The sequence below is a fragment of the Adiantum capillus-veneris genome, chromosome 27 (assembly GCF_014529385.1).
Source record: "Adiantum capillus-veneris isolate H3 chromosome 27, ASM1452938v2, whole genome shotgun sequence".
Classification (NCBI taxonomy): domain Eukaryota; kingdom Viridiplantae; phylum Streptophyta; class Polypodiopsida; order Polypodiales; family Pteridaceae; genus Adiantum; species Adiantum capillus-veneris.
In genome coordinates this window covers 139851109-139995287 of record NC_140957.1, presented here as the reverse complement: position 1 = coordinate 139995287, position 144179 = coordinate 139851109, and the positions used below count along the sequence as shown (strand labels likewise).

At 44.6% G+C, this 144179-nt stretch overlaps 2 protein-coding genes across 4 annotated transcripts; one reads left to right on the top strand and one right to left on the bottom strand.

Annotated features, from left to right (window-relative positions):
* Positions 1-56560: 56560 nt before the first annotated feature.
* On the top strand, positions 56561-57469 carry LOC147422842 (uncharacterized). Its single transcript, XM_086503634.1, has one exon. The coding sequence runs from the start codon at positions 56619-56621 to the stop codon at positions 57198-57200; it is 582 nt and encodes a 193-aa protein (XP_086359760.1). The 5' UTR covers positions 56561-56618; the 3' UTR covers positions 57201-57469.
* Positions 57470-58743: 1274 nt separating this feature from the next.
* Positions 58744-134873, bottom strand: LOC147422841 (AMP deaminase-like). Of its 3 annotated transcripts, none has more exons than XM_086503740.1 (20): positions 134723-134873; positions 133887-134343; positions 133584-133810; positions 133300-133501; positions 132021-132199; positions 131875-131926; positions 117491-117618; positions 116914-117093; positions 116680-116747; positions 116445-116587; positions 116107-116168; positions 112738-112851; positions 94213-94353; positions 92969-93121; positions 92818-92871; positions 91945-92055; positions 91679-91852; positions 91525-91605; positions 59288-59386; positions 58744-59200 (listed from the first exon to the last, which is right to left on the bottom strand). In XM_086503740.1, exons 2-20 carry the CDS (start codon positions 134281-134283, stop codon positions 59132-59134), a joined length of 2634 nt encoding a protein of 877 aa, XP_086359866.1. In that variant the 5' UTR covers positions 134284-134343; positions 134723-134873; the 3' UTR covers positions 58744-59131. The 3 variants fall into 3 exon arrangements, with proteins under 3 accessions (XP_086359866.1, XP_086359867.1, XP_086359868.1); XM_086503741.1 differs by having other exon boundaries at positions 133590-133810; positions 134723-134872; XM_086503742.1 differs by lacking the exons at positions 58744-59200; positions 59288-59386 and adding an exon at positions 79622-79759.
* Positions 134874-144179: the final 9306 nt, after the last annotated feature.

The window sequence follows — 144179 nt, the reverse complement described above, 5'->3', positions numbered from 1 at the left end:
ATTGTAGCAGCCCATGCCCATAGGGTGACTGTAATGGACAAAGATAGTGAGACACTAAAAAGTATAAGGTGGTATGACAAACTCCTGGTCCCCAATGTCTGCAGGGATAAGAAAATGAGGGAAATTTTTCTATACCCCCCTGAGCTATTGCCACAACTCACAGGTGTAGATGTCACACATGATGTGAATACAAGGGCAAGGGCAGAGACGCTTGGTCGCCAAACAGAGGACATGAGGGAAGCAGAGCTTAAGGAGAAATCAAAAGTAGCAGTGGAGTCCCAGAGGCAAACAGAATGCAATGTGACCATGTCCATAGAGGCAAGCAACAAAGAAACTCTACTTTCAATGAAGGATGGTTTACTTGCAGAGATACCATTTATAGATGGATCCAGAAAGTTGGCTCTGGAAAAAGTGGACATTAATTGCAACATAAAATCATAAGCAAGCGTGCGAAACGACTCCAAATATAGAAAAAAAACGATGAGATGTTGAAAGATCATATAGTAGAATGGTTAACGAGGGCATTAAGGGGTGATTAAGGTACAAGGGGGTAGGATACCAAACGTGTTTTGCTCAAAATGAGCTCATCAGTGGTGTGGGTTTAGATACAAATGGAGGGGGTGAGCGAGGCTTTATAGAGGGGCAATTTGAGGTGGGATTTGGGGGGAAAAAGGGAAGTTAATGGTAATGTACTCCAATACATAGGGAAAGAGTAAGGATAGAAGGGGTGGTACTTGCTTTAATGGTAAGAGGTAGACAAGTTGTACCCAAAAAAAAGGAGTTTTAATTTCTTGCAGAGAATGGTGAGGGTGTGATTAGATGCCAAAAATTAAAGATGGGGGGTGGGGAGGGTGGGGGTGTGATTTGATGCCAAAAAATAGGGGGGAGAATTTGTTTACATTTAAGCGAGCAAGCAAACAAAGTGTTTGGTAAGCGAGGCTTTGTAAAAAAGGAAGGAAGACAGGGGAATCAAAACTTTGGGGAGTATAGAAAGCTATACTAGGGAGGGGAAAGCAAATTGTGAGGATTTGATGGAGACAGGCAAAATTAGGTGGGAAGAAGTTTAAGCGATAGAGTGGAAGGTAGGTACCAACCACTACTTCCCTTATGAGCACGACCATCATAGAGGGCCGCAACATCAAAGGTTAGGGTGTTCACCGGGGTGGTGTAAGGTATGTACAAGAAGTTTATAGGGTTCTGATAGGTGACTTTGTTGAACACATTATGTAGGAACCCTTGTGGGTAGCCTTTTGTCCTAAGGCGTTTGTAGAAGAGCCTGCGGATAATGAGGTAGCCATCCAAGGAGCTTTCCCTAATGATATATCTTTTGAGTTCATTGATGATGAAGGACACTTTTTGATGCGTAGGGTGCCAAGAGATCCAAGGGATGTAGTTATAAGCGTTTAAGGGTTTTTGGTGGCAATGGGTGTCCAACAAGCTTGAGGAGGCAAACTTGGTACCTTTATAAAATTCAATGTCGAGGATAGTGGCGTGGTAGGGAGAAATGTGGCTAGAGATTCTAATGTGTTCTTGAAGTGGTTTCCCATAATCATTCAAAAGAGAGGTGAGGGAAGTCAAAGAACCAACCCATAAACCAAAAGCATCGTCTACATAGCGTTTGAAGTAAAGAAGGTTGGGATTGTGCAAAAGAGAGGAAGAGGCTTCTAAATGGCAAAGAAAAAGGCATGCATACACTACGGCAAAATTGGAACCCATAGCCGTGCCCTTAACTTGCTTCCAAAACTTTCCTTTGAAGGTAATGTAGTGGTGCGATAAGATGAGAGCCGCCAGAGAGAGGATAAAGCGAGTTTTAGGGGGGTCAAAATGGGTAGCTATGGAGGCTTTGAGGGCTAAGAGTCCTTGGTTGATAGGGATACTGGGATATAGAGCCTCAACATCAAAAGTGAAAAGGAGGGTATTGGGTGGGAGGGGGAGATTGTTAAGGTCTTGGATGAGGGTGAGAGAGTTTTTAAGATTTTGCTTATACGTGAGGAGGATCGGGAAAAGTACAAAGTGAAGCCATATGGAGGCTTTTTCAAAAATATAGCCTTTGTAGGAGCAAATAGGCCGTGTGACAAGGGAGGGTTTGTGGAGCTTTGGGATGAAATAGATGGGGCATGGTTTAAGCTGCTTGCCAAGGGGTGAGGTGATGAAGTTACGCTCTAATGATGGTAATGCCAAAAATTGGATGGAAAGGGAGGAGAGGAGGGAGGCAATAAAGGGAAAGGGGATAGTAGAGCAAGGCTCATAAGTGGAGGTATCATTGAGGTGGGTGAGGGCATTACTTTCATACCAATCCAAGGGTAAGATGGCCAAGCCTAAGTTCTTATCCGTGGGTTTTATCACAATTGAAGGGTCCAATTTGAGGCTACATAAGGCTTGTGCGACAAAACGGGGGGGCTTTGAAGGTGGGAAGAAATTAGAGTATAGAAGGTGGCTAAGGTTATGAAAGTTATTGTGTAAGATTAGATTGAGAGCGGGGTTTTCCAAGGGGGGTTTCCAAAAGGGATTAGGTATCTTGAAGGGGGGAGGTAGAGGGGTTGGATGATTATTGAAAAAAAGTTTTAGGTTGAGAATTCTTGCCATGACGCCATGGGCATTTAGAAGTGAAGAGGGTGAAGGATTAGGAGGGGGGGGATGTATTTTAAACCTAAAGCTAGGCAACGCTTTTCCGAGAGAGAGAGTACCTTAGGCGTAAGGTTGTGCACTTTAAGATTAGAAACCCCATTATCAAATGAAAAGGCTTTAAGATTACCAAATAGGAGCAGCTTGTAGCCATGAGGGTTTGTAAGGGGTAGCCAAAACTTTCTTCTCACTCGTCCTTTGAAGGTTGGGGGCTCGAGGTATTCTTTGTCAAAAGGTCTTGTAGAGGCGGTGTTGGAGATCCAAAGGTTAGGGAGGAGGGGGGGCTTGGAGAAGGAAAGATGAACCCATGTAGTGGGGTGTCGTAGCCCTAGTCCCTCCTCCCTTTCCCTTTTCCCGAGTGCTTTGAATTGTAGTGGGAGGTGTGATGTGGAAATGAGGTTTTCTTGAGGGAGGAGGAGAAAACCGACGGTAAAGCGGGGCGGGAAGTGGTGGGGTGTTGGGGGCTACGAGGTTTAAGAGGGTAGGCAGGATTGATAGGTGTGTTAAGGTTGTGGACGTAGTTGGGTTTTTTCTTGCAAGGAGGAGAGTCTTTGTGGTGAGATTCTAAAGGTCGTTTATAGGCTGAGGATTGAGATGGTTTAGAAGCTATGGATTGATGTTTTGATGGGGAGGGGTTGGGGTGGGTAAAGGGTCTAGGGGATTGGAAGGGTTTTTTGGGAGGGGGGTAGAAGGTTCTATGTGGAGATAAGAAAGCTTTTTTGGGAGGGGGATAGGGCTTGCTTGGTAACGAGGGGGAGGGAAAGCGTGGTTTAGTGTGACTTGAACTTAAGCGCTCCGTTACCACTTGCTCCACAAGCTCTTTTATAGTTTGCTCTTTAGGGAGAGAAAGGACTTCTTCTTCCAAGGCATTGATAGATCTTTTACATGCATGTACGGAATCTTCCTCCTTGGTAGCAGTAAGATGGGCATTCAAAATGTATGTTTGGATTTCGAAGAGGAAGAGGTTGAGAGAGTAGGTTTTCCATTCTGTAAGCTTGAGACTCCAATCTTCTTTTGCCAATAGGGGGATGGAAATCAAGAGCAACCTACTGTTGAGATCATTGAAGCGCTCTTCAACAAGAGAGTGGTACCCGTCCAAATAAGATTGGAGATTATTTATGAGTATAGTTTGTGCTTGGATGAGAGCTTGCGTGGAATTAAGTTGAAATTGTATGGTGAGTGAAGCGAGCTTGGCATTGAGAAGAGCTTGGGCTTGGGAATCATCAATGGTAAGCTTTGGAGGTTTGATACAGAGGCTTTTGGGAGCTTTTTGGTTACGGATTAACTCATTGAGTTGTGCGAGGAAACCTTTAGCTCTTCCTAGCTTGCCATGTAGTTTCTTGAATTCTAAGATGGAATTGGAGAGAATTACCTGGAAATCAACCAGTTTCTTGAGTTGTGGTGGGGTTGCCGAAATGGTGGGGAGGTAGGATGAAGCAGAAACCTTCTTGCGGTTATCCAAAGGTTTTTTGACAACCCGGGGAATGGCTAAGGTGGGAGGTTTCCACACACACACACACACACAATTTGCTACCTATTGTTAGGAATACAGAGAGACAGAGTGAGAGATCACCTTTTGTTGGTGGAGTTTGTAGAAACTCCGTGGGAGGTGTCTTCTCCATTGCTCTCTCTCTCTCTCTCTCTCTCTCTCTCTCTCTCTCTCTCTCTCTCTCTCTCTCTCTCTCTCTCTCTCTCTCTCTCTCTCTCTCTCACAGTAATGAGTCTCCCTCCCTCTCTCTCTCTCTCTCTCTCTCTCTCTCTCTCTCTCTCTCTCTCTCTCTCTCTCTCTCTCTCTGGCAGTATTGACTCTCCCTCTCTCTCTCTCTCTCTCTCTCTCTCTCTCTCTCTCTCTCTCTCTCTCTCTCTCTCTCTCTCTCTCTCTCTCTCTCTAAAAACGACACTTATAACAGATACCCACGGCGGCGCCCCACGTGTTACTAAAAATTAGAATATAATTGCATGATGCCACACGTGCGGTCATTTATTGGGGCCGGATACTTTCGTACGTCACATATAAAAGGGATGAGAGAGAAAGTGACACACCGCGTCAAAGAGAGTGAGAGAAAGAGAGGTCGAGCCATCATCTGCGTCTCCGACCGAAAGCACGTGCAAATTTGAGTTGACCCGTCTTCGAGAGAGCGCAGGTCTGCGTGCTTAGAAGGTTTGGCCCTCACCCTCTCTCTCTCTCTCTCTCTCTCTCTCTCTCTCTCTCTCTCTCTCCAAAAGGTCAAGCTATGCTTCTCTCTCTTTTTCTCTATCAGCATGTCTGTTTCTGAAACGTCTCTCTCTCTCTCTCTCTCTCTCTCTCTCTCTCTCTCTCTCTCTCTCTCTCTCTCTCTCTCTCTCTCTCTCTCTCTCTCTCTCTGTGTGTGTCTGTGTGTGTGTGTGTGTGTGTGTGTGTGTTTCTTTTTCTCTCTCTCTTTCTCTCACAGTATATTTCATATCTATCTCTCTCTTACACACACACACACAGACACAAATAGAACACACACACACACACATACACACACACAAACACATACAAATATAACACACACACACACACACACACAAATACAACACACACACAGAGACACACAAACACACACACATACACACATAGACGTCTACACACACACACAACCTCTCTCTCTCTCTCTCTCTCTCTCTCTCTCTCTCTCTCTCTCTCTCTCTCTCTCTCTCTCTCTCTCTCTCTCTATCTATCTATCTATCTACTAAAGGCGCGCGGAGACAGCCACCTCCGGTTTGGATGTCTCTTTGCGCGCCTTTAGTACTGTGCAACCGCAAGTAGAACGAGTGAGAGAGATGGAGTGTATCCACGAGAGAGAGAGTGTGTGTGTGTGTGTGTGTGTGTGTGTGTGTGTGTGTGTGTGTGTGTGTGTGTGTGTGTCTGTGTGTGTGTGTGTGTGTGTGTGTTTTAGAGAGAGGAGGAAAAAGTGGAGAGACTGGGGAAGGGGGGAGAAAGAGAGAGAGAGAGAGAGAGTCTTTCTATTCCCTTATACTAACGACGCGGGGAGGTGTATTTTGGGCTCAAAATATGTTTCACGTGCGCCGTTAGTAATGGGGTAAGTTGTGGTGTGTGTGTGTGTGTGTGTGTGTGTGTGTGTGTGTGTGTGTGTGTGTGTGTGTGTGTGTGTGTGTGTGTGTGTGTGTGTGTGTGTGTGTGAGAGAGAGAGAGAGAGAGAGAGACTCCTCTATTGTTATACAGTGAAATGGCTAGAACAAAGGCCACTGCAAGGAAGGCAGGCAAGGGACCAGGATTAGCAGCTAAGGCTAGTAGCAGATCTGCAACACCAAAGAAGAGACCTGGAAAACCAAATAAAATTCTGAAAGGTCCAAGGGTGATGAAGTTACAGAGCTGCATGGGACTTTTCAGAGAAATCAGGAAGGCACAGAAATGTGTAGATTTGTGCATCCCAAAGCTGCCCTTTCAGAGGATGGTGAGGTCCATATGTGAAGAAGCTACTTGGGGCACTAAAAGGTGGAAAGTGGTGGCATTGATGGCTCTACAAGAAGCAGCAGAGGACTTCCTGCTTGAGTACTTTAGTGACATGACCATTGTAGCAGCCCATGCCCATAGGGTGACTGTAATGGACAAAGATAGTGAGACACTAAAAAGTATAAGGTGGAGGTATGACAAACTGCTGGTCCCCAATGTCTGCAGGGATAAGAAAATGAGGGAAATTTTTCTATACCCCCTTGAGCTATTGCCACAACTCACAGGTGTAGATGTCACACATGATGTGAATACAAGGGCAAGGGCAGAGACGCTTGCTCGCCAAACAGAGGACATGAGGGAAGCAGAGCTTAAGGAGAAATCAAAAGTAGCAGTGGAGTCCCAGAGGCAAACACAATGCAATGTGACTATGTCCATAGAGGCAAGCAACAAAGAAACTCTACTTTCAATGAAGGATGGTTTACTTGCAGAGATACCATTTATAGATGGATCCAGAAAGTTGGCTCTGGAAAAAGTGGACATTAATTTATTGCTGAATCCAGATGCTCAGATCTCAGACACAATTATCTATGCTTGTCTTAAGTAAGTGTTACTATCTTGCTAACTTTGAAAACTCAGATCATAGGTGTACTAACTCAGGTACACTCTCTGCAGCTTGATCAAAAGTCAACTTCCACCGCACACCCACACGGAGGTGTTTCTTCTTGATCCACAAATGTCAGTGATTATTAGACAGAATAACGGTCCATCTGGCACATTTGAGAGTTGCTTTCTCCACTGTGCTATGTTGGAAGTAACTGTCATCATCTTTCTATATGAGAACAACCATCACTGGAGTCTCATATGCCTTGATGTTGAGCAACCAGCAGTGTGGGTGTTCAATTCAATAAAAGGAACCCACCTTGAAATTAGGCTGTAAGTGTTATGTACCAGAAAGTGTTTCTTTTAGATATCTATGTGAATTTGAAGCCTTAAGCTAACATCTTGATACTACTTTGTGCAGTTGTATAAAGAGGTTGTTGCTTGCTTATGGCAAGCTATGTGGAAGGATGAACTATACAAGGCCCCAATCAAAGATGTACCTTTCCCAAATCAAACCGATGGAAATTATTGCGGCTGGAGATGTCTTCTCCATGCAGAATATGTCCTGCAAAGCTACTTTGCATTAAAATCTTTCATGACTAAGGTAACCATTTGGCAATGCATTCAGTCAGTTTTGGTTTTCTTTATACAAGACTTCTCACCATGTGGTCTTTCAATTTTGTAGAGTGCTTTAAAAAACTACACATATGATTATTGCAAAGATATCGATTAAGTTTAATACAACACCTGCTTACTATGTCGAGCCCCAGAGAACCTGAAGATAGCAGCTTGGACGACCGCACAATTGAGATTACAATACATGACGTGCCACCATGACAAACCCCTGCATCAAATACAGCGGAATCACAACGGGCTGAGGGGGTCATACCAGCCAAAGATGAAAGAGCCGAGGATGAAGAAAGGTCAAATGAGCATAAGGAAGGTGCTAGTGTACAACCAGAGGGGCTTATGGAGGAGACAATGAAAGAGCCAAGTAAGCCAGTGGAGGAGACAAAAGAGCCCATGGATGAAACCCTGGATGAGGAAAGCGGGCCTACGGATGAGAAAAAGGATATGGATGAGGAAAGCATGCCTAGGGATGAGCAAAGTGATATGGATGAGGCAATGATGGATGAGGAAAGCAGGCATACGGATGAGCAAAAGGATATGGATGATGCAAGGCGGCCAGCAGAGGCAGAGGAAAAGACCTTGGAGGAAACCCTGAATGAGGCAGAAAGAGCCATGGGGGGGACCCTTGATGAAGATGTGAATGATGACTATGAAGATGTGAATGATGAAGCTAAAGCCGAGGATAGCAACAACGACAACAACACTATAGAGACCCAGTATGGACCCTTGCTACATGTAGATACGGTTGTTCCGGTAATGTCTATTCAAGTATGGCAAAATATGTTCAGCTTCTAACTACTTATATGTACTTGTCAACTTTTATAGAGGTTGATTATCTTGGACCTCAATGGATTGCTGCTGATGCGCGTGCCTTTGGATACAGCAGACCCCTTCGAGGATTTGCAAACATTTTGGATGGAAACTTGTCGAGTCGTGGTTCGTCCAGGAACCAAAGAATTTATTCAATTTCTTCTTCCGCGCTTTAGAGTTGCCGTATGGTCTTCAATGCAAAGGCAAAACTTTTCGCCACTAGTTACAATAGTTTGCGGTGTATGCGACGCTCATACGTCAGATTTTTCCTTTTTGTATGATCAAAGAAAATGTGCTATCGTCGAGGTCCACTACCACCCTAAAAAACCACATGTACCTCTTTTGTACAAACCGTTTAGCCAAATCGATGTACCCTTTGATGCAAATAATACACTACTGATTGATGATACTCCTGAAAAGGGAGAACTAAATCCACCTGGAACAACTATCTCACCACCCTCTTTCGAGGGGCATTCCTTTGATTTTTACCTTGAAGACATTTTGATTCCATACTTACAGAAATTGTATCTCAGTCCATTGTTCACGGACGAGTTTGTACTTTCTAATGAATTAAGATGACTCTTCTATCATGTCTTTGTCTTGCCTAACATTGAGAGAGAGAGAGAGAGAGAGAGAGAGAGAGAGAGAGAGAGAGAGAGAGAGGCAGAGATTTGACATGCTAAAGAAATGTATTTCAAGAACACTTATATTCACAGAGCACAATTGACAAATGAGCCCAAAAAACTTCATGTATTGAAAGTCGTTCGTATACACTTGGGTTCACAAGAATCTCTGTTACATTGACACTATTTCAACCCGACCATCCAACTCTTTGAAAAAAATATCTTTTTCCCTACGCCGCATTAGCTTACGGCCAGCTAGGAAAAAGGAAAAATCTGAAAGCTCCCTGTCCAGTGACTCTTCAATTATGTCGTGCCATAACTGCAGAAGACTGCATAGCTCCCTTATTGTAACCACCAACATTAGGCCATGCTCTTTATCAATCACTTCCACATCCACGGCAGGATTATCTTCCAAATCTGCAGAACCTGGTCCATAGGAATGTACTTACCTCTGAGCATTTGTGATCACATATACCAAAAGGACACTAATAGTGATTGGCTTGCAATCATGTACTTGATAACTAGAGTGTCAAGCGCGACCTCGAACTGTATGCCAATCTCTTCCTTTATATACCATCCTCTGTCAAGAAGTTTGTCACAGGATGATTGCTGAAATGACTTGCACATGAACATAGTTTTCGTAACACGTATATTGTAGTTATGAAACAACTCTATGAACAGTGCAGTAGGACAAAATTTTGCAATTTCTAACCAGTTTCGTGGGAATAGAGCTACGTAAAGACCTCTGTATATCCTTGTAGAGCTTACTTCGCATTGCCTCCACCATTGTTTCCTCAGGAACTGGCCAGTCCACAGTGTTCCAATCGGTTGGTAGAGGCACTTTCACCAACATGCCATTCTTATTCCTCGGGCTGAGTTGGTAGAAGAGGTCATAGAAGAATATTCCTTCATCAGCCAGGCTTTTGCTGCTTCTCCCTGAATACTGTAGAGAACCAATGTGGGCATGAACAACAAGGAAGAGGCCTATTATGCACTCCACAGGCTCCCATTGCTCATAAGAAGAGGGATAAACATCTGCAAAATATATAACAAGAGTTAAACTAAGAGTATCAATAATTCAAAATGACAAATCTAATGTAGTTGAGATGTGAAGAATGGAGACATTGCTCATAAGAAGAGGGATAAACATTGCAAAATATATAAGAAAAGTTATAATGAGAGTATCAATAAGTGAAATGACAAATCAAATGCAGTTCAGATGTCAAGAATACTTACAATTACAACGTGGTTGATGTATATCTGACACATTTCCACCGTTTGCTATCACGTCTGGATGGATAAACACATGCTGAACAAGAACTTCCTTTACAGATCTTTTGCCGATTTCAACTTTGAAATCCAACACTCTGGCCTTCCATGTTGAGCGGTAAACATTGATAGCACTAGACCTCTTGGGTCTTCTTGGTTGCATGAGGACCCATGAACCTTTGTTTATCCTTTGTCCAACCCATTGGTTCTCTGCACTTATTGAAGTTGATATTGTAATTGAGGATATGATACTACTTTGCCTTCTAGGCAAAGTGCAGCTGTTGGTAGTTGGTGTGAGGACCATAAACATATAGAGCTTCTTGGGCGAGAAGACGTGGAAGCCATAGCTCTCAGAGAAAAGCTTTAGTGGAGGGAGATTCACTTTGAAAGCATTCTAATGGAGGGAAAGTGTTTTAGAATTCCAATATCTTGTGCGGGCTTAATGGTCACCCTGTAGTACGTTAATGACCATAAGAGAATATCAGCAGTGGGACCACACACGCACCTAATAGTTCGGTAAAAGCAAGGAAGTTACAATGCCACAATCCTAGATTCGTGAAAGTTTTTATGGTATTTTCCTATTTTTTGAGTCTTACTTTCCTACGTAACGTAGCCCTCTTGCTCATTGGACGCGCTCTATTTTTCTCTCTCCTTCATATGGCCCTCCAAATGACCTCCGAAATTTCCTAATGTGCTCCACCCCACTCTCTCTCTCTCTCTCTCTCTCTCTCTCTCTCTCTCTCTCTCTCTCTCTCTCTCTCTCTCTCTCTCTCTCTCTCACGCCCTGCATTCTCTCCCCCTTGCACACCACCTCCCTTAACACTAGTTTGGTACCAAAACATGACACTTTTAAGTGTCGTTTTTTAACAAATTTAAATATAATGTTACTTGCATTAGACGATGTATTTAAGAAAAACCTCTTGATATGCTTAAATATGTTATCTAGAGGGTCTTTTAAAAATATAACTTTGCATTTTAGAATCTATCATGATCAAGAACTATACTCATCAAGTTGACCCTCATAAGACTGCAATTGACGCTTTGAAGAAATCGCCTTTATAAGCTCAAGAAAAAATGAAGCGACCTTGTAGAACATTTTAGTTGACTCTTCCACAATTTTGCTTTAGATAATTGAAAGTTTCATGTGCAAAAAATTTGACTTTGGAGTGTATAAAATAAGGGAAAGTTTCATGTGTTTGATATGGTCATTTCAAGCATGTCGTTGTATACAAAGAAATATATGTTTCGGATGTATTTGTGAGTTTTAGAAAGTGATACATTGCTTGCCCTTTCCATTGAGCACTCAAGATGGCAAGTAGAAGGGCTTTGGTATGCAACAATTATTGGATCATTTTAAATATTCAAAATTGCATAAGAGAAAACTTTCATATTTTCCTTCTTGAGACATAAGCATTCAAACCTCAAATAATATCAAACTTTCCATGTAGATCAACTAAATGTATCAAAGTACGTGGTACATACACAATTGGGGTGCCTAAAACCTTGGTTTCAATGTTATTATGGAGAACTCAAGATTTTCAAGAGTTTTTGCATGATAAAGAATTCAAGATCGAGTTCAAGCAACGAGATTTAATTGAGTTAGGGAGCCCAAAAAATACGTAGTTTCTTGGTTTAAACATATAAAGTCATTTGTAGTTGTCAAATTGCACTAGAATAGTACCAATTTCAGGAGGGTCTGGACCTTTAGAAGACCAAAATTATGCTCTTATTCAGCACGTGCGCAAGTATGAAATTATGTCTATAACTTGCATGTGACTTGAAAACTTATCTTTGGAGTTCATTCTATTGTTTTGTTACACTAAATGCTAACACTTGGCTTTCATAAACATAAAAAAGGCCATCTCTACAAAAAGATATAATAATTTTATGATTTTTTTGGCAAAACAGCGTGAAATTTTACTAAAATTTATGTCTTAGAACTTACCGGAATTCTTTTCCATACAAATTTTATTTTGATATGGAGAAAAATCCAGTGTTTTCTTTCCCTCATAAATAATCTATGGTAGAAGCAAGGTGTAAAAAATTTCTTTCTAGCTTGACAAATAAATAACCAAAACTTGGTAGAAAAACAGGACACTTTAGTGTCTCAGGACACTTAAGTGTCCAATTACAAAACTAGTGTTAAGTCTCAAGCTTAGGGAATTTCTTGATGAGATGCTCACTAGCCTTATAATAATTAAATTTTAGCTTCTGTGTTGCTCTATCACTAGATTTCTCAAACCTATTACTGTTTGAAGAAGCAACAAATGTGGGGGCGGGCTTCCTACCTATAGAATCATTGAAAGTGGCAACAATAGCATTATTCTTTTGTTGTGAAACTACAAATACCTATTTAGTATCATGTTGCTTAGATCTATTTTTTAGCAATATAGAGACAAGACTATCAAACTTTACATCATCTTTTCCATATGGCACATGCCTAAAGGTGGAGGCAAAATTCTGATAAGAATATAACAAAGGCCTATACAAGAGTAATGTCATGAATAATCTCACCAATAATGATTAACTACTCATTGACATCTTTGATCTTTGTAATAAATACATCCATGTCATTCTCCTCATGCATAACCTTGGACTTTAGCTCCTTACACAAGTAGTAAACAACTTTTGCCAAATTCATGCCCACATACAAAGAAGCTAGCCTATCCCATGCTTGTTTTTTAAACAAACATGTGGAGTAATGGAATTCTTAACAAACAATTGCAACTAATGCATGATCTTGTGCATCCTTAGCATCCCAACATGCCTACTTAGCAATAGGTAAAACAACTCTAGACTAGAATTGCTAGAACCTACACCATCATCCATAGAACCTATATCCACAAAACTCAATCTTACATCATAACTCTGCACAATGTTTCAAATGCCCTTTGCAACAAGGACTTTTTGCATCATTTATGCATGAGCTGGTTAATTTCCCCCATCTAGTTTTTCTTCAATAGACAACATGTTGATGCAAGAAGTGCTTGTATCAAAGAAAAACTACACAAAGTCAATCTATGCTATATATCACAACCCACAACAAACAAAGTGCTTGCGGGAATTTTGGTGAACCAAGAAGATGATAAGCTTCATGATTCCATGTTGTGACCCTCCTTCCAAAGCCTTAAACACCCAAACAAGGAGAAAGAACTACGAGGATGTAGGTAGATGAGGTGATGAAAAGTATTTTTCAAGCAAAGAAGAATTAATTGCTTATATGATTAATCCATGGCCAAGATCTTAGCATAGCTAGAACAATAGAGGAGAATAACATGAGCAAGATGAACTTACTTGCTTGGATTTGCATCCATGGCCAAGTGCTTGAGTATGGAGACTGACTCTTGAGCCCCCATGAGAGAGGGAGAGAGAGAGAGAGAGTTCTTGCTTGGCCACTATTGGGCACTTTTGAGAGCGTGAGAGAATGAGAAAGCATGCATGAAATCCCAACAAGCCCCTCTCTCTTTTCCCTCTTGCACACTTGCTAAAACTTCATATGGAAAGCTTACTACATGGACCAATGAGAAGTAAAGACTCAAAATGTAGCTAAGTGTATGATCTAACACTTATCCCCCTTGCTATCTTGAAAAATACTATCCCCCCTTCTCTTTTAGCTTGTCTTGGCAAGTGGACACACACGCACACACTTGTCTAGCTTCCGTGAAGTAAGTGTGAGCTACTTTGGCCAAGTCGCCTATCCAAACTTAGAAGAGAAGGACTAGAGTCAACTTCCTAGATATGGTAGGGCTGATCTAACGTTAGTCCTTTTCTTTTCTCTTCTATTAATTAAAAACGATAGACTTGTCTTTAATTTAACTGGCTCATGTGCAAGACCTTTGCACTATTCTTTGGAGGATCTATAAGGTTGACCTGGGCTAGAGTCTACCTGCTAATTTAGGACTTTGCTTAATTAGAATAGACTCTGGTAGAATTAAACATACCCTTGGGCTTTCGAGCTTCAACTCCTGTGAAAAATCCTCAGAATCCTATAATTTCTCTTATTGTACCCCTTTGTTATGTATCTTTGATCAAGGTTGCTAGGAATAGACTTATCCTTCCGTGACTTGTACCTTTGACCGATAGCAATTATTTTTTTCTTTTATAGACTTCTCTCCTTTGGTCCCAAGCCTTTGACTGAGCTAGATCTATAAGTACTTTGATCAGTTTCTTTTGCTCTCTTTTGTTTTCCCCATAATTAAGTGGCATCCAAATTAAGATGGAAAATACTTTTAGAAGGTTAGAAATTAGTTTTCATGACACTCAATATACTATATATAAAGGGGGGAGGGATTCCGAATGCCCTCCCACCTCTCCTACATTTGATGTGTTAGGTAACAATGGCTGGAAAATGGTGTTAAGGACAAGCCATCACAAGAAATGAGCATGCAAAGAAGAGAAACAAGAGAGAGAGAGAGAGAGAGAGAGAGAGAGAGATAAGTTGACCAAGACAAAAACTACGCTATATTAATTATTGATCAACCTCTTACATATATAGAGTTCAAGGAACTAAGAATATCCAACTCTTTACCATGCATGTACCAAAACACAAAGGGATGGTGTGTATCTATCTACCATAAAATGTACTTCCCATCTACTGTTAGACCACGACAACATGGGCTTGAAACCCAACAATCCCCCCCTTAATCCCAAACCACTAAGAATGTGCTAAGTATAGACCATGGAAGAGTCCAATAAAAAAACCACTTGAACAATGAGTAGAAGCCCCCCTTGACAACAAGATCAAAGTGTGTGTACTTCCCTTGGAAAACAATCAGAGTGGGGATAATAAGAACTCTACCAAACATACAAATATGGGAGGTAATATCATTTTTTGTGTGGTAGTGTCTATACCCATACGAGATTTATTAACTATGACCAACATAAAAGGAATTAAAACTAAAGGATATCACTTTCAACTAAGATCATCTCATCATCGGCATCATCATCAACCATGTTTATTTGACTTTTGTTCTTCTTGAAACACTTATTGGAAGAATGTTTTATCTTACTAGAATGAACACAATGATTTTTGGTGAAGCAATCCTTTTTTTGACGATTATTTTACCCACAAATTGCACAAGATCAAGTACCAATGGACGGTCTGATTGAAGTTGAGATAGAAGTGAAACCATTGACTGCCTATGCACTGCAAACTATGGAAGAAGTAGCACGGGATGCTCTTTTCCCCTCTTTCTACAAGGGATTGACAATACCATCCAAGAAGGCAGAGGATCTTTCTCCTTTAAGATGGTCACAATTTGGTGAAATTTAGTAGGTAAGCTATTAAGTAAAAAATCTATCAGATCTTCATCAGGTACTGGAGCTTCAACATACACTAGTTGAGTTTTGATGCTCTTAAATTTGTTAGCTACTGCTGCTATATTTTTATCAGCATGCATGGTTAGATAATATAACACCATCTTTAATATCATCTTTGAATATTTGTCTTTGGCACCAAAGAGAGTTCCCAATTCTATCTAGGCAGCACTCAAAGATGAAACTATACAAAAAACCTTACAATGCTGCCTTTTGTACCCTGGCTCTCGGTTTTATGGTACAAAAGCTAGATTTGTCGTAATCGCGTCAGAAATTACATTTTAGTCTTCAAAAACATTCGGATAACAGAGACAAGTTGTGGGAGAGGTGTCGCTATCAATTGGGATTTCAAGTACAATTACATGTGAGATAGAATAAATTGGAATCTTCCAACACTCCCCCCCTCCTATTTCATATCGTCCCTAACATGAGTCTAAAGCGTGGTTGGTGGCTAATGTAAGGTCTTCTTTTGAGGTACCACCTTGATTTTTCTTGTAAACCGCCCTGATATTCCCTTGCTAGAATTTTGTCTTTAGGAGAAAATGGCTTCATAGTGTCTACAAAAAGGAGCTCCATGGCATGGTAGCTTACAAACCGTGCTCTGATGTCGTTCACAAGCACTAGAGTTGTTGAAAGCCTCAAAGCCTTTAATTTTTATATATATAAATGTTTGATTGCATGTGTTGTTGCTGAAGACGCTAATACTTTCTTTTTCTATATGCAATGAAGGATTCTACGATAGAACCATTGAAAAAGCAATTTCAAATTGTTTGCCTTGTCTCAAGAGACACCATGCTGAGAGTGTCTGAAGTAGGCATTCCCCGCCATGTAATGAGACTTTTCCAAGCTCTGGGTATTCCATATTCCTGGGTTTTCATACATTTGAATAAAGTATAGTAAATGGTTGAAAATGATGTGCTACAAATGAAGCAAAGTGTGTAAGTACACAAAACACTGACATAACTGTTTCTAATCACAAGAATGGTTGAGAGTACCATGTTGTTGAAATGTCAACCTTTCAACAACGCTTCCACAAAGATTCCATAAAGATCCCTCAAAGATTCTCTAAAGATTCCAAATAAAGATGTTGATGAAGTGATGAAGACGAATATTGATGTTGTAATGTGAAGATACAAGCTCATGGACATCATCAAATATCCCGTTATTATCATTTTGAGCCATTACGGCCACTTTTGTAATGTTTACGGGAACTTCATATTTTAAGTCATCAATTGTATTGAGGCCACAGATGCTTGTTGGATGAGCAAAGCCAGCTCACGGTGTTGTAATTAAGCTGTATAGAAGCCTAGGGACAAATAAGGTCATTTTGGTCGTACATTAGGTTTTCTAAGGCTTAGTATATAAGCCAAAACCTAAAGATTTGTAAGGAGACTTCTAATAAATCGGATCTTCTGTGTCGTTGGGAGACTACGAGAGAGTGAGAGATTGTGTATGTGTGCTACAGGAGCTACAGTGGTCGGAATCGCAAACGGAGAGCAGCAGTGAGTTGCCCACGAGGAGAGCTACGCGTTGATGCTTACATCACACGCGTTCGTCTGTGTTTTGGCAAATTCACCTGCGAGCTACTTTTGGAGTTTTGGTGAGTAACTGTTGTCCGTTTTTGCATTTCAGCATATCCACGCGATCAGAGCGAGTAGAGCTACACATTAGGCACTTTAGTTTTCGGAAACGTCGACCTGCAAAAACCGGCCAGACATCCTACGCGTTTTCTGCATGGAGGGTATTGAGTAGGTTTTTTTGGTCACGGACCTTAGGGAGAGTGGCTATTGGTGTTGATAGGATATCCCTCAAGTTTCGTAACGTTTCGAGAACGTCTAATGGGCTTTTGGCTTGCGGTAGCATCAAATGAGACTCTCACATTCACAGAACCGATGGCATGTAGAGTTGATATCTCTGTAGGAAGTAGTCATTAGTCGGTCGAGTAGAGGTTGACACCCTTTGCTTGCTACCACGTGCCTGTGGGTCGACCTTCATCCTCAGTTGACATTATATGTTAGGTGAGTTCTCGCTATGCTGACGTCCGTCGTGGCGTACCCGTCCAACATTGGCGCCGCTGCCGGGGACGAGAGCCCTAAGTAGGTGACCGAGACTAGTCCTTGAGGATAGAGGTCCCTCTGGCTTGCCAGAGTACTATTTTACATTTAGATAGGATCAGAGGGTGGTGGACTCTCTAGGTCTTAGGAGGAGTCTAGGGAGTGTGTGTCTGGCCTGGATCTTTCGTCTTAGGTAGTATTAGGTAGTAGTAGGTTGTGGTGTAGAGAGTAGGAGTTGGAGTGGTAGATTTGGTGGTAGGTTGACTTGAGAGTCCGTGTGAGGCTAGGAAGCAACCAAGGCATCAAAATCACCATCTCACATTGATGAGTAGGAGTAGGGTAAGTAGGATATCTTGATTGTTGATCTAGAGTACTTTATGCATGTCTTATTTGTTGTTAGGCTCATCAGAGAAGTGGGAAACGCTAAGTAGGAAAGACTGTAAGTTGTGTTTGGAAGCTGATTTGAAGTCCAAAAGTTTCTGTGATTATTGCTGAGAGCTCTACAGAGCATAGGGAGTACTACTGCCATAACAAATCTGCATTTTAAGACAGTAGACATCCTACGCGTAGGATGTCTCTATGGCACTTTTGGCAGGGAATTTGGGAAAACTGAGGTTACCAGTGTGTTCAGAACGGGGGGTTTACCCTAAGTTTACATTGAAACTAAAGTTTTGACAAACTCTTGACACCCAAAAGACCAAAGACGGAGTGTCAAAAACACGAAAACAAGAAACTTAAGAATATGAGCACAATTTTGCATAAAAATTGGTGGGAATGCTTGAAAAGTAGTGCTCAAAACTTGGGGATGCCTATGGATGAATTCTGCCACAAATTTCATCAGTAGACATCCTACGCATAGGATGTCTAGAGAGTGATTCTGGAAGCAAAAATCAAGTTTTGGCATCATACCCATATTCTGCATGTTGTGTTGGACACACACACACCAAAGCTCATGTTATTTGGACATATAGACTGAGAGTTAAGGGGATGTTACTCTTTCAGAGAAATATTTTCCCAAAAGTGGTGATTCTGAGCAATTTTGACATCCAAAATATGTTGTGATCACATATTCTTGTTATATGCATCAAGAAGCACCTTGGGTAGAAACAGAAGTCATTCTGAGAAAAAAAGACATCCTACGCGTAGGATGTCTACAGGGTGACCTGGTGGAAATTTTGAAATTCTGAGTTGACCAGTGTGTTCAGAAGGTAGGTTTTACCCTATTTTCACATGGAAGGGGGAACTTGACCATATCTTGATAGTATAAGGCCAGATAGACTGAAATTGCCAGACATCCTACCCAAATTGTGCCAAGGCATTATTCCAAGACCAAAACCATAGGATGGTTGCAGGAGCATGATCTGCATGATATATTGAGTGACTGAGAGAGTTTCCATCTCATTTGGGGGAGAAACGGGGGTCCTAAGTAGACTTTAGCACTTTTGACTGAAAAAGACTAGAACAGCTAAAATTGGGGTCTTTTGAAATCCAAACCAAAATCTGAGCATATCACTGGGTTGCTGACATCAAGGGGAGCTTTGGGACAAGTCTGGGGTCAAACAGGCCAAAAAGACATACTACGCGTAGGATGTCTCAAGGCCATTGCTATGTCCAAATGAAATTCTGAGCATACCACAGTGATCAGCACCTTAAGGAGAGTATGTGGTTCAAATTTGGGTTCATTCTGAGCAAAAAGACATCCTACGCGTAGGATGTCTAATGCATAATTCTGAAACCAAAATTCTACTGTGACCATACCATGCTGTCATATAGCCTTAGGCAAGCCTCCTAGTCAAATTTGGTCCAATTTGGAGTTGATTTGACTAGTGAATTCATCAGAACAGACATCAGGCTTCTAAAGCAGATTCTTGATCATTTGACCAACCTATAGGTGTCAGAATCAAAAAGTAAAAATAGTTGTGAGTTTAGCACATCAAGGGGAAGCTACAGTGCAAGTTTGGACAAAATCTGAGCAGTTAGACATCCTACGCGTAGGATGTCTCCAGCTTGATTTAGGACTCCAAACCAACCTATGAGCACACCACTGTGATCAGCACATCAAGGAGAAGCTGGGGTGAAAATTTCAAGTCATTCTAAGCAAAAAGACATCCTACGCGAAGACATCCTACGCGTAGGATGTCTCAAGGCCATTTTCAGGTCCAAATAAAATTCTGAGCATACCATTGTGTTGCTGGACTCAAGGGGAGTCTCTGGACCAAATTTTGTTCAATTCTAGGCTAGTTTAAGGGTCCAACTGTAACTTTGACCATACAAGAGTGTTCACAGTGTCACAGAGATCCCAAATCTTTTTTCAAAATTGAATTTGGACTCATTTTGACGATTCTAATCTGCAATTCATTGTTTTAGCCATAACTTTCACAAATGGTATCGGATCGAAAAAGTTTTTATATCAAAACGTAGCTTGAGAGTGACACTACAGATCTTAGAGCAGAACTTGAACTAAATGTATGCCGACGACAACCATTTAGTTCAACTTTGAAAAAAAAAACATCGTTTAAGGCCTCAAAATGCATCCGGAAGTCAGGGGTGTCTAAAACAGACAGTTTGAAAGAATTGTGAGAAAACGGTCACGGTTTTTGAAGACTGCTAAGTTAGCAGATTGAAATTATCTTTTGGGAAAACCATTGGTCACCCGCTGGAAGGTGCTCAAGGAACAAGTGTGGCCGTTAAAGGTACATCAAGGATTTCTGCATTCATTGTGAAAAAGTTTGCCACCTAAATAAAATTTTGTAGATTGTGTGCTAAAGTGAACACAGGTTAGCTCGGCTCAAGAATCGCTACAAAGGGAGCAGTCGTTGCAGTATAATGGTAAGTTGCATAACTTATCACAGTGCTTCCACTAGATCGAGGCCTGCTAAAAAGCTCTAGGAAAAGCAAGCAGCCAGACAAGACAGTATCAGCCTTGGCAAGCAAGGGAGCTAAGAAGTTCAAGCAAAGCCCAATTCAAAAAAACTCAGAGATTAAGGCATCCACAAAAGATGAGGACCTCAAGAGAAAAAGACCGACACAAGGGTGCTAATAGTTTTTATTAGCATTGAGGCAAGCAATTAGAGCTATCACTGAACAGGTACAACAAGGGAGTCAAGACAAAAGCAATGGCGTCTCAAAGGAATCAGACCAGTCAGGAAGAAGCTTCAAGTACATCCACAGATATTACAAGAGAGCAAATTCAGATCTATCTGATTGGATACTACAAAGGACTGCCATGCTATGAGGATGTCAATCGAAATTTGTACATCAAGACAAAGAAAGATACAGAGGAAACTCGGACATCTCAATATGTGGAAGTTGAAACAGCGAAGAATGTACTACACCCACATCCAAATTTCATGGAAGACTGTCTGGGATCAATTTACATGGGGCACGGAAAATACATCGAAAATGAGATAGAAATGTTGTACAAGGATCAACTTACAGAACTCTACGCATATCCTCCAAGTATTTTTCTGTACAAAGCACAAGATGGAAAACAGAAATTTGGTACCCTCTATGGAGATGAAGACGGTCGATACTACAGGGCTGTCAGAAGTCATGAAGTTCCTGTAGAAAACAATCATTACTTTACAGCAGAAGCTTTTGGCTCAAGAGGAGAAGACTACATGTCTAAAGGTGGTAATGTATACCATCTTGTCATGGGTTTACCTCTAACTACGCACTTGGAAGAGTTAACAACTACATCTGTCACTACACAAATGGGTGGCACAACATAAGGCACAACATGGAAAGACACAACATAAGTCTCGTGCACTGCACCAGCACAAGAGGTACCAGCTATGAAGATAGCCCAACTTCAAAAAGAACTAGCTTGGTCTCAAGAGCTACTTAACAAAGCACAAGAAGTCATATCATCAGGCATTAAACAGATGCCAACATTAGATATGGAACACTCTCGGATGGGGGGAGTTCAAACTCAACAAAGAGACCCTATATCTTCAAGAGTGGGATTAAGAAGTCCAGCTTTACAAGAAGCAGTGTCCTTTTCAGGAGTCCAAGTAGAATTTCAAGAAGCATTGGAAGATGCCGAGCCGGAGGGGAGACCACTGGAAATTCACAATGCCCAATGTAGAAGGTTAGGTCAAGATGTCATTGTGGTCGACAAATACGATAGGCACTATGAAATATCCGATGTGAAAAATATAGATGAGTTTAGCAATTGTGGGCAACCTGTAAGTCACATACTTTGACCCCGTCCAAAAGCACCATCAAGGGAAACGGAAAAAAAAGATTCGGTTCAATCTTCACCCTCGGTGCAGAACTCGCCAAAATCAACTCGGAAACATAGCCCTAAGGCTATGCAGAAACCCCACGTCAAAGACCACATACTGATGGAAGAATTAGCATCACAACTGCTAGAAAGCATGGATAGTGATTTGATCTTGTATCCAAGCAATAATGGAAGCTATTTTCAGCTTCTCAAGGACAAGACGATGAAGGATAAAGAGACAAAGCGAGTGGATACACCTAAGTCAATCGTAATCTATAGGTTCATGCATGCAAAGAAGAAGTCATATCTGTATCTAGATACCACAGGAAACCATTATCAGCAGTATTATGCAAAGCTGCCTCATCCAAAGGGTGCACATGTTGAGATAACAATATATTGCGACCAATGTGCCATTGGTCATTTAGTGAAGGACTGCCCAGCAAAGCTCTACATGGAAAAGAAGAAGCAACAAGCCAAAAGCAAAGTTCAGACAGTGACAACAAGGGAACGGAAGAAGGAATCCCCAACAAGATCTCCGAAAAAGAAGCAGATCTTGTCGCAGAGCACAAAAGATAGGCTCAAGACACAGTTGCTTGAACTCAAGGGTGTCAACGACATTATCATAGAGAATTAGGCTTTCAAAAAAGATCAATTGAATCAGCTGATTCAAGATCATTTAAGGAACCTCAGTGAGGACAAGTCAGAGCATCCACAAGGTGATGAAGATGAAGCTCGTAGTTCAAGGTTCGAGAGCAAAAGAATCCAAGATTCTGACGATAGTGAGCCAACACAAGAAGGGGTGGCAGAGGTAACAAAAAATCTTAGTGCCACATCACAAGCGGAAGACATGCAAATAGAGTCAATGGATGAAGCAGAAAGTCTACCAAATAAATTTTCTATTGTGGACTCTTCATTGGTGACTGAACAAATCAAAGAGTATGAGAAACTAAAAGAAGATGTAACTAAAGACATACAATGCACAGAAGAACAGGAAATGACTGAGTCCAAGATTGACTACCAAGGACAAGCAATACAGGATATGAATGAATATTTTCAAGAAGAGACTCTACAAAAACCCATGGAACAATGGAAACCAAAGGCCACGGCGACCATTGCATCAGAAGAAGAGAGTAAACCTCAACATCCTGCTACACAAGCTTCAGAACATTTCCAAGAAGAAAAGTCACCATTGAATGACCTTCAAGTGCTAGAAGAAGTAAATAGTGACAGAGAGCTTCTGAAATCAAGAATCAAGGCGTCATAGTCAGAAACTAGCAGTGAACACCAACAAGCAGCTAGAGCAGAAGATAGTAAGCACTTGGGACATCATGCTACAACTAGTCAAATGACAAAGAAGTTCAACATACAAGAGGATGACAAAGCCTTCAAGGCACAAAAGTCTAAGAAAAGTACCGAAAGCAACGAGGACATCAGTTACTTGGCAGCCAACAAGAAGATTAAATTCTCGTTGGATGTGCATGAGAAACTGAAATTCAACTTTACAGCAAAGATAGATTGCACTGCCACGACTAATGTCATGTCTTATGGGCTATGGTTACTTCTAGGTAAGCCAGAACTGTATGAAGTTCAGGTACAAGTTCCTATATCACATGGAATAGCCGTCACAAGTTTAGGGATTGCAAAAGCTTCCCTTAAACTACGGACAAAGGTAATCAAAGACAAATTCCTAGTGGTGGATTCATCGAAAATGAGTACACATTTGATTTTGTCCAAGCACTGGGCAAAAACATTGGCAGAAGAACCTGGATTTTCAACAATGGTCATCACGACTAGCTCTCAAGAAATCCAGCCTACTACTGCTCCAAGATTATCGGCTTCCGACAATGGCAAAGCCAAAATGAGCCCACAAATGTCCTACCAACAAAAGAAACCCATTAAATCAGAGTCTTCAATCCAGCCCCGAAAAGTTCAAGACAGAGCTTCGACATCAACTGACCACATGCTTCCACATGAAAGACAGAATACAAAGAAAATATTTCAACCAAAATACCCTACACTGCGCGATCATTGTCGACAAAAATCTTCAAAGGTCTACATCAAAGCTGAAGAAATCAAGGTCAAGGACCCAATATGGGTAAATGAGCCTAGCCGATTGACGAAAGGTAAACACATGGGATGGATAGCCTCCCACTACAGCTTAGCAGAGCAAGGCTATTATGAGGGTCAAAAGAAACTTTGGTTACCAAAACCACAAACCTCGGCTTGTGTGGTGGATAAAGGTTTCAAAAAGCGTCCCCAAAAGCAACAAATATCATATTTATAACGCCAAAGGAGACCAACCAACAAGGCTCGCCAAAGGGATGCAGGAAATTTCAAATCCAACTGGCCTTCATACCAACATAGGACTTCATCGATAAATAATCCCAAAAATGGCACTCTTGTACATCTCAATACGACATCAAAAACATCATGGGAAGTGTCATCTACAATTCTTCAAGCACAAGGTTACTATCAAGGAAATCGGAGAATCTGGCTACCAAAGATGCCAAGTAAACATTCTTCAAGCAAACGACTTCAGCTTGAAAATAATTGCAATTTCACGGAAGGCAAAATCAAGGACAATGTCATAGTCAAGGCAAAGGATATCTGCAAAGAAACGCTAATCACACGATGCAGATACAAATGGGTGCCAAAAGAACAACAATAACGAAGAAGATTGAAGTCATCTCTAGCTCTCAAGAAATGTCAAGACATGATAGACAAAGTGTTATGGGGAATGGAGCGAGCCAATCTTCTCAACCAAGGGACCAACAACAAAAAAAAGAAATTTTGACAACCAAGGTCACCCAGGTATGGCAAAAGAAACCAATATTGCCAGTATGGTCCTTTACAAATCCTCTCTTCGAGGATGGGAGTTTTGAATTTCAAAACCTATTCTTGGTCGAAAGCTCCCGAGAGTAAGACAAGTCGCCATAAAAATAATGGCATAAGAGTTCAGAGTTGGGCAGCTGAGCCACTAAATGAGCAAGCATTAGACCCAAGCTTCATGTCTTAATATTTTTTGTGGTCTATGAGTCTAGATATTTAGATTAAAGCTCAAGCTGGAGAGTTGAGCATACATAAAGTCATGTCACTCATGCTGGAAGAGGTGAGCATAAGAGTCAAAGTCTACTATTTTAAATGGTGGAGTGGAAGAGTAGTCCAAAAAACACTCACGCACATGAACACAGTGAGGAGAGTGGAAAAAACCTCGTCGACAAAAACCCTTCTTGCGAGTAACGGCAGCTCTTGAAGTCAAATATATTTTTGCTTCTCTAGCTACGTTCACTCCTGGAAGCACCCATTCAAACTCCTCTCACACCGCATATTGTTTCCCATGCATCTATCTGTGCAAGCATATATAATGTCCCATCATTGGACATTTGCATTTGACACGATTTGTGTTCCACCCATGCACTTACACAACAAAATGACGATGACGAAGTGGTAACAGGTTTCATAAGCATTTGCTCAACAGCAATGACTCTGACTTCGAGCTACTAACACTGATCCACTGTATATCCAGTAATAGTAGCCATACGGCCATAAGTACTTTAACTCAACAAAACTCGGTTACATCAAACATAAGTACATATATAGCCTCACATTTAATGGTGACTAAAGGCATTTTTTTCCCACTGGGTTTTTCCCTTTAGTCCTATCCAGGTATCCAAGACCTTCATTTTGTAATATACGTCACATTTTATTTTTACTATTCTATTTTTCTTATTAAAACACAAAAAAGCAGACCAACGACATCCCCAAACAACTGCATGCTCATCAACTACAGGATCAAAGGGGAGTGGCCTAGAAAAAATTCAAAAAGGCTCCAAGTTTACAGGTACACATGCAGGATGACACCCAAAGAACAAACAATACAGAGCTCCCTTGATAAAGCCTTGCTGCACGACAAACCTCACTCGACTTATTCACACTACAACAACCAATCGGAGGGGGAGAGCTATGGCTTCAACTACACTACATGTACAAGAAAAAGGTACCTCTACAACATACAAAGCATCTGGTAGAAGCAACTACAACAACAAAAGATTCAACCAACACCAAAACATGAACCACTCGCCAAGGCCACTGCAGACATAGGGTCTTGTCGGGGACGACAAGACTTCGGAGGGGGAGAGTGTTGAAAGGTCAACCTTTCAACAACGCTTCCACAAAGATTTCATAAAGATCCCTCAAAGATTCTCTAAAGATTCCAAATAAAGATGCTGATGAAGTGATGAAGACGAAGATTGATGTTTTAATGTGAAGATACAAGCTCATGGACATCATCAAATATCCCGTTATTATCATTTTGAGCCATTACGGCCACTTTTGTAATGTTTACGGGAACTTCATATTTTAAGTCATCAATTGTATTGAGGCCACAGATGCTTGTTGGATGAGCAAAGCCAGCTCACGGTGTTGTAATTAAGCTGTATAGAAGCCTAGGGACAAATAAGGTCATTTTGGTCGTACATTAGGTTTTCTAAGGCTTAGTATATAAGCCAAAACCTAAAGATTTGTAAGGAGACTTCTGATAAATCGGATCTTCTGTGTCGTTGGGAGACTGCGAGAGAGTGTGTATGTGTGCTACAGGAGCTACGGTGGTCGGAATCGCAAACGGAGAGCAGCAATGAGTTGCCCACGAGGAGAGCTACGCGTTGATGCTTACATCACACGCGTTCGTCTGTGTTTTGGCAAATTCACCCGCGAGCTACTTTTGGAGTTTCGGTGAGTAACTGTTGTCCGTTTTTGCATTTCAGCATATCCACGCGATCAGAGCGAGTAGAGCTACACATTAGGCACTTTAGTTTTCGGAAACGTCGACCTGCAAAAACCGGCCAGACATCCTACGCGTTTTCTGCACGGAGGGTATTGAGTAGGTTTTTTTGGTCACGGACCTTGGGGAGAGTGGCCTATTGGTGTTGATAGGATATCCCTCAAGTTTCGTAACATTTCGAGAACGTCTAATGGGCTTTTGGCTTGCAGTAGCATCATATGAGACTCTCACATTCACAGAACCGATGGCATTTAGAGTTGATATCTCTATAGGAAGTAGTCATTAGTCAGTCGAGTAGAGGCTGACACCCTTTGCTTGCTTCCACGCGCCTGCAGGTCGAGCTTCGTCCTCAATTGACATTATATGCTAGGTGAGTTCTCGCTATGCTGACGTCCGTCGCGGCGTACCCGTCCAACACATGTAATGGGTAATTTAAGTGGCTATCCATGCTGTCTTGGATGATTTCTTTAGTAGCTAAAGGTTCTCCTTAAACTTGTTGATTCCTCTTGTGACCAATCATCTTTGTCAAATATCAGAAAGAGTGCATCTATGTAACGCCAGACATCGACCTTAGCATTGCGAGTAGCTAGCTCCTAGTCGTTCATGGCCATATGCAATTTTTTCCAATGCAGATACTCAAGTTTGCTAACGTAGGTGGAGTGATACATCCTCCCACGCTTTGTCAACTTCACATCTTTCATGCCTTGTGGTTTAGATAAAAACCTACGTGCCTTGCTCCTACCAATGGATGGTTTGAAAGGCACGTCCTTCTCATTGCTTGATCTTTTTTCGTCCCACTAGATTTTGACATTATCCCCATGGAGACCCATATCTGACAATACCAGTTCAAAGGCCTCTACAGTCATCTGACGCTCACTTGAGTTGTTGCTTTCCCAAGAAAACCTAATGTAAAGATATACTAACTTCTCCATAATTATGCAAAGAGCATGCATTGTACAAATGTAGACATTAATAAGTGGAATAGCCAGAACTACGCAGAAGTTAGGGTCTTTATTGTGACGAGTAGGAGCCTTTCTCATCCATCACATTTGCAAACTCCATGCAGAACAAGCATTAGGGGAATTTTGAGGTCATTTTTGTGCCTTTTAGCGTGTAGAGAGAGAGTGGTCTCAACCAATGGTTGAAGAGCTTTCGTTACGGAACCTCTATTTTTGAAAACTCACAAAAAAAGCAAATAGTCTATCTTTACTGCAACTTTGAGCTGGTAAATAGCAATGTAAACAAGTAAAAGTGCAAAGGCATTTAATAGCTGTCGCTTTTAGAAAGACGTACTTCTCATATTATATTGTTTTCATTTTGCACGTTGCCATCATAAAACAACGTTTGGATTATATCTCATGATCTTTTCCAGTTTTGAACCGTTTTTTGCACATTCTGCTTATTCTTCTCTTGAACTCAGACTAGACTTCTCTGCTCATTTCTTTTTTCACCATGGAATCTTCATCACGATCAAAACGACCAAGAACTTCCATTGAAGCCATTATCACTTACAACACGACTGATCAAAATGGACAGAGTAGAATTTCTATATTCATGCCCATTGTAGTTTCTATAGACTTGTTCTAGAACAATGTTTTCAGTGAAGACTTTAGACTCAGCAAATGTACTTGAATTTGTGGATGAGGGTTGGAACACCAAAACAGTGAATGGAATCACTTGTTATGTGCAAGCTGGCTCAATTGCTTGCAAATACATGATAGGGACACAAAACTTCATTATGTCATTTTATTACTGAAGATGGCACTATGTTGGTGGTCAGCTAACTCCACTTGATCAAGACATGGAGGACTTCATTGACAGCCCAATAGAAGACATTGATATATGGGTAAACAATGAGCATCTGTCAATTGTAAAGATAAGAGGCATGTGTAGCTTACAACAATTGAGATTGGACCTGCAAAATGATGAAATTGAACTGCCCACAACATTCTGCTTTCAAGTAAATGGTAGAAAGGTAACTATTATGCCTAAAAGTCTCTTGTTCTCTTATTGGTTCTTTATTTAACTTTGACTGTTTTTGTAGGTATCAAAAAGGAATGAAAACAGGCTACAGTGCAAGGACATCTGGATGGCATTGTACATTTGGTGCCTTAAACATCCTTCAAGGCAATTTTGTAACACATGCCCTGCGAGGATCTTATTTTGTATCACATGACCTACAAGGATCTTATTTTGTATCACATGATTTAAAAGGATCTTTATTTTGTTATTGAAATGCAACTTTTTCAAACATCCAATGATTTGATTTTGTAACAGAGTCTTAAAACAAGTATTCAATTTCAAATATTTGCACTTACATACAAGGGTCCATACAAGGGCCAATTGGTTACAAGTGGGCTATAGAATAGACAATTGGATACAATAGAGAACTGAGAAGCTTGATACAAGTGGGCTACAATAAGCTAGAATAGTTTTTTGGCAGGAGTTTTCCTGTCCCTAGGGGACTTCCTTAATGGGGTTGGTGCTTTTGCAGGAGATTTTATTTTTGAAGTGGGCTCTTTTGTCCTGGGAGATTTTCTTTTTGAAGTGGGTTTGACTGGAGGGCTTGAAGGCTGCTTCCTCTTTCTCTTATCATCCATCTCTTCACTTGCCTTTTCCTGCTCACCACTCTCTTCTTCATCTTCCAGCTTTGCTTTCCCCTTCAAATACCTCTTGCAGTTCTCCATTTGCTTCAATCATATACTTGATAATCCTTGCTCTTGTCAACCATAGCACTCTCTGTTGATCTATACAAGGCAATAGAAAGCAAGTTTTAGGAACAATAAAATGAGAAAAAATACAGCTGGCAAATATGAAATATGCTATACTTCTATATCCTGATTGTCATTGCAGTATCTGAAGTCCAAGAGGAGCTTGGCATTTGTCAATACCCTCCATCCACATGAATGGCTTTCTGGCTGGATTGGAACCTGCAATTCATTACATGTATTTTTGGGAAAAAATCTTTGAGGATAATCCATTGAAGTGAACAAAGCATAAAGAATTCCAACCTTCACCACTAAAAAATGGATGTCATTCAGCATCTATAAATCTTATAGTAGCACTATCCAAAATTCTTTATAAATGAGGTTCTGCTTTACTAAAAGTATGTGCTTATGGTTTACAAAATGTGTTTGCTGCTATACTTACAATTTTGCTTGACCATGTACTCCAGCAAGAGAATTGACAAAGTAGCATTTTCTTTTCACAATATCAATTGCAATTAAACTCCAATGTGAGCTATAAAAAACAAGCCTCAGTTAGCCTTCTAACGTGAATTAGCACATTCTCTTCACAAGGTGTAGGTAGAAAACTTACCTCTCATGATAAGGAATCAAGAAAAATTCACAGATTTCCAAGTCCACATGAGTCAACCACTTTGTGAGCTCTCTAATGTTTGTCTCTGTCCTGAGAAATTGGGAGATAGCAGGGTCTAAAATCTCCACCTTTTGTTGAAGGTCTGGCTCATATGAATGCATCATTAACCTGGTAAAGAGTTCTTGCTATAAACAAAAATACAGAGGAAAACAAAAACAACCTAAGGCATGTGATAAGGAGTGGAGAATTCATCTCCTTGGTCCAGTCCTTGAGAATTTCCAAGGTCTCAGAGTCAAGTGAATTGTAATCCTCCCTAGGATCCTCCCCACTGAATAGAGTGACAACAAAACCAGTAGGATTGACACTCCTCAAGAGGGGCACTGGCTGAGGTTCCAACAGGTCAAGCTCCTGTCTCTCTGCAATTTCCTTGTCTTACTTGGCTCTCTTTTTCCTTTCCTTTTCCTCTTCTTCAGTAATATCAAAAACTCCTACTTCAGGCTCCTTGGGCTTCCTCCATGGAGGAATGTTGAGAATATTGAATGCCTTTATATCATGCATAGGGACAGGCTCCAAAATTTTTGAAAACCTGTATGTCAGCCTCCTAAGAGTGATCATGTCTTTGTCCATCAGAGTAACCCTATGGGCATGAGCTGCACAAATATAGGCATCTTGGAAAATCTCAATCATAAAGTCCTCAAAAGCCTCCTGGATACATGCCAATGCAGTACTAGTCCACCTCATGGAAATCATATACTCCTCTACAACTTGTCTGCACAGTCTCTGGAAGGGCAGTTTGGGAATTGCAAGATTGATGGCCTTTATGGCCTTCCTTATCTCTCTTAGACATTTGACCCCCTGCTTGAACTTTCTCTTTGTAAGGAGAGGCTTAAGCTGCACAGGCTTGGAAGCTTTCCTCTGATGTGTATCTTTCCTTTTGCTTGTTTTAGGGTCGGGTAGAGAAGAATCCTTCCTCTGATATTTGGTATTCTTTGTGCCAGCAGAGGTTGGTTTGCCAGGATCTTTAGAAGTGGATGGTTGGTTTGGTAAAGTACTAGCTGAAGCTTTGCTAGGCTTAGGAATCTCTTCATCTTTGGATAGAGGCTCATCAACTTTCCTTGCAGTCTTCTTGGTCCTTGCCATCTTCAAAAGGAATAGGAATGATTGTTGCACAACAAACAACAAACATTAGCAACAAACAACAAACATTTTTTTCCTATTATGACACCCCGTGCGGGATAACCATAGCATTGGAAGTTTCCACCTTCCAAGCGGCTCGCGACCGAGTGACACCCCGTAGGCGAAATAGCAAAGCGAGGAAAAAGTTCACACATACAAAGATCGCGCACGGGGTGACGGGGTGACGATTGTTCTTCTTGGTCCTTGCCATCTTCAAAAGGAATAGGAATGATTGCTGCACAACAAACAACAAACATTAGTAACAAACAACAAACATTTTTTTCCTATTATGACACCCCGTGCGGGATAACCATAGCATTGGAAGTTTTCACCTTCCAAGCGGCTCGCGACCGAGTGACACCCCGTAGGCGAAATAGCAAAGCGAGGAAAAAGTTCACACATACAAAGATCACGCACGGGGTGACGGGGTGACAATTGTTCCAAGTGCGGGTAAAATTGGGTTGTGAAAGCGCTGCAAGAATCGGATAATAGCGCAGCAAGAATCGGAAAAAATTGGGCAAGAATGTGCTCGATTTGAGTGCTTCTCGGGCTTGTATAGGGCGCTATGCGCAACTCCCTAGGTGCACAACTCCCTAGGCGCATACTAGCCGTTGGGCACAAACTTAGAGGCGGAAACCGCTTGGCACACCCCCCCCCCCCCCCCCGAGGCGGCATTTTTGGCCATATAAACAACCTACCCAACCCACTTTTCCGCTCATTGTCCTTCACAAGGCTAGAAATAAAGCCTCCAAGCGACACCCCGTGCGCGAATTTTGAAGGTGTCGACCGCTTACCCAGTGACACGCCGTAAGCGAATTTATTGAGTGCCAACTCTCTCCTCACCCTCACAGCTCGCATAGCAAGTGACACAATTTGTTGTAATTCTTTCTTGATTGCTTAGATTTACAACTTGCATACTTGTTTATAAACCATTATTAGTTTTTTGCATTATTAAGGAAGGGTAGTTTATTGATATATTTTAGTCATAGAAGAAATATATTTCTTAATGTCATGTCTACTTCTTAATGTCTTGATGGACTTCTCTTTTCTCTTTCTCAGACATTTGTGGATTGTCCTAATGGATACAGAGGATATGCAAGAGACCGCTGATGAGAGGCTGATGTCTTTTCTTTACAAAGTTAATGAACTTGCAAGATTTCAAAGTGTCAAAGAGATTTTTAATGATGCCTTTGAGCTTCAACTACTTGTGGATGGCTTCTCCACACAAATTAGTGAATTGATAGAGATATATACAGCATTGACCAAAGATCACAGGCTTGATAATCTTGTTCATTTTCTTGATATATGCAAAGCAGGTAGCTTGGCAAGGACAGGTATTGCAAAGAAGTGTTCAAGCCTTCATCCAGACTGGAAAAAGATCATAAAGCCTTGCAAATTTCATGGTAATATGCATTGCCAGTTGGTAGAGTATGACCTTGGACTTATCATTTTCTTCAGTGTACTCCCAACACCAGAGGGCAAACAGATTCCAAAGCAAATTTCTCAAGCTGAGGAGGACCAGGAAGAAGAGGAGGAAGAGGAGAGGGAGATGGAGTTCCATGAAGAGGAAGAGAAACTACAAAGCATTGAGATGCTGGACATTGCAAAATTTAAAGCAGAAAACATCACTAAAGTGGAGAATGTTGACATTGAGGATGAAGATGTTGATCCTTTGCATTGCACAACAACATTTTCCACATACAAAGTTAACAAAAAGGAATATGTTTTGCTGAATGACATTCAGCATCTTTTTGATCTAAGGGAAGTTTTGGCTAAGTGGGGATGTAATGACATAGGATTCATTGATTACTCTTCTTGCCCCTTAGCAGTCTTGGACACAGAGGCAGAAAATTTTATTGACAGCTCAAGTGTTGGAAAGCTTGTGCAGGACATTGTTCTGAGATATGAGCAACAGGGTGTACGTTTTGAAGAGGAGTTCAATGAGATCCAAAAAAGGCTTAAAATAGAGCATATGGGAGAGGAAAAGACCAGAGATTATGAAGTAAGGGCAGCTAGATCCATTGATATATGGGAACCTGCCTTTTTTGAGGAGGATGAGTCTCCTAAGGTATGTTTATGACCATTTTGCTTTGTCTAATTAATGTACCAAACAATTAACCAAGACATATTTTTGCAGATTGAAATACTGGACACAGACAAATTCCTTGGCAGGGGGAAGGGTTCCAGACCATTAAATTTAGGAAGGAACCAGATCTTGGGACACTTTATTGGGAAGCTCAACAAAGAGACTGTCATTATATTCCATAACAAGTTTACAAGAGAACCATTGCTGCCAATGCTTGCAATTAAAGCACTTGCAAAGGTTGTTGGTTCATATCAGCTTCCTCCAGGGTTAGAGAAGTTAATATTGGTGGAAAAGGAGGAAGCCATCAGAATTTTTGGATTCTTCCCTGGACTTATTGGTTCTAGAGCTGGTTATTTTGCCACAATGGCATCCTATGTGCTTGCCCACATCCTATGGGACCTCATTTCTTGATGTACCTTCAAGACCATGATCTTTGATGGCATTGTGGAGAGCTTTCCACTGGTTATACTTCACATTGGATGAACCCTTCTTGGCATTTACCTTTCCTAGTTTGCCATGAAACCCTAGGAAAGCTCTGGCCTTCACACCACCAACAAAGACATTTCTAGGCACATTGTTTCCATTTGAAGATCTCTTCAGGTCTGTTTCAATCTTAACCTTATTGAGTTCACATTTCTAAACAGCTTGCTATAACCATCTCTCCTAATGCCTACCTTATCCATAGTATATTGCACATCCTCCTTGTCCAAGAAAGAGCTCTACAAAAATCCCTCAATGCACTGCTCCTTTTCCTTGTTAAACTTCTTCTCTGTGAAAATCTTTTTTGCAACCTTGGGAGGTAAAACATCACAATAATGTTTAGCTGCCATTTCCATGTTTGATGCAAAGTTTGGTTGTAGCAAAGTCCTAAATCAAAAGGTACAAAATTAACTGATTATTGATCTTGTCCAAATGACACCAACAAAATAAACAAACAGTGATCAACTAAATTAAATCATTTAATAAAGAACAGCTGCAATAGGGTCTTAATAACAACCTAACAAAAAGATTAACAACCTAACAAAGAAAAGTAACCTACGCATATTAACAAAGAAAAGTAACCTAAGCATATTAACAAAGAATAGTAGCAACTTAACAATATAAAATAAGCATATATACCTTGCTGCTCTGATTCTCCTGCTGCAACCTCCTCCACCACGTCTCAAGGCTTCAATGTTCTTTGACTTCTTTTCTCTTTGTCTGTTTCCTAACATTGTATTCTTTCTTCTAGCTTGTTTGAGTTGAGTTTGTAGCTTTTCGTTGCTCTCTTTACATTCCTCAAGTTGTTGTTTAAGAGTATTTATCATTTGTTTGGCCAAATGATCTTCTAACTTAAGAATATCTCTCTCTACCGCAAGACTCTGTGTATAACCCAGCAACCCTCTTTGACCATCACCCACAAATTTTATCAAAGATGAACAATTTGATAATGGGGGAGTGCTCTTTGTCATTGGGTCCACTGGATACAATCTTCCATTAGTCCAGAGATCAATGTGTTTTTTTTAATCTTGCCGCATTGCTTCAAATATGGACGAGGACACCTCTGCACATTTGTTTCTCTTGCGCACTGGACAATATTCTTCATTTAGCTCAATGTGTAGATGGTATAAGCTTCTCTTCTCCATGGAAGTCTATTAACAGTATTTGTTAGAGATAGTACTATAGAGAAAAGCTCTGCAGATACGAGGAAGAAGACGACACAGAAAAGGTTTGTTTCAGCAAGTGAAATTTTGAATTTTGGGCCAGAATTGACGTTTTCGTTAGTTTTGGAGGGAGTATTTTTTAGAATACTAAAGATCCTAGAAATATTTGACAATGACATGTTTCCGCGGAGGTAAAAAGGACGCAAACTCACCTTTTTACAAACATTTCACTATTTTTTAAATAAAGTATATATTCTCTCTCTACATATTCTTACAGGGCACAAAAGTGACCTCAAAATTCCCCTAATGCATGGAAATTTTTCCATGACATCCATTCCACAATTATAAATACACTTCGATGTTTTGAGGTCGCCTGCAAGATGCAAATGGACTTGAAAGTCTCCTCTCCCATCCACAGCCAGCACTTCTCCTCAATTCATTTGTTGATCAATTATGTCACGAGTAGGGGTTTGATTGAAGACCCAAGATAAAATGTCATGGTCCTCTTTCTTCACTTGCAAGATTCATCCTAATGTGATGTGAAATGAAATGTATTATTTTAGTACAAGACTTGAAAGAAAATGACTTACCTCAAAAGACCCGAGCCACCGTATGTTGTTTCTGACCGAACACTGAAGTATAAAGAATCCTTGGTAGGACATTTAAAAGTTCCCTATTCATTAATATGATTGTCACTCCATCTAGCTTCTTCTCTTTAAGAATCTCACACTCATCTAGTTTCAAGACAAAATGTAGCACATTGTAAGCCTCTTCAAATGTGACATTGTAGAACTCTACCGTTCTAGTTTGCAACAAAGTAAGATCCATAAAAATATTTTTGTACTCATCATAAATTTTATCTATTCCTTGGCCTTTATAAGTACCTTTAATATGAGAGGGACATCCAAGAAATTCATTTTGTGCGTGATTGAATTGAAGTCTCTCTTTCCAAACGTCTATCTTTCCAGACACTTGTTGTTGTTGGTAGTAGCTTAGACTTTATTCTTTTCTTCACAAATATAGAAGAGGTAGACTGTTGAATAGTTGAATACCCTCTCTTGCTCACGCGACATGAGTCAAGTGTGCCATGTATCTCTGTGGTAGGCACTTCCAATGGTCCACGATATCCCGCTGCAAAACCTTTTTGTCATGGATTATGTCTTTTGCAAGAATATTGCTTATCAAGGGCTTCAACTGCTTCCCTACATTGGTTGTGGGATCAATGTTTACTTTGTTTGGATAGATAGCATGTCTAGAAATAAAGCAATGCATAAGTCAAAGAAACCAACTGGTCTAGTTAATATAGTCAAGAAAGATTGAACTCCTAACCTTAGTGCTTGGATTCTTTTCTTAAGACCACCAGATCCAACCTGCAAGATTTCAAGATTCTGTAGTTTCTTCTTTCACACATGAGCACCCAAGCTCGTATTTTTCTTTCGTAAGTTGTGTACCTTTTCTCACAGCACCTGTAATTTGTATGTCTGCTTCAATATGGTTTTTTGGTCATTACAATGCAAATTAGAGAGTTGTAGAATCTCTTTTGCTTGAGCATGAAGCATGCATTTGTGATTTTTAGCTTGGCTAGCTAGAGCTTTGTAATAGCCAAGCCTCACCACAACAAGATCAATAAGCCAACACCAAATGGGATCCTCCCTCTCTATCAGTAGAGAGGTACTTCTTTAGATTGCACAAAAATACTAATGCAAATGGTCTTAGATGATGAGGTGCTGATGAAATCTTACAATAGATGCTTGGATCTACGAGGCTAAGGACTAGAAACTGAAAATACTAGGGTTGATAAGGCCTGGAATTGTGATCTAGCAATGAGGCTAGGGTTGAAATCTGAAAATGTTGGGTTGGTTCTGCCGCTAATGCTGGCGACAAGCAAATGGCTGAAAAACGTTGAGGATCCTTATGATATCGGGTATTGGATGTCTGGAGGGGTGGCCCCTAGGGCCTCCTATATAGGTACAAAAGTTTGGGTCGAGCAATGTTAGATTCAGCTGTACGAATTTACAAAATGATGTTAAAATGTCACTTATTAATAAGTTAATAAACTACTAATAAGAGGTGGTTCGTATGCACTTATTACCTAGGCTTGGTACTAATGGTGTTGTATGGGAACACTCCCCAATGCCTACACCCAACAGACATTGGTTGAGCTCATGTGCAATCAAAGGGTATGCGGCTACTTTAAAGTGCATGGACATACATGTCCTACGTACAGGCTCACAAGTGTACGAAAACATTTCCTAGGCTGCACTAAACTCTAGAAAGAGGAGTTACAGCTTGTCCACATTCATATAAGGTTAGATGCGCATGTGATATTTCCCCCTTTTTATGGTGAGATACTGGTACCGAGCTGCATTTCTTCATTGTAGTATGCTGTTACAAAGTGATGACGTGGCTACCGGCAGCAGAAACCCTAATTTCTTGCAAACCCTAAAATATGCCAAAAACCCTAATTTTCAGCAAACCCTAATCCTAACTACTGGCTAAAATCCTAATTGGCTAAAACCCTAAAATCTGCCACATGGGCCAGCGTACGGATTTTCGAAATTGGCAAGCTTGCTTTTTCTTCGTCCTAGCGACACAAGTTGATGCTTTTTTCTGGCTATGCTTGGAGAGCGAGAAAGAGAAAAAGAGAACTTGCTTTTACTGGCTCTCATTGAGAGAGAGAGAGAGAGAGAGAGAGAGAGAGAGAGAGAGAGAGAGAATCTGCTTTTGCTTTCAAGCTTTTGGGGCTCTGCTTTTGGGCATTCCTTGTAACCTTTCAATTAGTGGTGAGGGCCTCACTTCTCGGAGCATCTGGACGTAGAGTCTGAGAGTGAAACCCGAACCACTCTCTTGTACTTTGAACTGATTAATACAAAACGAAATACCGAAAGGGGCGCCAGTCTTTGAGGCCAATATCTCTAGGCACGGAACTCCGCCGGGTCAGTGCAAATCTATTGTGATCTGTGAATTGTTTTGAAGTGGTTATTTGGTGCTGTCGCGATTGATTCTTGACTTGGAGTGTCCAAGTCTGTTACAGTGGTATCAGAGAACGGCCGATTTCTCTTCTACGGGAAATCCGATCCCCAATTTTTTTCCGCGGCACCTATGGCTTCACGCAAGGATCAATCGACTCCCTCAGCATCTGGAGATGCGGGTAGGGATCACAACGAACATTCTGACAGAGAGTATGGCCCACCTCGGCCTACTCAGGCGGAGCAAAGAGAGATGAAGCGTCGTCAATTGATCGGCGATGCAACAAAGATAATGCTCAGTTTTGCAAAGGATCCGAAATTGGCAAAATATATGAGCGAGACTTCTTTTCAGGAAGTGCATGCACAGTGGCAGAAAACCACTACACCACCCCTGAAACCCGCTCTCAAGAAACCTTCTGATCACAAACAGTATTCAGAGAAGGAGTTACAAGAGGTGGTTAATGCACGGATTGCTCAGCTTTTTGACGCGCAAAAGAAAGCCAAAAAGCAGAAGAAAAGCACTGACTTCTCGAGATATTTGGATCGTCAGTCGACTTTTGACAAGGCAAAGAAACAAAAGAAGCGTGGTCGATTTGAAGGAGTACCCAGTTCTTCTTCTTCTTCTTTTGACAGTTCTTCTAGCTCTTCAGATTCAAGCGAAGAAGACAGAAAAGGTAAAAAGTGAAGCAAGAAACAAAGCTTCAGAAAGGGCAACAAAAAGTCAAAGAAGGCTAAATCTCGCCCAAAGACTAACAGTCTACTGAGGACTCGTCTACAGACAGCTCAGATTCCAATGAGGGAAACTTTTATGCGAACAAGAAGAATTTTTACAAAGCCAACCAGTATGACTTTCTCGAAGATAGCCACTCAATCAAGTTTGATACTTTTTCAGGATACTTAGATGCTTTGAAGGCTTTGTCTTTTATACAGCAGTTTGACATCGCTTTCGCGGGAGGATGCTATTCAGAGCACTCCAAGATTCGGAGAGTTGCCTCTTACTTTAAGGGGAATGCTCGTACTTGGTGGTCCATGCTTCTTTTGAACAAGACTGCGCCATTTAAATGGCTGAAATTTAAGAAGCTTTTTATTTCTTCTTGGTTGATGCAAGAATATGAACGAGATATACAAGCTGCTTGGAACCATCTTCCGATGACCAAGAAAGATACAATCAATGCTTACTGTAAAAGACTCTGGAGCTCTTTTCTACCCGCCTCTTCATTCAATAACATCTCGTTCAAAGAACATATTGAGCGGTTTACCGTGGGTCTACCTACAGAGATCCGAGTTCACTGCTTGGAACAGAAGTCAACTTATATTCAGGAGTTGATGAGTCATGCGAAGCGGGGCTTTGCCATTCACTCTAGCGATCTGACCTACCCCACATTTGAGGCCATGACACAACGAGCCGAACAGACTTCTGGGAACGAAAGTAGAAAGAAAAAGAGCAATCCAGAGAAAAAGGATGCACGACCCAAGCTTACTCCTGAGGAGAGATCTCGCTTCATCAGAGAGGGGAAGTGCTTTGGATGCGAGGAACATGGAAATATCTCCGCGAAGTTCCCTAAAAAGGCACAGAAAGAACATAATGATAAAGACGACGACAGGCCTGAGAGTTCGAGAGCAGTTGAGGAACGTGGCAGAAAAGGCAGATAGAAAAGCAGAATTGGTACCACATGGCGTGGGACCTGCACCGAATCTAATGAATGAAAGTACAAACTTTGCCGCTTTTTGGGCAAAGTGAAGGATCAGGAAGCTCTTTTGAAGGAGCCAAGGCCAACTTCTTTCCACTGGGAATTGGCGGCTCGATTTGGAATTACGCCCGAGAGACTGACGCCACGGGCAGATGTAGTTCAACTGGCACCCAGATGGGATGTTGCCATTACACCGAGCATTGGCAAACTTCTTTTGCAATGACAGGGGTGTTTAGGGCACGCAACTGACGTTCTACTCAGGATCCCTCGGTACCACAAGAACTACGCCGTGGTTGACTACCGGGCCGAGAAAACGACTTTGATAAATGAAGGGCTCAGAGAACTGTACTTGATGAGCTTCAGTTTCTTTACTCATTCTTTTGGAGAGAACTGAAGGATGAATAAAGGTTGAATATGTTTTGACCTGATCAAAAGAACGCCAAGATTTTTCTCCACACTCATGCCGATTGCTTTTTAGAGGTCCTGAAGATCAGACCATTGACCTGATACCTGGAAGCACGTCACCGAACCGGCCACCTTACCGTGTGAGCCGAGTACAGACTGAAAAGATTATGAACCAAGTGAAACACCTCTTGGAAAAGGGTCTTGTCCAGCCTAGTACTTCACCGTATTTCTCTCCACCGTTGGTGGATTTGAAGAAAGACGGATCTTGGAGAATGTGCATCGATTATGGAGCTCTCAACAAAATCACCATCAAGAACAAATTTCCGATTCCTAGGATCGATGATATACTCGACAGGTTAAAGGGATCCTCGTGCTTTAGCAGGATTGATCTGAAGAGTGGATATCATCATATCCGAATCGCGACGGGAGACGTCTACAAGACAGCCTTTCGGACTACTTTTTGGATTATTTGAGTTTTTGGTGATGCCTTTTGGCTTAACCAATGCTCCTACGACATTTAACCGGAGGATGGATGGGATTTTTCGAGATTACAGGCTATTTGTTGGCACTTTCTTTGATGATATCATTGTTTCTCCAAGAATGAGGCAGAACACAAAGATCATCTGCTTCAGAGACCTTTTGGGACACTTTGTCTCAGCAGCAGGAGTGCAAGTGGATTCGGCCAAGATAGAGACTATACGTGATTGGCCCGATTTGAAGAATGCATCCGTACTACAGGCGGTTCATACGAAAGTTTGTAGAGGTTGCTTCCCCTTTGCATATCTTGATACAAAAAAGAGTCCCTTTCTTGTGGAGATCCACAGAGGTGAGTGCCTTTCAGACATTGAACAAGAAATTGACTACGGGACCAGATTTGACTTTGCCGAACTTGCAGAAGTCATTTGAAGTATATTGTGATGCTTGTGGTCGTAGTTTGGGTGCAGTCTTGATGCAAGAAGGCCATGTCATTGCTTACGAGAGCCGATTGTTCTCTGGGCCGGAGATGACAGCACGGATTTATAAGAAAGAGATTTTGGCGGTTTTCCATGCTCTTACTCAGTGGCGGCATTACCTACTCGGAGCGGATTTTACTGTCTTTACAAACCATCAGACTTTGCGCTACTTCTTGTTACAGAAGCAGTTTTCGGAAAAGCAGATGCGGTGGGCGAACATCTTGTCACAGTTTCACTTCCAGATTGTCCATGTGCAGGGACAGAAGAATGTGGTGGCAGATGCTTTGTCTCGGAAGCCGTTGGTTCTGGCTTTTCCCGCGATACATAATAGGAGCTTCGAGGATATGGTCGACCAGTATGCCACAGATACAGATTTTGCAGATATTTTCACACGGATACAGGATGGGGAGACAATAGCGGGATACTCCCTTCGGGAAGGCTACTTGATGAGAAGAACCATGTTATGCGTTACACGGCCTTTGAGGGAAAAGGTTATGACTGAATGCCGTTTTCCACCTTTTTACGGGTCACCGCGGCATTGCTCCACCATGAAAGGGGTAGAGAGATACTTCTTTTGGCCGAGATTCAAAAAGGATGTGGAAGAGTTTGTGCGCAGTATGCCAGAAGATCAAGTTTGACAGGCATAAGGCACAGGTATTGTTACAGCCTTTACCCATACCCACCCACCCCTGAGAAAGTATTGCAATGGATTTCATTTTTTATCTCCCGAGAACACAGAATGATCACGATGCTTTTCCGATTACATGGCATGTCTGAGACGATTGTCTCCGACAGAGACCCCAGATTTATGAGTTTGTTTTGAAAGGCAATTTGGGAGAACATTGGCACGCGGTTGCAGTTCTCGTCATCATTCCACTTGCAGACTGACGGGCAATCTCAGATTGCCAATTCATTGGTTTTAGATTTATTGAAGTCTTGTATCTCGGATCGGAAGACTCAATGGAAAAAGAACTTACCTTTGGTGGAATTTGCCTACAATAACATGATACACTCTTCGACGGGGAAGACTCCATTTGAGATTGTTGAAAGTGCTGCGAAGGTTCCATCCTTCCTGAGCACGAAAGATTAGATATTTGAAGCGGACGAATATTCGCGAGATTTGGATACGGATTTTGCCAAGGTTCGCGAGACTTTGCAGAAGTCTCAAGAACGACAAAAAAGGCAGCGGATCACCATCGTCGCGACTTGAAATTGAAGGAGGATGATTGGGTGCTCTTACGTTTTGAGAAGGCACGCCTACGAAAGAAAAAGGGAAAGGAGATACTTTTTTTCCAAAGCTTAGTATACGATACTACAAACCTTTCCAGATCACTGAAAAGATAAATGATGTCTCCTTCCGATTGAAACTGCCAAATACTTGGATAATTCACAATGCATTGCATGTGAGTCTCTTGAAACCTTTTAAGGGTAATGTGCCTGATGATGGGGAGCCTGATGAGCAACCCGAAGTGGAAGAAAACGAGGAGACCCTTGTTCCTGAACAGATTTTGGCACATAAGGATACGAAGAAAGGTAAAGTCCAAAGGCGGTTCTTGGTTAAGTTCAAGAACTATCCTGCATTTGATGCGAAGTGGATGGAGGAGGAGGACCTAGTATATACTCCTCGGATTGTGAAACTTTACCTCGATGCTTTTGGTTTAGCATAGTCTACTCCAAACGGAACCCAGAATTCAGCTTGGACGGAGATCAGGTGCAGTGGGATGCACAAGAGGGGAGTCACTCCGCTCCTTTGTCAGTAAATACCTTGATTTTGATACTAAAGTCACTGATGTCTCTTTGAGCTTCAGGGATACCGAGAGCTGACAGTATTCTATTGGATGACTTTATGAAATGGAATTCCTGATTATGATACTGATTTGTTCTTGACTTCTTTTGAGTGCAGGACCTGATAGACGAAATGACTGCAGCATTTTGGTGTGATTGATCTCGAATAGACATGGTTGCAATAGGGGTTAGTCAATCGGACATCGATGAGGTCCCGATTGGACCTAGATGTGATTGCTAGCTACATTGCCGATAAATCATGGTCTAAGATCCGAATGAATGTTGAATGTCATGTGATGTTTAGTGATGTCCTGTGATGTGACTGTCGATTTGGTACATGTGCTAGATGTGTGTTCCTAGTATGTAGGTACTAACAATCAGTGTCTGCTAAGATGGTTTATGGCTTTTGTCGGTTTTGCAGGCGTAATCGCGGTCGATTACAATGCTTTCAAGAGGGGGGTATGTCACAAAGTGATGACGTGGCTACCAACAGCAGAAACCCTAATTTTTGCCAGAAACCCTAATTTCTTACAAACCCTAAAATCTGCCAAAACCCCTAATTTTTAACAAACCCTAATTTTTGGAAACCCTAACCCTAACTGTTGGTTGAAACCCTAAAATCTGCCACGTGGGCCAGCGTACGGATTTTCGGAATCGGCGGGCCTGCTTTTTCTTCTTCCTAGCGAAGCAAGTTGATGCTTTTTCTGGCTACGCTTGTAGAGCAAGAGAGAGAAAAAGAGAACTTGCTTTTACTGGCTCTCATTGAGGGAGAGAGAGAGAATCTGCTTTTGCTTTCAAGCTTCTGGTGCTCTGCTTTTGGGCAGGGACGATAAGGAGCGAGCTCAGCGAAGCGAGCTTTCGAGCGAGCTTTTTTTTTTTCATCCCACCACCACTACCTCCCATTGCCGCCCCTTAGCAACCATCACCACCCACCACCCTAGCCCACCACTGGTGGCTAGTGGTGCTAACTTACTACCACCATGTGCCGCCCCTACTCCTACCACCATCGCCAATTGCCGCCCCTCTCTCCAGTGGAGTAGCCAAGGACCTCCTCTCTCTCTCTCTCTCTCTCTCTCTCTCCCCCCTGTTGTCTTCCCTCTGTGCATGTGTCTCTCTCTTGCCCGCCACCCCTCTCTCTTGTTGTCCCCCCCACCCCCCCCCCTCTTCCCCTCTCTCCCTCTCCCCCTTGCCTTCCCTCCCTTCGTGAAGTGAGCTCTCCCCTCTCTCCCCCCATCTCTCTCTCTCTCCTCTCTCTCTCTCTCTCTCTGTGTGTGGTGTGGGTGTGTGTGTGTGTGTGTGTGTGTGTGTGTGTGTGGTGTGTGTGTGTGTGTGTGTGTGTGTATATATATTATACACTTTTCTATAACATTAAAATTCTCCTCTGTTTCTCTCTGTCTCTCTAAAAAAACCTAAAACATTAGCGATTTTGCTAGTGCCTTGGTTTTTTTTTTTAAATCAGACCCTCTCAGACCCTCTCCGCTCCCCTTCTCGCCCCTCTACCCTTTCGTGATCCTTCCAACCATATTCCCCTCTCTCTCTCTCTCTCTCTCTCTCTCTCTCCAACCCCCACCTCTTTCTCTCTCTCTCTCCTGGCTCTCTCTCTCTCTCTTCTTCTCTCTCTCCAACCCACCTCTTTCCTCTCTCTGGGACCCCCACCTCTTGCTTGCGTCCGCCCCTTCCCTAGCTCGATCTCCCCCCCCTTCTCTCTCTCTCTCTCTATATATATATAATATCTATTATATATATATTATATATATATATATATATATATATATCCTCCTATCTTTCGCTCTCCCTATCCCCTCTCTCTTTGCCCCCCTTCCACTTGCCACCTCTTCCCACCCCCTATTCCTTTTCTCTCTCTTTACTCCACCACACACCCCCCCCCCCCCCCTTGAGTCCCTCCAACCCTGGGAGAGAAATGGAACGAAATGGAATGAAATGTTGTATTAAGGATTTTTCATAAGGTTAAAAATGACATATGAGACCAAACTGTTACAGTCTTGGTGGATTATAATATAATGCATGGGTACAAAGGAAAATGAGAGAGAAAGAGGGGAGGGGGAGAAAGGGAGGGGCCAGCGGGGGAGGGAGAGGTAGATAGATAGATTTGTTTATCGTATGACATTATGGGACCAGTTACATGGGACATATGGGACCAAAGTTACATGTGATGTAGTATTTGTGTCGCTGATGAGTGATTCTTGATGGTCCAAAATTGTGGTGATGAGAGTCGCAATGGAGAGCCACACTATTGGTGGGATTCTGTCTCCGGCTCTATTTCGCATAACTTGCAAATTCTGCTCTCATGTGGATTCCTCTAAATCTGCCAATTCAATTTCCAGTTGGTGTGAGGATGTACGAATCTGACCAATAGCACATCTCAAACCATGAGACAAGTGGGTATCCATGTAGCTCGGGCGAATCACAAATCCATCTTCAGATAGCTGTAGGAAGTTTTCTTTGTAGTCGGCCATCTTCGTGCCCAATTCTTGTGTAGCGTCTACCCATGTCCTCTTAGTATCCAGCTGTATAAGATCCTAACGGATGATTTTATTAATCTCCGTTCGTGTAATTTCCAGTGATGGAGCCACAAGAGAGTATTGGAAGAGAGAGAGAGAGGAGAGAGAGAGAGAGAGAGAGAGAGAGAGAGAGAGAGGTGTGTGTGAGAGAGAGAGAGAGAGAGGAGAAGGGGGGAGAGGGGTCCGCAAGGGAAGGGAAGGTTTGGGCACACGGGGAGGGGGAGATTGTGAGAGGGGAGAGTGGGTGTAGTTCTTTTTTTTTTTTTTTTTAAGGGAAAGAAAGGGAGAGAGAGAGAGAGAGAGGATTGCTTAGATTGGTTTTTTTTTATTTTTTTTGGGGGGCCCTAAGCAATCCTCTCTTCTCTCTCTCTCCCTTTCTTTCCCTTTAAAAAAAAAAAAAAAAGAACTACACTCCACTCTCCCCTCTCACAATCCCCCCCCCCCACCCCTCGTGTGCCCAAACCTTCCCTTCCCTACGGACCCCTCTCCCCCTTCTCTCTCTCTCTCTCTCTCTCTCTCTCTCTCTCTTCTCTCTCTCTCTCTCTCTCTCTCTCTCTCTCTCTCTCTCTCTTCCAATACTCTCTTGCGGCTCCATCATTGGCAATTACACGAACGGAGATTAATAAAATCACCGTCAGGATCTTATACAGCTGGATACTAAGAGGACATGGGTAGACCCTACACAAGAATTGGGCACGAAGATGGCCGACTACAAAGAAAACTTCCTACAGCTATCTGAAGATGGATTTGTGATTCGCCCGAGCTATATGGATACCCACCTGTCTCATGGTTTGAGATGTGCTATTGGTCAGATTCGTACATCCTCACACCGACTGGAAATTAAATTTGGCAGATTTAGGGGAATCCTACCTGAGAGCAGAATTTGCAAGTTATGCGGAATGGAGCCGGAGACAGAATTACACTACATATGCCATTGCACCATATACTATGAGATACGTGGGTGTTTCCATTGCCTATTTAAAGAAGGCTTGGGACCTCTAGATAGAGTCATGCAATACCAAGATCAAATATGCTTAGGCTTGTACCTACTGGAACTACATCGGCACAGGGATAATCTAATGGGAAGACAAAGAGCACTACAGCCTCAGAGGCAGATCATAGATTTCTTCGGATCGAGAGAAGCAGGAGTGGAAGGATAAGCAAGAGGCCAGCAGCCAGCACAAAGGAGTACCCACATTTATACCAAAGACACCCTCATTGATAGGGAGATTGAGCTTAGGAAATTGAGACGACCACGACCGAGATGCAGAAGCACACTTCACCGGAGGAGACTACAACAAAGGATTAGAAGCATTCTAGCCAAACACCCAGAATACTCCTAAGAAGTTTATTTAATACTTTGTATTTCGTTTTTCACATTTATTTTCACACTTTCACACTTTTGACACTTAGTACTTTGGTACTAAGGTACCTAGACAATGTAACAAATTCACCACTTTTGTAATAGTTCGGTCTCATGGTCATTCTGGCCTTTTGAAGACGTTAATATAACATTTCATTTCATCTCTCTCTCTTTTGATCATAACTTCTTCATCCGAACTCCGATTGGGTGATCTATAGCCTCAATCGAAGAGCACAAAGTCCTCTACGCATTGATGTAAAGACAGAAATTTTCAGAGTTATGGAAGGCGTTTCTGTAGCAGCATTTCCGAAGTGAACAGGTTCAACAAAATTGATTCTCATCTCTTATTTTACATACAATGTCTTCCGGCACTCGCAAGGGTTCTTCTTCTTCAACAAGGTCCACAACCATTGTGGAAAATGATCCAAAATCTCCTAAGTATGGAGATAGCAACACAACCACCCAACCAACGACATCGGAAACCATGATCATGGCGTACTTGGTATCATTGCAAGAGACCGTAAACAAACAAGGCGAAGACTTACGAGCACTTGCAATGGAGAATGGCACACTAAGGGTACTTGTGGTTGAGAATGAGAATCTCAAGAGGACACTTGAGATGCAAACAACACGTTTGATGCAACTTGAAGAGGAAGTCAAGGAATGTAAACGCTCTCTTGTGGACTTGAATGCTTTGAAGGAGCGGATGAGAAAAGTAGAGCATGACCATGTATTGAGAGAGGAGAAATTTGACACTATGAGCCGGGATGTATGCGACATGAAAAATGTATGCACAAACAAGTCTTGGGCTGATGTATGTGGTAGCAATGTGGTTTCTAATTCCTCACTCATGCAAGCTATGGTTCAAACAAAGAATGTTGAGAATGTGGATGTGGAGGAGTTGAAGGAACGGGAGCGACGTTACAAGAACATTGTTATTCGTGGAATTCCCGAAGAGAAGTTAGAGACACCTCCTTCTCTTGCCATTGTTATTGAAGATTTCTTCAAAACCCACTTTGGCATGTACGGAGTTATGGTCTATGGAGCGCATAGAGTGGGGAAGCAAGGAGCTCCTCGCTCGGGAGAACGGCCAATTGTATGCACCATGCCGGATGAGACCAAGCGAAAGATTATCCTTGATAATAGTTGGATCTATTTGAGGGATACAAAATGTTTTGTATGTGAAGATCGCACTATTAAGTAACAAAATATGCGTCGCAAGGCATATGAGGAAAAGAATAATAAAACAAAAGAGATCTCTCATGAAGAAAATGTGCCCAAGGAGGAGGCAAGTCTCTCAAGCAAATAGGGATGCGTGACCTATGAGACCGAGTTACAATTGAAAATATGCTTTTGGAATTGTAATGGATACCCATGGAATGCGGGGGTTGGCATTGATGAACTAACAAGCAAAGCCGATGTTGTACTTCTTGTTGAAACTTGGGAGCATGATACACAAAGGATTAACGGCTTGGAGGATTACAATGTACATTCATTGATGTGGTCAAAGAATCTCAAGCAACGAAGAGGACAAGGAGGGTTAGCATGTATGGTTAAGAAAGGATTGGAAGATTTTGTATCAATTGTGAAAGATGACAAGTACAAACGTTATGTATGGCTAAAAATTATGACACCAAAAAGAGCACCCATTTTTGTAGCCGGTTGCTACATTCCTCATCATGATTCTCCCTTTTATGCTTGCATGGATAGAGATCAACCATTTTCTGATTTGAAAGAGGACATTGCTTATTTCAAAGGTGAAGGTGATGTTATTGTATTTGGGGATATGAATGCTCGCACAAAAACATTGCAACATGATACTCAACAATTTGATATGCCATACATTTCAAGGGAGTTGGAGGAAGTTCACTTGTATGATCGTACTTCAATGGATGAAAAAGAGTTGGATCACTATGGAAAGTTACTTTTACACATGTGTAATAGCACGGGTATGCTCATTGCCAATGGTGTATCTTTGTGGAGTGGAACCAATGGATTTACATGTAGAAGACATAATGGGGATAGTGTGATTGACTATATGCTACTCTCTGAAGCCATCATGTATCGCATAAAGAGTTTTATGTTTGGTCAATGGACCCCGGAATCCGACCATCGCACCTTATGTATTGACCTTTCATGTGGAGAAGCAACTAAGCATGATAATCTCAGCCAAAGGAAAGAGAAGTTATCACTATGTATAGATTTCAAACGGGCACCAATGTACATTGAAATGGTTGAGCACAAATTATGGATGACAAAGCTTCAATGTGATGCATCATTGGAAACTAAATGGGAAGCTTTCAAGAAAGCTATTTGTTCTTGTGCGGAAGAATGCTTTGCCATAAAGCATCTCCATGGTATCCACAAAGATAGATCACGCAAAAGGTGGTTTGATCAAGAATGTCAAGATGCTCGAAAGTCCTTGATAAAGCTTGATGCAGCTATGGACAAAGACAACTATCAAAGTCATTTGCGTACATACAAGGCATTGATTCAAAAGAAGAGAAGAAGATGGGAAGTAAAGCAACAAGAATTTCAAGTCCAAGAAAAGGCACATGCATGTGGAAGATTTTGGAGAAACTTGAGAGGCAAGCGGGTTGAGAATTTTGGTAACTTGAGTCTAGTGGATATGTACACACATTGTAGGCAATTATATGAGCAAGAAAATACTGAAAAAATGCCATTTTATGGTTCACTCCCATGTATGCCGTCTTTTTTTACTATTGAGGATGTATGCGGTGGGCTTGAAAAGTTGGCCACTCGCAAAGCGAGAGATCTTCAAGGTATCAAGCCGGAGATGATCAAATGGACGGGAGATTTTACCTATGAGTGGATGTGTGATATGTTCAACCTTGCACTTCAACATGGTATGCCTTATGATTGGAGTACTAATTGGGTTAAGCCTTTGCATAAAGGAGGGGATGTAAAGAATGTAAGCAACTACCGGACTATAATGATTGGGTCTCTTATGGCAAAGTTGTTTGGGTGCATAATGGAGTTGAAATTGAGTGATTGGGCTGAAGAGAATGACAAGCGTGCAAAGGGACAAGCGGGTTTTCGTCGATGCCATAGCACCATTGATCATCTTGTCACTCTTCGTGTTCTCATGGAGGAAAGTTGGTTGAAAGGCAAGCGATTGTATTGTTGTTTTGTGGACTTTAAGAAAGCCTTTGATATGATTCCACGTAACAATTTGTGGAGAAGGATGGAAGAACTCCAAGTGCCAAGTGAGTTTATGCTTGCGGTTTTTCGAATCTATGAGAAGGTGATTTGTCAATTGCGCATGGGAAGAGAAATTTCAGAAATTTTTGTAAGCACTATTGGGGTTAAACAAAGATGTCCATTATCACCAACTCTCTTTGGTCTATGCATCGATCAATTGGAACAAATGGTACTTGACTTTATGCAAGAAGAAGGCATTGAAGAGGTCACTATTTGCAATGCGGTAATCATGCTTTTGTTGTATGCGGATGATGTAGTGCTTCTAGCACACACTTTAGAAGATGCACAAAAGCTTATGGTTGTCCTTGAGAACTTTTGTTTGCATAGTGGGCTGATTGTAAATGAATCCAAAACAAAGGTTATGCTTGTGAAAACCAACCATAAGGAGAAGCCATGCATTGTGTACAACAACGAGACACTTGAAGTTGTTGAGAGCTTTAAGTACCTTGGCCTTGAGGTTCCATCCAATCACAAGTGGCATGAATGTGCTGTGCGTCGTTTGGAAGCGGGAAAGAGAGCATATTATGCATTTGAGAACATGTGTAATGCGGGAAACATCAAGTGTTGGGTTCTCAAGAAGTATCTTTTTGATGGATTGGTGACACCGGTTCTTCTTTATGGAGTTGATGTGTGGGGCGGGAGCATCTCAAAGTCTACTTGGAAAGAGTTTGAGAATGTCCAAAAGCGTTTTCTTACAAACTTTCTCCAAGTTAAGACACAAACACCATATATGCTCTTACTTCTTGAGTCGGGATCTCTTCCAATTGAGGTTATGGGCATGGAAAGGGTTGTGGAGTACATGATAAAGATGCGTCAAAACCCCTCACATCGACTTCCTACAATTGCATGGGAAGCAAGCAAAAAAGTTCAAAAGACGCATAAAAGCAAGATCTTGAGCACGGGATGGATGCAAGACATAAAGAAGTGGTTTGGGAGATGGGATGCATTACACTTGCCACATGATGCTTCAATTGACTCTCAAGTGAATGAAGTTTTTCTACAACGCCAATGTATTACGGCTTGGGAGAAATCCGGTGGGTCACGCTTCATACATTACACCACCTATATTGCCCCCAACTACAAAACCATGTTCTTCGCTGAGAGAGGAAACCGTACTCACACTTACATGCTTGAGCCTATTCCCTTGTCCGCGATACGCACTATCGCAGCAATTCGGCTTAGCTCCCATTTCCTTCGATGCGAGATAGGGCGTTGGGGCAATGGAGAAGAGTCAAATCGATTGTACACATTATGCTCACTGCAAGTTCGAGAGTCTGAGTACCACACACTACTAGAGTGCTCAGCTTTTGATCACATCCGAACTTGCTTCTCTCACATTTTCAGCCATAACTTAGACCTACACACTTTCCTCTCCCAGCCAAAGTGTGGGCTCTCCATTGCGACTCTCATCACTACAATTTTGGAGCATCGAGAGTCACTCATCAGCCATACACATACTACATCACATGTAACTTTGGTCCCATAGGTCATATTTGACCTCCGAGGACGATAATAAAATCTATCTATCTATCTATCTCTCTCTCTCTCTCTCTCTCTCTCTCTCTCTCTCTCTCTCTCTCTCTCTCTCTCTCTCTCTCCCCCCTTCTTTCTCATTTTATTTTGTACCCAGACATTGTATTAGATCCACCAAGAATGTATCATTTTGGTCGCATGGGTCATTTTGGCCTTTTGATGACAGTTAACATAGCATTTCATTTCATTTGTGTATGTGTGTGTGTCAGAGAGAGAGAGAGAGAGTCTACCCTTGCCACCCTTCCCTCTCGTCATAGTGTGTGTGTGTGTGTGTGTGTGTGTGTGTGTGTGTGTGTGAGAGAGAGAGAGAGAGGGAAGACATGGGGGAGAGAGGGGTGAAGCTCACTCTAGGAAGGGAGGGAAGGTAAGGAAGAGAGAGAGAGAGAGAGAGGGGGGGGGGGTAGGGGGAGACAATGAGAGAGAGGGATGGCGGGCGAGAGAGAGACACACGCACAGAGGGAAGACAGCATGAGAGAGGGGTGGAGAGAGAGAGAGAGAGAGAGAGAGAGAGAGAGAGAGAGAGAGAGGGGGGGGGGGGGGGTGGGAGGGGGAGACAACGAGAGAGAGGGATGGCGGGCGAGAGAGAGACACACGCACAGAGGGAAGACAGCACGAGAGAGGGGTGAGAGAGAGAGAGAGAGGAGAGAGAGAGAGAGAGAGAGAGAGAGAGAGGGGGGATAAGGAGAGGGGTTGTAGAGCGACTAAGAAAAGAGAGAGGAAGAAGGGAGTAAGAGATAGGAGGACTTTAGGGAAGGGATGGTGGTTTCTAGAGGAGGAGCTGGAGGAAGGGAAGGTGGTTAGAGGAGTAGATGGAGAGAGGAGGTGGAGGAGAGGAAAGATTTTGGAGGAGGAGGAAGGGAAGAGGAGGAAGCACATGGGCGGCAAGAGGAGGAAGGGGAGGTAGAGAGGGTGGCACCCCAAAAAAAAAAAAAAAAAACTCGCTCCGTTGAGCTCGCTCGAAGACCTAATTCCTTTTGGGCATCCCTTGTAACCTTTAAATTAGTGGTGAGGGCCTCACTTTTCAGAGCATCTGGACGCAGAGTCTGAGAGTGAAACCCGAACCACTCTCTCGTACTTTGAACTGATTAACACAAAAAGAAATACGAAAAGGGGCGCCAGTCTTTGGGGTCAATATCCCTAGGCACTGAAATCCGTCAGGCCAGTGCAAATCTATTGTGATCTGTGAATTGTTTTGAAGTGGTTATTTGGTGCTGTCGCGATTGATTCTTGACTTGGACTGTCCAAGTATGTTACATATGCCAACAACTCAAGGTAATTTGTGAAGAAGTCTTCGTCCACCCACATTGCTTTGTGGGTTCCGCGATCCTTGAACTTCAAAAAGTATTATAGTGCATGTTTCTTTGAGCCATTGCGAAAACGATGCAGCAAAATGTTCTCTGTCTCCATGACTTCAGCTTCGTCTAAGATCTCAGGTTCATCCTCTTCAGAAATGTCCTTTGGGCGATCTCCCTGAGATAACTTCAACCAAGAAACATGGAAAACATTGTGCATTGACCATGAGTCCGTAATTTCAGAGACACATTATTTATCTTTTTAATGACTGAAAATGGACCATACATCCAAAAAGACAACTTTGGACACTTCTTTCCTACTTGCTTAAGACTTTGCTTCATGAATTCAAGATAAACCCAATCTCTTTCCTTGATAGTAGCATCGTGATGATGCTTATTAGCATGCTGTAAAAAATTTCTAAGCCTTGCATAGTCGAAGCTTCACACTTTTGGTAATCGCATCCAAGGAGTGGCTCTTAGCATTGCAATCAGGCAACTGACTGATCGATGTAGTCAAGAAAGACTAGAAACGAACGGCCAAAGGCTACCTTATACATAGTTCTACAATGGCACTGGAATATGAGTCTTTTAACATTACTTGAATTGGTGGCAGACAATGCTCCCAATGAGACTATTGATCATGCGTGTTCATGCAAGGAGCAAACAACAAGAAGACGGGATTGCTGATGTAAGCAAAAACCTTGCCGCCTATGTGCGAAACTCCTCTATGTTGGCTGAAAATGTGAGGAAAGCAAGTGTCTGTGTGTTAGGGCCGGGTCGCAACCGGGAAGAGTGGAAGGAGTGGGGGAAGAGTATGCACTATACTCCAGAAAAGCGAGAGACAGGCCTGGAAAATCGAAGCTTGAAGTTGTCCTTGCTAACGCTGGGAAAAATGAGGGTAATACGCTATATTTCAGCAAGAAAGCTTCTCTCCTTGATTGTAGGGCACCCTGGGGACTATCTAACACGAGCATTGAGGGGGTGGGATCTACGGTGAGAGCCGTAGATCGTGGCAAAGTAATCTCGGGCGCGGCAAAGTAATCTTGGGTACCCGAGATTACCTCGTGGACGAGCCTCGAACCCTTGACCTCACCTTTGCGACTCCCATGTCCTATCCACAAGCACCCGCGTGTTTATTGTGATGGTATGGGCCCGAGATTACTCTTATACCAAATGTGACAAAAAAAAATCCCGATCGGGTACAAAAAGTAATCTCGGGGCGACGCCGACAAGATCTACGGCGCTCGATGCTCTCACCATAGATCCCATGCCCCCATGCCCGTGTCATATAGTCCTGAGGGGGCACCTTGTCCCAATCAGTGCCTTCCCATTCACGCTCGAAAAATTTCCTCTTCAAATCGAAAGTAGAGATGCGACCCCCTTCGAAGCTCGCTTCCTCCCGAGTCCCTCGTACTGGATGTCATTCCCATTAATTAATTTGTACACCGGATGCGTCGCGAAGTTAACTCCTAAATCACATGTGTGACTTCGAGCCGGTGCACACGCTGCCACCTCTGCCCCCTCCGCCCTGTGTGTCCCTCTTGCACCTGCCCAACCTCCGACCTCTGGCACCTGCGCGTCGTCTCTCCCTCCTGGATCTGCCCCTCTTGGACCTGCGACCTCAGCCTCCCGCTCCTGCAACTGCCGGCTGCTGCCACCTCAGCACCCCTGCCTTGCGTGCAGCTCCATGCCAACAACCTGCAGTACAAGCAACAACTTCTCCATGCCAACAAGATGTCCGCGCACACGACAAGGCCCTCAGCACTATCCACGCTAACGACGCGTTGCCCTGAAAGTGAAACAGAGAAACTCTTCTGGTCATTAGCGTCCATAACGCAGGCAGCGACCAAGCATAACGCCTCTCTCCCTCTCCCACTTTCGGACCTCGTGACACTTGGCCTGCACGACCATCGCCAGGTTGACGCGCCTCTCTCTCTCTCTCCTTTTCTCTGACACGTACTGCCCTCGTGGCCTTTGCCGTCAAAACAATGGGGGCATCTTCCATTATTCCCCTTAATTCTACGTGCTTGCAAAGATTGGGCACACAATGCACATGCTGGGGCGACTTGGTGCAATCATAAATGTGACAGGATTGTCAATATACGGAAAAGATATTGGTAACAGAGCATACCTACAGTCTTCAAAAAAAACTCTGAAATCTCTTCTCTCTCTCTTGACTCTTGAATTCAACTGTCCTCGTCGCTTTCGGAGCCTCGATTGCACATTGCTGTGAAGGCTTTGAGTAGGTAGTGGAATGCGGAGTAATGGTGCCCTGCATCATTTCTCCTCCTCCTCCTCCTCCTCATAGGCGCTGCTACTACTAACTATTACCCTACCAGCATTCGGGCCTGCTACGCGCCCGATCGTGAAGCCCTTCTCGCATTGGCTGGCGATTTTGGGAGTGACGCCGGTTGACATCTGGATGGCGATTGTTGCTCCTGGTCAGGCGTTGTGTGCAATTACAGCAGCGCTACCATTAATCTAAGTCCTGTTGATGTGCCTTCTGCTTCTGCTTCTAACAATGGATCATCATCTGCATCTTTCTGCGCTCACCTCTCTGCAGCTCAGGTTTTATAGAGTGGTTGCCAAAGATATGAATCTGCGTATTCCGGAGTGTTTGGGCACCCATCTCCCTCTCTTGGGCACCTTCGGCCTGGGTCCAGACCCACCGACTGCCCCGGACTCTTTGCTCACCATCCCTTCCTCCTTCTCCCGCCTGCCTCGCTCTCTGTTGCATGCGCATCGATCATCACTCCTTCCTCTCCATCTCCAGCATCCCAAGTCTGGCCAGCTTAGATTTGGAGCAGATTTCTTTTACTGATCCCGCCTTTCAGCCTCTTGCCACCTTATCTCATCGGAGTCTCCCAAACCTCACCACTTTGATTATTAACTATTGCGCTTTGTCTGGGCCCTACCATTCTTCAATAATGTGCCTCTCTTGCAGATTCTCCTCTTGGTAGGCAACTTCCTCAGCTCTTCCCTGGAGGACTTCATCCGCTTCTCCCACCTCCCTGCCCTCACAGTCCTCGCCCTCTCCTCCAACTCTTTCTCTGGCTCTCTCCCACCCTCGATTGCCCTTCACTTCCCCAGCCTTCAAATCGTAACCCTTGAATCTAACAACCTTAGAGGAGCTATTCCTCACCATACCTTCTACAACCTACTCAATTTAATTCCCCTTGACCTTTCAGGCAATCGCTTCTCAGGTCCATTCCCACTCCTCAACTCTCCCCTCTTGTCCCAACTTGATCTCTCCAGCAACAACTTCAGCGGTTCTCTTCTGGAAGAATGGCGAAATTCCCAGCAACTCAACTCCTTGGACCTCTCTCACAGCACCATAGCCAAAGGAAATGGCGAAGCTGGTCACGGAAGACTACCAGGCTGGCTTTTCAGGTTGCCGCTACAACATCTTATTATACCATCCACAGGTCTGCAGTCCTCAGACATAATGTGCCATGGCATGCTCTCTCTGCTAAGCCAGACTCTACTTGATCTGGATGTCTCAGAAAACGAGCTCACAGGCCCGGACATCCTTAACTGCTTCCTTCTCCCGGATTTTAGGAGGCCAGATGGTTCTTATCTCTACAAGCTTAAGCTTTCCCGAAATCCTCTTTCCTTCAATCTCTCTGCTTCTCGGCTGGGCCCATTTATTGAAACCTTAGAGGCAAGCCATTGCCGTTTATATGGCCCTCTCACAGTCGACTTCTTCGTGGAGGCATCTCATCTGAGTACATTAAACCTGCAAACCAACAGCCTCTCTGGTTCTTTACCAAGTAAGCTCCTAAGTAGGGTCAGTTTTGGCTTAGACCTCTCGTTTAAGCCTTCACTGTCATTACGGGGGACATGCATGACTTGACCGTGAGGTCATTGTCAATGTCTCATAACTATCTATCTGGTGATGTCCTTGAGAAATTGGGGCAGGCATACTGCATTTCTCTACTTTCATGGGACATTTACGCCCTTGATCTCTCTCACAATAATCTGACAGGCAGAATCCCTACATCAGCTTCTTCTGTCTGTGGTCTTAAACGATTTGCGAGAATTGTGTTGAATGACAATCTGTTGGAGGGTAGCATTCCTTATGAGCTTGGAGCAGGTAACGATCGGCTCCAATTTTGAAACTCAACAACAATCGGCTGAGTGGAATTATACCTTCTTCCATCCTGAACATCACCTCGCTGACAGTGTTAGATCTTAGCCACAATCAGCTTGAAGGAGATTTTGGAGCGCTCTTTTCATAATGAAGCATCCCTCTCAGCTTCGTGCACTCTTACTGTCCCGCAATCGGATCAATGGCTCTATCCCCCGATCTTTTGGAGCCCTCACTCCCGACTTACAACTTGTTGATCTCTCTAGCAACAAGCTATTTGGAGCCATTCCAACTACTCGCTTTCATGCATATTGAGGTATCTTTATCCAGCACGTCTACCAGGCTCTCTGAAGAAGTCCGGATTGTGGTCAAGGGCAACGACATCACGGATGAGTATGTGCTTAAGGTGTTGACATCACTAGATGTGTCTGACAACCTGCTTACTGGTCCAATACCATCACAACTTGGTGAACTGGTTGGCTCTCGCTACCTCAATCTTTCAAGAAACCTGCTGTCAGGTTTAATTCCAGAGACGCTCTCAAACTTACGGGTTTTAGAATCAATGGATTTGTCTTCAAATCAGCTACAAGGTCAGATTCCATCATCTTTCTCAAAACTAACGAGTCTTGGAGTCTTTGATGCGTCGTTCAACAAAGATTTAGATGGACCCATTCCAGTGGGTTCTGGATTTCAATCTAATGCAAGCTTCAGAGGTGACTCCCCATCTTGGAAGCATGCAGTAATTCGCATGCAAACAATGGAGCTTCCTCCGAAGGTGACATGAAGATAGAGAACCACAATACAATGTTTGGCAGGGTGAAAGGGTTTGCTACACCTGGTCTATGTCTGGGACTTGTGATGGGTTTTGCAAGTACAATATGGGCTCTGCATTGCAAATCTAGCCCTTTCAAGAAATGTAGGTTTTTTTAGGGAGATGTAGAAAAGCAGCAATATGTATAATGGATTATGGATTTGTCTTCAAACCAGCTACAATATGTAGAAAACTAACTCTTTAAGTCTTTGTGTCAATCAAGAGAGGTCTATTCTAGTGGATGTGGATTTCAATCTAATGCAAGAGTCCTTAACTAAGACAAGCACATTACAATGTTTGGAAGGGTGGAGGAGTGGGTTGCTATAACTGCAATATCGTTCATATAGAATATTAATGGCAACGATGATAGAGACCATATGGAAAATATTATTTGTTGTTGTAAATTGTGAAATGCGTCTTTTGCGAGATGTTGCATCGCAATGAAACCTTGGCGTTACCAAAACAATCTTAACCAATCCTTTACAAAATACCACTTTCTTTTTTAGTTGGAATCATCAAAAAGTGCCAACAAATCTACTAACATAATATGGCGGAAGGGCTCCCCTTTCCATGTGTCGCAATATGCGACCTGAAGGCTAAAGTCCAAAACAAAAACAAGCCCAGTTGCACGCGATAAAGAGGGAGAGAGGAGGAGAGAGAGGCCGCCGAAGGCGGCCGGCCGTACTAGTATATATATTGTTCATGTTCCCCTTCCAATGCTAGAAAGGCCTTTCTTTTACATTATTTGTATAATTGAAAATCTGGAGAGACAAAGATAGAATTAAAATATAACATATAGCGAATACACTAAAAATGAAAATGATCTCTAGGGCACAACTACAAACAAGTTTAATCCAAGGGGTTTTTTTTTTTTTCCGAAGAGTTTCAAGAGTATGCCGAGACCTTCTCTAAGCCAAAGACGATGACTTTGCCATGTGAACCTATTGAACAAGTTTAATCCAATGGTCTCTCAAGAGTTCAAGGATTCTATACTAAGGCCTAATGTAGGCCATTGTTGGGTATATCGCAGAATATGAGAGCATCTAAACGTGTGGGTAGATTGAGCTACTGTGTGCGTTGGGCGTGGGATTCACCTCTAGAAGCAAAGATCTAAAAGCCTCTTACAAAGGAATGGACTAGATCAAAAGTGGAGTGTTTTAGATAAGGATGCATGAAGCTCTTCAAAAGGTAGCAGGTGAAGAAGGTAGGTCCAATCAATCACTAATCACTTAAAGAAATATAAAATCTAGAACGTCTACCTAACTCTCTTCTCCTCTAGCACTTGTTTTAGAAAGCCAATAGTCAGCGTGTTCCCTTCACCTGTGTGTACAAGCTTGCAACTCACCATGGCACTTGCAACAGTGGTATGAGAACTTGTGTCCGATATGTCAGCCACACATTTACCGTTTGGGAAATTAGAGAGCAGGAGAGCCAACATGAGAAAAAGTACCATGAGCAAGTCCTTTTGTTAGAAATCCCAGTACCATGTTTCAGCAAAATGACAAGAGGTTGTAAAGGGACACTTAGCAGCTTCATCATATTTTCGCTTACAAATCATTTGTAGTGGCTTGAAAAAATGAAGATAGAAACCCATAGCAGCTGATTTCGATCATTTAAACACACAATGACCTTAGATAAAAACATGCTTAATCTCTTGTATATATACAAAAGGGCACCTCTCTAGCTGGCGGTGCTACTCTAAAACAAACACCTTTTCTTGCCTGTAGTTGCTCCATTGAGGATAGTCGATAATATCTAAAACAAGCAACAGCAGGCTTTGCAAGTTGTGCACGTTTCAACCCCCATCTTTCAGACCGCATATACACAAGAACGAGTGTAGGGCTGCTCTACATTAAACTTTGCTGAACTTAAACAGGGGGCTTTGTGTTTGCGTGTGTCCGGACTCATGGCTCAAACTCATCTTTGATAGGTGCTGATCCCAGATAAACATAAGCCAGCTCCTCCTTCCATACCTACAAAGAAAAGTTTTTCAAGAAGCAAGAACATCAGTGAGCTGTCTAATCTCTTCAGTGGTCTAAATATTCTGGGCAATGGTGCACCTCATGTCGGAACTCCACACGCATATGGGGTACATTTGTCTTGTGCACGTCATTTCCCTCGGGACCCCTTCTGTGGTAGTTGTTGCCAATCCAGTGTGACTGCAGGACATTCCAAACATGTCTCATTTAATAGACAACAGTTTGTAAAAAATCTAAAACACGGACGTGATTACACATCCGGTCTTTAAATACAATATGATGTACTATGCTCTCACCCTTTACCCAACTTCTGGCCTCCTTACAAGGTGGTGGATGGACACAGGCCATCGGCGGCTTCTAGCCCACCCTGGCATACTACCACCTCAGGTCGACTAACACTATCCTTCCGTGGATATATTTTCCGGACAGTCTACTCATCCTACCCCTCACTGTATCCCTGCTATGGAGATATTTTGCTCTTGTACATACATCATGATTCAGTTGAGCATCATAAATCTACTATTATATACTTAGATGAATCCAGGATAAGCCCAGATTCACCCTTGAAGGAAAGTGCAAGGTATAGACGCATAATAGTCACCCACGAGACAATATAACCAGCTCCATCATGAATACTTTCAGTTGAGCATCATCAATCCACCATTAGTATACATGTGTCTTTCTTCTAGAGTCTTGGATCCTGTCATAGAGAGTCTCACCGCACACCTTCATGCACAATTGAAGCCTTTACGCCCCCATTGTATCGTGTTGATTGTTGGTTTGAGATGACAGTGCTGTCAACCACTCACTTAGATAATACATTGTGAGTTTATAGTTGTTACTTCATTGTTCATTGTTGTCATCTTAGTCCCTCTGGGACGCAGAAACGAATACAACGGAGGATCTCCCAACTACTAGGACAACATATAGACACGTCAAACAAGCCACCCAACCGTAGCTACCATTTGATAGCACTCTGTAGCTGAGGCGACCCCTTCGAAGACATAAGCGACCACCTATAAGACCGAGCGTCCCATACCACCCGTCTTCACCTCCTCAAGGTGACCTTCAGCACGCCTACCCTCATAGATTGACCACTAACGCTCTGCCAATGGAGGTCATTGTTTACAAATGAAGCCATGGCCTCCTTTAATAAGTGACTAGGTTCACACTACATCCGCCCAGACATTGGACACCCATCCCGACGGTGTCATAGACTAGGTCCCATGATATACTTCCCCCCAATGTCCTCATCAATAAAGTGAGGATACTTAGCTTTTAAAGCTCATACTAATTCCCAAGTAGCAAACCTTTCAAATTGACCCACCAATAGCAAAATTTAAAGCATCTATATAAACATGGAAAACTTTGTTCTAGTCTAGGGTTTTTAATATTTGAAAGCGGAGAAAACACGGAGTCCCATAGTCTCTCAGTACAGAGTCCCACAATTGTAAGGTGCAACGGAAGTGAATGTTGAACTTTGCTCAAGATGAGTGCTCCGAACTATGCTCAAGGTTCCTTTTACTTACGGAAGGGAGAGCCTTCCGTTCCTTTAGTGAGAGAGTGCAATGGACACAAACGAAGTGAATGGACACTACGAATGGAAGTGCATGAGACTGAGAGCTAGAGAGAGAAGAGAATACGACACCAGAGACGTTGTAAAACCCTCCTCCAAGGGCCCCACTCTCGATGGCGAGAGTGGTCTACTATTGATTGCACAATCTGGTACAAGATGCTGATGCAAATCTAGATGGGGCTATGTCGAGGCCGACGGTGTGGACGACGAGGACGAGACTATGGCTGAAAACTGAATGCTTGGCTCGTTGACTAAAATGTTCATGGAAAACGCTGACTGCAGGCCTTCTCCGTCACCGATTGGCTGTCCAAAAAACGCTGTCTTGCTGTTGTTTAAAAAACGCTCGTTGGCTGTCCTTTTAACTGCTGCAAATTGCTGCTCTGCTTGTCTCTTGCTGACTGATGCGCAGATTACAGGAGATGGGAGTACCCACAGAGTTAATTTGGGGGATCATGGCATTGTACAGATCAGTAGCACGGCATGTACGCACTTCAGAGGGTCTTTCTACAGCGGTTCACTCTACTATCGGGGTGAAGCAGGGCTGCCCGTTCTCTCCTACTCTATTTGGTATGTATGTGGATGAGGTTTCTGACTACATTGAGAGAGATGGGGATAGAGGTGCACCGCTGGTGGCGGTAACATGGATCCCGCTATTGTTATACGCTGATGATATTGTGTTGATCTCCGACTCTCCGGAAGGGATGCAACGTCACTTGGATGCTTTGCATAGGTTTGCCCATGAAAGTGGTTTGTCTGTCAACCTTGGAAAAACCAAGGTCATGATATTTAATACCACCCCACAGTGGATCACGATGTCAGCGCCCGCATTCACATACGGCCAGGAGAAAGTGTATACAGATGCTTACACTTACCTCAGAGTGGTTCTTAGTGGACCAGCATTCTCATTAAGGAGAGCAGCAGAGACTAGATTGACCAGAGCCCATTCGGCATTGGGTAGACTGGAGAGGATGTGTTCACAGGTTCAGTTTCAAGAGCCTCGGACGAAGCTCTGGCTCGACACGCTAGTGGCCTTTGCATTGCTCTATGGAGCTGAGATATGGGGGCCATCATTGGATCGTCACGGGAAGACGGGTCGCACTGATTGATGGGGGGACATGGAGAAGCCCCTGGTCTCTATGATCTCGCGGCTCATTAGAGCCAAGGCCTCAGTACCACGTGCCATCATCCGAGCAGAGCTAGCTGCCTCCCCGCTAGTAGTTCAAGCGCTCACTAGATCCGTCTCCTTCATACACCGCATGTGGGCACTTCCCAAAGACAGATACGCCCGCCTTGCACTTGAGTCCTCTCAACAGTTAGCCATGCATGGAGATATGGCATGTTGGTATGGGGAGATGACATCCTAATTCCAGGCGCATGGGTTCGGTATATAGACAGGTTGCCTCCCTTCCAGTACTCACTGGACGCACCCTCCATGACTCTTACACGGCCCAAAATCACCAGGCTCATCCGCCAGGACCGGATTCAGCTAGACACCAGGAGGACATGGATACAGCCAACACAGGAGCTGGGCACGAAGATGGCTTTCTACAGAGAACATCTTCTTCAGCTTACAGCGGACGGTTTTGTGACGAGGCCAAGATAAATGGACACCCACTTGTCTCATGGGGTACTGTAGCAGGCTACAGTGTCACTTTCACAGGACACTCAGTTAGTACAGGTGGTATGGTCTGGTTCACACTAGACGGACTCTCTGGGCTGGGCTGGGCAGTGACACGTGGCAGGATACGAACGGTGTTCTAGTGGACATCGTGGCCAGTCCACCACCACTCACTTTGGAGATTGGCTTAGGTGGCTGACATTTATGGGTCGTTGGGTCATTATCATCATCTTCTTCACCTTTGGTCTAGCATAGTCGTCGAGAGCAGTGAGTCTATACACAGAGCACTTATTCACCATCCCTGCACATCTGAGCCTCGACACCCCATTGTACCTGAGAGTCCTGGGCTGGAGCTCAGTGTGCTGCCACGCCAGAGTCTGTATCAATCTTTGAGATAGTCGAGTTATATGTTCTGGTCTGCTGTTGTGCCTTTGTGAGCTCTATTGACGGCTATTGTTTCCTTTCTTTTCAGTCTGTTTGAGTGAGATTGTCACGCACATTGCACTGAGGAGCACCCACTGTAGACAGCACGACACATTATCCGTGCTACAGGTGCTCTCATTTTGGCGATCACGGTGGGACCTCAACTGAAATCTCACTCTGTGAGGTGCAAATCTTGAAGCTAGTTGGGTCTATCTAGCTTCGCCTACCTTGCCTAGCTTCGCCGACCTTGCCTTGCACTGTTCTCCTCTCGCCTGGTCCAACTGGTCTAGTCCTCTCTCGCCCTAGTCATCTCTCGCCCTGGTCCAACCTGTCCTCGTCCTTGGTCTAGACCTCCTCGACCTTGGTCTAGTCCTCCTCGTCCCTGGTCTAGCCTCCTCGTCCTGGTCCAACCTGGTCTAGTCACTTGCCTGGTCTAGTAGAGTCTAGACCAGTCTTAAGCCAGTTCAAGGTTTTCTTGCCCAAAGCTTGGTTGGTTTGGTGGTCCCTACATGACCCATACAAGGCGGTCAATCGAGCATCAAAGCGCACTCCTAAGTCCTCTGAAGTACTACAATAGAAGACGACCCTTGGAACCTGTTAGAAGTCCATCAACCTCATCACCCATACCTCCACATACGACATCACCCATTCCTCCCTCCGGTTCCACATCTTCCAGATCACCTTCTCCAGTAAAGCTCTCTCCTATTCTGCTACAGCAGGCTACTGAGCAACAGGCTCAGAAAGGGGCCATGGAGCCGTTGGCTAGCGTTTTGGCTAAGGTAAACATCAAGTTCCCTACATTCAAAGGACTCCCTTCAGAAGATGCTGACGATCGTGCAAGAAGGTTTGTATCTCTGTAGGGGTCGTGGTCTTAACAGGGAAGATGCTTATTTGGTACTCTTTCCATCCACCTTGGATGGCTTAACAGACAAATGGTACAGCCAGTTTGCAGAGAACCATTTTGCAACTTGGGCAGCCTTAAGACAACAATTCTGTGCAGCTTTCAGGCCAGGTGACTACCAGGAGAAGGTGTTGGATGAGTTGGCCAACATGGTGCTCCAACCAGAGGAGACTTTTGCAAAACTTATGACGAAAACCAAGTCTTTGGTTGCCAAGATTCCCCAGCAACCAGGTCAATTTATGGTTAAGAAGTGGGTAGAGAAGGCGCTTCCCAAAACTTCTCAGCAAAAACTACGAGAGAGTCTCCGACCCGACGCCACTTTGGAGGAGTTCATCGCAGCTACTACGAGGATAGAGGGGGCTAGGAAGCTGTTCACCAACCCCCCTCACATAGAGACCCCCTCTGTGTTTTTGGAAAGTCCTTCTGATCCTTTAACTTCTTTACGCAGGGAACTCGAAGCCCTAAAGTTACAGCGAGCTCTTCAAGAGGAGAGGTCCTTCTCTCTTAGACAGGAGAAGCCTCCACATCACGAGGCATTGGAACAGATCAAGCGCAAGCTAGAAGAGCTCAAGGGTCAGCAAGAGACTAAGGCTACGGTTTGGTGTAGCTCATGCCGCTCTCCAGGGCACCCTCCACAATAATGCCCCCTTTGGGTTTACTGCCACTTCTATGAAAAATCTGGACATGAGGACAAGGACTGTTACTACCTCAAGGGATTGCGACAAATACAGCAAAGTCTTGGTCCTACTCTTCAACAAGGGCCAGTACCTGCATCCAACATGGTTTCTCCGTGTGGCCATCCACACCATATGCCACCTTTGCTGATAGCCCCTCCTATGCAAGGTATGCCAAGTATTTTTCCGTCTCAGAGCTTTTATCATACCCTTGCTCCCTCATCACCTCAAAGCTTCTATGCCTCCACCTCCAACTCAATGCACCAGGAGCAAGGACCACCTCACCCTTCGACTCGCCCTTTGAATCGGCCCATTCTGTGCTACAGATGCGGGGAATATGACATTACCAAAGCAAATGACCCCTGCCAGAAGGGTCCCCTCCTTGCCATCATTGCCTTGAAACGAAGGATCACTACAATAAGGATTGCCCTAAACTTCGTGCATCCACGGCTTCGAACTCAAGTCAAAGCCAGAATGAGTTTGCCTTTCCCAAGCTCAATTTGATAGCAGTGAGCACCGATTCTCAGCCGCCCCCCTTCTACCCACGTGGTTACCCCTCAAAATAAGACGTCACAGTTGGCAGAGGAGCCATCGGGCGTCCTCACCCGGGCCCAGAGAGCCGCTTTCGGTCTTAGCATTCCATCAAGTTCAACTCCCCCACACATTCTCACAGCAGTGGATACCCTGTCTGCAGCTGTTAACAAGCCATCCCCCGGTGCCATGAAAGAATCCAAATCTTTGCTCTCCGATATTGATGAAACTTTCTTGGAAGCAGTTTCCGACCTACAGAAGATCAAGGTACCAGAGGAACAACAGGTAGAAAAAGAGAAGCTTACATCAGAGACAGTCTTGAAGAACACTTTCCACCAAGTGTCCCTCTATGACATGTTGCGACTAGATGCAAGTTTCAGAAGTAACACCCTTGCAGTTATTCAGTCACTTTACCCTGGAGCAGGTCCTAGTGGCGGGCACCTCCCAATGCGACCGTCAGAGTCCTATATGATATCCAATCCCGCTGCTCCACTCACTGATTATAGAAGCCCTCGCCTGACAGTGTCCGCTTTGGGTCGGCAATTCTCGGGAGTGATAGTGGATGGTGGATCTGGCATCAACCTGATGCCCGAGTTCACTATGTTAGCTCTAGGTCTACAGCCTACTCGCCCTACTCCCTCCACAGTTACATTGGCCGACCAACGGATAGTATACCCAGTGGGCATCGTGGACAATGTGCCTCTGCAGGTACAAAACTTTACTTTTAACTTGGATTTTGTGGTGGTTCGTCTTCCTCAGGTTGAGGGCGGATTTCCCTTGCTTATTGGAAGACCATGGCTGCGACACACTAAAGCACTCCATGATTGGGGAAACGATGCAATGTGGATACATACTTCTGGCTCCCCCATGCAACCCATTCTTTGTCAATGGAAACCAAACCTGAACGTGAACAGCCTACTCCACCTGACGGGTCGGATGAGGATCTGTTGGAGTGGTTGGATGCTACCAAGTCTATGCCTTGTTATGGAGTCTCTATTCACTCTTTGCCTGAAGGTACACCCTTTTCAAATGTTTCCATAGTTACTAAACTTAATGAGCCACCTGAGCCTTTGAAGAAGCATAGAAGCAAGAAGCAATCTCCTCTACAGGAGTTCACTCCCCCTCAAACATCAACCCCTTTGGTGTCTCCTTCTTCTTCGACCAAAAGACAGCTCTCCTCTGTGTCTAGCAAACGCCCTTCTCAGAGCCCGTCCTGCAAGATGAATTCCAAGATCATGATAGCTGTCTTGCTCATGATAGCTGTCTGCTCCTTACTTGTACCTATCTACCCTTATCCCCTCGACCTTATCCACAATCAGAATGCCCACATCCTTAGGGTTCACAGTTGTGGCAAAGAGATCATCAAGAGCGCCGAACATTGTTGTTCCCATCATCTACAAGAGAGTCACCAAAACAATAGAGAGCAGGCACTAATGTTGTCCCCTGCTACTGTAGGCTCCTGGCGGCAGGCCCTCCTCCATTGGTGCCGGCTCTTACAGAATCCTCCCTTGGTACCGGGTCCTGCATTCTGTTGTTCAGCAGATGAAATTGTCGCTTTCCACAAGCACAAGCATGATGATCGCCTGTGCAGTAGGGTGGTGTCGCCTTGGCATATCTTTTCTCATATTGACTTTGGGTTGCAATCAGTAACAGTAAGCGATGGTGAAGCTCAGTATAACTCACCAGCCGCTTCTAAAGTAGACGGTATTGCATGCAGATTGTAGCAAGAAGCTTAAACGGTAACTGCAGGCTGGTGTAGGAGAGCGAGCTCCATCATCCCCCGCCACTCCTCGTCCCCCTACTCACCCTCGTCCCCTTGCCCAACTCTCGTCCTATTCACCCCACCCCCTCCCTGCCCTCGCCCGCTACCCACCCCCTCACCTTCCCCTCGCCCGCTACCCACCCCCTCACATTCCCCCCCCCTACCCAGCCCCCCTCGCCCCTACCCTCCCCCTCACCTTCCCCTCGCCCCTACCCAGCCCCTCTCGCCCCTAACCAGCCTCCTCGCCCCTACCCTCCCCCTCTCATTCCCTCGCCCCTAACTAGCCCCCTCGCCCCTACCCTCCCCCTCTCATTCCCTCGCCCCTACCCAACACCCCCCTCGCCCCTACCCTCCCCTCACATTCCCTTGCCCCTACCCAGCCCCTTGCTCGCCCCTACCCACCCCCTCCCTTCCCCTCGCCCCTAACCAGTCCTCGCTCTCCCCTACCACCCCCTCTCGCCCCTAACCAATCCCCCTCTTGCCCCTATCTAGTAAACCCTTCCCCTCGCCCCTATCTAAACTTCCCCACCCCTCCCAGCCTCAGCCTCAGCCTCATCTCCCCCACCCCGCTGATCCACATTTTGCCTTCAGTAGCCTCAAGCTTTCCCCTCACTATTGAGCAGGCAAACAACCGGGGATGCGCTGCAACCTTGCTTCTTCCATCTTCAGAACCCGAAGAGTCACCACCTAAATCGAAGTTTGCTCGGAAAGGTGAAGTCTCTGACCCCTCAATCTCCCTAGTAATATGAGTATGCTTAGGTCTGTTTTGCGCGGTCAGAAGTTCCTCGGCAGCCGCATAAGCTACCTTCCTTTCCTCAAGAGAAGTCATGCGACCACTCCATACGAAAACTTGAGTTCCACAATCAAGCACAAAGCACTTCTTTGATTCTAACAAATCCTTTGTCAGAGGTGTAGCATCTAATTCAAGCAATTTTCCTTCTTCCACGACGTAAAACTTTCTAGTAAACGTATCAGAAACAGGATCATCTTCAGTAGCCTCAAGCTCCCTTTGCAACCCAAGAATTCTCGTCAAGGAGTCTGCATTTCAATCTGCTTCGTGAACCCTTCATGCTCTTCCTCAACAAGTACGACTGGCCTCTGCAACTCCTTCAGGAGCCTCTCATATGCCTCCTTCAGAGCAACTACACTTCATTGGTTTTCAGCTCGAGAAGTGCCAAGAGTTTGCTGCAGCTCTTCACACTCTACTTGGAACTTCTTAGAATTCTCTTGAACTGTCATCATCTCTGCATAAGAATCCGCCATCCTGTTCGAGCAGAGAAACCTCCTCCTCGAAGTGTTGAATTCTCTTGCCAACTGCAATCATTTCTTGCATGGGTGGGCCAAGCACCTACTTCAAGAAAGATGTACATGCGGTACCTACTGGTTTTATTTCACAATTTTTCAGTATTTCCTAGTTTTTCAATATTTCCTCTCACCGAGACAGTGAGCGGTCTTGTGGCGGACAACCTGTAGCAGGCTACAGTGTCACTTTCACAGGACACTCAGTTAGTACAGTTGGTCTGGTCTGGTCTGATTCACACTGGACGGACTCTCTGAGCTGGGCTTGGCTGGGCAATGACACGTGGCAGGATACGGACGGTGTTCTAGTGGACATCGTGGCCAGGTCACCACCACCACTCACTTTGGAGATTGGCTTAGGTGGCTGACATTTATGGGTCGTTGGGTCATTATCATCATCTTCTTCACCTCTGGTCTAGCATCGTCGTCGAGAGCAGTGAGTCTATACACAGAGCACTTATTCACCATCCTTGCACATCTGAGCCTCGACAGCCCATTGTACCTGAGAGTCCTGGGCTGGAGCTGAGTGTGTTGCCACACCAGAGTCTATATCAGTTCTTTGAGATAGTCGGGTCATTTGTTGTGGTCTACTGTTGCTGTTGTGTCTCTATGGTCGTTGTTTATTGTTTCTTATTTTCAGTCTGTTTTGAGTGAGATTGTCATGCACATTGCGCTGAGGAGCACCCACTGTAGAGAGCACGACACACTATCTGCGCTACAGGTACGGTGCGCTATTGGCCAGATACGCACATCTTCACACCAGCTGCGGATCGAGACTGGGAGATACAACGGAGTACTAGCAGAGGCCAGGACATGCCCCCTGTGTGACATGGAGCCTGAGACAGAGTTACGCTACAGATGCCACTGCCCCGTCTACTACGAGATACGAGGCCGCTTCCACTGCTTGTTCAAAGAGGGCTTTCGACCACTCTCCAAAGTCATGAGGTACAAGGATCAGAGATGCCAGGGTTTGTTTCTGCTCGAGCTGCATAGACACAGAGAGAGCCTAAGAGGAGAGGTCAGCCAGTCCCAGAGACACATCACAGACTTCTTTAGAGCAGACACTAGACACCCAGAGGAGCTACTACCACAACAGATCTTATTGTCTCACACGAGAGGCACACTGATCGACCGAGCAACTGAATTGGGGAGATTTAGACGCCCACGAATGCGGAAGACTACACAGCATCGACGGAGGCTACATCAAAGGATCCGGATCACTTTGGCCCGACATGCACGACACCCGGTCCGACTCCTAACCATGGAGGGGATTGATGAGATCCGGCAGCGACCAATGTTGGATCTCTTGTGACTCGTGGTTTAGCTATCCCAGCTAGCTGCTTATTTCACACCTACCAACTTAGGATTTCATAGTATTTATATCTCATCCTTTTGTCATTTCATTTTTGCTACTCTGACTTTGTATCAGATCCACCACATTGTAACGCTCTGGTCTCATAGGTCATTTTGACCTTTTGAAGACGTTAATATAACATTTCATTTCTCTCTCTCTCTCTCTCTCTCTCTCTCTCTCTCTCTCTCTCTCTCTCTCTCTCTCTCTCTCTCTCTCTCTCTCTCTCTCTCTCTCTCTCACACCATGTACATTTGATTTGTCTCATAGGCCGATTTCGGCCTGACATAGACGTTAAAAATCTTTCTTTCTTTCTTTCTTTCTCTCTCTCACGCCACCTACTGCTCTGTTGCACGCTGCCCACGCAGCCCACTCAGCCCCACGCAGCCCCACCCCGCGCGCTCTCTCTGCCCACGCTGCTGCAATTCCTGCAGTTCGTAAAAAGAAACATTAAAGCAGTAAAGCTTACGCAAATTACACCAATATGTGGACTTGCGTAGCAACAAATGGCAAGGAGCGGAACCTACACTAAAGCACCACGGACAGCAAGGATAGGGTCGTAGCACTCAAACAGCAGCAGTAGGATTTTGGGACAACCGGGACACAATTGCCGGAAGCCAGCATGGAAAAACCGGACATGGCGCCTCTCGATAAGAGAGAAGTGGAGGAGATGATTGCAAGGGCGATCACACAAGCCAAGAAGGAGGCCGACAAGGCATTGAATGCCGAGGTACGCATGATGGTAGAGAAGATAAAGCAAATGGAGGAAGAGTGGAAGCAATTAGAGGAGCAAATCACGGGACTCAAAGAGGAGGTCAACGTCTTGAAGGGAGAAATGGCGGCATCAAAAGACCTCAAGGAAGAAGGGGAGATACATAAGACCGATAAGGAAGCCATCAAGGAGGAAATCACCAAGGAGCTCACCAAAGCCATAGAGGTCAAGATGGAGGCCACCAAGGAAGGATGGGTGGATGTCGTGCGTAAAAAAATCACAAAGGAAGTAAAGGAAGAGAAGCGACATGAAGAAACACTATGGATGCATGCCACCCTCGAGGAGAAGATGCGAGAAGCCCGTATGCTCATGTAAGGGTAAGTGGTATCAAAGAAGAGCATGGATCATCACCGGAAAGTGACGGGAGAACATTGTGTGCCAAACTTGGGTACACCAACACCCCTTTCACCACAGCATGGAGGGTAGGGAAAGACCCTCAAAAGAGGGTGCTCATGCTACAATTCAAAGACCTTATGGACAAAATCACCTTCCTAAAGAAGAGGATTGCATTGAGAGGATTAGGAGGAGCCCCCATTTACATTGATGAGGATCTCCCCAAGACACAAGTGGAGCATCGAAAGATTTGTATGCCCAAAATCATGCAAGCAAGGAAAGAGGGCAAGAAGGCTTTCTATAGAGATGGGCGAATCTTCATAGATGGAAAACCCATCGCATAGGGATTCACGGTCTATGAGACTACGGAGACCACTACGGAGGCGACACAACACGAGATCACACTCGGAGTATGGAATTGTGACGGATGCCTATGGACTCAGCCAGGTAGACTCGAGGAGGTGATGTAGGGGAGAGACATTGTGATGCTGACAGAGACACATGAGAACCAGGAGAGAGGTCTACCACATGTCCGAGGCTACCACTGGGAGTCCACATACAAGCGATACACAGGGAGGCAGGGGACATCACGAGGATCAAGGGGGGTTGCTCTTTTAGTGAGGAGAGAGCTACAGGACAGGGTCACAGTAGTGAGCAGAGATGTAGAGGCCCGCTTCATGTGGGTGAGGATACAGCTAGCCCCAGACAGAGCCATACATGTTGCACTGTGCTACTTCCCCCCCACGCGGGTCACATTTCGCAGACCATACAAAGATACGACGAGCATCTACGACAGAGGAGGAGCCACCAGAGGAGGATGCCGATGAGAGTATGGTAGAGGAGGAGAGGAGGGACCACAATCACAGTCACCCTTTTTGGTTCTCTCGGAGGACCTCCTACACTACGCGGCATTGGGAGAGATCCTACTTGTAGGTGATTTCAATGCCCGCACACAGAGCCGACAGTGCGAGATGTATGACTTTGATGATTCCACCCTACTCCATACCATAGCGGCAGAGAGGACTATCAGATAGCATCACTAGCACCATCGGAGTGACACAGGGGTGTCCACTCTCCCCTACTCTATTTGGTATGTACATAGATGAGATGGAGACCTACATCCGACAGAGAGGAGGAGCAAGCGCCGACCTATCAGGCACTCAGGTACACATTATGCTATATGCTGATGACATTATTTTACTCGCAAAGTCACAGGAGGATCTCCAACTCCACATACAGGCTCTAGACTTATTTTGTACACAGAGAGGAGTGACAGTGAACCTTGGCAAGACCAAGGTTTTGATATTCCACACATCAGGCATTGTTCGGAGGAGATCAGTTTTTCCTTTTGAGGGCAGCCAGATTGAGGTAGTAGAGTCATATGTATACTTGGGCATCACCTTTACAGCCAGGATTGGCCGCTTCTCTATGGCACAGGCAGCCCGAGATCGCACCACACGAGCGTATGCAGCTCTAGCCATACTTGAGAGGGGATGCCATCAAACACATTTCCAGGAGCCCCGCACGAAGAGTTGGCTATTTGACACTTTGGTGAACCGTGACACCAGCTCTTCTATACCCTGCCCAGTGTGGACCCCAGGATTATCAAAGCAGGCTTGGAGCAGACTCGAGAAGCCACAGATATTGCTGCTTGCCCGAATGATCCGGAGCAAACCATCAATTCCACATGATATTGTGAGAGCAGAGTTCGGTGCCCCACCCATGGTAGTGGAAGCGCTATTTCAGACAGTGAGATACCTCCACAGGCTGCGAGACATGAGGGCAGATAGACTACCTCGCCTTGCTCTTGAGGCCTCCCGCGGGCTAGCAGACTCTCGGGATGAGAGATCATGGTACACGAGTGTGACTAGATGGCTTCAGACATACGGCTACTCTATGGACAGATTGCCTCCCTCACAGTATGATCCAAAAGCACCACGCCAGGCCCTCTCACACACTAAGAGAAACACAGTTATCAGATATGAGCTCATACAGAGGTATGTAGAGCAGACTTGGCTCACACCTTCGCGGCCATTGGCCACGAAGATGGCATATTACAGAGATCATTTCCTTATGCTCACAGAGGACAAGTTCATACAGAGGCCCCACTACATGGATATATATCTACCACATGGCATGAGGGTAGCCATCGGATAGCTCAGAGTATCATCCCACCAGCTTGAGATTGAGAGCGGTAGAGCCGCACGGGTCCCACGCAAGGCCAGGATATGCAGATTATGCAAGCAAGAGGTAGAGTATGAGAGCCACTTCTTATGCAGATGCCCTCACTATGCGGAGACCAGATCACGGTACCCCACTCTATTTGACAGGCCAGAGGTCTCATTACAGACAGTGATGACATCATTAGATCAGAGACTACTTGGGAGACTCTTGGTGGAGATGCACCAGCATAGAGATAGAGCCCTCCAGACGGGGGAAGGTGGAGGATCAGACAGGCAGACACACCTTACAGACTACTTCCAGGCTAGAGTACCCATGCAGCCACAGCCATCTAGATTCCACACATCAAGGGATGACTTTGATACGAGCTGAGGAGGCCAGAGCTACGCGACGACCACGACTACCGGGATATCGCTCCAGGGCCTCTCAGAGACACAGATGAGAGGTCCATGCCATCAAAGATAGACATACAGCATATATTCAGAGGAGGGCAAAGCAGAAACTAGACATGGCGGGCATAGCCAGAGTCCTCACATCAGGCTCACGGATGTACCAAATACTACACCCTGCCATCACTACTGGATGAAGCTGATGTACCACACCACCCCCCTCACTCTCACTACACACATACATGCCTCTCTATGTACACCGGATGTTCTGTTATTACACAGTCACCCCCACATCTACACACCGGATGCTTTGTTATTACCCGGTCACTTACAACACTACACTTTGTACACCGGATGCTATTATTACCCGGTCATTTTGCACATACCAGATATCCACAGGATATTCACATTCTTGTACATGGATCTGTCTTATAGGCCAGTTTTCTTTGGCCTTTTGAAGACGTAAATAAAATCTCTCTCTCTCTCTCTCTCTCTCTCTCTCTCTCTCTCTCTCTCTCTCTCTCTCTCTCTCTCTCTCTCTCTCTCTCTCTCTCTCTCTCTCTCTCTAAAGTCCAACAGTCGCCCCAGCTCTTCTACGCGTAGGAAGTCAAGATCCCCTACGTTTAAGCTTATTTCAATTTTTAAGCCCTAAGGTAAATTTTAAGCCTAAAGAGATTTTAAGCCCTCTCTTTGCGTCCAAGTTTAAAGCGATTTAAGGCCTTAAGGTGAAACTGAAATAATTTTGCCATTCTCTCAGTCCCTCACCCTAGTACCCTATCCCAGATTTGGGGCTCGGGTTCGATGGACTACCGAAGGGGAAGGGCCGGGTGTAGATAGCTACACCACCCCAAAAAAAACAACGGCTACTTTCAAACGAAGATACAGAGATACTGTACTATCACCAGGATCCTTACGCGTTGGGAAAATCTCCAGGATACATGATGAGCTACTGATGGAGAAGCTCCAGGTGATGCTCAAATCAGAGCTAAACTATATGAGGGATGACATTAGGAAAGAAATGCACGCGAACGCCGAGAGCTACAGGAACTCCATGTATGGAGACATGATGAGAGAACTAAGGAGAGAGATCCGGGGGATACAGAATGAGGAAATTCAGATCGTGAAAACGGAATTACGAAACCTAATCAAGGCCGAAGTAAATGTAACAGAATGCGTTATGCAAAAGAAACTCGATGAGGCAGTAACAACTTTTGAAGCATGGAGAACAAATATGGAAAAGCACATGGAGGAAAAAGATGCAATAATCGAGGAGCTAAAAGGAGAACTTGCGGCTTGCAAATCTGCAACTAAGGAGAAGGGAGACGACCAACCTTCGGTGTTGAAGGAGCTCGAGGACATGAAGGATCAGATGAAAGCTCTACGGGAAGGAGATGAACAGAAATCGAAAACGGCATCTTCGTGGGCAGAACGTCTTGTTAAGACACAAGAAAAGGTTGATGAAGCAGAGAAATGGATTGAGGATGCGAAGAAAGGGAAGGCCCAGATGCCTGAGACCACTCCTACTTCCACCATTATTAATATGACCATTGAGGAAGAGCAGAAAAGGAAGACTCGGGCTCTGCATGTGCAGGTCACAGGAGTCAAGGACAAAGAGAATGTAGATGAAGAGGTGAGGGAACTGCTACAACGCATGGGCATCACAGAGCCTACTCACACAAGTGCATGGAGAGTGGGCAAGAAAGGAGTCGATGAGAAGGGAAATGTAAAGGATAGGGCACTTATTCTCCGCTTCCCGAATATAGAAATAAGGAAAGAATTTCTAAAGAAGAGGCCAACTCTTAAGAAAACCGGTATTTTCCTGGGAGATGACCTTACATTGGCACAAGTGGCACACATGCAAGAGTTGATGCCAGAGACAAGAGAAAAAGGGAAAATCGCCTTTTATAGAGGAGGGAAAGTAGTGGTTCTGGAAAAGCGCTCATCATGACGGTGCGAGACCTATGGGGCGACGCTCCGGATAGCGACGTGGAATTGTAATGGATCATAATATAGGCTAGATGTAGGTGCCTTTGAAGACAGCTTCAGGGACAAACACATAGTTTTCTACTCAGAGACACACCAGATACCGGGACAGCTTATGCCACATGTGAAGGGGTATTTATGGGAAACAGCTGGTCGACGAGACAAGAGATCTCTACGAGGTAGCCAGGGTTCAGGAGGAGTAGGAGTCTTATTTAAAGAGGAGCTGAAACCACTACTACAGATTATCAGGAAAGATGAACAAGCAAGGTATATGTGGGTGAGAATGAAAGCCGAGACGGGTAGATTTCTATATATCGCAATATGCTACTTCCCTCCAAGTACATCAGTCTACTCCTCACCTAAAGGACAGTCCCCTTTCTCCATATTGAATAATGACATATGGGAGTTCTCTAGAGAAGGAGATATCGTCCTCTTAGGAGACTTTAATGCCAGAACGGCCAACTCTCAAGCAGTATTCTATGATACTTCTAAGGAAATGCTCAGAGAAGTGGATTTATCACAAGAGGGGCTTACTAGAAACTCACAGGATAAAGAACACACTGAATACGGGAGACATCTCATGGAGATGGCAACTACACATGGTTTGGCCATACTTAATGGTCTAGAGAATTTCCCTTTATCTGGGGGATTCACATGCTTCCCGCACACGCATGGGGCCAGCACAGTGGATTATGTCCTGACTTCACCAAGCTTTATTTCTAGTATCGAGGACTTTAAGGTGGGACCCAGACCGGTTGGGATTGTAGTGGATCATGCTCTCTTGACCTTATCAATCTCCTTCCAATACAATGCCTCTCAAGTACCAAGGAAGAAGACGCACACAAGATATACTTTCACACCAGAGACTGATTCAATCTATGTGGAACAGATCTATAATAGGATGTGGGCAGCCGAGCCAGTATATACTGTAGAGGAGATCACTTCTCAGCTAACAGAGATACTCCATGGAGCAGCACAAGAGGCATACCCACATACTCAGCCTGATCAGAAGAGAGGATCTGGGAACATGCCTCAGAACAATTGGTACGACGAGGAATGCAGAGAGACGAGAACCCAGGTCCAGAAAGAGCTTACACTTGGGATCATCACATATAAGCAGTCTCGGATTGCTCTTCGGCGTATAGTACGTCGCAAGAAAAGGGCATTTTTAGCCAAACTAGAGAAGGATTTATATCAGCTCTTCTTGAGTCAGGACTCACATGAGGCCTGGCGTTTATTTCACGAGCACTCATCGCCTCCGACAATTACTTCTCCATCCTGAGATTTGGGGTCAATATGTAACATCATTATATATGGTATCTGGACAGCCTCCACTACCAGATCCGCTAGAGCCATGCCCTGCTACTAGTACTTTCTTTACTACGGAAATGGTGGAAAAAGCCATTGATAAGATGAAGACAAGAAGAGCATATGATCATGAGGGTCTAGTAGCAGAACATTTGATCCATGCAAGGGATCTACTTTCAGAAGTCCTTGCTCGTCTGTTTAATCGGGTCATGTGTGAAGGGCTACCTGAATCTTGGAAATTATCTACTATCGTACCTATTTTCAAGTCAGGGGATCCTATGATACCCGGGAACTACCGTACCATTATGGTGGGTCACACATTGACCCGACTGTACGCATCCATTCTGGAACAAAAACTAAGTAGATGGGCAGAGAATGAGGGCATAAGGGCAACAGGACAAGCTGGATTCAGGAGGGGTTATTCCACTCTAGATCATATTCTTACGCTTAGAGCCATTATTGAAGAAGGAAGAGCAAGCGGGAGAAGAATGTATTGTTGCTTTGTGGATTTTCGGAAAGCATTTGATACAATACCAAGGGCCAGATTGATGCGCAGAATGCAAGAGTTAGGGGTCCCCAAAGAGATTATCTGGGGGATCATGGCCTTATATGGGTCAGTAACTGGTTATGTACGTACTCCAGAAGGGGATTCCGACATTGTTCATTCCACCGTTGGAGTAAAGCAGGGATGCCCACTATCCCCTACTTTATTTGGTATGTATATAGATGAGGTATCGGATTACATTGATAGAGAGGGTGACAGAGATGCTCAACTTGCAGGGTCATGGATCCCTTTGTTGTTGTATGCAGATGATATTGTATTGATAGCAGAATCACCAGAGGGAATGCAGAGGCAGTTAGATGCATTACATGAATTCGCGGAGGACAGCGGACTGTCGGTGAATTTGGGTAAAACCAAAGTTATGGTGTTTAACACCACACCGCAGTGGGTTAGGAGATCGGCACCTACATTTGCATATGGCCACGATACAGTAGAGTACACAGATGCATACACATACCTTGGTGTGGTATTTGCAGGACCGAAGTTTACTCTTAAGAAAGCAGCGGAGGCTAGATTGTCCAGAGCCTCTGCGGCCTTGGGAGGGTTGGAGAGAATGTGTTCACAAGTGCAATTTCAAGAACCACGAACAAAACTTTGGCTCTTTGATATTGTGGTGGCTTCGGCTATGCTTTATGGGGTCTAGATTTGGGGACCATCTGTGGATCAGGATAATTGGAAGCCAATGGAGAGACCTTTGGTATCTATGATTTCCCGAATGATTAGAGCCAAGGCCTCCGTACCACACACGATTATCCGAGCGGAACTAGCTGCCCCTCCGATAGAAATTGAAGCTCTTACCAGATCAGTGTCCTTTATACATGGTTTGTGGGATACAAATAATTGCCGCTATACTAGATTGGCCCTCGAATCCTCTCGACAGTTAGCAATGAAAGGGGATACATCATGCTGGTATGCGCAACTGTCTTCGTGGTTTCAGAGACACGTGTTCAGTATGGAAAAGATCACCCCCCTACCGATACTCTCTTGAGGCTCCATCACTGGCAATTACACGAACGGAGATTAATAAAATCATCCATCAGGATCTTATACGGTTGGATACTAAGAGGACATGGGTAGACCCTACACAAGAATTGGGCACGAAGATGGCCGACTACAAAGAAAACTTCCTACAGCTATCTGAAGATGGATTTGTGATTCACCCGAGCTACATGGATACCCACCTATCTCATGGTTTGAGATGTGCTATTGGTCAGATTCGTACATCCTCACACCAGCTGGAAATTAAATTTGGCAGATTTAGGGGAATCCCACCTGAGAGCAGAATTTGCAAGTTATGCGGAATGGAGCCGGAGACAGAATTACACTACATATGCCATTGCACCGTATACTATGAGATACGTGGGCGTTTCCATTGCCTATTTAAAGAAGGCTTTGGACCTCTAGATAGAGTCATGCCATACCAAGATCAAAGATGCTTAGGCTTGTACCTACTAGAAATACATCGGCACAGGGATAATCTAATGAGAAGACAAAGAGCACTACAGCCTCAGAGGCAAATCACAGATTTCTTCGGATCGAGAGAAGCAGGAGGGGAAGGAGAAGCAAGAGACCAGCAGCCAGCACAAAGGAGTACCCACATCCATACCAAAGGCACCCTCATTGACAGGGCGATTGAGCTTAGGAAATCGAGACGACCACGACCGAGATGCAGAAGCACACTTCATCGGAGGAGACTACAACAAAGGATTAGAAGCATTCTAGCCAGACACCCAGAATGCTCCTAAGAAGTTTATTTAATACTTTGTATTTAGTTTTTCACACTTTTCACACTTTGTACTTTAGTACTAAGGTACCCAGACTTTGTAACAGATTCACCACTTTTGTATCAGTTTGGTCTCATAGGTCATTCTAGCCTTTTTGAAGACGTTAATATAACATTTCATTTCTCTCTCTCTCTCTCTCTCTCTCTCTCTCTCTCTCTCTCTCTCTCTCTCTCTCTCTCTCTCTCTCTCTCTCTCTCTCTCTCTCATGTAACTTCGAGATTGAGACAGAGCTGCACTACACATGTCATTGCCCGACGTACTATGAGATACGCGGCCGCTTCCACTGCCTATTCAGAGAAGGTTTCGGACCTTTTTCTAGAGTCATGAGATACAAGGATCAAAGATGCCTCGGATTGTTCCTGCTAGAGCTGTGCAGACTTAGGGAGAGCTTGCTGAGGACATCAGGGGAAAGACAGTCTCAGAGATGTATCACAGATTTCTTTACACCAGCCAGGGGAGAGCCAAAGGAGCAGTCACTACAACAGATCTCAGAGCCCACCCATACCAGAGGTACGCTGCTTGACCGAGCCACTGCGCTGGTCAGATCAAGACGCCCACGACCTCGGGGGTCCTCCCACCACCGACAAAGGCTGCAACAAAAGATACAGATCACTCTAGCTCGACATGCAAGACGCCCAACCAGAGTACTGACCATGGAGAAGGTTGATGAGATCCGACAGCAACAGATGAGAGATTTCATTTGAACCCACCAAACCCCCCCCCCCCCCCCCCCCCTATCTCGTCTCAATCCCGCATCAACTTCAGATTTAATTCCTTTCTCCTTAGTGTTTTAGTGTTAGTTCTTTGTAACTTTGTATTTTTCGTACTCAGACATGATATCAGATTCACCAATTGTAACTTTTTGGTCTCATAGATCACTTTGGCCTTTCGAAGACGTTAATACAACATTTCATTTCATCATCTCTCTCTCTCTCTCTCTCTCTCTCTCTCTCTCTCTCTCTCTCTCTCTCTCTCTCTCTCTCTTATCGCGAGCAATCCTGTGGAGGGGACGACCTGCTGCTGCTGAGGTGACGAGTTGCGTGTCGAGGAGGTAACGACCCGTTGGTGCTGATTGGGGATGAGTTGCACGCTGGGGAGGTGACGACCTGCAGTGGAGAGCAGCACGCTGGGCTCGTGGGACAGCAAGGTACAGCAAAACAACCCCCCCCCCCCCCTCTCTCTCTCTCTCTCTCTCTCTCTCTCTCTCTCTCTCTCTCTCTCTCTCTCTAGCACAAGCAGGTCTGCAGGAGGAAAATGGCGGGCTGTTGAGCACGCAGCCCTCTCTGACTTAGCACGAGCAGGCCTGCAGGAGGAAAATGGCGGGCTGCTGAGCGGGCAGGTGTGCAGAAATGCAGGGGGAGCATATCGCGCAGGGCTGGACCAGCAGCAGCACGTGACTGCACAGGGGAAGACAGGCCTTTAGTGCCAAGGGAACTCAGCTTGCAATGCCAAGGGAACTCAGCAGGTCACGCTCACAATCTGCAGCAGGTGGTGCCCGCCAGTGAACAGAGAGGGCAGGTTCGTAAGCCGCTTGGGAGCAGGTTTGCATGCTGGCAGGTTTACGCAAAGCAGCTCTCACCACCAAGTTCAAATATAGTGCGTCGACAAGCAGCAGACCAGCAACTGTGCAGCATGTCCTTACGGTAAAAGCAAAGGAAGGGGGACTCGCGTAGACTTGGGGCTTGTAGGAATAGAAAACAGGGGCCGTTCTGATGGAGGTCATGAGCGCTTCACGAGTCTGCAAGTCCCGCACGAAGGCAACCTTCATGCTTACAAACAAGTGGATAACCCACACAAGTGGAAAGGGAGATGAAGGAGTGGAAAACAAAGATCAAAGGATGGTGGAAGGAGAAGGCAAACCTTCTTCAAATGTTCCTCAACAAAGGCACGCAATGGAAGAAGGAGAAAGAGGACCTACACGTAGAGATACAAGCACTTAAGGCGAATTCACAAGCACTCAAAGAAGAGGTCTCATCCCTCAAGCGAGAACTTGCAGATAGAGCAAGCAATGGACTAGAGGAAGGTGAATTCCAGCCCTCAATGAATGAGGAAATCAAGCTCATCAAGGAACAAGTACGGATGATCAAAGAGGAAGAGAAACAGAATGGGGCAAAGACGTCCTCGTGGGTGGATGTAATTACGAAGACACAAAAGAAGGCGGATGAGACTGAGAAATGGATAGAAGTCGCTAATAAAGGGAAAGGGAAAGAAACCACATCTATCCCCACTCCTACAATCATCAGCATGACTCTAGAAGAAGAGCATTGAAGGAAGACTAGAGCTTTGCACATATGAATAACCGATCTAAAAGACCGAGATGATGTGGAAGGGGAAGTCAAAGAACTCCTCCACATGATGTGAGGCTACTCATACAAAGGCATGGAGGGTAGGGAAGAAGACACAAGGAAATGGGAAGACTTCAAAAGAAAGAGCTCTAATCATGCGCTTCCCATCCATGGGAGGCAAAGGACTTCTTGAAGAAGCGTCCTGCACTAAAGAAAACAGGCATATTCCTTGGAGATGACCTCACACTCACAGCTTGCTCATATGAAAGACGTTATGCCCAAGATAATGACAGCTCGAGAGAAGGGGAAAGTGGCCTCTTCTATAGGGATGGACGAGTGGTTATTCTAGAGAAGCGTCCCGCATGACGGTGCAAGACCTATGGGACCACACTCAGAATGTTCAATGGCTACATGGAATTGTAATGTATCTTTGCACCTTGATGTAGGGGCCTTTGAGGATCGTTTCACAGGGAGAGACATCATTTTCTACTCTGAGCATAGTTACCCGGAACGGGAACGGGGAACGGGAACAGTAGGGTGCGGAACGGGACGGGAACGGGAGGGAGGAGAGGGGCCGAAACGGGAACGGGGCCGGAACGGTAGACCAAAGAAACTACATATATTATATGTATTATAGGCTCATATGTAAGCTAAGCTTTTGAATTCGACCATCCTAATTAGAGCCATATTTACACATGTTGTACGATGACGGAGCTTGAGACAAGGATTGAGTTTGTCTCTTGAGAGAGAGAGAGAGAGAGGAATGGAGCTTGAGACACAAGAGGGAGGGATGGAGCTTGAGAAAGAGAGGTAGAAGCCACATTTGTTCTTTGAGGGTGTTGTGCTTTCCGCCAAGCTTTAGCAAGGAGAGTAGCTCAGTAGAGATGTTGAGAGCTTGAGGAGGAGGTGAGACGAGCCTCCAGAGTCCAAACAGCCCCAAATCAGCCCTCTAAATAGCCCCCAAACAGCCCCAAATCAGCCCTCCAAATAGCCCCAAATAGCCCCCAATAGCCCCAAACATGCCCCCAAATAGCTAGTGAAAAAAGTTGACTTTTTGGTTTGACCGTTCCGGATTCCCGTTCCGCCGTTCCGGGTGCCGTTCCGCCCCGTTCCCCCCCGTTCCGGGTCGCCGTTCCGGTTACACCCCATTCCGGAACGGTGTTCTGTTCCCGACTCCGTTTCGAGAGCCAGACCCGTTCGGAACGCCGTTTCGGAACATTTAGGGTCCGTTCCGCCCATTCCCTGTTACTATGACTCTGAGCCGCATCAGGCCCCGGGGCAGTCCATGCCCCATGTGAGCGGATACAGATGGGAGACAACTTGCAGACAAGAGACTCGATCAGAGCGCAGAGGACGAGGTTCAGGAGGAGTGGCAGTCTTATTCAGGGAGGAGCTACAATCTCTGATACATATAGCTCGTAGGGATGAGCATGCTAGGTACATGTGGGTGAGACTGAAGACAGAGACAGGCAGATATCTCTACATCGCTATTTGCTATTTCCCTCCTAGTACGTCAGTTTATGCATCACCTAGAGGACAGTCCCCCTTCTCTATTTTAGATGATGATATATGGGAGTTTTCCAGAGATGCCGACATTATTATCTTGGGGGATTTCAATGCTAGGACTGCCCATCACCATACAGTATTCTATGATACCTCAGAGGAGTTGATGCGGGAGCTTGATATTACAGAAATGAGCCTGTCTAGATTATCACAGGATGAAGAGCACACTGAGTATGGCAAATACTTGACTGATATGGGAACTGCACATGGATGGGCCATTTTGAATGGCTTACAGAAATTCCCTGCAACTGGTGGTTTACATGCTTTCCACACCGACATGGCGCTAGTACAGTGGATTATGTTATGGCTCCGCCAAGACTCGTTCCTTCCTTTCAAGATTTTGTGGTGGGAACTAGGCCGGTTGGGATAGCAATCGATCATGCTATCTTGTCTTTCACTTTATCGTTCCAGTTCACCACAGCTACATTGGGAGAGGCCTCCACACATACTCGGTATACCTTCACGAGGGAGACGGGTCACGTGTACACTGATGAAATATACAGGCAGCTATGCACTCAGGTGCCAGGACGACCACTAGATGAGCTCACCCAGATTCTGACAGAGACGCTACATGATGCAGCCTCAGAGGCATATCCCCATAGCCAACCTATACGCAGACGATCTGGGAGCATGCCTCAGGACAATTGGTTTGATGAGGAATGTAGAGAGATGAGGATCAGATTACATAGAGAGGTGCTCATGGGTACTACTACACATAGACAGTCACGGATTATCTTTCGCCGCCTAGTGCGACAAAAGAAGAGAGCTTACTTATCTCAATTAGAGAGTGATCTGTACCAAATGTTTATGAGTCAAGACTCTAGTGAAGCATGGAGGCTTTTCAATGAGCACTCTCCACCGCCAATCATCACTTCCACAGAGACATGGGGGGAATATGCTACATCTCTCTACACAGCATCAGGGCAGCCACCTTTGCCTGACCCTCCAGAGGCATGCCCAAAAACATGTACTTTCTTTACTGCTAAGAGGGTAAGGAAAGCCATTGACAAGATGAAGACAGGAAGAGCACAGGATCATGATGGTCTGGTAGTAGAGCACTTTATCCATGCCAAAGATATGCTTGCAGAGCCTCTTGCTATGATGTTTAATAGAGCCATATATGAGGGTTTCCCTAAGACCTGGAGTATGTCCACTATCGTGCCTATCTTCAAGTCGAGAGACCCTATGCTCCCCGGGAATTACCGAACCACCATGGTTGGCCACACCCTGGCTAGGCTATATGCACCAATCCTTGAGCATGAGCTGAGTGGATGGGCAGAGAGGGAAGGCATACGGGTAGCAAGACAGGCAGGGTTCAGGAGAGGTTTCCCCACCCTTGACCAGATTTTGACACTCAGAGCCATTATTGAGGACGGTAGACACCATGGCAGGAGGATATATTGTAGCTTTGTGGATTTTTGCAAAGCCTTTGATACAATGCCACGAGCCAGACTCATACGCAGATTGCAGGACATGGGGGTGCCCACAGAGCTGATCTAGGGGATCTTAGCTTTATACAAGACAGTGGTAGGACAGGTACGCACTACTCAAGGCGTGTCCGACATGGTTCACTCCACCATTGGGGTGAAGCAGGGTTGTCCCCTATCTCCGACTCTCTTTGGGATATATGTAGATGAGTTTTCACATTATGTACATACAGAGGATGATAGAGGTGCCCAGCTTGCAGGACATGGATTCCGTTGCTATTATATGCTGATGATATTGTGTTGATCTCCGATTCTCCAGAGGGGATGCAGCCTCATTTGGATGCATTGCATGTATTTGCACGAGACAATGGATTGTCTGTGAACCTTGGTAAGACCAAGGTAATGGTGTTTAACACCACGACGCAGTGGGTAAGGAGGTCTGCCCCCACTTTTACATATGGTCGAGAGACTGTGGAGTATGCAGATACATACACTTACCTTGGGGCGGTTTTTAGTGGTCCAGTATTTTCCCTGAGGCATGCAGCAGATATGCGATTGACCATAGCCTATGCAGCATTAGGGAGACTTGAGAAGGATATGTTCGCACGTTCAGTTCCAGGAACCTCGGACAAAGCGTTGGCTCTTTGACACTTTGGTCACTTCGGCCATGCTGTACGGAGTGGAGATATGGGGCCCCTCAGTTGATCATCATAGCACAACTAGCAGTACTGATGCATGGAGATATATGGAGAAGCCCTTGGTGTCTATGATTTCTCGGATGATTAGGGCCAGGGCCTCAGTACCACATGACATTATTAGGGTGGAGCTCGCTACTCCTCCATTGGTAGTGGAGGCACTCACTCGATCAGTTTCATTTATGCATAGCACTTGGGCTCTCCCCAAAGACAGATATGCTCGATTAGCACTAGAATCTTCATGACAGTTGGCATTGCAGGGAGATAGATCATGTTGGTATGCAGAGATGGCATCTTGGTTTCAGTTACATGGCTTTAGTATGGATCGGCCACCCCCATTTCAGTACTCTCTGGATGCACCCTCCATCTCCCTCACTAGGGCAGAGATTACTAGGCTCATCAGACAGGACTTTAGTATGGATCGGCCACCCCATTTCAATACTCTCTGGATGCACCCTCCATCTCCCTCACTAGGGCAGAGATTACTAGGCTCATCAGACAGGACTTGATTCAGCTGGATACGAAGAGGACATGGATACAACCTACACATGAGCTAGGTACGAAGATGACTTTCTATAGAGAGCATCTTCTCCAACTCACGGAGAATGGTTTTGTGATCAAATCAAGATTTGTCAGGTGTGCCAGATAGAGCCAGAGACAGAGCTACATTACATATGTCACTGCCTAGTATACTATGAGATACGAGGCCGCTTTCACTCTCTATTCAGAGAGGGTTTTGGGCCACTTTCTAGAGTCATGAGATACCAGGATCAGAGATGCCTCGGATTTTACTTACTGGAGATTTGCAAACACAGAGAGGACCTCTTGAAGAGGGGCACAATGAGAGAGATCCAGTAACAGCGAAAGATTACAGATTTCTTTCAGTCACAGACAGAGGAGTCTGAGCAGCCCCAACAGCATAACAACACCAAAGGCACCAGAGGCATACTGCTTGATTGGGCGATAGAGTTGGGCGGTCTCGTCGCCCACAGATGAGGGCCTACCTTGGAGGACATTGAATCTCTATAGCCTTTTGGATATTGATGTATATGTATATGTATATGATGCCTCGACTGTCAGAGAGCTCCATTGTATCAGCTCACCCCTTTGTATTCCCTTGTATCAGCTTTTACCCCACCCCTACCTACTATTTTCTTTTCAACTCTTTGTACTTTTTGTACCCATAGCTTGTATTTAGATTCACCACATGTAACCTTTTGGTCTCGTAGGTCATATACTGAACCCGTGTCTCTGAAACCACGAGGACAGTTGCGCATACCAGCATGATGTATGGAAAGATTACCCCCCTTCCAATACTCTCTTGAGGCTCCATCACTGGCAATTACACGAACGGAGATTAATAAAATCATCCGTCAGGATCTTATACAGTTGGATACTAAGAGGACATGGGTAGACCCTACACAAGAATTGGGCACAAAGATGGCCGACTACAAAGAAAACTTCCTACAGCTATCTGAAGATGGATTTGTGATTCGCCCGAGCTACATGGATACCCACCTGTCTCATGGTTTGAGATGTGCTATTGGTCAGATTCGTACATCCTCACACCAGCTGGAAATTGAATTTGGCAGATTTAGGGGAATTCCACCTGAGAGCAGAATTTGCAAGTTATGCGGAATGGAGCCGGAGACAGAATTACACTACATATGCCATTGCACCGTATACTATGAGATACGTGGGCGTTTCCATTGCCTCTTTAAAGAAGGCTTTGGACCTCTAGATAGAGTCATGCAATACCAAGATCAAAGATGCTTAGGCTTGTACCTACTGGAACTACACAGGGATAATCTAATGAGAAGACAAAGAGCACTACAGCCTCAGAGGCAGATCACAGATTTAATCGGATCGAGAGAAGCAGGAGTGGAAGGAGAAACAAGAGACCAGCAGCCAGCACAAAGGAGGACCCACATTCATACCAAAGGCACCCTCATTGATAGGGCGATTGAGCTTAGGAAATCGAGACGACCACGATTGAGATGCAGAAGCACACTTCACCGGAGGAGACTACAACAAAGGATTAGAAGCATTCTAGCCAGACACCCAGAATGCTCCTAAGAAGTTTATTTAATACTTTGTATTTAGTTTTTCACATTTATTTTCACACTTTCACACTTTTCACACTTAGTACTTTAGTACTAAGGTACCCAGACATTGTAACCAATTCACCACTTTTGTATCAGTTTGGTCTCATAGGTCATTCTGGCCCCTGCTGCTGCTGCTGCCCCTCGCGCTGCTGTGCACGCTGCTGCCTGCATTGCCCTCCCCCCCCCAACAATCTCACACAGCCAGCCCCACCACACCCCCCCCCCCCAACCCACAAGCAGGTACAGGGGTTTTTTTGCCCGTCAAAAATTAACCCCCCCCCCCCCCCCCCCCCCCCCCCCCCCCCCAGCCAGAAAATCAGAGTGACAGGGAAAGAAAACAGGAAAAATTTTCAGTTTTCAGTTGGAGATTTTTCGAAAGAAAGTGCACCAACCTCCAGGTTTACAAAAGGCAAAACAACTTTGACAAAAACTCTGCAGACAAGCAAACATCAAGAATGTATGATTGATTTGGGGAAACCCTATGTATACATTATGCGGGACAAGGATGTATGCATGATGTGGACATAGTGGGATGACTTGGCAGAAGTGCAGATTGTATTATTTTTTGATGGAGGTCATGACTGCTTCGCCGGTGTGTAAGCCCCATCCAAAGGCAACCTTTGTGCTTACAAACAAGCGGATTACACAAATGGAGAGGGAGATGAAAGACTGGAAAGCAGATATGGAGGGATGGTGGAAAGAGAAGGCCAACCTTCTTCAAATGTTTCTCAACGAAGGCGCGCAGTGGAAGAAAGAGAAAGTACAAGCACTTAAGGCGGAATCCAAAGCACTTAAAGAAGAGGTCTCATCTCTCAAGCGAGAACTTGCGGATAGAGCGAGCAGTGGACTAGAGGAGGGGGAATTCCAGCCTTCGGTAGTAGAGGAAATCAAGGTCATCAAAGAGCAAGTACGGATGATCAAAGAGGAGGAGAAACAAAAGATGGTAAAGACGTCTTCATGGATGGATGTGATCACAAAGACGCAAAAGAAGGCGGACGAGGCCGAGAAGTGGATAGAAGTCGCTAACAAAGGCAAAGGGAAAGAAACCACATCTGTCCCCACTCCTACAATCATCAACATGACTCTAGAGGAAGAACAACGAAGGAAAACTAGAGCTTTGCAGAGTGGATTATGTCATGGCACAGCCGAGCCTCATCTCTAGATCTAGGATCTCATGGTTGGACCCAGACCTGTTGGTGTGGCAGTGGATCATGCTCTTGTGTCAATGACCATCTCTTTTCAGTTTAGTGTAGCACACAGGCTACGGACAGCAGCCCCTACTCGCTACACCTTCACGCGGGAGACAGACTCTGTATACATAGATGGGATCTACAGACGCCTATGCACAGAGGAGCCAGGGCGACCTCTGGAGGAGCTTCCTACTATATTGACACAGACACTACATGATGCAGCAGAAAAGGCATACCCACATACCCAGCCTGAGCAGAGACGCCGTTCGGGGAGCATGCCCCAGAACAGTTGGTATGATGAGGAATGCCGGGACACTAGAGCTAGACTTCAGAGGGAGGTGCTTTTGGGGGACATCACTCGCAGACAGTCACAGATTGACTTCCAACACCTAGTGCGGCAGAATAAGAGGGCATTTTTGGCTCGGCTAGAGCAGGATCTATATCAGCTATTCTTGAGTCAGGACTCACGTGAGGCATGGCGGCTCTTTCAGAAGCACTCCCCCCCGCCCCCGCCATCACTTCTACAGAGGACTGGGGCCAGTACGCATCATCTCTGTACACAGTTCCTGAGAAGCCCCCCCTTCCCGACCCTCCCGATCCATGCCCACACATGTGCTTTTTTCACCGCGGAGATGGTGAGGAAGGCCATTGACAGGATGAGGACTGGGAGAGCATACGATCACGATGGTTTAGTGGCTGAGCATTTCACGCATGCCAGAGATCTACTAGCAGAGCTTCTAGCAGTGATGTTTAACCGTGCCATGTGTGAGGGCTTGCCTGATACTTGGAGCCTATCTACTATTGTACCTATCTTCAAGTCGGGAGACGCTATGGAGCCTGGGAATTATCGCACTATCATCATTGGACACGCATTGGCACGGTTGTACCGTGTACGCATCTATTCTTGAGCAACAGCTGAGTAGATGGGCAGAGACGGAGGGGATACGCGCAACCGGGCAGGCAGGTTTCAGGAGGGGTTTTTCTACTCTTGACCATATCTTGACACGCAGAGCCATCATTGAGGAGGGCAGATCGCGTGGGAGACGGATCTATTGTAGCTTTGTGGATTTCCGCAAAGCATTTGACACAGTGCCTAGAGCTAGATTGATGCGCAGATTACAGCAGATGGGAGTACCCACAGAGCTCATTTGGGGGGTCATGGCATTATACAGGTCAGTAGTGGGGCAGGTACGCACCCCAGAGGGTCTATCCACACCGGTTTACTCCACTACTGGGGTGAAGCAGGGCTGCCCGCTCTCTCCTACTCTGTTTGGTATGTATGTGGATGAGGTTTCTGACTACATTGAGAGATGGTGATAGAGGTGCACAGTCGGCAGGGACATGGATTCCACTATTGTTATATGCTGATAGTATTGTGTTGATCTCCGACTCTCCGGAGGGGATGCAACGTCACTTGGATGCTTTGCATAGGTTTGCCCAGGAAAGTGGTTTGTCCATCAACCTTGGTAAAACCAAGGTCATGGTATTTAATACCACCCCACAGTGGATCAGGAGGTCAGCCCCAGCATTCACATACGGCCAGGAGACTGTGGAGATACAGATGCGTACACTTACCTCGGAGTGGTTTTTAGTGGGCCAGCATTCTCATTGAGGAGGGCAGTAGAGACTAGACTGACCAGAGCCCATGCAGCATTGGGTAGATTGGAAAGGATGTGTTCACAGGTTCAGTTTTAGGAGCCTCGGACGAAGCTCTAGCTCTTTGACACTCTGGTGGCTTCTGCATTGCTTTATGGAGCTGAGATTTGGGGACCTTCATTGGATCATCACGGGAGGACAGGCCGCAGCGATGGATGGGGGGACATGGAGAAGCCTCTGGTCTCTATGATCTCGCAGCTCATTAGAGCCAAGGCCTCAGTACCACATGCTATTGTTCGAGCAGAGCTAGCGGCCCCCCCACTAGTGGTTGAGGCGCTCACCAGATCTGTCTCCTTCATACACCGCATGTGGGAACTTCCCAGAGACAGATATTCCCGCCTTGCACTTGAGTCCTCTCGATAGTTAGCCATGCAGGGAGATACAACATGCTGGTATGGGGAGATGACATCATGGTTTCAGGCGCATGGGTTCAGCATAGACAGATTGCCTCCCTTCCAGTACTCACTCGATGCACCCTCTCTGACTCTTACACAGTCCGAGATCACCGGGCTCATTCGCCAGGACTTGACTCAACTAGACACCAAGAGGACATGGATACAGCCAGCACAGGAGCTGGGCACGAAGATGGCTTTCTACAGAGAGCATCTCCTCCAGCTTACGGTTGATGGTTTTGTGACGAGGCCCAGATACATGGACACCCACTTGTCTCATGGGGTACTATGTGCTATCGGCCAGATATGCACATCTTCACACCAGCTGCGGATCGAGACTGGGAGATACAACGGAGTACCAGCAGAGGCCAGGACATGCCCCCTGTGTGACATCGAGCTTGAGACAGAGTTGCACTACACATGCCACTGCCCCGTGTACTACGAGATACGAGGCCGCTTCCATTGCTTGTTCAAAGAGGGCTTTGTACCATTCTCAAGAGTCATGCAGTACGAGGATCAGAGATGCTTGGGTTTGTTTTTGCTCGAGCTACGCAGACACAGAGAGAGCCTGATGAGAGGAGAGGCTAGCCAGTCTCAAAGACAGATCACAGATTTCTTTAGAGCTGCCACTGGACACCCGGAGGAGTTACTACCACAGCAGAGCTCGTCGTCTCACACCAGAGGCACATTGATCGACCGAGCGACTGAGCTGGGGAGATCCAAACGCCCACGACTGCGGAGGACTACACAGCATCGGCGGAGGCTGCATCAGAGGATTCCGATCACTTTGGCTCGACATGCACGACGCCCGGTCAGACTACTGACCATGGAGGAGATTGATGAGATCCGCCAGCGACCGATGCTGGATCTCTTGTGATCTAGCTATCCCAGCTAGCTGCTTAGTTCACACCTAGTAGTTTAGGATTCCATAGTATTTTATTGTGACATTTGTCATTTCATTTTTGTCATCTTGTTACTCTGACTTTGTATCAGATCGACCACATTGTAACTTTCTGGTCTCATAGGTCACTTTGGCCTTTTGAAGACGTTAATATAACATTTCATTCTCTCTCTCTCTCTCTCTCTCTCTCTCTCTCTCTCTCTCTCTCTCTCTCTCTCTCTCTCTCTCTCTCTCTCTCTCTCTCATCCGGGTAGCCTTGGCACCAGACCCGCCCATGTACCACATCTTACATCCCCCCATTAGTACAGGATGGAGCTAGATCGCTTGATGCATTCTCATGATTGTACTACCTTGAGCATATAGACATGCATATACCCCTAGAGATAGAGCTCCATCCCTCCTCAGATACTCCACTACCTACATTCAGTTCAGTTTTGTATCAGTTTTGTTTCATTTGTCTTTCCGATAGACGGATGACATACACACCATGTACATTTGATTTGTCTCATAGGCCGATTTCGGCCTGACATAGACGTTAAAAATCTTTCTTTCTCTCTCTCTCTCTCTCTCTCTCTCTCTCTCTCTCTCTCTCTCTCTCTCTCTCTCTCTCTCTCTCTCTCTCTCTCTCTCTCTCTCTCTCGATTTCTTCGAGCATACCTTCAAGGAGTGTGAAAATCCTGATTGATAAACTGAATTCCGTGCGATTTCGCACAAGTCGCATGGGCTTAGTTTCCACACCTGCTCAAAAATTTGTTGTTTGGGCATGAACTAGTTCTCTACGTTTGCTTTCAAAAAAGAATAGAGGTTGTACCTGAGCTGCAATGCTGTACTCTTCAACTAGGGGTTCCTTTGTAAGATGGATTTGCAAGGGGTCATCTGTAGAGAGGGACACATTCAAACCCCGTGCAAAGAACATAGGAAATGGGTTTCGATGGTAATCCAGAAATAAAGAGTTGTTGCTCAATGGGGACATGCACAGGCCAATCTATTTTAGAAGGTACAATAACAAGCGACTCTTAGAAAAAAGACAAGAATCCCAGAATTGAAACAAGAAAAGATGGGCACACAAAGAATTACCTGCGCTAGGTAGTAAAGATACTGCAGACCAGGAGACTTGCGTAGGTTATTTCCGTGTGCTATGTTTTGTGTAAGCAAAAATGCAGCAGCCAAATGATCAAGGTCACCAGCCTGCAATCAACCAAATTGCAGGAAAATGATTATGCTTCGAGGGAATTTGTCTATTGCGCACTCCTGGTATAGAGGCAATCAAAATCCAATCCATACATTGAAGGAGAGAGATAATATAGATAATGAGAGGAATATATCGCCCATGTGCGCGTGTGCATGTGCGTGTGCATGTGCGTGTTTTTCATGTTTTCTTCAAGCAAAAGAGACTCATTCACATCTGCAGCTATCCTCAAGTCCAATTCCTCTCTCCGTTTTGAGAAGTGGTTCTGGCTGTTTGGTTTGCTGCCTTGCTTTTTTATGGATGCTGATCTCTTGTTCTTTCAACCTCCAAGAGACCCTTATCATCTCTTTTTGATGCCCCTTCAACAACCGTTATAATTCCTTTTTCCATCCAGAACCAATCTCACCTCCAAGAGACCTTATCATCTCTTTTTGATGCCCCTTCAACAACCGTTACAATTCCTTTTTCCATCCAGGACCAATCTCACCAGACTTTCAAGAGTTTTCTTATTGTTTTTTGTCACCCACTGTCTCCACCCTCTTCTTAGGGCAAGATTACACCTTGTACATTATCTTTTTGTGGGTTTTCCCTCAACCAACAATATATAATACTCCAGGAAAAATGTGTGCGCAAATGCGCCCACATGGTTTTTTTTTTCAGCGTCGTGATGGGTTTTGCGCGCGGGGGGGGGGGGGGGGTTGTTTATGCATGGCAGTAGCTAAGATTATATGATAGCCTATATATTCATGGAAACTTCTTACCTCACCAGCATGAGGTCGAAACTTGATAGTCTTCATTCCTTTGGATTCACGGAGCTTTGCAAATAGACAAGCCAATAATTACTAGCGACAGATAGAAATTTGAAATATGTTTGCACCTAACAAAACATAGTTATGCATCAATTTTGCATACCTTGTTAAGAGTAAATAAGTTAGCATACACATAGTATGCATAGTACGAATACGCTGGATTAAAGATAATGTCCCACTTGGAGGGAATTGGCATGTGCTTTGTGGGTCGTCTCTCAGGCTTGCTCTCATCATCGACTATGTCAAACCCCACCACCTGCAAAATGACAAATTTACTGACTTGCGTTTTCTTTGTTCAAGGTCTAATTCCCAACGTACGAATGTGTACATGCACACAATCATCAGAAAGGTTTTTACAGCCTATCCCAAGCACAAAAAACTTTAGCCTTCCCTTAGATAGGCAATGGCACCTCTGACATTTCAGTTGATGCATTGTACCTAATCCTTTCACCAAGGAGATTTATAGTATATTCGTAAAACTTCTAGCAATGATAATAAACTTAAGCCCTTCGAAAGAGAGGCAATTGCCCATTTGAAACATAACTATGTTCGTGTCAGAAATTGGGAACCTAGTCCTTCAGCTGGTTGTCATCTTAAGACAACGATAACTATAGTGATAAAAACAGGGTCGTGCAATGTGATTTACAGCAGTAATTGCACATCTGAAGGACGCGGGGGGACCCTTTACGATGCACTCATGTTGCATATAACGAATGAAAAGAAGAGAGTCATACTGAAAAGGGTAAAAGTTACCACTCTTTTACCCATCCAGTATAATTATCTACCACCGAGGCATACTAAGTACAGTGTCTCTTCTATGCAGCTAGTCTCTGAGATACAACCTATGCCCTGTGTAAGATACAATCCTAATCTCTCTATGATCCGAGAAAGAAAACTAGTAGCCTGGAACAGAGCCTCCTTTACCGTGTGGCTGCACCACAAACACTAGTTGTCCACTATCATGTGGACAGAACGTATGCTTTCAGTGTATCATTTGGAAAGCATCATATCCTTGGAGTCTGCCACTCTATCCCCAATCATTCATTCAAAGCCGTGCGCACACATTGCCGCAATGTACAGCATACCCAGTGTTACAAGAGAATCTAAAAGATTCTTTGTCAGAGACCTAAACCATTGGCTAATCACACCATATCTTGTGTCTATCCTGTCTCAAGTACCTATCAACATACAGACACAACATATTGGTTAATTAAGAGTATCTGGTCATAGATGAAATTAAAACATGACATAATGGTTATATACAAGTATCTAGTCATATACATAATTAAATTAAAAAACTGTAGTAATACACACATCGGTGACACAAACAACTCATTTAAGTCTTACCTGTTCAAGGAAAACATGCAGCTGAGGATGAGACCCTGGATCAACTGTCACCTCGAACAAAGGAATGAAGACATTATCCAGCATATTTTGAAATGAGTTGACAATCCCCATCTCTTTATAGACATTGTACAGACGGGGAAGCTGTTTTATCCATGAGACAAAATCTGAACGTCTCTCTCTCTCTCTCTCTCTCTCTCTCTCTCTCTCTCTCTCTCTCTCTCTCTCTCTCTCTCTCTGACTTTGTATCAGATCCACCACATTGTAACTTTCTGGTCTCATAGGTCACTTTGGCCTTTTGAAGACGTTAATATAACATTTCATTTCATTTCATTTCTCTCTCTCTCTCTCTCTCTCTCTCTCTCTCTCTCTCTCTCTCTCTCTCTCTCTCTCTCTCTCTCTCTCTCTCTCTCTCTCTCTCTCTCTCCGGTCCACATCATGTTATATGCTGATGATATTCTGTTGATTTCAGAGTCACCCGAGGGCTTGCAACGCCATCTTGAGGGCTTGCAACGCCATCTTGAGGCCTTGGACGAATTCAGCACACACAGGGGGTTGACTGTGAACCTTGGCAAAACCAAGGTTATGATCTTTCACACATCCAGTGCAGTGAGGAGCGCTGCCACCTTCACAGCAGCAGCAGGACAGGTTGATGTAGTCACCTCCTATGTCTACCTTGGCATCACATTCACCAGCCTGCCAGGACCCTTCACTATGAGGCAGGCTGCTGCTGACAGGCTCACCCGAGGATATGCAGCTCTGGCCATGCTAGAGCGGAGATGCCACCAGGCACACTTTCAGGAACCCCGCACGAAGGGGTGGCTTTTCGACACCTTAGTCACCCCGGCCTTGATGTACTCGGCGGCAGTATGGGCACCAAGATTGACAGCTGACCAGTGGACACAGCTTGAGAGGCCACAGGTATGTATGATCTCACGCTTGCTCCGCAGCAAGAAGACAGTGCCACATGACATTATTAGAGCCGAGCTCGCCACACCACCTATGGTGGTAGAGGCACTATTCCAGACAGTCTGCTTCATCCAGAGGATGAGAGAGCTACCTCCTGACAGACTTACTCGTAGAGCATTTGAGGCAGCTATACAGCTATCAGAGAGTGGGCATGAGAGAGCATGGTACTCACAGGTCAGAGCATGGTTTGAGGGACACGGTCTTGACATGGAGAGCCTACCACCATTCCAGTACGACCCCCACTCACCATATGTTCACCTCTCTCGCAGTGAGAGGAACTTGGTATTGAGACAAGATCTGTGGCAGCTATACACTAGGAGAGTCTGGGAGTCACCTGGCTTGGGGACGAGGATGTCAGATTACAGAGACCAGTTTCTCACCATATTGTCTGGGGGGTTCATACAGAGACCACGCTACATGGACACATATATGCCACATAGCTCACGGGTGGCGATTGGTCAGCTGAGAGTGGCTTCACACAGGTTAGAGATTGAGATCGGGAGACATACTGGTGTTCCCAGGGAGGAGCGAGTCTGCAGAGCCTGCACAGAGGAGGTGGAGAGTCAGGAGCACTTTGTATGTAGATGCAGAGCATACACTGAGATCAGAGGCAGGTATGAGGCCTTATTCAGAGGACAGCCCACTCTCCGAGAGATCATGGACTCTCGAGATCAGAGACAGCTCGGACATTTCCTACTAGAGATACAGAGCCATCGGGACACACTACTACAGCCACACACAGCTACACAGACAGAGGGGAGACAGTCGCAGCTCACAGACTTCTTTCAGAGGATTGCCGCCCCTCCCTCACCAGACACTCAGAGGGGAGTGACACTCCCACAGGCGGAGGTGAGCCGAGCTAGACGACGACCACGAGTCACAGGCTACAGGGGCGCGAGCTCCCACCACCGACAGATCGAGGAGATCCGAGCCCGGGAGCGCCGTGCCACTGAGGAGCGAGTGGCCCAGATGAGGGCCGACCCGACAGCTTTCATCCGGGTAGCCTTGGCACCAGACCCGCCCATGTACCACATCTTACATCCCCCCATTAGTACAGGATGGAGCTAGATAGCTTGATGCATTCTCATGATTGTACTACCTTGAGCATATAGACATGCATACACCCCTAGAGATAGAGCTCCATCCCTCCTTAGATACCCCACTACCTACATTCAGTTCAGTTTTGTATCAGTTTTGTTTCATTTGTCTTTCCGATAGACGGATGACATACACACCATGTACATTTGATTTGTCTCATAGGCCGATTCGGCCTGACATAGACATTAAAAATCTCTCTCTCTCTCTCTCTCTCTCTCTCTCTCTCTCTCTCTCTCTCTCTCTCTCTCTCTCTCTCTCTCTCTCTCTCTCTCTCTCTCTCTCTCTCTCTCTCTCTCTCTCTCTCTCTCTCACCAGATCAGTGTCCTTTATGCACAGTCTATGGGATACACAAAGAGGCAGATATACTAGACTGGCTCTTGAGTCCTCTAGACAGTTAGCGATGCAGGGAGATGCATCATGTTGGTATGCACAGATGACCTCATGGTTTCAGAGGCATGGTCTCGGCATGGATAGATTGCCTCCCTTTCAGTATTCCCTAGATGCACCATCCCTGCCAGTCACACGGACGGAGATCACTAGACTCATTCGACAGGATCTTATACAGTTGGACACCAGGAGGACATGGGTAGAGCCGATACAGGAGTTGGGCACGAAGATGGCTTTCTACAAAGAGCACCTTCTCCAACTTTCAGGGGATGGGTTTGTGACTCATCCGAGCTACATGGACACTCATTTATCTCATGATCTGCGATGTGCTATTGGCCAGATTCGCACATCCTCACACCACCTGGAGATTGAGACGGGTAGATTCAGAGGGATACCACCAGAGTCTAGGATATGTCAACTATGCGGTAGAGAGCCAGAGACAGAGCTACACTACATATGCCATTGCACTGTGTATTATGAGATACGAGGGCGCTTCCACTGCTTATTCAGGGAGGGTTTTGGACCCTTAGATAGAGTCATGAGGTATCAGGACCAGAGATGCCTTGGCTTATATCTACTTGAGCTACACCGACATAGAGACAGTCTGTTGGGGAGACATGGAGTACAACAATCGCAGAGACAGATCACAGACTTCTTTGGATCGAGGGAGCCAAGAGACCAACCACTGGCACAGGGTTGTACCCGCATTCATACCAGAGGCACCCTCATTGGCAGGGCGATTGAGCTCGGGTGATCGAGACGACCACGACCGAGACACAGGAGCACACTGCATCGACGGAGACTCCAGCAGAAGATCAGAGGCATTCTAGCACGACACCCAGATTGTCATTGAGGGCCTATTCTACATTTTCACATTTCACACTTCATTTTCAGTTTTCATTTTTACTTTCAGTACTTTTTGTACCTGTACTTCAGACATTGTATTAGATTCACCACTTTGTATCTGATGGTCTCATAGGTCATTTTGGCCTTTTGAAGACGTTAATATATCATTTCATTTCATTTCTCTCTCTCTCTCTCTCTCTCTCTCTCTCTCTCTCTCTCTCTCTCTCTCTCTCTCTCTCTCTCTCTCTCTCTCTCTCTCTCTCTCTCTCTGTGTGTGTGTGTGTGTGTGTGTGTGTGTGTGTGTGGAGGAAATTGATGAGATTCGCCAACGACCGATGCTAGATCTCTTGTGATTCAGCTATCCCAACAAGCCGCCCATTTTTTGCTTGGTCTTTTGCTTGGTTCACATCGATCAACTTAGGACCCCATAGTATATATCTTTGTTTTGTACTGTTGTTAGGTTATTTTGTTACTCTGACTTTGTATCAAATCCACCACTTTGTAACTTTCGGGTCTCATAGGTCATTATGGCCTTTTGAAGACGTTAATATAACATTTCATTTCATTTCATTTCTCTCTCTCTCTTCGGATCGAGAGAAGCAAGAATGGAAGGAGAAGAAGAGGCCAGCAGCGAGCACAAAGGAGTACCCACATTCATACCAAAGGCACCCTCATTGACAGGGTGATTGAGCTTAGGAAATCGAGACGACCACGACCGAGATACAAAAGCACACTTCACCGGAGGAGACTACAACAAAGGATTAGAAACATTCTAGCCAGACACCCAGAAATGCTCCTAAGAAGTTTATCTAATACTTTGTATTTAGTTTTTCGCATTTATTTTCACACTCTCACACTTTTCAGACATTGTACCAGATTCACCACTTTTGTATCAGTTTGGTCTCATAGGTCACTCTGGCCTTTTGAAGACGTTAATATAACATTTCATTTCATTTCATTTTCTCTCTGAAATTACGTATGCACAACCTGAGCGTGCCCATGTGACCTGCGCGAGCCCGTCAGCTTCATTCCTGACTAGCGCGAGCTGCTGTCACCTGCGTGTAAACTCACCTCAGTGCGCGAACTCCTCACTGAAGCAAAACCTGCAAGTTGGAGCCGCGACCTGTTCTTTCACCCAGGGCTGCACTCCACCTGCTTTCTACAATCTCTGGCTGTTGCCGCAAAGCCCTCTACACAGCCCGTCAGCTACAAGGTTACTGGTTCTGCAATTTTCTCAAAGGCATAGAATTTCCAGAATTGCCTCTCTCTCAGCAGACAGATTTTCAGCTATATTATGTATGCATAATTGAGGACAACAAACATATTCACATGGTGCAAGTATCGTGAATAAACCAAAATGGGGCTGAGCCTCTGGATATTTGGCAAAGCAGACTGAGTGTCCCGCAGTGGGCTGTGGTAGTGCATATACCCGCATTCGGGTTGTGGTTATTACTTCTCCGCCTGGACTCAGCCGAGCCAGAGCGTCGAGCTATACCCGCATCGCCAATGGAGGCCATGAGCGCTTCGCCAGTGGAGGCCATGATCGTTTCGCCAGTAAGTAAGCCCCATACGAAGGCAACCTTTGTGCTTACAAACAAGCGGATAACACAAATGGAAAGGGAGATGAAAGAATGGAAAGCAGAGACGCAGGGGGATGGTGGAAAGAGAAGGCCAACCTTCTTCAAATGTTCCTCAACGAAGGCGCGCAATGGAAGAAGGAGAAAGAGGACTTGCACGCAGAGGTACAAGCATTTAAGGCGGATTCACAAGCACTTAGAGAAGAGGTCACAGCCCTCAAGCGAGAGCTTGCGGATAGAGTAAGCAGTGGACTGGAAGAAGGGGAATTCCAGCCCTCGGTGATAGAGGAGATCAAAGTCATCAAGGAGCAGGTACGGATGATCACAGAGGAGGTGAAACAGAAGGTGATAAAGACGTCTTCGTGGATGGATGTGATCACGAAGACGTAGAAGAAGGCAGATGAGGCCGAGAAAAAGATAGAAGTCGCTAAGAAAGGGAAAGGGAAAGAAACCACATCCGTCCCCACTCCTATAATCATCAACACGACTCTAGAAGAAGAGCAACGAAGGAAAACTAGAGCCTTGCATATAAGAGTAACCGGTCTAAAAGACCGAGATGATGTGGAAGGGGAAGTCGAAGAACTTCTCCGCATGATGGGTAGTGAAGCTACTCATACAAAAGCATGGAGGGTAGGGAAGAAGACACAAGACAATGGGGAGACTTCAAAAGGGAGAGCTTTAATCATCCGTTTCCCATCCATGGAGGCAAAGAAGGACTTCTTGAAGAAGCGCCCTACACTAAAGAAAACGGGCATATTCCTTGGAGATGACCTCACTCTCACACAGCTTGTGCATATGAGGGAGGTAATGCCAGAGATTCAAGCGGCAAGGGAGAAGGGAAAGACGGCCTTCTACAGAGATGGCCGGGTGGTGATTGTAGAGCGGCGCTCCACATGACGGTGCGAGACCTATGGGACCACACTCAAAGTTGCCACTTGGAATTGTCATGGATCTATGCGCCTTGATGTGGGTGCATTTGAGGATAATTTTACTAGAAGAGACATCGTTTTCTACTCTGAGACACATCAGGCCCCGGGGCAATCTATGCCTCACATTAGTGGATATAGATGGGAGACAGCCTGTAGACAGGAGACACGATCAGAGCACAGAGGGCGGAGCTCAGGAGGAGTGGCAGTGTTATTCAGGGAGGAGTTGCAGCCATTGATACATATAGCCCGCAGGGATGAGCAAGCTAGGTACATGTGGGTGAGATTCAGAGCAGAGACGGGCAAATATCTTTACATTGCTATTTGCTACTTTCCCCCGAGTACGTCACTTTATGCACCACCCAGAGGACAGTCCCCCTTCTCTATTTTGGATGATGACATATGGGAGTTCTCTAGAGATGGTGACATCATCATTCTAGGGGATTTCAATGCTAGGACTGTCCATCATCAGACAGTATTTTATGATACTTCAGAGGAGATGCTTGGATGTTGCAGAGACGGGCCTATCCACACTATCACAGGATGGAGAACACACTGAGTATGGACGACACTTGATAGACATGGGGACTGCACATGGATTGGCCATCTTGAATGGCCTACAGAGATTTCCCGCTGCGGGGGGTTTTACATGCTTTCCACACAGACATGGAGCCAGCAAAGTGGATTATGTCATGGCACAGCCGAGCCTCATCTCTAGTATCCAGGATCTCACGGTTGGACCCAGACCTGTTAGTGTGGCAGTGGACCATGCTCTTGTGTCGTTGACCATCTCTTTTGTAGCACACAGGCTACAGGCAGCAGCCCCTACTCGCTACACCTTCACGCGGGAGACGGACTCTGTATACATAGATGGGATCTACAGACGCTTCTGCACAGAGGAGCCAGGGCGACCTCTGCAGGAGCTTACTACAATACTGACACAGACACTACATGATGCAGCAGCAGAGGCATACCCACATACCCAGCCTGAGCAGAGACGCCGTTCGGGGAGCATGCCCCAGAACAGTTGGTATGATGAGGAATGCCGGGACACTAGAGCTAGACTTCAGAGGGAGGTGCTTTTGGGGGACATCACTCACAGACAGTCACAGATTGACTTTCGACACCTAGTGCGGCGGAAAAAGAGGGCATTTTTGGCTCGCCTAAAGCAGGATCTATACCAGCTATTCTTGAGTCAGGACTCTCGTGAGGCATGGCGGCTCTTTCATGAGCACTCTCTCGCCCCCTGCCATCACTTCTACAGAGGCCTGGGGCCAATATGCATCATCTTTGTACACAGTTCCTGAGCAGCCCCCCCTTCCTGACCCACCCGATCCATGCCCACACATATGTGCTTTTTTCACCGTTGAGATAGTGAGGAAGGCCATTGACGGGATGAGGACGGGGAGAGCATATGATCATGATGGCTTAATGGCTGAGCATTTCACGCATGCCAGAGATTTACTAACAGAGCTTCTAGCAGTTATGTTTAACTGCCATGTGTGAGGGCTTGCCTGATACTTGGAGCCTATCTACTATTGTACCTATCTTCAAGTCGAGAGACCCTATGGAGCCTGGGAATTATCGAACTATCATCATTGGACACACATTGGCATGGTTGTACGCATCTATTCTTGAGCAGCAGCTGAGTAGATGGGCAGAGAGGGAGGGGATACGCGCAGCCGGGCAGGCAGGTTTCAGGAGGGGTTTTTCTACTCTTGACCATATCTTGACACTCAGAGCCATCATTGAGGAGGGCAGATCGCGTGGGAGACGGATCTATTGTAGCTTTGTGGATTTCCGCAAAGCATTTGACACAGTGCCTAGAGCTAGATTGATGCGCAGATTACAGCAGATGGGAGTACCCACAGAGCTCATTTGGGGGGTCATGGCATTATACAGGTCAGTAGTAGGGCATGTACGCACCCCAGAGGGTCTATCCACACCGGTTTACTCCACTATTGGGGTGAAGCAGGGCTGCCCGCTCTCTCCTACTCTGTTTCGTATGTATGTGGATGAGGTTTCTGACTACATTGAGAGATGGTGATAGAGGTGCACAGTCGGCAGGGACATGGATTCCACTATTGTTATATGCTGATGGTATTGTGTTGATCACGGGAGGACAAGCCGCAGTGATGGATGGGGGGACATGGAGAAGCCTCTGGTCTCTATGATCTCGCGGCTCATTAGAGCCAAGGCTTCAGTACCACGTGCTATTGTACGAGCAGAGCTAGCTGCCCCCCCACTAGTGGTTGAGGCGCTTACCAGATCTGTCTCCTTCATCCTACACCGCATGTGGGAACTTCCCAGAGACAGATATGCACGCCTTGCACTTGAGTCCTCTCGACAGTTAGCCATGCAGGGAGATACAACATGCTGGTATGGGGAGATGACATCATGGTTTCAGGCGCATGGGTTCAACATAGACAGATTGCCTCCCTTCCAGTACTCACTCGATGCACCCTCTCTGACTCTTACACAGTCCGAGATCACCGGGCTCATTCGCCAGGACTTGACTCAACTAGACACCAAGAGGACATGGATACAGCCAGCACAGGAGCTGGGCACGAAGATGGCTTTCTACAGAGAGCATCTCCTCCAGCTTACAGAGGATGGTTTTGTGACGAGGCCCAGATTCATGGACACCCACTTGTCTCATGGGATACGATGTGCTATTGGCCAGATACGCACATCCTCACACCAGCTGCGCATCGAGACTGGGAGATACAGCGGAGTACCAACAGAGGCCAAGACATGCCCCCTATGTGACATCGAGCCTGAGACAGAGTTGCACTACACATGCCACTGCCCCGTCTACTACGAGATACGAGGCCGCTTCCATTGCTTGTTCAGAGAGGGCTTTGGACCATTCTCTAGAGTCATGCGGTACGAGGATCAGAGATGCCTGGGTTTGTTTTTGCTCGAGCTGCGCAGACACAGAGAGATCCTGATGAGAGGAGCGGCTAGCCACTCTCAGAGACAGATCACAGACTTCTTTAGAGCTGCCACTGGACACTCGGAGGAGTTACTACCACAGCAGAGCTCGTTGCCTCACACCAAAGGCACACTCATCGACCGAGCGACTGAGCTAAGGAGATCCAAACGCCCACGACTGCGGAGGACTACACAGCATCGATGGAGGCTGCATCAGAGGATTCAGATCACTTTGGCTCGACATGCATGACGCTCGGTCAGACTACTAGCCATCAATCCGCCAACGACCGATGCTGGATCTCCTGTGATCTAGCTATCCGAGCTAGCTGTTTAGCTGCTTAGTTCACACCTAGCAGTCCAGGATTCCATAGTATTTTATTTTGTCATTTGGTCATTTCTGTCATTTTGTCATCTTGTTACTCTGACTTTGTATCAGATCCACCACATTGTAACTTTCTGGTCTCATTTGCCTTTTGAAGACGTTAATATAACATTTCATTTCATTTCATCTCTCTCTCTCTCTCTCTCTCTCTCTCTCTCTCTCTCTCTCTCTCTCTCTCTCTCTCTCTCTCTCTCTCTCTCTCTCACACACACACACACACACGGATACATACCCACACACACACTACACACATACACGCATACACACACGTACTCCCTCTCTTCCCCTTCTCCCCTCTTCTTCACAATATGAAGAGAGGGTAGTTACGAAGACAACCATGTCTTCCCCCATCATCAAGACGCCGACATCGACAATGAAGACAACCTTCATGCTCACGAACAAGAGGCTTGCACAATTGGAGAAGGACATGAAAGAATGGTGGATGGAGAGAGAGATATGGAGGGAGGAGAAAGCCACCTTCATCAAGCTATGGAACGAAGAGGAGGAGGACATGAGAGCGGAAATCCAAAATCTCAAAGAGGAGAAGGAGAGAAGGGAACGGGAGAACGAGAAGGAGAGGGAGAGATGGAGAAAAGAGCAAGAAGAGATGAAGGCACAAATCGATCTCCTTCATGCTTCCATCACATCCCTCACCCCCGAGGAAGGAGAGATTAAAGAGGAGGCTAAGGAAGCCCTCAAGGAGGAGATCACCAAAGCCCTCACCGCAAGCATTGAGGACAAATTAGAGGCCACCAAAGAAGGATGGGTCGAAGTGGTCAAAAAGAATATCAAGAAGGTAGCAAGAGAGGAAGCCCAAAAAGATGAGGTACTCATCGTACACACAACCATCGAGGAGGAGGAGATGCGACAAGCTCGCCGTCTCAATGTGCGAGTGACCGGCATCAAAGAAGAAGAAGGGTCTACACCCGAGAGCGATGGGAAAGCTTTATGCAAGAAAGTGGGATACAAGGAAGAAGAGATCCCTTTCTCCAAAGTTTGGAGAGCCGGCAAAGATCCAAAGAAGAGAGCTCTCATCCTCCAATTCGCCTCCGAGGAGTCTCGAACTTCTTTCCTCCGACAGAGGGTCATCTTGAGAGGGCTAGAAGGCCCCCCGATTTATCTTGATGATGACCTCACAAAGATGCAACAAGATCACCGTCGCGCGTGCATGCCTAGAGTCCACCAAGCCCGCAAAGAAGGGAAGAAGGCAGTATATCGAGATGGTAGGGTTATCATTGATGGCAAGACCATCGCATAGGGACTCGCGGCCTGTGGGACACACGAGGAGATTCATGTCACGGTTTGGAATTGCAATGGAGACCTATGGACACACCCAGAGAGACTTGAGGAGGTGATGAGAGGTCGAGACATCATTCTACTTACAGAGACACACGAGAGCCCAGAGAGAGGGTTACCACAGATACATGGATTCCAGTGGGAGTCTCTACATCGGGGATGTATGCGCCAGCACACCACTCGCGGCTCAGGAGGAGTGGCCATACTCTTTAGACAGGGGCTTCACAGCAGACTACAGATTGTTGCCCGGGACCCACAGGCCCGCTACATGTGGATTCGCCTCGAGCTCTCACGAGACAGGATCGTCTACATTGCCCTTTGCTACTTTGCTCCCACAGGCTCCAGATTCGCCCCTATTGAGCAGGAGTCACCGTACGCATGCCTCACGGAGGAGATTATGGAGTACTCCACACTGGGTGAAGTCTTCCTTATGGGAGACTTCAATGCTCGTACGCACAGTGAGCAGTGTGAGGCATATGACCACGAGGACCCAGAGGCACTACACACTCTAGATGAGGAGGCTACTATGAGAGATACAGCAGACAGAGCTCCAGTCACAGCCTACGGACGACATCTACTTCGACTTGGCTCCCAGCACCGTCTCGTTATTTATAACGGGATGGTCCAGTGGCCCACCTCAGGGGGCCTGACTTGTATGCCACATGGAGTTGCAGAGGGAGGGGGGAGTACAGTCGACTATATTCTGGGACCCAGGGAGGCTACACACCTTATCACATCCTTCACCATTCCACCCATACCCATCAGAGCCGACCACACATACCTCTCTTTCTCCATCACCGGAGATACCATCCCACACAGCTCCACAGCACACACTCCACACACCACCATCCATTTCACACATGAGCTAGCCTCTCTTTACTCGGCCGAGGTCGAGCATGGCCTATGCCTCCTCCACCCATCCACACCACTCTCAGTTCTCACATCACATATCTCTTCCGTTCTCCACACTTCAGCTATTAGCTCTTTTCAACACACCACTCACACAGGACGCACTCCCCCCCCCCGGGACTATGCCTCAGAACCGCTGGTATGATGATGAGTGCAGAGAGCTATACCGACGCCTCCGTGCACGGCGAGCCTTACGAGAGATCACAGAGAGAGAGGCCAGACGGCATATGAAGACGCTGACACGCCAAAAGCGGCGAGCATTCGAAGAGGCACAGGAGCTTGAGCTATACCGCCTATTCATGAGCATGGATAGCGCGACGGCATGGCGCACCCTGCGCGAGCCACGTCCGACTACAGCTATTGAGGATCCACAGATATGGCATGATTATGCAGAGCAACTTTATGAGGTGCCAGGGCAGCCTCCTATCCCACAGCCACACGAGCCACGCCCCACGTGCTCCTCCTCCTTTACAGCAGAGATGGTAGAGAGGGCCATACGCCGCATGCAGCACAGACGATCAGCTGACCATACTGGATTACAGAGTGAGCACATCATTTATGCAGACTCCACTATAGCCCCGTTGATTGCACATGTCTTCAACCGGGCTATAGGGGAGGGCTTCCCAGAGGAGTGGACACAGCACACCATAGTGCCTATCCACAAATCTGGCGACACCCTGGACCCAGGGAACTACAGGACTATCATGATTGGCCACACGATGGCCAAGCTATATGGAGCAGTACTTGAGGCACAGCTCAGCTGCTACGCAGAGATCGAGGGTTTACGAGCTCCAGGCCAGGCAGGTTTCAGACGAGCTTTCTCCACCACTGATCACATCTTCGTTCTGCGCTGCCTCATTGATGGGGCAAAGGCGCGGAAGAAGAGGCTTTACTGCTGCTTTGTGGATTTCCGCAAGGCCTTTGACACAATCCCACGCGAGAGACTCTTCCAGCGCCTTCACAGCATTGGGGTACCAACAGAGATGATTTGGGCCATATATGCTCTCTACGAGAGGGTGACGGGTCGAGTTCGTTGCCCAGGCGGTTTTTCAGAGACCATTGCTAGCACCATTGGTGTTAAGCAAGGATGCCCACTCTCCCCGACACTCTTTGGGCTCTACATCGACGAGATCTCCGACTACATACTGCGAGCAGGAGGAGAGGGGAGCGACTTGGCAGGTACTCCGGTCCACATCATGTTATATGCTGATGATATTGTGTTGATTTCAGAGTCACCCGAGGGCTTGCAACGCCATCTTGAGGCCTTGGACGAATTCAGCACACACAGGGGGTTGACTGTAAACCTTGGCAAAACCAAGGTTATGATCTTTCACACATCCAGTGCAGTGAGGAGCGCTGCCACCTTCACAGCAACAGGAGGACAGGTTGATGTAGTCACCTCCTATGTCTACCTTGGCATCACATTCACCAGCCTACCAGGACCCTTCACTATGAGGCAGGCTGCTGCTGACAGGCTCACCCGAGGATATGCAGCTCTGGCCATGCTAGAGTGGAGATGCCACCAGGCACACTTTCAGGAGCCCCGCACGAAGGGGTGGCTTTTCGACACCTTAGTCACCCCGGCCTTGATGTACTCGGCGGCAGTATGGGCACCAGGATTGACAGCTGACCAGTGGACACAGCTTGAGAGGCCACAGGTATGTATGATCTCACGCTTGCTCCGCAGCAAGAAGACACTGCCACATGACATTATTAGAGCCGAGCTCGCCACACCACCTATGGTTGTAGAGGCACTATTCCAGACAGTCTGCTTCATCCAGAGGATGAGAGAGCTACCTCCTGACAGACTTACTCGTAGAGCATTTGAGGCAGCTATACAGCTATCAGAGAGTGGGCATGAGAGAGCATGGTACTCACAGGTCAGAGCATGGTTTGAGGGGCACGGTCTTGACATGGAGAGCCTACCACCATTCCAGTACGACCCCCACTCACCATATGTTCACCTCTCTCGCAGTGAGAGGAACTTGGTATTGAGACAGGATCTGTGGCAGCTATACACTAGGAGAGTCTGGGAGTCACCTGGCTTGGGGACGAGGATGTCAGATTACAGAGACCAGTTTCTCACCATATTGTCTGGGGGGTTCATACAGAGACCACGCTACATGGACACATATATGCCACATAGCTCACGGGTGGCGATTGGTCAACTGAGAGTGGCTTCACACAGGTTAGAGATTGAGATCGAGAGACATACTGGTGTTCCCAGGGAGGAGCGAGTCTGCAGAGCCTGCACAGAGGAGGTGGAGAGTCAGGAGCACTTTGTATGTAGATGCAGAGCATACACTGAGATCAGAGGCAGGTATGAGGCCTTATTCAGAGGACAGCCCACTCTCCGAGAGATCATGGACTCTCGAGATCAGAGACAGCTCGGACATTTCCTACTAGAGATACAGAGCCATCGGGACACACTACTACAGCCACACACAGCTACACAGACAGAGGGAGGACAGTCGCAGCTCACAGACTTCTTTCAGAGGATTGCCGCCCCTCCCTCACCAGACACTCAGAGGGGAGTGACACTCCCACAGGCGGAGGTGAGCCGAGCTAGACGACGACCACGAGTCACAGGCTACAGGGGCGCGAGCTCCCACCACCGACAGATCGAGGAGATCCGAGCCCGGGAGCGCCGTGCCACTGAGGAGCGAGTGGCTCAGATGAGGGCCGACCCGACAGCTTTCATCCGGGTAGCCTTGGCACCAGACCCGCCCATGTACCACATCTTACATCCCCCCATTAGTACAGGATGGAGCTAGATAGCTTGATGCATTCTCATGATTGTACTACCTTGAGCATATAGACATGCATATACCCCTAGAGATAGAGCTCCATCCCTCCTTAGATACTCCACTACCTACATTCAGTTCAGTTTTGTATCAGTTTTGTTTCATTTGTCTTTCCGATAGACGGATGACATACACACCATGTACATTTGATTTGTCTCATAGGCCGATTTCGGCCTGACATAGACGTTAAAAATCTTTCTTTCTTTCTTTCTTTCTTTCTCTCTCTCTCTCTCTGGTTTGAACTCTCTGTTTTTAGAGTTTTGTCACCACTTTTTTGCTGTTTTTAGGGTTTTGAAATTGTTTTTTGGCTGTTTTTAGGGTTTGTCACCACTTTGTACTGTTTTTAGGCTTTTACAATTGTTTTTTGGCTGTTTTTAGGGTTTCGTCACCGTTTCAAAACTGTTTTTTGCTGTTTATTAGGGTTTCAACACTGTTTTTTGCTTCTTGTTTTTTAAAAAATCCAATTTGTGTTTACTGTTTTATAGGGTTTCAAAGCTGATTTTCTCTGTTTTTTAGGGTTTCACAATCGTTTCTTGCTGTTTTTTAGGTTTTCTTGTATTTTTTGAACAGCTGGAGGTTTTACTTGCTTTCCACACCGACATGGTTCTAGTACAGTGGACTATGTAATGGCCCAGCCAGGTCTCATTCCATTCTTTCAGGACTTCATGGTGGGCACTAGGCCAGTTGGAGTGGCAGTTGATCATGCTATCCTGTCTTTCACCCTGGCATTTCAGTTCAGCACAGCTCCATTAGGAGAGGTCCCCATGCACACTCGGTATACCTTCATGAGGGAGACGGATTCTATGTATATGGATGAGATATACAGGCAGCTATGCACTCAAGAGCCGGGACGGCCACTAGCTGAACTCACTCAGATATTGACAAAGACGCTCCATGATGCAGCATCAGAGGCATACCCCCATAGTCAGCCTACATGGACACGATATGGGAGCATGCCCCAGAACAGTTGGTATGATGAGGTGTGTAGAGAGACAAGGATCAAATATCAGAGGGAAGTGCTCATGGGTATTACCACACATAGATAGTCACGGATTATCTTTCGCCGCCTAGTGCGACGAAAGAAGAGGGCTTATCTATCTCAGCTAGAACAGGATCTGCATCAGCTATTTACGAGTCAAGACTCAGGCGAAGCATGGAGGCTATTCCACGAGCATTCACCACCACCACCAGTCACCTCCACAGAGACGTGGGGGGAATATGCCGCATCCCTCTACACAGCGTCAGGGCAACCACCTTTGCCGGACCCACTAGAGACATGCCCGGAGACATGTTCTTTCTTTACTGCCGAGAGGGTAAGGAAAGCCATTGACAGGATGAAGACAAGGAGAGCACATGATCATGATGCTCTGGTAGCTGAGCACTTCATCCATGCTAGAGATATGCTTGCAGAGCTCCTTGCTATGATGTTTAATCGAGCCATGTATGAAGGCTTTCCTGAGACTTGGGAGTATGCCTACGATTGTGCCTATTTTCAAGTCAGGAGATCCCATGATTCTCGGGAATTATCGCACCATCATGGTTGGTCACACATTAGCTAGGCTGTATGCATCCGTTCTTGAGCAGGAGCTGAAGGCGATTCATGCTCACACGTTCGGTCAGACAAGGTTTCCCTCTTGCCCCCTTCCTCTTTCTGTTCTATGCTGAGTCCTGGGCCTTTCTTCACCATGGTCGAGGGTGTGCTTAGATGGCACTACTGTCCACCTGTGTGGCTTTTCCCTCCTCCCATCTCTTGATTTAGCCTCATTGTACATATGCTGTTTTTTCATTGGGAGAGTCTCCCTGTCATGATTGTTGTAGCCCTCTCTTGTAGAGGTGGTTGTAGCCCTATGGGCAATTTCATTAACTAAGAAGGATCTTTTTCTCGGAAAAAAAAAGTTTAAATGGGAATAGCAATGCATGTGGTAGGTATGGCCATCAAGCAAAGGATTGATTAGTGCTTAGACGCATAATGGAAAATAGACCACTTTTAGCCTTGACAGACTCACCTCGAGTTCTTGCCGTAATGCATGCCCCACCTGTTAAGCAACCATCGCAGCACCTAGTCCTTAGAACCCAAAATGTTGTCCAGACCACATCATTACCCCCTTCAGTGCTAGGACCGCAACCTCCACATCCGAGAGTTACCCCTATAAACCAAGTAGGTTGTGAGCCATCTAGTGCTTATTTGGACTGCGAGGATGACATGGACTCTGGTTTTACCTATGGAGTCCATAAGCTTAAGGAGTGTCCCCACTACTATATGGAGGACCCTTGGGAACAACTCAAACCTGTATACAAGCAGTTGCCCTTGCAGCAAGAGGCCAAAACATCAACATCACTGCTAGGAGACCGCCTCTCCAATGCTACGAATGTAGTGGTCCACATCGTGTAGTTGAATTCCCTATTAGAATACAAAGGAATGCTACACCAGTGCAACCAAGTCAAGGGAGCACGTCTACAATGCAAATACTTGCATGTAATCAATCGTTGTGGCATAGATTATTTGATTGCCCAATGTCCCAATAATCCAAACGCACCACACCCTTGAACTTAATTAAGATTAGAAATGGGAGACCACAAAGTACACCTCGTATGATAGCAATAAATGTACTCACACGATCCATGCTCCAAAATCGAAATTATATCCTCGAGAAGGGAGATGCTGCATCAATTGCCCAAGTGAGGAAGAAAAAATCGCGGAGGAAGAGATCGCTAAGGGCTACCAATTCAAACCCTCGTTCAAAGACCTAACATAGGAACCGGCGATGACCATTTCTATATGAACTACCCTGAAGATAATTCGGATTCGATTGAAACCATGGAAACTAAGACGACCACCATGAGGGAAAAATCCAATGGGGATCACCCTGAGAGGAAGTCAAGCAAAGACACCACTAAGGGAGGGCATAAAGAAACAACTCCCATACCACCGATTCACCGTGTGTCTTCAAGGCTAACTAAAAGGGATGATAACCTCCAAGAGGAGCCACAAGGGTCAAAACCCAAGGAAACCTCAAAGAAGACTGGGACCTACCCAAGCCCCGTAGAGAAGATTGAGCGAGTCAAGAACTTAAGAAGACTAGTAGATCTTTGGGCCACTCAGCAGGAACCTTCTTCTGCTTCATTCTTCTAGGGTTTTTGGTCCCCTTGGCCAGGTTCTGTCCTTTAGGCCATGCCACATCATCACTTTGTGACAACATATACATTTTCATTATGTCCAAGAGGTGGATTATTCTACTGTGTCATGAGGACACCAAGGGGAAATCTCCTCTCTATACGTATTGCATTAAGGTACAGCAATATCCCCAAAAGCCTTGTCAGGCTCTAGAGAAGCAGCTGATATAGTTGTTAAAGTGGGTGTACCTCAAAAGGTGGATTCTATGGAATAGGATCTACGTCTATAAACCCGAAGAACTTGAGGCGCCTCTGTCCACTTCTATCACCTTCTCCTTCTTTTCTTTGCTCCCCTTCTCCTAGCTCTCTCTGCCTCTAACCTTTTGGTACCTGAGATATGTGTGCTTGCCTCTCATGAACAACTGTCCATTGTCTATACTCTGGACGCTCCACTCTTTGTGTGCATCTAATTGTCATATGTCCCGCTCTACCTTAAACAAATCAGTGTCATGTCAGCCCAATAAAGAACACTCGGTTGAGAATCACCTCTGTATATCGTAGGAAGGGAGATGAACCGAGGAGGATTCTACGAGAGAGGGGTGAAGGATCAGTCGAGAGTGTACACACCATCGGTCGGTGATCCACTCTCACTCAAAACAACTCACACTATTACCAATCTCTGAAAGATGCGCTGGAGCAGCAGAAGTCCTTAAAATCTAACTGTAACAACTAAACCCCCCCCCCCCCCCCCCCCCCCCCAACCTAGCTAGATCTATCCCCTGTCTCCCTCTCCATGGACAATATTCAAATCCAGTTTTCTCGCCCAACGGACAATCATGATCACAAACATAGGAATTCCAAATAAGGCTGACCCTATCTTCTCCGAGCATTGTGGCAGCAAAAATGCCCACCTTACATGCTTCAAGCAAAAGAGAATATACCTAGATGAATCCAGGATAGGCCCAGATTCACCTTTAAAGGAAAGTGCAAGGTATAGACTCATGGCAATCATCGGCAAGTCAATATAACCATCAGCTCCATCACGCATAGTATTGACTAAACACTACATCCCCACTGATGCCGTCAATGCCCAATAGTGGGTGTAGAAGTAGGTACTAGCATTTGCTCCCACACGCCCACACCACACACACGCACTCTAGCACACATAAATACAAAGAACTGCAGACTGAGTTTCTGTCATAATGCAAGAGATGCAGAGCAGACTCAGCCACAATCAGCCCAAGCACTAAAAGAATCACTAAATTGGAAAAATTAGCACAATATACCTGGATGAGCCACACGACATTCTCACTGTAAAGCTCATTGTTGACAAACCAGCTAGCCATCTGGTCCCATTCACTTTGTTTTCGCCCATAAATGGATATTCTGTATTCTGCCATCTGTTCAAAGCTTGTTCAAAGAAGATAGGTAGATCATTACCAGGTCACTATCAGTAGTTCAGCAAAATAAATAGCATAGTCCATGGATGATAGCTTAATATAGAGAAAGGATGCTCAAAACTGCCCTAAAATCAGTAGTTCAGAAAATCCAATAGCATAGAGAACGACAACTGACATTGTAATTTAATTGGCACGCAATCTTAATACAAGCCTTGATTACTTCAGGATAATTTTAGCTTTGCACATATGCGCAGTAGCAATTGAATACAATGGCCCTACATTATGTAATTCACTATGTAGGATAAGCTTATATTCCAGTAATAAAGAGCCAGAAGTGACGAAAAACAATGTAAAACAATCATTTGTACAAAACAAGTTATCTTTCATAAAAGTGCCACTTTTAAGCATATTGCAACTGAAAAACTCCACTATAAGAAGTTGTATGTCATGCCAAAGTCCTAACAAAACATATCTTCACAGCTCCTGAAACTTTATCTAGCTTGTATTCAAGTGAGGGAAAACTTCCACCATTCCAATCGAAGAAAACTACAAGTGGGCCCAACCAGGTAGACAGCACACTATATTTACCAAATTACACAACCACGTCACAGCCCGGCCTATCCATATCTTGTTGTCTTTGTAGTGGAAGCGTTGAAGCCATACTCCCATCTCAGCTAAGAATGTTTCTCCACAATTTGATTGCCTTTAACGGGAGTGTCAAAAGGTTGTGTCTTAAGTTTGAAGGTAGCTAGGTGAGCATTTTGAACTACTAGAACAGTCTTGATATGGACATACTCCTTTCTTTTAATACAGCAAGAAAGCTTTAAATAAAACTGAGTTGATACATTGAAAAGAACCATTCATTGAGCATGCAAAGATTCGAAAGAATTTTCTACAAAATAACGGAGGGAGGGTCTACAATATACCAAAGGGAGACTCGGTACTTATTCCTATCTAAGAAGAAAATCTTGTTTTCTTCTTGCACAAAAAAGATCTTCTACTGGTTAGAAATCAGCTCAGTGGGCTACATCAACTCCTTCCACAAGGGAAACTGTACAAAGAGGGAAAACCCTCCAGAAAATAAGTGAAAAAAAATGCACAATGGCTACATTACAAAATGAAGCTGGAAAGAGCCAAACAGGTGGCCTGTAATACCACTGAAGAGCATGCTCCATATAAAGGGTCCTGCCCGCCATAGACTAATGAATGTTTGTCAACGACTCTCAGCCATTGAGCTGCCCTCGATGTTGTCATACTGCCTTCTGAGAGTGTGGAACAACTCGAGTTAAAAGCCAGAGCTGTCACTGCATCGGCTTGGGTCGTTCCTCAAAGGCAAAGGAACAACGAGCCCTTCACAAAAGCCAGAAACCAAGGCTGCTCATCAGCTCCCATAGAAAGTCTCTTTCTTGATCCCATGTTGCTAGTGAGAAAACTATCTTTCTTTCTTTCTCTCTCTCTCTCGTATTCTCGCTCGCTACAATTCCGCACTACCTACTCCCACAATTTTTACTAAAGATACGGCGCTGCAGAAAGACTTCCTTAGAGCCCAGAACACACATGGAGGGGAGGATAGCAGTTACAGATCACTGACTTTTTTCAGAGATCTACCACCCCACCTGTGCACACAAGCATGGAGTCACACTCCAGTAGGTAGAGACCTTCACGCAAGTAAGAAATAGAGAGCATCAAGCTATTGGATACCCATGCTCTACCATAAAGAGATGACACAGCTCAGACACCACCTGTGCACACAAGCATGGAGTCACACTTCAGTAGGTAGAGATCTGAGACCTTCGCGCAAGTAAGAAATAGAGAGCATCAAGCTAGTGGATACCCATGCTCTACCATAGAAAGATGACACAGATCAGACCCCACCTGTGCACACAAGCATGGAGTCACACTTCAGTAGGTAGAGACCTTCGCCCAAGTAAGAGATAGAGAGCATCAAGCTATTGGATACCCATGCTCTACCATAGAGAGATGACACAGATCAGAGCCCGATATCACTGAGAGATCAACGGTAGAGTCGCTCAGCTCCGATCAGATCCTGGCATGGTCTTCAGGGAGCTCTTTTACACCCTCACCCCCAAAATAAAAAAATTGATCCCCTAGCCATAGAGCTCCATCCTCATCTCAGGAGATATTGCAGTTTTACATAGATTTGTCTCATAGTTCAAGTTAAGCCTCTAGAAAATATTAATAAACTCTTTCTTTCAGTCAATTAGTTCCTCTCCGTCATGCCTGGCAATCCCAGACATAATCAAGTTGTCAGGTTTCCTGCAAAATCCCCGTCAATGCATTTGCCTTTGTCTAATGTAGCAAAATATGCAGCAAGACACAAGCTTACCCCAAGTCTCCAGCTCACTATCTGCAGTCCCCTGAAAGCCTGTGTGCTGATTCTCAACAATCTCTCATTTATGAAACTCTCTCGGAAATCTCACTCAAACCACAAGGCACTGTAGCTGCAATACCTTCCCAAATCGCACCTATTCACGAAGAATTTTAGGAGCATGTACAGGAAAATCCTCAGCTGGGTGGATCCTGATTGATGGCAACTACCACACAGACAGGCAGCTGCACAAAATGGATTGGGGGCAAAAAACAAAACGACTCCACTCATTCTACGATTGTAAATATGCACCAAATGCAAATAGGATGAAAATGTGGATTTATCTCAGCCTACGTGATGAAGAATGATGCCACATAACACACCAATTTCAAGAATTGCAACTTGCAGAAATCATAGGACATCCATAGATGCCTTCCTGCCATGTAAGCTGCAGACTTATCTATGCCAATTGATACAAGCTGAATATACAAATATCTATTTGCCAAACAATCCAGACAGTCATATAAACCAGTTCAGGGCTTAACAAAACAGTCACAGAATAAGGCTTTCTTTGGCCTCTTTACCTCAGCAGACATGTCTGCATGCTTGTTTTGATGCTTTGCCAGTTCAAGCTTAGCAAAACAATTACAGATTGGAGTCTCTTTGGCCTCTTTTTCTCAGTCAACACATCTGCGTGGTTGTTTGATGATTTTTCACATCATCCATGTGATCCTTCATTAGCATTTTGAACTAATTTACATTGTAAGAGACGTCAACCAGTCCAAGGCTGTTCAAGCTCATTCAAACATGCCCCATTCCTTCGCTATTTACAACAGACTTTTCACACGACGAATATTGCAGAGAAGTATTTGATAGCATATAGAATAGATTTTAAAAGCAAAGTTATTTGATACTTCTTTACTTGCCTGATATTTGCTTTGTGCAAGGTCCTGAAACACCTGCTTTGTTAGTTCAGCCAAAAAGCGCCCTGTCAAACAACAAAGGCCATACGATTAAAAAAACCAAGCATGTTCTTCAGGAAGCCATAAGCACTTCCTACTAGCTCAAATGAGAGGCCAATAGATTGGTATGCATTATTTACTGTCGATCCTAGATTACTGACTTAAGCATCTGTAAATGAGGTGAAGATATCGGTAGCTGTGCCAGGTGCAAAAAATCTGTAAATTGTAAGGTATTTAAAAGCAAAGACTAGTTTAAGAATTCATTGTCTAGCGTTGACTCTGAATTACTGGACTTTGCTTACCTTGAATCAAGTTATCTTGTTTTAAAAAAATTTCTCTCAGTCTACTCTGCCCGCATGGGTTGTATTTCAGATTGAACTTGTCAAATCTATGGAAAGTGTTCTTATCAGCATGGACATCCAATAAGTCCACATTTAGATCATACCTGGATCCCAAAAAAGACGCAAAAGAGAATTCAAGAAACGAAGTAAACAAGACCAGCTATATACAGAATACAAGAAACATTTCATGCTTTACCCAGTCAGATCTAAGCTTAGGAAGACCTCATTAAGGGTCAAATATTTGCCATCTCGAAAAATAACAACCTGCAGAACACCAGGTAAATTAACTGCATTCATAAAGTAATGTGATAAATGCTTAACACGCATGCAGCACAAACCCAGATACGCATTCAGTCATGCACAACAGCCTTTCCCCATACAGAAATACAATGGAACATAGATAATCATAGCCTTATCGAGTTCTTCTCACCTCGTCCGGCTCCTTTCTTAGTTTCGATTTGATGAATCGCAGAAGATGTTTTTGATTCATGCACGAAGAATGATGAACGTGTGTGTCAACTTTGCGAACATTATAGAAATCGCGATGGGGTGCACTCTTTTGAGCCAAAAACTCACGATCAGCATTTAGCATCAGATGCAGACTAAACTTCTGTTACCAAGTTCAGGAAAACTGCATAAAAATCAAGTGCGAGAAGAATTTCCACCAAAACGCAAAATACCTTCAAAAGTTATCTTGTTGTTTTGAAAAGATACGACAGAAATGTGCAGACTGCAGTGCGTAGAAGCCATTTTCAGAATTTTGGAACGCAAACACAGAAAAAATTATCCTCATTGATGTATTGAGTGTTCTGTACACTTGCACAATGCATGCACAATGTTTCATACATGGAAGGCATGTACAAAATCAAACAAATGCAACAAAATTTCTGGGAGCATTCTATTTCTTAATGTAGTTAATACAACTTGAAAGGTAAGCTTGCTCTCATTAACAACGATGCAAAGTGTTTCTACTAGCACATAGCACGACTGGTTATTGAAAGGTTTACTTGCTCTAATAAGCGAAGCCGATGATGACAAAGGGTTCGAACATTCCCGATTGACGTGATTTTGAGAATGCGATGCATATCTGTGAAAAACTCGGTTGCCCCTATGACAGGAAACAGTTCTTCTGTACCTGCACAAATCATAGAATATAGAAGCTCCAAATGTTAACCCTCCTCAATGCCCTACATTAGAAAGATAAATGTTAATTCAATCATCATTTTAGTAGAAAAATAGTTACGGATAAGGGGCGAGGGGATGAAGAAAATGCGCGAGCAGAGGGAGAGAAAGAAAGAAAGAAGAAAGGTGTACACATTAATAGTCTTCTAAAAGCCGAAATTGTCCTATGAGACAGATCCATGTACATGTATGTGTCCTCTAGCTATCCAAGGAAAGGGACAAAGGTAAGCTACAAAAAGAAAATTACTAATACAAACAAACTGAATGGAAAGACGACAAGGTTACATGGAGTGATGGAGCGATGGAGCTCTAAGCTAAAGGATAGAGCTATATGCTCCATGAGTAAAACATGATATACACGACTGTCCCGTGCATGTGGACAAGCTGTGACTCCAGGACAGCCTAGGAAGCGTTATGGCACCCTTGTGAGCTTGTACGCGGAACATGCATGTCCAAGCACTTTAGAGTAGCTGCATACCCTCTGATTGCACATGAGTACAACCGACTTGAGATGCCTAAAATTTAACACCCTCAACGTTGGCGACTGATACCATGTGAGTGCACATGTGCGGAAGCGTGAGAGAGAGAGAGAGAGAGAGAGAGAGAGAGAGAGAGAGAGAGAGAGAGAGAGAAATGAAATGAAATGAAATGTTATATTAACGTCTTCAAAAGGCCAGAATGACCTATGAGACCAAACTGATACAAAAGTGGTGAATCTATTACAATGTCTGGGTACCTTAGTACTAAAGTACTAAGCGTGAAAAGTGTGAAAGTGTGAAAATAAATGTGAAAAACTAAATACAAAGTATTAAATAAACTTCTTAGGAGCATTCTGGGTGTCTGGCTAGAATGCTTCTAATCCTTTGTTGTAGTCTCCTCCAGTGAAGTGTGCTTCTGCATCTCGATCGTGGTCGTCTCGATTTCCTAAGCTCAATCGCCCTGTCAATGAGGGTGAGAGAGAGAGAGAGAGAGAGAGAGAGAGAGAGAGAGAGAGAGAGAGAGAGAGAGAGAGAGGGAGAGAGAGAGAGAGAGAGACAACGAACGCTACGTGTAGAAGAGGGGGCGATCAGCCCCCCACTGATTACCAGAACAGAAGACCCTCAATACAATCAGATGATGTGAAATGTGTATCCCCCCGGCCTCATATATATGAGTGTTTGTAACATGCAGCGAAAGTAAATGTTGATATTGCTCAAGATGAGTGCTCCGAACAGTGCTCAAGGGTTCCTTTTACTTACGTGAGGGAGAGCCTTCCGTTCCTTTAGAGAGAGAGTGCAATGATCACAAACAAAGTGAATGCTACTGTGAATGAAAGTGCCGATACTGACAGAAAGAGGGAGAAGAATACGACACGAGACGGTTTTCAAACCCTCCTCCAAGGGCCCCCTCTCTATGGCTAGAGAGGTCTATGCTATAGATTGCACAAATCTGGTACAATAGTCTACATGCAATGGACTTATCGACGACTATGATGACGACGACAAGGACGGGTTGAAAATTGGAAATGAAAGGACCGATCTCTTGGGGTATAAAGCCCAATGTGGTCGCCCAGGTAAGTGGGCAGGCCGCCAGGTATGTACACATATTCTTTTGTAAAAACCTAATAAGAACTCACTATGCTCTACACATTACAGTAGAGCGAGTTCACCATATCGTCGTGCTCTTCTTCTCGCACTCTCTCTCGCGTCACACTTCCGCTCGTACTCCTTCAACTGGTATCAGAGCTCAGATCGAGGCTCGGGGCAACATTTGCAGGTAGCCAGAGTCACCTGCTCAGATTGGAGTGAGATTCGACAGGCGAAGACACGGCCCCAAATCTTGTGGGCAAGCCCAAAGGGCTTGGTGTTCTCAGAATTTCATTCTGAGGTCATCTTGGCCACCGTTCGGCTTCGACAAAGTTCTGTGCAGGACATTTTCGACTACGTGGTCTCAGCGGGTGCAGATCCGACTCTGCAAATTTGGGGTTTCGACCTACGACTGCAGGTGCTAAGGATATCGGCACTCCCAGAGTGTTGATTTGTGGCTGTCTACACATCGAAGGACGGCTCACAGTTCTTGGAGGCGTGTCACATACAACACGGACGCATCTACACACAGACTCTAGGCGACATCCACTAGTTCATCAGGTAGCTTGTGTTTGCTGATTGATATTCCAGATTTCATCCTGACATTGCAGGTACTTCCACATGGGATGTATTGTCAGAGATGATGTATGTCTATTGAGGGTTTGCTGGCTGTGAGTCACGCAGCAAACAACCGCCGCAGCGGTTACAGCATATAGTGGAAAATTTGTGGATGTATGATTTTGTGGGAAGTCTATGTATTGTCAAATTTACTGCAGCCTTTGTTGAGGGTCGAGTGAGGTTTTATTGAGCTAGGGGATTCTCGAATGTTGAGATCCTTTCGGTGATACAGGTCTTGGAGCGATCCCTCGAGCACCCTTAGATAGGCAGCTAGGATGTATTGACTGTGAGTTAGACACTTGGGATTGCATCTTTGCTTTACTGCCGTTGAGGCATTGTCGCAGTCTATGCTTACAGGACAGTGAGAGACAGTACAGGTGCAGGACAGGTTTACCCACAGCTTACAATGTCAGAGAGACAGTGGTTTTTTGAGCTGTTTTTTGGTCTGTTTTTGAGTACACCATAGCCATTTTACAAAGGAGACTGCCGAAATTTCTGCAGAATCTGAAGCTTTATTGGCTCATTTGACAGGTTGATATTGGTTCAGAGGTCAGTTTACAAGAGAAACTCTGCCGAATTTTTCCCAGGAAAGTAAACTACTGTGAAGCGTAGCTATGGTTGGATCACAGGACACTGCTCTTTACAATATCAAGAAGCTGGATGGAACCAATTTCCCATTGTGGAAGAAGCAGATTTGGCATGTGTTGGTACAAAAGAAGCAGATAAAACCTATAAAGCTCAAGGGGATAAAACCACAAGATATGGACGAAGATGAATGGAGCGAAATGGATGAATTGGCACTTTCTACCATTATGCTGACTTTGGCAGACAGCGTTTACTTCAATGTAGCAGACAAGATGTCGGCTTATCAAGCATGGACAAAGCTGAGTGATCTTTATGAGAAGCAGAGTGCAGCTTCACAGGTATATTGGCTTAAGAAGCTTGTTGACTTGAAGATGAAAGAAGGGACACCTATGTCCAATCATCTGAATGAATTCAACACCATCTACAGTCAGTTGTCCGCTCAAGGTGTCAAGTTTGATGAACCTGTTAGAGCTATGTTCCTATTGATCACATTGCCGGAAAGTTGGAACACTTTTCGCACAGCTTTGAGTAATTCTGCACCTCCATATGGTTTGACCATAGCAGGTGTAGAAGGCAGTCTGCTTACTGAAGAAACCAACAGAAAGACAATGGACAAAGGCAAAGGAACAGCCTTAGTTGTCAGGGGAAGGACCAAAGAAAAGTACAAAGGTGGAAAGAGAGATCAGACTCGTAGCAAGTCCTGCAGTGCTAAAGGCAAGAGTGACATAGAATGCTACCATTGTGGCAAGAAGGGTCACATGAAAAGAGACTACAGAGAATGGAAAGCAAAAAAAGGCAAAGAGAAAGCTGAAGACCATAATGAGAAGAACAAGTCCTCAGTGAAGATTCAAGAAATAAATGTGACAAACACTGTTGCAAAGGATGACAGTCTAGTGTCAGGAGACATCTACTTCTTGAAGAATACAATGGACTCAGCTCTTCTTACAGCATCTAATGGAAATGCACTAAGTGACTGGATTATAAACTCAGGGGCATCACTTCATGTGTCTCCAAACAAGGAGTGGTTTACCTCTTATGTGACCACTAAAGATCATGTTCGGCTAGGCAATGGGCAGACATGTGAGATCTTAGGTGTTGGAGATGTTCAATTGAAGTTTCAGAATGGCTCTTCTTTCACGCTGAAGAATGTGAGACATGTTCCCGCAATTACAAAGAGCTTGATCAGCACAGGTTTACTTGATGATGTTGGCTACGTCACCACTTTTGGACAAAACATGTGGAAGATATCCAAGGGTTTGATGACAGTAGCACATGGAGTAAATTTTGGAGGACTTACCATGATTTATGTGTCAAATGTCTCTAAAAATGTAATCAATGTAACCGAGCAGCCGAACGTTTCTTTGTGGCATAGCCGGTTAGAACATATGTCCAAGAAGGGAATGGAAATCTTGTCTCGTTCTGGTTATTTGCCTGGCTTTTCATTTAATGATTTTGAAATCTGTGAACATTGTCTGTATGGTAAGCAAACACAGCAGCCACATAAGCATAGAAGCAGTAGAAGAGATACACAGTTGGCACTTGTTCATAGTGATTTGTGTGGACCTATGCCTAACCTATCTCTAGGGGGAGCTTCTTACTTTATGACATTTATAGATGATTACTCGAGGAAAGTATGGGTTTACTTTCTCAAGCACAAGGATGAAGCGTTTAGTGTTTTCAAAACGTTTGTGACACTTGTGGAGAATCAGAGTGGCAAGAAGCTTAAATGCTTACGCACTGACAATGGTGGAGAGTATGTTTCAAAGGCCTTTCAGGACTTTTGTGAGTCAAAAGGTATAAAACGTGAACTTACTACTCCTTACAATCCTCCTCAAAATGGTGTTGTTGAGAGGATGAATAGGACCATACAAGAGAAGGTCAAAAGTATGTTGTCTAATGCACAGCTGCCAAATGGGTTTTGGGCTGAAGCTGTATCAACAGCTATTCATCTTATAAATAGATCTCCTAGCAAGGTTTTGAAGAAGGATTCAATGCCAGAGATGGTATGGTCAGGCAAAATGCCCTCATACAAGCATCTCAGAGTCTTTGGCTGTGAGGCATATACTCACGCTCCAAAGGAATTTAGGAACAAACTTGAGCCAAAGAGTAGAAAGTGCATCTTTCTAGGCTATGGTAATTCTAGTGAGATGGGGTACAGACTTTGGGATCCCGAATCCAGAAAGGTTATCCGCAGCAATGATGTTCACTTTAATGAATCCAAATATCATTCTAAACCAGAGAGGGTTGAGGAGATTAGAAGAGTTGTCTTCCAAGAAGATGGACCTGCACATGCAAGACAAAATGTCGGGGCTCAAGAGGAGCAAGGACATGATAGATTGGAACCACAGGGTTTTGCAACGTTTCAATATGGAGAAGGGAAAGGCATTGAGTCTTCCATTGCCACCATATGTGAAACTTAGCAAACAAGATTGTCCTGTGTCTGAGGAAGAACAGGCTGAAATGGATAAGATTCCATATGCTTCTGCAGTGGATAGTTTGATGTATGCAATGATTGCTACTCCCAGACATTGCATTTGCAGTGGGAGTAGTAAGTCGATACATGTCAAACCCAGGCAAGAAACATTGGGAGGTAGTGAAAGGAATACTAAAAGCTACAAAGAGTATGCGTATATGCTATGGGAGTCAGGAGCTAAGTGTAAAGGGTTTTACAGACTCAGATTATGCAGGTGACTTAGACAACCGAAGGTCTACGTCAGGGTATGTCTTTACATTGGCTCATGGAACAGTATCATGGCGTTCTAGATTACAAGATTGTGTTGCTCAGTCTACTACAGAGGCTGAATATGTTGCAGCATCAGAGGCATGCAAAGAATCAATTTGGCTTAATCGACTAGTAACAGATTTGGGAATCAAAGAAGAGATGCCTGCGTTATATTGTGATAGTCAAAGTGCTATACAATTGGCTCGCAATCCAGTTTATCACTCAAAGACAAAGCATGTGGATGTGAAGTATCATTTCATCAGGGAAATGCTCGAGGATAAGCAACTTCAGCTTGTCAAAGTTCACACCACAGAAAATCCTGTTGATCTACTTACAAAAGGACTTCCCTCAGAGAGCTTTGCGCATTTTCGCAAGCGGTTAGGTGTAGGGTAGTACATCACTTCTCTACATCTCTTGTATATTAGCTTGTATAGTAGCTTCTCTCACACTTAAAGTACCACATTGGACTTTTAAGTGGGAGGTTGTTGGGGTATAAAGCCCAATGTGGTCGCCCAGGTAAGTAGGCGGGCCGCAAGGTATGTACACATATTCTTTTGTAAAAACCTAATAAGAACTCACTATGCTCTACACATTACAGTAGAGCGAGTTCACCATATCGTCGTGCTCTTCTTCTCGCACTCTCTCTCGCGTCACACTTCCGCTCGTACTCCTTTATGATCTGCTGAATTCTGAAACGCTGGCTCAATCCGGCAACGCGGCGGGATCTGCTACCGAGGTGGAGATCTGCGAGGCTAAGGGGCTGATTCATTGATACAGAGGGCTGAAAACTGAAAACGCTGATTTGGTCTACTACTGCAGAATGCTGAAAACTGAAAACGTTGGTCTAATTTTGTAAGTTAGGAAACATTAGGGCTGACCTGCTGAATTGCAAAAACGCCAGGCTGATCTGCAATTGGAAAACGTTAGGGCTGATATGTTGGTGCAAAAACTTTGGAAACTAAAAGTTGAAAACGTTGATGGTTTCCTGCCGGTCTTGCTGAGAAGATGCACTACAAGTTGCCTGAGCTCCTTTTGCTGCTTCTACTTAGTGACCACTGGGTTTCTTTTGTGTTTCCTTAGCAATTTGCCCTACTTACTTTTCCAACAAAAGTCGCTTATTAATAAATAAGTGAAAAATGTGTGTTTTGGGAAAAAGGGTTCTATGCTCTGTAAAATGCTCATGATGGGTATTGAATGTCATGAATAAGTCGCTTATTAATAAATAAGTGAAAAATGTGTGTTTTGGGAAAAAGGGTTCTATGCTCTGTAAAATGCTCATGATGGGTATTGAATGTCATGAATAAGGGTTCTATGCTCTGTAAAATGCTCATGATGGGTATTGAATGTCACTTATTAATAAATAAGTGAAAAATGTGTGTTTTGGAAAAAAGGGTTCTATGCTCTGTAAAATGCTCATGATGGGTATTTTTCACTTATTAATAAATAAGTGAAAAATGTGTGTTTTGGGAAAAAGGATTCTATGCTCTATAAAATGCTCATGATGGGTATTGAATGTCATGCTAATGATCACGCTATGTGCAATCAGAGGATATGCAATTAATCTAAGTGCCTAGACATGCACGGACTACGCACAGGCTCACAAGGTGCCAGAACACTTCCTAGGCTAACCCGAACCCTAGACCTGAGATAGCTTGTCCACATGCACATAGAGTAAGATGTGCACGTGACATCCCTCCTTTTTAAAGTGAGGTACTGGTACCGAGCTGCATGGCTTCCTTGTAGTCCGCCAACAACTCTAGATAGTCTCTAAAAAGTTCTGCATCGACCGACACTGCCTCGTGGGTTGCTCGATCCTTGAGCTTCAAAAAGTGTTGTCTGACTTGCTTCTTTGAGCCATGGCAAAACAGATGCAACAAGATCAGCTCCGATTCCATGACATCGGCTTCGTCAATGATCTCGGGTTCTTCTTCTTCGGAAATGTCCTTCGGAGGTGTATCCTAAAACACTTTCAACCAAGAAACATGGAAAACATTGTGCATTGACCATGAGTTAGGCAAATGTAATTTCATAGAAAGCTCATTGATCTTTTTAATGACAAGAAATGGACCATACATTCTGAAAGACAACTTAGGATACTTCTTTCCGACTTGCTTAAGACGTTGTTTCATGATTCTCAAATAGACCCAATCCCCTTCCTTGATAGTAACATCCTAACGATGCTTGTTAGTCTGTCGTGAGTAAGATTCCCGAGCCTTGCTTTGTCGAAGCTTCACACTCTTAGAAATCTCATCCAATGACTGACTTTCATCATTTGTATCAGGTAATGGACTGACCGATCAAGTCAAAAGTGACTGGAACGGACAGCCAAAAGCTGCCTCATACGGAGTTCTACCAATGGCAAAGGAATAAGAGTCATTCAAACTTGCTTGGACAATAGGAAATAGAGCTCCCAATGGGACTGTTGATCATGCACATATGACTTCAAAACATCAAAAGCCAATTGATTGAAAATTTTTGTTTGACCATCTTACTGTGGATAAAAAGCTAATGAAAAATTCAACTTAGTGCCAAAATTTTCAAAGAGAGCGCGCCAAAAATTGGACATGAACTTAAAATCCCTATCTGAAACGATTGACTTTGGCAAACCACAAAGGGGGTACCAATGCTTAATGAACAACCGTGCTACATCTTGTGCGGTGGCTATGGCCTTACAAGGAATCAACATGCAAAATTTGCTAAAACGGTCAACAATTGTCAAACATTGAGTGTTCCTTGAATGCAAACTAGGTGGTAGGTTAGTCACAAAACCCATAGAAATGTCTTGAAAAGGTCCGTCGGGAATAGGCAACGATAGCAAGAGGCCTTGTTGCTTACCCCGAGAAGCTTTTACCTTTTGGCAAATAGTGCACTGTGTGACATAACGAAACACATATTTTCACATTTTAGGCCAATAAAAGAATCTTTCTATTTTTTCCAAAGTGGTGTTCATTCCCCTATGCCCACCCATGAGAGTCATGAGCATCGTGCAATATGGCTGTCCTGAGAGAGGGCAACACACATAGACGGTGACGAAAATACAACAAAATTTCACGAATGAGATAGGTATTGGGCCCTTGGGAAGCAAGAGCCTGCAACCATTGCTTACCAAACTCGGAATTGGCATACTGGTTCTTCATGCTGTCCAAAGAGACACCCTGAATAAAAGCTGTGGATCTTGACTCAAGAGCCAAGATTTGTCCTTTGCGACTTAACGCATCTGCAAGAGGGTTAGCTTTACCAGCCACATACTCAATCAAACCACCAAATTGCTCAAAAAATTATGACCATCGTGCTTAGCAATCACTCCAATGTGCACTAGGCATAGACTGGAGCCACTTGAGGGCTTGATGATCTGTGCGAGCTATGAACTCTCTACCATACAGAAAATGCTTCCAATGCTTGAGAGAGTGAATGACGGACAGAAGTTCTTTGTCATAAACGGAATAATTCTTTTTTGCACTATTTAACTTCTGACTGAAAAATGTAACTAGACGGCCAAACTACTAAAGCACAGCACCTATGGCGACATTGCTCGCATCCATCCATACCTCAAAGGGGTCGTCCCAAGAGGCAAGGATAAAACACAGCGCTTCTGTCACCGCAACCTTGAGAGTTGCAAAAGCCTCAATGGTTGCCTCGGGCAAAACCACGCCCTATCAGCGAGTTTTCACCCCTTTCAAAACATCGGTCATGGATGCGGCAATGCGTGCAAAATTCTCTATGTGCGAACTATATGCTTGACATAAACCAAGAAAAGAACGCACAACATATGCAGTTTTGGGCAAATCCCAATTACGAACTTGTTCTACCTTCGCGGGATCGAGCTTCACACCTTCTGCAGAAATGATATGACCCAGATAAGTAGCTTCAATGAGAAAAAACTCAAATTTCTTAGATGCATTGTTGAGCTGACACTCATCCAAACGGGCTAAAATCCTTTCTACGTCCTTTTCATGTTGTTCCCACGAAGAAAAAAAAATGAGAATATCATCAAGAAAGATACACACGCCGATCATATCGCCAAAACAGCCTACCATGAGACGGTTAAATGTCTCCACGGCACCTGTCAATCCAAAAGACATAACCACATACTCCCATTGCCCTCACTCTGTGCGAAAGGCGGTCTTGTAGATGTCGCCTTTAAATACCCTTACATGATAGTATCCACTTTTGAGATCGACCTTACTGAAAACCTTTGTCTCATTGAGCCTATCGAGGATATACTCAATGCGAGGCATCGAAAACTTGTTCTTGACGGTCATCTTGTTCAAAACCCTGTAATCAACACACAAACGAGACGAACCATCTTTCTTGCGGACAAATAAAATAGAAGCAACAAAAGGACTTACACTAGGACGTATGAATCCTTTGGCCACCAACTCCATGAGTTGCCGCTCTAACTCTTCTTCTTGAGTCTTGTTCAAACGGTAGGGAGCCTTATTGATTGGCTGTGCCCCCTCCGTGAGTTCGATGTGATGGTCCTCCGGCCGCTCCGGAGGGAGACAGGGTGGAAGATCATCCTGTAAAAAGAGGTGCTTATACTTGGTAAACAAGGTTGAATACATGTCTGGAGCCTTAATGCTCTGGGTAACTAGAGAGACAAAGATGAATGCCGCATGTGCTTCTCTTCGTAATTCACGCTTCACCTGCACAAGAGAAATGAGAGGTAAAGAATGCCGACCCTCCTCCCCACGAATAATCATGGGAGAGTCACTTTTGGCATTTAGAGTGAGCGTATTGTCTGCCCAATCAATCAGAGGGTTATGCTCATGAAACCATCTAATGCCCAAAATCATATCACATCCTGAGAGAGAAGACACGACAAATTTTCTACGGAAGGAAGCTTGCTGAACAATGAAAAACACATCAAGGCACTCTTGCGTAATGAGAGAGTCCACACCCGGAGCGAAGCCCGACACCTCGAGAGAAGTTGTCTGGCTAACCTCCAGGCGGGCTTTCTCTACAAGAGAGTCACCAATCACATCATGCATACTGCGTGAATCAAACAATATGACAAAACACTAACCCTTCACATGACCATAACATTTAAAGAGAGACTCATCAATGTGCGTGTCAAAAACATGTAAAGACTCAGATTGGTTCACTAAAGTGCTTGTGGTAGCTGTCGGTGCTTTGGGTTCTTTAGGTGGTGATCTTAGGACAAGCCTTCTTCATATGACCCTTGACGTGACATTGATAACATCGACCTTCCTTAGCATAAATGACTTGTTCTTCTGGCGTTATGTAACCTTTTATAATTCCTTGTGCAACTTTTTCATATAGGGTTAGGTTAGCTTAGGTTTAGCAAGTGGTTTAGCTTTATCCTTAGATTCATTTTGAGAGTTCTTTTTCAGAGGATTAGAGAAAGATGAGCTAGAAGAGTTACCATTCTTACCATTTTAACCATTCTTACCGTTCTGTGGGTTCTGAGGAGTCTAAGAGGTACTGTGAGAAGACTTGATCTTCTTTGGCTTTCCTTTGTTGTGCTTCATCTCTTGTGCGAGAGCAATCGCTACCGCCTTGTTAAGATCTATGAGATCGAGGACTTCGACATCGAACTTGATATACTCGTCCAACCCGAAAATAAAAGCCTCTTTACGCTTCACATCCGATTTGTGTAATTGGGTGCCAAGCTGCAAAACACAGTTAGAAAAGAGCATGATTGAGGTACCATTTTGCTTGAGGTGCAGCAATCTTCCTTTAACCGCGCTAGGTACTGAGGTGGCATAAACCGCGCCTTGAGCTTGTCTTGGAAATTGGCCCAATTGAAAGAAAGAGGCACGCCTTCCTCGGCTTCCTCTAGGTACGGGGCCAGCTGTGCCGCTTGCCACGCTTGATACCAATTAATGGCATCACCGGCAGGATACATGGCTGTCGTCAAAACTTTGCTATTCCCTGTTTTCTTAGTTGTCGCAAAGTAAGCATTAAATTGATGCAACCAAGAATGAATAACATTAGCATCCATCTTACCGTTATACTTACTAAACATCAACTTCTCAATGACCGGGTGGTTGAAATCCGCTTCTCGACTTGTGCTACCTGATGAATCGCCCACGTCCTTGAGTGGCTCAGATTTCGAGGTGAGTACCTGTAGGACCAACTCTTGCATGCGTTGATCTCTCTGCGCCTCACGTTCTAATTCCATAGCCGCTCGCTTTTCTTCAGCTGCGATGCGTAGAACTTCGCGTGCTTGCTCAGCCACCAAGCGCGCTAGCTCACGCTCTGAAGCTGCCTTTCTTTCTTCGCGGTCGCGATCCAAGGTGGCGAGTTGCGCCTCTTGTTGTAGCATCATGTCTATCATCGTCTTGACCAAAGCGTCCATAGGATTTGGTGCAACCAGTGGTGTAGATAGAGATAGGGGAGGATCGGAAAAAAATCCTCCTGGTGGGGAAACTTCTTCGTTACCAACTCCACTCTCATCACCTTCACACAAAGTATCCATTCCGCTTCGGGTGATGACCATAAACTGAGATCTCGGGTACTTAAGTTTGGGTCTTGAGGTTCTTAGGTTCTTGGGTTCTTGAGGTTCTTGAGTTCTTTATCTTGCAAACGGTGTTTGTGAAGGCTTTTCTCTTACTTAAGCTCGACTCTTCCCTGCGGGCGCACCCTTTGGCAACCTTGCGCTCACACCAAAGTTGCTTTTCCCACCTCACGTCGATTGGTCGGCCGCTAAGTGCACCGTCCGCTCTCAATGAGTGAAAAGAGGAACAAGGGGAGCTGGACAAGCCCTTCTTTCTTGGGTTACCTGTCACTCTTCAAAAACACGATTAGGAATCGACATGCCCAAGTGGACTTGGGTTACGTGCGACCGCAACAAACAAAAAATTTTGTTGTGGTTGTTTCCTTGAGTGATACAGACCATTGCCAAAAAGCTCTGATACCAATGTAAGGTGCAGCGGAAGTGAATGTTGATATTGCTCAAGATGAGTGCTCCGAACTGTTCTCAAGCGTTCCTTCTACTTACGGAAGGAAGAGCCTTCCGTTCCTTTAGAGAGAGAGTGCAATGATCACAAAACAAAGTGAATGCTACTGTGAATGAAAGGAGAGAAGAATACGACACTAGACGGTTCTCAAATCCTCCTCCAAGGGCACCCCTCTCTATGGCAAGAGAGGTCTATGCTATAGATTGCACAAATCCGGTACAATGGTCTAGAGGCAATGGACTTGTCGACGACTATGATGACGACGACGAGGACGGACTGAAAATTGGAAGTGAAAGGACTGATCTGCTGAATTCTGAAATGCTTGTTGATTTGGAAAACGCTGGCTCAATTCGATGACGCGACGAGGATCTGCTACCGAGGTGGAGATCTGTGAGGCTAAGGAACTGATCCGTTGATGCAAAGGGCTGAAAATTGAAAATGTTGATCTGATCTACTGCTGCAGAATGCTGAAAACTGAAAACGCTGGTCTAATTTTGCAAGTTAGGAAACGCTAGGACTGACCTGCTGAATTGCAAAAACGCAAGGCTGATCTGCTGAGTGCAAAAACGCCAGGGCTGATCTGCAATTGGAAAACGCCAAGGCTGATCTGCTGGTGCAAAAACGCTAGGTACTAAAGGCTGAAAACGCTGATGGTTTCCTGCCGGTCTTGCTGAGAAGATGCACTGCAAGTTGCCTGAGCTCCTTCTGCTGCTTCTACCGAGAGACCACCCACTGGGTTTCTTTTATATTTCCTTAGCAATTTGCCCTACTTACTTTTCCAACAAAAGTCACTATTAATAAATAAGTGAAAAATATGTATTTTGGGAAAAAGGGTTCTATGCTCTGTAAAATGCTCATGATGGGTATTGAGTGACCACTGGGTTTCTTTTATATTTCCTTATCAATTTGCCCTACTTACTTTTCCAACAAAAGTCACTATTAATAAATAAGTGAAAAATGTGTATTTTGGGAAAAAGGGTTCTATGCTCTGTAAAATGCTCATGATGGGTACTGAATGTCATGCTAATGATCATACTGTGTGCAATCAAAGGATATGCAACTAATCTAAGTGCCTAGACATGCACGGCCTGCGCACAGGCTCACAAAGGTGCCAGAACACTTCCTAGGCTAACCTGAACCCTAGACCTGAGATAGCTTGTCCACATGCACATAGGGTTAGATGTGCACGTGACAGTGTCCAAGGTGGGCGCCCAACTCAAGTGGGCGGCCAGCCCCAAACTCGATCGGCCGAACATCGTACAACCTATGGTGGCCAACCCGGAGACACTAGCCGTACAAGGAAGTTCCCTAGACCTGTGTGAAGCAGGAGAGTGGTGTAGATCTAACACTAAAGTGTCTCGAAAGGTCGGCCATAAGTTTGCAAGTTGGTTGGGCTGATTTAAGACCTCTATGTGATGTCATGCATGATGCCAGATGAGATGCCTACACTAGCTCTATATAATGAGACTCTTTGTACACACTTTTTGCTTAATCAATCAATCTAGTTTGTGTCTACATTCTACTCTACTCCCATTGTCTATTCAAGTGTCATTTTATTATGCTAATGCCATGAAAGGTTCTTTAATCTTTCCTCCCTAAAACTATCAATAGGATGGTATGGAAAATATAGCTGAGGGACACAAAAACAAAAAGGCAACATGCCCTGGTGAAACAACAATCATTTACATAAAAGACAACAGTAGAAAACAATAATAACTTAACCCATGTCTATTTTTCAATTACCTCAAATGAGCATGTGATAACCACTTCAGCACTACAAGTAAAGAAAAGTGTACCTTCTTCGTCTGCAAACACGTGCACGACTCCATCCAACATGCGGAAGACATGCTGCAATGAGTATAAGACCTTGTAAATAAATGGCATCTTTGCAAAAACAAAGCAAAGTCACCCTAGCCATTAATTTTCAAATGAATTAGATGACCTTTGAAGCAGGCTCCTGTTCATAATGGAATGGATCTGGATTCGGTTTGGGAGTACTTGGATCATTCATTTCCTCTTTGTACCAAGGTGCCACGCTATCTCTATAGACATACTTATTGCGAAGTTCCAAGCAATCCTGTAACATCGAACATACCTCTACCTCTTCTTCAGATGGAGCCTCTACAATGAAAAACAAATTCAAACGAGTTCTGTCAAACTCTGTTAGTAGTAGATAATCGGAGCTAGAAATATGTTTAAAAATATTCAAAACCCTCAGTACATGATAAAACCCAGGCACCCAGCAAGAGCACAACTTGGCTCCATCATGCAACAAACACGATTTGCTCAATTGCAGTTTCAACTCTCAAAATATAAAAGAACAAGTCATAATGTTCCAGCCTACAAACATTATTTCCTCATTTCTTGCTCTAATGTCCATTGTAACTTGCACATCAACTAGGAGCTCTGACAGGCATGTGTCTTAACAAGTTTTTGCCGCTCTATGCCTTCTTCCCACTCACAAATCAACAGTTTCAGAATTTTCCCATCTGTCTAGAATCCTTTTGGTAACCCTGTTGATAAGCAACAAACATTCTTTACTAAGGTTCATGCAAAAGCCAACCAGTGAATTCCTGTTAATTTGACACTAAAGCTACAATGAATTAAGTCCACCAATTCATGTATGGGTATCAAAAGAATCTGCACAGGTATGGCTAATGCACCCAGAAAAGAAAGAAAATGGCCGGTGGGGCAAAAGGCAATTTCTTATAATGGATGAAATGGTTTCTTCCTGCAAGCCATTTTCCTCATCTTAAGCACATTATTTCCATTATCAACTCGTGTCAAAGTGTTCAAACATCCTTAATTATTTCACAAAAAACTAAACGAACATTTGTGTTTCTGCATTGTATTTCGTTCCATGTAGAGAATCTGTCCAAAATGAAAAATAAAAAATAAAAAATCCCACAACATACATTCATATATGGCAAGTAATCAGGGGTACTTTATGTCCAAACAACACAGGAATCCACATGCTAAAGAGTTTCTTGTAGTAGTCTCGTACTCAGAACTACTGCAAGATGCAAAATGTTCACATGGAAGCAAATTTTGTTCATGATGAACATAGGTACACAAAGGGAAATTGATCATTCTTGAAAATTTCCACAGCACAATAACAACATAAATAATTGTAACAAGCAAGGACACAGGCCTTTATTAGAATGAACAGCCATCAACCACTGCAACTCCTACAAACTGTGCATAAGGGCAGTAATGCATACCAATTGGTGTCACTTGAAGCCGGACAAATGTCTCTTGTTCGGGCTCTTTCCTGAGTATATCAGCAGCCACTGGATCATGGGCACCATGAAGCTCTCCCGGAATGCTGTGCGACCTAATCATGTTGTTGCAAGCCTTCTCCCCTCCTCCGTTTGAGTGCTCTATTAAAGCAGTTGAAGAAAAGGAAGACTTCACAGCATCTTCCTGTTCCAAACTTTCTAGAACATATCAGCTACAGAACCAAATCCTGCCTAAAGAATAAGCGCGAGCCTGCGAAGGCACATACAAACACCTTTCGCTGTGGTGTTGTGTTTGCAGCAGGAACATCCCCATTAGCTTCCTGGTCATAAGCAAACGCTTGCTCTTCATGCTCGCTTGAGACTTCATCACCATCGGAACTTTCCATACTATCAAACACGCTTCCCCCGAGTGGTGACTTAGGTGTAGTGGGTCTGATGCCAGTATTTGGCAATGGCATTGCTCTTCTGATAGAGTTGGAATGGTTGTTAGCACCTGCAAGGTTTGCTTTTGTGAGAAGATAGCTTTCCACAACAACACACAGCAAGCAGGAGATTTATTGATGGTATACCATCCTTGCGAGTATGTACTCGTGGTAGTCCAGGGGGTATTGAGTTTAAGTTTCCAAAAGATCCATGAGCATTCATCCCATGATCTAATTCTATTTTTGGAACTTGAGAACTCTGCTGTGGTCTTAAGGCCTCTTGTGAGTTTCCATGATTTTCTGACACCAATGGCGAGCAGCGATCTCTGCTACGAGATCGACTTCTAACATCTCGAATGCGAGTGCCAGGCTTCTGATGACGTCGAGGTTTCTTTGCACCACTTGTGCCGCTGACCCCGTCTTGTCGTATAAGATCAATGGCCCGCTTGTGAAACCAAACAGCAGATACACCTACTACCGTTGCACCCAACAAAGCAGCAGCAGCCAATGAAAGCCAAGCAGGAAACCTTGTTGAGGAATCCATAGCACTCGGCTAATGTGTTTTGAATATCTACTCACAGGAACATGTCTTCTGCATTCCAAGCTGCTAAAACGTCAGTTATGGAACATCAGCTAGTAATAAAAAAAACCCAGCCCAAATCCGACATTTGACTTGTATTTGACTTGTAAAGGTATAGCTTCTAAAAATGCGAGCAAAAAAAATCATAAAACCTTACTTCTTGCCATCTTAAAGAGCATTTATTTCCAATAGCTACGCGGCTCGTCAGTTGAACATGATCTTCTTTTCGATGAGGCATTGAAAGTTTCTCAAAGGATGCAACAGCCAATGCAGATGCTGTGCGTGCATGCGTGACAAAGATCTAGGGGAGGGAGGGACGGAGGGAGGGAGGGTGTGTGTATGTGTGTGTGCGCGCGTGCGTGCGTGCGTGCGCCCCTTGGAAGCTGGAGCTGTGCTTTGTTACCTGGCAAAGGAAAGCGCTGCACGAGCCGAGAATCTTCAATGGAGAGCTCGAGCTCCTTTTTTGGCTCACTCCGGAGTCTGGACTCCGACTAGCCTATATGGAGTCTCGAACAAATAGTTCATATTCTGCTTTATATCCTCCAGGCTAAGAATGCGTCACGTGTGTCTTTCAACTTTTGTCCTGACTCCTAAGAACTAAAGCCAGGTCATATGAGCTGCATTTACGGCTCTCAATCCCCAGCTTTGCCAAAAGTGGCAGAGTCGGGAAATTGCAACCTCGACCCCCCACAACATACACACATTCACGCACAGCCACTCTGCCACTATTTAAGAAGGTAATCCAAATCTACTGACGCATAGAACCGCCGCCAGTGCGAATGTCCTCAAAAGAACTAAGGGAGAGTCAAGACTACACAGACTTTTACCCGAGACATGGCAGCCTATCAATATAGCGGAAGGCACGTGGCAATAGTAATTTGCACGTCGCTATAAGCACAACAAGCAAGAATGTACGCCTCTTGAACCAACAAAGTGAAATTAGTTGATTGGATGGGGCAAGTGATGCCAAAAATGGGCAACCTTGAGGTGCCATCCAGAAACCATATAGGATTTGGTGAGTAGGTGGTTGTCGGTTAGGGATTTAGTAGTGCTGCCTTGTGATCCCAAAACAGGCTTGATTTTTTTTTTTTGGGCGACATTTATAGTCAAATAAGGTTTGTTGAGTCTGATGTTGGCCAAATAATCTGAGTTTCTATGTGCAGATTTTGCTGCATACACTGTTGTAAGTAGAGCACTACCAAGTTGACGTCGACCTAGGGTAGCTAACGGCGGGCAACCCAAATAGCAAGGGAGAGTTGGTTAGATATGGTTCATGCCACATGAACTCTCATCCACTCCAAGAGATGGCTACTATTTGGTGATACACCAAATCTCTTGCCTCTCAATTCTAGAAGCACTCATCCCAAGCCATAGATGAGAAGGAAAACAAGAAACTCATATTGAGATTCAATTAATTCACATTAGTGATGATGATGGTAATAAAATAAACTTTACATGTAATCATGATGATGATCAAGGCTTAAGAATACTCTCTAATCTCCTAATCTTTGATACTATGTTGATATTGATGATTGATTGGAGAGTAGACTCAATGAACACAAAAAACAAGATAGACTCCAATGAGGAGTAGAGGGTTTATATACAAGTGAGTGAAGGAAATGCATAATAATTTATGCATATGTGAGATGAACTAAGCCATGATGTCATGTGGATATGCCATGCTTAAAGGATTTTTCCATAGAATGAGAGCTTAGCCTAGTACATTGACTAGAGTCGAGCTTAATGCCTCGACATCAACTACCATAAGACATGGTTTAGATGCACCTGCTATCTATGCTTGTTGTCCTTCGAGCCTTTTGTATAATCAATAAAATTGTCTCTAATAATTACCACCACATGATCAGGATATACAAGGTCCTCTGCTAAGGTATATGGGCAATGGGTGGATAATGTTGCACCAAAGAATGCCTTGAGTGGGGTTTCAACATACTTAGGTGGGTAATGTCTCAAAAGTGTGTAGCTAATTTTATATCCATAACTCTTTCCCACTTGTCCTACATGTATGATGGTGTGCCTATAGTGTGATTATAGCCAAGGGATCAGCTTACAACACCACACATATGGTACAATTTCCCTGCCTACTTGTAGAAAATCTCTTTCCCACTTGTCCTACATGTATGATGGTGTGCCTATAGTGTGATTATAGTTAGGGATCGTCTTACAACACCACACATATGGTACATTTTTCTTGTCTACTTGTTTTCTATAATAAGAGGACAAGGGTTTCTGAGTGTATTAATATGCTTGCACATCTCAACATTCAAATATCTAGCTCATGATTTGCTAGACGCTTCTACAAGCACACCTTCTTTAAGCAAGATTCCGTTCTTGAAACAAAATGCTTTAAGTTGGCTTTGGTTATTGTTTGTATTGGAATTAGGGTTGTAGGAAAACACATACATCTTAGAGAAGACGAAGGAAGCTCAAGGCACACAACAAAGTGTATTACTTAGTGTGCAATGGAAAGATAAGATAGCCCTAGAGTGATGGATGTATATACAATGCACGGGGGGAAAAACCTCATAGTGATGGAAAAAATGTCTCGACGATCCTAAGTGTGTTCACACACATCACTACCACATGTATATGGTAACAAATCCCCCATGGGAGTGATGCGATGAACAAGAGATGGCACATAGAGTATAGGGAAGTGCCATGCCCTCATGATCAGTCCACAAAGGGGAGTAAGCCCAAAGCTTTGCGGAAAGGTTCAAACTTCTCATGAGACAATGCCTTTGTGAAAAGATCTGCAAGGTTGTCCTGTGTTGGCACATAAGCTAATTTGATCTCTCTTACTAAGAGCATCTCCCTGACATAGTGGTAATACACCTTAATGTGCTTTTGTGCGAGCATGAAAAATTGGGTTTCTCGCAACTACCAATGCGCTATGACTGTCAATGTAGATAGTATTTCCAGTATCCTGTCCAACACCCAAATCATCCATAAAACATTTGAGCCATACACACTCAATTGTAGCTGTGAAGACTGCCTTGTACTCAGCCTCACAACTGGAAATGACCACAATAGGTTACATCTTGCTCAACCATGAGATACATGAACTGCCAAGCATGAAACAAAAACAACTCGTGGACACTCATGTGTCAAACAACCAACCCAATCTAAGTCCAAAAAAACATGTAAATCTGGCGACAATGATCCCCCCTTGGGATAAAACAAGTCACTGATGTACATCCCAACCAAAAATAAGCTGCCAAAGCACATAGAAAAAGCATAGTAGTCATATGACAAGTGGGACCAAAAGTCTCTTCATAATCTATGCCTTTTTGCCGTGCATAACCCTTTGCAACAAGTTGAGCCTTAGAGCGATCAATCTCACCATCTAGCTTGCGTTTCAGCTTGTAAACCCACTTTGTACCAATGGCCTTTTTTCCAAGAGGCAAATCACATAAAGTCCATGTGTCATTTTCTATAAGTGCATCATATTTTGATTGCATGGCAGCCATCCAATTTTTTGAATTTTGTGCTTCATCAAAAGATAGAAGTTCCTCAAAATCACATAAGTTGGACACAGGCAAAGCATAACAATCTGATGCATAAGATGCATGATGAGAACATGAACGAGTACAACTAGACAAAGGTGCATCCAATTTATTGTCACGCAAAGTATGAACTAGCCATTTTGGCATACCTCTAGCCTGCTGATTCTCAGCCCTTTCCTCATCAAGTACATCATGTACATCTACATCATGTACATCTGCATCAGTAATAGGCTGTTCTATAACATTTTTTAAAACCCCATATGATATATATTTACCTCATTGGAATTTAAAATTGAACTTCCACCATTGAAAAGAGGCAATAAAGTGTCATAAATGTCCTATGAGCTTACATTGTTATCTCTAGTACATTATAGCAAGGGTTGAACAGAATCTTCCACAAATACAACATCCCGTGAAACCAAGATACTCTTTGTTTGCGGATGATACAACCTGTAACCTTGGCTTTCAGCGCTATAACCAACAAAAATACATTTAACAAGTCTTATCATCCAATTTTTTGCATTGCGTTTGTAGCATCAGAGCATATGCCAAACAACCAAAAACACGCATGTGCTCAATAGAAGGCTTTTTATCATGCCATGCTTCATATGGAGTCATAGACTGCAAAGATTTTGTAGGACACCTGTTAGGTACATAAGTGGCACACATAATAGCCTCAAGCCAAAACAATGTGGTAAAGCGTGACTTTTGACCATACATCATGCCATTTTTGTAAGAAACCTGTGTTTCCTCTTAGTAACACCATTTTGTTGAGGTGTATACGGTAGTGTACATTGGTGTTTTATCCCATGAATAGCCAAAAATGCATTAAATTCATGAGACATATACTCCCCCCTTGATCTAAATTGAGGGTGCCCATAGTACATTTCGACACATTTTCAGCCATAGCCAGAAATTGTTTGAAGCATATAAACACTTTAGACTTTGCTTTAAGCAGATACACCCCTGCATGCTAGGAGTAATCATCAATGAAAGTCATGAAGTAAAGGTAATTGCCCAAGGACAGAGTTTGCATGGGCCCACAAACATCACGATGCACAAGCTACAACCTGCTTGTGGCCCTAACTGAACCATCCTTTGGAAACTTTGAACGCTGCATCTTACCCAAAATACAGCCTTCACAAACATTTTTTCTAGGTGCTTCAAGAGGCGGCAAAGAAGCAACCTTATCAGATTTCAAAAAACTAGTAAAATTCAGATGCTCAAAACGTGCATGCCAAAGTTTTGCATCTGTAACAGCCTTTGAATCCTCAACAGCATTTGCAAAATTCTACCACTTGTCATGCAAAGTGAGCTTATATAGTCCACGACATAAAATGCTAGATGCAACAATTTCATCGCCAAAGCTGAGATCATGTATTGTACATCTGTCATCCACAAATTTGACTGCAAGACCAAGTCTAGTAAGTGCAAATACACACAAAAATTTCTTTTTGATCCCAGGTACATACCATGCATCAACAAGTGTGAAAGAACTACCATTTGCAGCAATATGCACAATGTTTCCAACTCCTTTGACCAGATAAGAGGCATTGTTGGCACAAGTGACTGAATTCCCATGAGGGACATCCTCAAGAGAGGTAAACAAGTCAGGTAATGTGCTTTGTAGCACCACTGTCAAAGTACCACACATGAGCATCTGCAACAACTGACAAACACGCATCATGGACAGAAGGATCCTAAGTGCACTTTGCACTAAAAGCCCTTTGTGTATCAACATCAGCATCACAGTCTCCTTTCACAGAAGACTCAAAATAGTTGCATTTGTAGTGGAACAAGTCTCTTTCTTCTTAGCGTCTTTGGCCTTCAATTTAGGACAGTGCTTGATCAAGTGATCATTAGCTTTACAAGAATGGCAACGCATATTCTTTTTGCCCTTTTCACCAAGTGTGTTCACACACATCACTACCACATGTATATGGTAACAGTTTGGGGGATAAAGATATCAAGGGGCATTGTATGTTGGAGCTTTGATTCAAGACCACGAGGCATGGAAGCTACATGCTAGTCTTTGCTAGGGTCTTTCAAGACCAGGATGCATGGAAGTTATGTGTCACTTCTCACGAGTCTTTCAAGGAATAGTTATCTCACATGTCCACATTGCTTTGAGAGTATACTATAAGCAAAAAGTCTTTATCGTTGGGATTGTTTCACAAGTCAAAACACCTTATACATTTTGCTCAAGTAGTTTTAGACTATGATAGTCTTTAACTTAAGCTAACAAATCCTCAAGGTTGGAACTTGTTGGAAGTTACATCGTTTGCCTCATGTCTCATCCCATTTTGACAAATTGATATCCATCCTCCATCTTACCTCATGTGTCATAAAATCTAATATCTAACCAACCCAAATAAGTGATCATTTAATGTGGGAGAATAAACGGGAACAAGGGTTAAGATATAGACATGTGCTTATAGATCTATCTCAACACGGGGGCAATGGTAAAGGGGCCCAAATGAGAGATGGTCTATCAAAGAGCAAGGCTAACCAATGGAGCATAAGACCTTAGGGTTAGCTTCATTGAAGACGGCCTCCAATAATTAGTGTAAAAGTCCTTTGACCTTAGGTAAGCTAGAGCTGAGCTTGAGGTGGGAATCCGGCCCAAGCTTAAGGTGCTTGTTGTGCTTGATGACTAAGGTGCTTGAGGTGTCTGATGACTGAGATGCTTCAGATGCTTGAGGTGCTTGATGATTGAGATGCTTGAGGTGCTTTTCATGCTTGTGATGCTAGAGATGTACTTGAGGTGAGAACCCAACCCAAGATCGAGGGGCTTAAGGGCCAATCTTGTGGTGAGAACTAGGCCCAAGGTTGAGTGGCTTGAGGTGTGCAAAAGTCAATGCCAATCCCTACAAGGAGGGGGCGAGTCCTACACGAGGGGGGATGAGAGAGAACACACACACACTCACACAAGGCATGCCTAGTACAAAGAAAACAAAAGGGACACTTGTCAAGTTCCTCCTCATGTTGCCCTCATGGTGTGCCTGAAGCCTATTGGTTGTCCTCCCAAGGGGTCCAATGATAATTTAGAAGATTTAATTAATTGTTTTAGCATTTATCAAGTCCTCCCTCTCAAAGGGGAAAGGGGGACACTTGTTCCAAGACTACCCTTGTTGCTTGGTATGACCCTTGCTTATGATTGGCTAGGCCTGGAGGGGTCCAATGAGCTTCAAGCATGAGCTACAAGGGGGGATCTACCAAAGCTAGTAGGGGGTTTGCTTAGGGGGTATACTCTCACACACACTCTCATTGTGAAAAGTGCAAAGTGCAAGAGCTCCCTCTCCTTCTCCAAGCAAGTAGAGGTTGAGAGCCTACACCAACACTCTTGGCTATGGAATGCCAATCTAACCAAGAACCATGCTTCAATGCTTAAGCTTTCCATCTTCTCCATCTTCATTACTATGCTATTATGCATGATAGCAAGAAGAGTGATGATAAGTGAGGAACCAATTCTTTCTCCTATGAAATGTTTCTTCTTCCTCTTCCCTACGAGAACAAAGTTCATAATCAACATAGGATGACAAAGCTCACTCCCATAGTAGTGGATAGTCATTAGTTCAAATGATTAACATTAGGATGGGCATGCTGATTCACATCACATATAGTGTTGATGAAAATCTCCCACTTTAAGAAACTAACAATTGTATATGTTGGCAAGGGCATGCTAGCTCATCAGGCCTAGCAAAATGGAAAAGCTTTGGCTTAGCTAATCAGCACGTTGTGACTAAAATAAAGGGAGTTCAACCTACACTGACACTTACGATGTAATGGAATTAGCCTATTAACTTGAGAGTAGCGAAAATTAGAGAGAGTACTTTTGAGAAATTACTTTGTGAGCATAGCGAGTTAACATAATTGAAGTTAGCAACATAAACATAGCATTTAGTTAACTTGGCATGAACAATACTTTTGCAAGAGAGAGAATTTAAAGAACATGACAACAGTTGAGGACCGGATTTATGTGGAGCCGGTCCCCCCTCCAATAGGCATTTGTAGTATGATTTCTCCCATCAAGAGAGACTTGTTACAATACAATCTTTGTGTTCCTTGTGACCTATGTGATGCAATGAAGATGGAAAGCTTCATGCATCAGGAGCATAACATAAACTTTGAAGAAAGCATTAACTATCCCAAGCCTCAGTCCCAAGAACTCAAACACCTACGCTCAAAATCAAAAGTATGATGCATTTTTATGTTTGAATCTATGGTGTAGTGCAACAGTTAACGAAAAAAAATTACCATGTAAAAAGTATGCCTTGCAAAATTGTAAGTTCCTTGTTGTTGGGTTGGGAATCCTTATTGTGGATAGCATATGATTGCTTTAATTTTCTAAATTTGTGAGTTAACCTGTTCCAAATTTGCAAGCTTGGAAGTTCTTGAGGCTTTGAAGCTTAAACTTATAACTTTCTGCAAGTTCGATGAGTCTCGGAGGTTCTTGAAATCTTCCAATCTGAATATGCAAAGACGAAGCCTTCACTATTAAACTAGTGAAGCTTTGAGGGGTTCAAATCCAAACCTTAAAGGCCTTGAAGCCTTGTTGAACCTTGGGTTGCTTGTCGATGTGAGAAGGCCAAGCTTTGGGATTCAATTTCCCTTGTCGAATTCAATTCCAGCTGAATCTCAATTGCTTTGAAATTCAATTTCTCTTGCCGGACCTTGGATTGCTTACCACCAAAGCTGCCTTGAGGGATTGGGAGTGTGTGAAGCAACCTTTGGTCACTCAAGGGCCAAAGTAATTGGGGTGGGGGGAGCTTGAGTATGAACCAAAGGCTCCCAAGCCCCAAATATGGCAGGCAAAGCATAGGCGAGAGAGAGAGAGAGAGAGAGAGAGAGAGAGAGAGAGAGAGAGAGAGAGAGAGAGAGAGAGAGAGAGAGAGAGAGAGAGAGAGAGAGAGAGAGAGAGAGAGAGAATGCCACATGCTATTGTCGAATGCGCATGTAGCAGAGTGCAAAACACTGATCCACCCAATTTGCTCGCAATGAGCCTAATAGCATGCAATTTTGTGATGAATGACCACACTTTTGTGTGTGAGTTAGAGGGTGTGCCCATGCAGCTCTTTAGAGCTTCTTCCTTGCATGAGCATGTAAAAAGAGCATGCCCTATGGTCTGATACCAATATGAGACTAAGGGTCTTGGAACCTCCTACTGCACCCTATGTATAGAGGGGCCCTTGCATGGGTTCCCATTGGGCCACGCCTGTGTTGGGATTCAGGCCAACTGGCCGGACATCCCACAACTACTAACTTAACCATGTATACACTTATTCTTTAATACAACAGAATAAGGAGCTGCAACAACAGGATAGCGTTGTTGTGCACTCCACCCAAAGTAGGTCTCTCTTTCTCTCTCTGCTATCACACTTGCACTCGCACACGCTTCCCGCGGCACCTTAAACTGGTATTAGAGCAGGGTTTGTGCTTGCCGTCTTCGCGTCCGCGTGCGCGCACTTTCAAAAGTGCAAACAGGTTTCTGATTTTGACATCAGCAAATTCAGCATTCCGAGAACGTTTCCACTAGGCATCCTGGGGTTTTACCCCCCTTTTGAAGCTGTTCGTGCGTCGAAAGCTTCATCTGAGCTACGCTTCAGGAGTTGCATTTTTCAACTCCACTTTTGCTATAGCTATAGGTACAGGTACAGGACACAGGTGCAGGTTGTTCAGAGACTATTTTGGGATGGTATATAGCTGTTTTATGGCTATTATGTGCTATTGAGATGGTGTTTATGTGCTGATTAGGAGCACTTTTTGGCATCGACATTGTCTCGGGTTTTTCAAGCATCCATCTCCTCACAGGTTCTTGCATACATACATGACATCTAGGTTTCTTACAGGTTGCAGTGTTTAGCATCAAGACAGATTTCAGTGGGAGTATTTGATGCGGATATGCATTGTTTTGGCACTTTTGATAGTGCTTGAGCTCTTTTGAGAGCGGTTTTACTCCCCGTAGGGATTTGTTTACTGCTTGCACATTTTGTTTGGCGCCTGTTTGAGCGCGTATACTGCACCTTGCAATATTGTTGATAGTGGATGTACGTTGAGTTGTGGAAACTGCCATATGTACCTTTTGTGGAGCCGATTTGGCTTGTTGATAGTGGATGTACGTTGAGTTGTGGAAACTGCCATATGTACCTTTTGTGGAGCCGATTTGGCTTGTTTCTGGTAGTCCCGACCATTTCTGAGACTCGGTTCGGAGACCCTTTCTGAGATTGGGCTGGTTTCTTGTCTGCATAACCTTTTGTGAGGGTCGATAGTGTGAGGTTTTCTTGACCTGGGGGATTCTCGAATGTTGAGATCCTTTCGGTGATACAGGTTGCTGGAGTA

Bases quoted from the DNA above. Each gene is read 5' to 3' on its own strand.
- LOC147422841 (XM_086503740.1), bottom strand. From the start codon at position 134,283: ATGGATTCCTCAACAAGGTTTCCTGCTTGGCTTTCATTGGCTGCTGCT. The intron at 133,811-133,886 runs GTATACCATCAA...CAAACCTTGCAG, and splicing joins AGTACATACTCGCAAGGATG to GTGCTAACAACCATTCCAAC. The intron at 112,852-116,106 runs GCAAGTAAAGAA...AGCTTTGAACAG, and splicing joins TTGCACAAAGCAAATATCAG to ATGGCAGAATACAGAATATC.
- LOC147422842 (XM_086503634.1), top strand. From the start codon at position 56,619: ATGGCTCTATCCCCCGATCTTTTGGAGCCCTCACTCCCGACTTACAAC.